The 144,179-nt window shown below is 37.1% G+C and overlaps 2 protein-coding genes and 1 pseudogene across 6 annotated transcripts; 2 read left to right on the top strand and 1 right to left on the bottom strand.

Moving 5' to 3' along the window:
* The first annotated feature begins 18,308 nt into the window (after positions 1–18,308).
* Positions 18,309–67,916, top strand: LOC131166961 (uncharacterized). 5 transcript variants are annotated; one of them, XM_058125652.1, is made up of 12 exons: positions 18,309–18,604; positions 25,472–25,556; positions 25,939–25,990; positions 26,089–26,109; positions 26,195–26,248; positions 40,722–40,772; positions 51,749–51,811; positions 52,946–53,011; positions 53,307–53,345; positions 54,421–54,543; positions 54,669–54,761; positions 67,419–67,916. In XM_058125652.1, exons 1-12 carry the CDS (start codon positions 18,499–18,501, stop codon positions 67,686–67,688), a joined length of 1,023 nt encoding a protein of 340 aa, XP_057981635.1. In that variant the 5' UTR covers positions 18,309–18,498; the 3' UTR covers positions 67,689–67,916. The 5 variants fall into 5 exon arrangements, with proteins under 5 accessions (XP_057981635.1, XP_057981636.1, XP_057981637.1 ...); XM_058125653.1 differs by lacking the exon at positions 26,089–26,109 and having other exon boundaries at positions 25,939–26,002; XM_058125654.1 differs by lacking the exon at positions 53,307–53,345 and having other exon boundaries at positions 18,328–18,604.
* A 4,844-nt stretch (positions 67,917–72,760) lies between these two features.
* Positions 72,761–102,639, bottom strand: LOC131166962 (protein ARABIDILLO 1). Its single transcript, XM_058125657.1, has 12 exons — positions 100,093–102,639; positions 99,677–99,835; positions 99,515–99,595; positions 99,242–99,373; positions 96,949–97,076; positions 93,252–93,339; positions 87,277–87,371; positions 86,443–86,506; positions 78,832–79,007; positions 77,966–78,187; positions 73,573–73,657; positions 72,761–73,365 (listed from the first exon to the last, which is right to left on the bottom strand). Exons 1-12 carry the CDS (start codon positions 101,440–101,442, stop codon positions 73,159–73,161), a joined length of 2,787 nt encoding a protein of 928 aa, XP_057981640.1. The 5' UTR covers positions 101,443–102,639; the 3' UTR covers positions 72,761–73,158.
* Positions 102,640–131,822: 29,183 nt separating this feature from the next.
* LOC131166605 (phosphatidylinositol 3,4,5-trisphosphate 3-phosphatase and protein-tyrosine-phosphatase PTEN2A-like) lies at positions 131,823–132,613 on the top strand (annotated as a pseudogene).
* Positions 132,614–144,179: the final 11,566 nt, after the last annotated feature.

Here is a 144,179-nt window from a genome sequence, read left to right on the forward strand (position 1 = left end):
ATTTCTTAAACTACGCCAACAGGGACCCCGAAAAATACCTGCGGCGCTCACCCGAACCCTTAATCAAAAATCCTAATTCAATTAAATCAATCCTAAATAAAATAATATTTTAATATTTCCTAGGGTCATAAATTCTAAATAAATAGTTATACCCTAGAATATAACCAATTCACCTAATTTCTCAAATCTCACTCTCGCTTTGGAGTGGGGCCTAGAAAGCCTCAATTGAAAATTTACTCACGCTAAAATGACGACAATCATGACTAGGACACGTGGTGGTGCTTGATCGTCGATTTAGCGGCAGATTTAATGCGAAATTGAGAAATTAGGAAAAAGTTGCCTTACCTCGGGAATGGTGCCTACGCCACTCCTACGACAAATCCGCTCCAGTAGAAATATGATACATACGATGACGAATATGTATGTCATTCTAACTTTTTTAAATTGCAAAAATGCTATTATTGGTGCTGAACTCTAATCGCTGAAACAAATGCATCAACAGACTTCCGACTCATAGCATCAGCTACCACATTAGCCTTTCTTAGGTGATAGCTAATAACACAGTCGTAATCTTTAATCAACTCTAGCCACCTGCGTTGTCTCATGTTCAGCTCCTTCTGGGTAAAAAAGTACTTAAGACTTTTATGATCAGTAAAAATCTCGCATTTTTCACCATACAAGTAATGCCTCCAAATTTTTAATGCAAATACTACCGCTGCTAATTCCATATCATGTGTCGGGTAGTTCTTCTCATACTCTTTAAGTTGCCGAGAAGCGTAAGCAATTACTCTGCTATGCTACATTAGAACATAGCCAAGTCCCTTCTTAGAGGCGTCATTATAAATAACGAATCCACCATCCCCTGAAGGAATGGTCAGGACTGGAGCAGTAACCAGTCGCCGTTTTAGCTCCTGGAAACTCAACTCACACTCCTCAGTCCAAATGTACCTCACGTTCTTCCTCGTGAGTCACATCAAAGGACCTGCTAAACTGGAGAACCCTTCCACAAAACAACGGTAGTAACCTGCAAGACCTAAAAAGCTTCCGACTTCCTGAACATTCTTCGATCTTGCCTAGTCCACTACTGCTTCAATCTTACTCAGGTCCACGGATACACCTTCCTTGGACATGACATGACCAAGAAACACAATCTGCTTTAGCTAGAACTCACACTTCTTCAATTTAGCATACAATTTCTTATTCCTAAGCATTTGCAAGACAAGCCTCAAATGCCCCTCATGCTCTGTAGCGCTCCTGGAATACACTAGGATGTCGTCAATAAATACCACGACGAACCGATCTAAATATACGTGAAAGACCCTGTTCATCAAATCCATAAACACTACAGGTGCATTAGTCAAACCAAAAGGCATAACCATAAATTCATAATGACCATACAGAGTTCGAAACGCCGTCTTAGGAATGTCTTCCGCTTTCACCTTCAGCTGGTGATACCCAGATCGTAGATCAATCTTAGAGTAGATCTGCGTGCCCTGAAGCTGGTCAAACAGATCATCGATCCGAGGTAGCAGATATTTATTCTTTACCGTCACCTTGTTCAGTTCTCTGTAGTCGATGCACATCCTCATCGACCTATCCTTCTTAACAAACAAAACGGGCGCTCCCCAAGGAGAAACACTAAGACGAATGTACCCCTTGACTAGGAGCTCCTGAAGTTGTTCCTTCAGTTCTTTCAATTTAGTTGGAGCTATACGGTATGGAGCTTTCGATATCGGCGCCGTACCTAGAACTAGCTCTATCGTGAATTCCACTTCCCTGTTCGGAGGTAACCTTGGCAAGTCCTCTGGAAACACGTCAGGGAACTCGCACACTACAACAATTGTTTCCAACTTATTTTATTCAACCGACGTATCTTTCATAAACGCTAGATACCCTTGGCAGACATCTAGGAGTAGCCTCCTAGCTAGCAAAGTTGAAAGGATCCATGGTGCAGAACGCACACATGACCCCTGGAATCTAAATTCCTGCTCCCCTGGTGGTTTAAACAACACCTCCTGCTTACGGAAGTCAATACTAACATAACTGGCCGACAACTAGTTCATCCCAAGGATGATATCAAAACCATGCATGTCATAGACCACTAGGTTAACTAGTAGTATTCTTCCCTGAATTTCCACAGGAAAGTTATGGACTAACGTACTACACCCGACTGCAGACCCAGAAGGCTTAGTCACTACCAGTTCATAATCCAACAGTTGCACCTCCAAACCACATAGTTTAACAAAATCATGGGAAATAAAAGAATGTGTAGCTCCAGAATCAAAAAGTACTACAACTTCATGAAAAAACACATAAATAGTACCTATGACCACGTCACTAGCGTTCTGAGCGTCACCAGGAGTTAAAGAATATACCCTAGCCTGGGTAGTACCCCCCTGCTGACCGCCACGCTGTGTCGGAGCATTCCCTCTGTACTGTTGCTGCATGACTCCCTCATTCCTCTGCCTCGAACAGTCTCTCATTTGATGTCCTTGTCTACCACACCGCGTACAGGCTCCTGTAGACAACCAACACTGCCCCTAGTGTTTCTTACCACATAAAGAGCAATGTGGAACACTTGCGGAATTCTGGGACGTGCCACCACTATTTTTCTTCCACTTACTCTATCCTGCCCTAGACGAATGATTAGGAGGCGCTGGCCTCTTCTTCGTAACCTGAACTTTTGCATCCTCTAGTAAACACTCCTCTGCTACCGTGGCTTTATCAACCAACGTAGCAAATTCCTGCAACTACAGAATTGTCGTCTGCTTACGGATCTCGCTCCTCAGACCCCTCTGAAACTTCCAAGCCTTCTTTACTTCATCAGGAATCACGAATGAAGCAAATCGAGACAGCTCCTGGAACTTGGCAGTGTACTGCTACACTGTCAGCGAACCCTGCGTCAAATTCATAAATTCCTCCATTTTCACGTTTCTAATTGTGGCCGGAAAACAACGTTCAAAGAAGAGCTCTTTGAATTGGGCCCACGTCAACGCTATCGGTATCGGTCAGTGCTCCTTCATCTACTTTACCGACCCCCACCATCTCTCAGCCTCCCCTGCCAACTTGAACGTGGCGAAGGTGACTTTCTGCTTTTCAGTGCAGTTTAACACACCTAAGATCTTCTCGATCTCCTGAATCCAATTCTCAGCACGAACTGGATCTGTACTGCCCACAAAAGCAGAGGGCTTCAATCTGGTGAACTGCTCAATGGAGTAACCCAACTCAGTCATAAGACGATCCTGCCCTCTATTCGTACGCACTACCTCAGCCATAAGCTGCTGTGCGAATTCACGTAACACACTAGTAGAGTCGTTACCAGCCTCGGGGCCGGCACCCTTACTACTACTACCACCTATATTGGCAGTGATATTCCTGGATTCCATCCTGAAAACATTTACGAGAATCCATTAGAAGGTAATAGCCTAAGCATCAACTAACACTATCATACTATAGACTCAGTTCCCTTAAATCCACATCCTGAATATCGATGTACTCCATTAATTTAATATCATTATTCTAACTCAAGTTCTGCCCTTCCACTTGGAAACAACACCATCAATAGATTGCCATGATTTTCTGAACCCTTCAAATGATCCAGAAAAACACAGAAGTCTGCCAATTGTTTTAGTCTCCAGGTATACAAAACAAAACTCAAGGTCATATCCATGTCCTATACTCTGGTATATTCTAGACTGTAACAACTAGCAACTTCTTAGTTTAGCACATATCCCTAACCAGGCAGCATGAATCAAATCATACTTCTGACTGGCTACGGGCTCTAATACCAACTGTAACGATCCGGTCCTTTATACGGATCCAGGTGTCACTCTTTCATTACATAATATCTATATCTGTTCAAGATATGGAAACAACCCGCCCTAAATAGGGACATACAGGTGTAAAACATACATAATAATGATGTAAATGTCGAGGAAAAAGATAAACATCTATTGGGATTTCTACTAGACTTATACCAGAGTTCACTAATATATCCATAATTTACATATTTCGGACTTAGGACAATTCTCATTATTACAACCCTCCAAAAAGGAGCTTCATATAAGATTTACTACATGATTCAGATGCTTACGTAAGCTGTTCAAAAACAATCTCCCAGTCCTTTTAGCTATTAGGACTGACGCACTGATGGACCTGAAAACAAAGGTTGTATGATAGGGTGAGACACCTCTTAGTAAGGAAGAAGGAGTTACAACAGTGTGTGACTGCATACATGCATATTTTCATTCAACATCTAGAATATAAATTAAATATTTTTAATACAGTAATGCATCAGTTATATCATTATTCATATTACAAAATTCCCACATCTGTCTTTCGACCATTTTATGATTTATCAGATGACCAACAGCAAAATATCCCTATAACTAGTTTTACCTCGTGGCCCGGGTTGTGCACTGATACTCGCCCAATGCCCTGTTCGTGCAGGTACTGTCGAGTACCTACTTATGATCCGACTACCTCTATTGGCCCAATATCAGCCAATGGTTTCACCCTGCTAGCTGACCATCTTGGTACCCACATCGTTTAGTACGTGTGGTTGCACGTGTACATCTAGCTACGATATCGTGTTGTATCATATAATAGTGGTTTCATTTCACCCTGCAAAGAAAGTATTTTTCAACCCTATATCAATAGTATAGAAATAATCCCAGCAGGTTCAAACCGGCGTCTTTCCACTCAGTTTACCCCTCTTTGTTTACTGATGCGGTTCAGTGTATCACCAGCCTCTGTTTATCACATTGTCAGTATAACAAATTGGAATTTCATTCCCATATTCTATATCAGTAGTATGGAAAATACATTCATTTCCATTTCAACATATATCACACAAGTTTAATACAAAAACCCGCTAAATGATAGAAATTCAATATTCATAGTTTAACTGAATAAATAAAGGTTTCGAGCCTCTCCTACTATAGTATAAACACAAATAAACAATATTTGTAAAATTTGGAGATCACACATCGAAATCCTCGTTTTTACCAAAAACCGTAAAATCGGCATTTCTACTCAGTAGAATTTCACAAATAAGTAGTTAAATCATACATAATAATGTAAACTAACTTTTTATCGGTTTAGTTTTCCAAAATTAACTGTTGTAATCAAATTCCCCTTACCTTATACTCGAAATGAAATTTCGTACGAAAACGGTCCAAAACGACAACCCGAGATCCCAAAAACCTAAAACCACGTAACATAACCTTACTATGTTTTCTACTGCTATCCAAATATCCAATCAAAATTAGGATCATATTCCTACCTCGATTCTTGGGAAAACCCGAAACTCTCCGAAACGACGATCTGATCCACTAAAAGTGTAGAGTTTCCTCTTCTGATCCACGCAGTACCCTCCGTTTTTGAAAACGGTCGACGAACGGCGAAGGATCTTAGAAAGAGAAAGAGAAAGAGAAAGAGAGAGAGAGAGAGAGAGAGAGAGAGAGAGAGAGAGAGAGAGAGAGAGAGAGAGAGAGAGAGAGAGAAAATAAAAGATTTTATAGAATAAAACCTAACTTAGCCCTTAAGTAATCAAAATAAATATCTCCTCTAAGATATTTATATATAAATATCTTAAAATATCTCTTTTCAAAATATCTTCTCCAAAATATCTATTTATTTATTTATTTATTTATTTATTTATTTTATTTATTATTTATTATTATTATTATTATTTATTTTATATTATTTTTAAAATTTTATTTATTTATTTATTTATTTTATTATTATTTTTTCTCGAGGTCGGGTTATTACAGTTGTATGTTGATCGTCGTCTTGCAGGACTTAAAACAAAGGTTGTATATTGGGGTGAGACACTTCTCAATAAGGTGGAAGAAATTACATCAGTGTGTGACAACATGTGTGTATTTCAGTTGAGAGCAATTACATATAAAGCATATTCTCAATATTGTAATATAGGAGATATATAATGTAACGACCCGAAGGATAATGGTATTTAAATAATAAAGAGGGAGGGAAATGGGAACAGAAACAGAAGGGGGCAGTAAACTTCGTCGATGAACATTTCGCGTTTGTCGATGACGTTGCACTTTTGGATGTAATAACCCAAGGAATTTTTTCATGGCCTCGTAGACGAACACAGGGGATTCGTCGATGAGGGTACAAGAGGGTCTCGTCGACAAGGGCATGTTTCGTCGACGAGAAGATACCGAGAGGATGTTTTGGGTGATTCCTGAATTTCATCAATGAAGGGGAGAGTTCATTGACGAATTGCTTCTTAGACTCATCAACGAGATGACGTGGATCGTCGACGAAGGCCGCAATATAAATAGTGTAACCCTCGGGTTTTTATGCTGGATTTTCAACATAAACTCTCTCTCTTCTCTCTCTCTATGGTCTCTCCTCCATCTCTCTTCGATTTTGGCCCTATCAGTAGCTGGATTGACGATCTGAGGCCACCACAACGCTCCTGACGAAGTTCTCTCTAAGTTTACCTAGGCGGATCGTCGGTGGGATCGAGTTGAATTTCTCCCCAGGTTCAGGGTAAGGTCTTTTATTTGAAGTTAGGCTTTCCAGCAATTGTAGGAAATGAAGTAGATAGAGAAATAATGATGTTTTGTTCCGGTGAATGTTGTTTTCAGGAAATTGAGTGGGAAACCCTGCAGATGTAGGACTGATATCCAGTAGGGGCTTTCCAGTAGTTAGGTAAAGGGGACATGCTATGTTAGGAAACTTCATTATGATTTCAGTACAAAATATAGGTTGTTATCAAGTTATTATTCAAAGTATATATACAGTTTTCAGAGCTGGTTATAATAATATTTATTAGTGTAACTTAAGTTGATTAGAGTATAGTACCATATTTATACAAACCATTAATACCATGTTTACAGTTTATGAACAGAAATACCATGATATTTACATGCTTATAAAATAAAGGACTTTTAGTATACAGTATACTCAGAAAAATGTATTTCCAGTAATTTCAAAACAATCAGTTTTTCAGTACCATAATGCCCTGATATTCAGTTATACCGATAACAGTTCAATTATACAGAAATTGGATTTTCAGAAAGTTAATTTAGAATTTCAGATAATTTCTATGGGGTTATGCTTATTTCAGAAATCATGGTAAAACAGTATGTTACAGATATCAACTACCTATATAGTATCAGACCCTGATGGATCAGATTCAGTAAAGCACGGTACCATAGCTATAAATATTCAATTCAGAGTGCAATCACTTTACTTAGACAGTAAGTGGTATGAGGTCGATCGTGCCCACGTCGAGACAGGCTTTCCATTAGATATGGATTGAGGGGGCTGATCAGACTGTCGGAGTTCAGTTGATTTACTATGGTTGGCCAGCCAGGATAGGTCCTGCCTTCGGGCCACACAACTCTGTCATGAGGGGTTAAATCATAACATACAGCCATCTAGGGAAATTTTCTCAGATATAATAAATATAAGCAAATTTCCAGAAATAGTAGTAGTATTATGAAAAGTAAATTTATATAGTTTTAATATATGTTATTTATACCAGCATTTACAATTTCAGTTATCCATGATATTATTTTTTAAATCAGATTATTTATACAGAAATATAACTCAGTAGCCAAACACTAGTAATAGCATGTTTCGTCTTACTGAGCGTCGTCTCACCTCAGTGTTGAATTATTTTTCAGGTGAACTAGTTAGGTGAGCAGATCAGGCTCGCAGGTAGAAGGGCTGTTAGTCTGCCCTGTTAAGGGTGAGTAGTATTTTTGGGTAGTATTTTTGTATGCCCCGACTTCAGTAGAGAATAGTTTTGAGGAGAACAGTGATTTATGTATGATTTATGGAATATTTAGACTCTCTAGTATTGTAATTTATGTGGTTATGTTTATGTATGTGGCTTCCCGCTGTTTAGGTTAATGTTTTGATATTAAAATAGGGGAAAAGATTTTATTTTATTAGCAGGAAGTTACATAAACATAATTCCTGCAATAGATGGTTTAACATCATAACAAGCAAGAGTTCTCGAGGTTAGGGTAGGGTATAGGCCCATACACTGTACAATCCCTCTGTTCAGTACTCAGACCCGTGACTTTGCCCATTTTAGTTTTTAATTCATGTATATGCATATTTAGAACACCGTCCAGTTTAGAAACTTCATAACAAATGCCAACACTACCCTTTGGCCTGGGTTGTAGGATTTACTATAGTCCGACTAAATCCACCTGGTCCACTAATCCACCAGTGGCACACACCTACCTAACCGACTATATTGATACCCACACTGAAAATCAGATGTGTGGTTGCATTGTATCCAGAGTGTAGCAACGGAACCGCACTTAAGCTTTTTAAGATTTCATACAACGTTGAGCTTTTTAAGGCTCTTATATAACATTGAACTTTTTAAGGCTCTCATAGTAACAAGTTGCGGTCCCAATATCATATATACAATTTACGATAAAACCAAATTAACTTGTTTCTAATTCATAAATCACCCGTACAGTTTCATTATTTTCACAAACTCATTCATTCATATTGTGGTATAAACCGGCGCACACATTCTCGGTTTAACCTTTTTCATATACAAAGCTCGGTATATAATCAGCACCTGTTTTCCACATTTTTAGATAGCAAAATGGAACTTCAATTCCCATAGTTCATATACGTGTATAATAGTTCAGTATATTCCATTTCATATCATATGCCACACTCGTTTGGTCAAAATCTGCTATATAGTATATAACTCGAAAAATAACATTTAAACAAAAAACAAAAGGGGTCCAAGCATCTCCTACGTAAGTTTAATGCAAATTAAGAAGTTTTGAAATGTTTGGAGACCATACGCCAAAACCCTCATTTTTACCAAAATCGTAAAATTGTAAAATCGACATTTTTACTCGGTGAAACATTGCAAATAAGCAGTCAATACGTACATATAAACATAAGCTAACTTTCTAACGGTTTAGTTTTCTAAAAATGCTGATGTAAACAAATCCCCTTACCTATTTCCTTGAACCTGAAACACGAACTATACGGCTCTAAAATAGCGAACCGAGTTCTCATAACCTATAAACCACAAAACAGTATTTCAACACAATCCTATTTACTACATATCTACCGAATCAAAAACGAACCTATACCCTTACCTCGATTTCGGGATGAAATCCAAAAATCCTCAAAATGAATATCTGATCTGCTATAACCATAGAGGTTTTCCCCCTGATCAACGTAGTAACGTTGAATCATGGATTCAGGTGATGAACAACGAAGGATCGAATAGAGAGAGAGAGAGAGAGTTTGCCAGTTTTAGAGAGAGAGAGAGAGAGAGAGAGAGTTTTGAGTTTTCTTAACCATGAAGCAATGAATAGATATTTATAATTTAGTTAACCCGACCAGACTCGTCGACAAAGTGGAGTGCTCGTCGACGAGCAGAAGAAGGGCGTTCATCGACGACGAAGTTGGCCTCATCGAAGAGTCCGAGATTCCAAAATTCCCGAAATCTCTTAGTATCCACTCGTCGACAATCCTTTGAACCTCGCCGACGAGCCATAGAAGAGACTTCGTCAACGAGAGAAAGAGCCTCGTCGACGAGCCCTGCTGTTTTCACCTTTTTAAATTCGTTCCCCTTTTCTTATTTGTTTAATTCACATTTCTCGGGCTGGGTCCTTACACTCGTATCTTGCAAATTGCACTAGCCTACATATAGATTTTGTGGTAAATTTGTTGGCAAGGTTTAGTTCTACACTAACTCAGAGACATTGGAATGGAGTAAAACATATTCTTTGCTATCTCCGCGACACATCTAATATGAGTTTATTTTACCCAAAGGGAGTAAAGTTTGTGTTGAAAGGATATGCTGATGCTGGATATCTTTCTAATTCTCATAAAGCTCAATCACTAACAGGCTATATCTTTACATGTGGTGATCAAGCTATCTCATGGCGATTTGTAAAGCAAATGATCACTGCTACTTTTTCAAACCATTCAGAAATATTAGCAGTTCACGAAGCAAGTCGTGAATGTGTATGGTTAAGAACTATAATCTAACACATTAAAGGGACAAGTGGATTATCATTGGAGAATAACAAGCCAGCAATATTGTATGAGGACAATGTAGCATGTATTGCACAAATCAAAGGTGGGTACATAAAAGGTGATAGAAGTAAACATATTTCAACAAAGTTCTTTTACACTCATGAACTTCTGAAGAAAGGAGATGTTGACATTTGCAAAATTCATTAAAGTGACAATTCAGCAGATTTATTCACAAAAGTATTGCCAACTTCAATTTTTAAAAAACATGTACATAACATTGGAATGCGACAACTTAAGAACATTTATTAATTAATTGTATTTTTTAGGGAAAATATGAATACTGTACTCTTTTTCCTTCGTTAAGGTTTTGTCCCACAAGGTTTTCCTTAGCGAAAGTTTTAATGAGACATATTCATAGTGTATAGTTATCCAAGGGGAAGTGTTGTAAAACGTGTATAATACACATGGATGACTATATTGAAAATATGTTATAATTTTTGGTATGCCTACATAATGGTTCATTATGGAATTGACCTTTGGGATGCCAATATAATCTTTACCTATATAAGGACATGTTTTACAATCAAAATAAATAAAAAGGTAATTAGCAACATCTAGTTCCTAAAAAACTATACAACTGAATTTCTATAACTCCAAATTTCTTTACTTTAATCTTTTCTATATGTATCTCTTTATTTCATTTGCATCATATATTATATATAAATAAAAGACGTCATTATTAATCATTTAAAGGCGAAAACAAACCACAGGTTTTACAAATTCATGATTAAATTGCTTATGTTTTTAGCATATACTAATACTTATTTTAAATTGGCAATTCAAGTTAGAAGATGTTGTAATGGCATATGGGTTGCTTATATGAAGAATGTTTTGGAAATTAGGTATGAAAAAAGGAAGAAAGATGGAAGAGCAATAATGCAACACCCCGAACCCGAAAAGTGGGCCCGAAGTGTTATGTGTTCCATTCACCTATCTCTGATACCATAAATATCATCCAAGCAGCGGAATATAATTAAACATCCTCAAATAAAATACTAGGGGTATTAATTTATACAACCCAAAAAGATGTATCATTCTATCCTTATTACATAACCAGAAAATAAAAATAAACAAAATATATTTGAGTTCTACAACCACTCACTCTAAGTTATACTATCACCCCACTTTGGAGCTTGCTAGGCTCGATCACTAGACGGTCTTGAAAAATAAGTTGTATGATGGGGTGTGACACTTTTCAGTAAGGATGGAATAAATTATTATCAGTGTATGACAACATGAGTTTTAGTGTATACAAAATATAATCATTTGTTAAACGACAACAACAACTATTAAGACACTTATAGACTGTATTCACACGTGCAACATCTTTTATAAGCAAGAGTTTCCGAGGATTGGGAAGATTACAGGCCCATACAAGTAACACCCCTTTGTTTTGATATCTTATATAACCTTGCCCATTTAGTTTGAGTGTGGCTACAACTGATACCTATGAAGGCACTCACCTTAGTCAGCAAGCCCTCGGCAGAGAGTTGACTTCGCCCCATTTACACGAAATACTACAAAATAAAACACATTTAGTACTTTGCTATATTTAACTTTCATTTGCAAACTATAACACACCTATATAAATATTATAAATTGTAAGTTGTTAATACTTTTGCAACTATAATGTAGTGACCCGAAAAATAATATTATTTTAATAATAAGGAGGGAGGAAAATGGAAATAGGAACAGAAGCAGGCAGTAGACTTCGTTGACGAACGCGCATCGCATTTTGGAGATAATAAATAATAATAATAATTTCAAGGAATTGCCAGGATTCATCGACGAATACAAGGGTTCGTCGACGAGTGCATAAGGAAATTCGTTGACGAATACAGGGTTTCGTTGACGAAGGTCTTCAGGACCTCGTCGACGAAGGCAAGATTTCATCGACGAGAAACTACCGAGCGAAGGATGGGCTGCTCTGAATTTCGTCGATGAATACAAGGTTTCGTCGATGAATTTATTGAAGGACTCGTTGACGAGGTGACGTGTCTCGTCGACGAATCTGGCCCTATAAGTAGTGAAAAATTGGATTTTTATCACATTTCCACAGCGCTCTCTCTCTCTCTTCTCTCTCTTTCTCTCTCCTTGGATCCTCTCACTTCTCTCTTCTTTTTCAGCCCCGCCAAACGCCAGATCAGCGATCCGAAGCCACCACGACACTCCTGACGAAATTCTCTACAAGTCTGCTGGAGCAGATCATTGGTGAAATGAAGTTGGATTTCATCCCAAATTCAGGGTAAGGCCTTTTAGCCCATTTTTGGCCTTCTGACAGTTATAAGAAATGATGTAAGCGAAGAAATACTGATATTCTATTCTAACAAATGTTGTTTTCAGGGTGTTATGTAAGAGGCCCTGAGGGTGTTAGGCCAGTATACCATAGGGGCTTTCCAGTAGTCAGGTAAAGAAAATATGCTATGCTAGGTAATTTTAAAATATTATACAATTTATTAAATTATGAATATTACGTATTAAAGTATGGTGTGGCTTGAGAATATGAATATAATACGGAGATATGTTTTACGAATTATAGTATCATGATTTTATGAATTTCAGTACTATGATTATACGAATCTCAGTACCCTGACTATACAAATTTCAGTATTATGATTATGCAGTTCTTAGTGTTTTGAATATACAGTTCGCAGTACTATGACATATGGATTACAGTTACAATTTATTCAGTATCATGGTAATTATAGTTATTTCAGAATCATGGTAAATCAGATAGTTGTATATAGAAATATATTATATAGTATCAGACCCTGTTGGACTATGTAGTTACAAAGCACGGTACCGTTGCTACAAATATTATGTTATGTTATGAGTACAATCACCTATTTAGATAATACGTGGTAGTAGATCGATCACCTAGGCCCTTTGACATGGACAGGATCCCCATCAGATATGGGTTGAGGTGGGCAGATCAGACCGATGGAGTATAGTGATTTACCCTGGTCGGCCAGCCAGTGTAGATCCTGCATACGGGCCGCACAACCCTGTCATAAGGGGTTAAATCATGACACACAGTTATCCACAAGGAAAGTTTTCAGTTACTATTACGTATGTACAGATTTATAGAAACAGGGAACATACTCATGTACACTAGAAGTATTTTGAATAGTAACCCACAATACTGTTATGTTAAGTAACATGGAAAGGGTGGTGTATTTTATTACTTGTACTGTACTTACGTATCCAGCTATACATGATTATATGAAAACAGATTTTCATAATATTGTAGCCCATTTGCCGCACACTAGTAATAACATATTTCGTCTTACTGAGCGTTGACTCATCCTAGTGTTGAAACATTTTTCAGGTGATCTAGGTAGGCGAGCAGACCAGGCTCGCAGATAGAGGGACTTCAGTAGTGCCCTGTCAGTGAAGTGAGTATTGTGGAGGATTTATGTATATCCTAGTATAGTTGAGGGTATTTTGGGAAACAGATATATGTATATATTTTGGGGAAACATGTTAGTACTCTAGTATTGGTATTGTATATATATTTTCATATGGTTATGTCTATGTGATTTATGCTTCTCGTTACTTAGGCTAATGATTGGGTTTACTCCCAGAATGGTATTAGAGCATGTTATATGTCATAGTAAATAATAATAATAATAATAATAATTTGGAAATTAAGCAGGTCGTTACATATAAGTTGTGTACTATAAATATTTTGCAACTATACTCTATGAATTGTAATTTTTGGAATACTCTGCTCTATTATACTCTGTTTTCATATGCTCTGTTTTCATATACTCTGTTTTCATATACTCTACTTTGTTATACTCTGGTTAAATCTACCAATATGAATATAAGAACTCTCCTCGAATGGATAATCTCCATGTTTTCCTCTATGACAGCTTGTGTGGCCCGTTGGCTGGACTTAACCCTGGTCGGCTTGCCACCAGGTTAAGTCAACTATGCTCCATCTCTGCTCGTACGATTGGCCTTTCCATGCTGGTATAGACTCTAGGGGAAACTCTATACTTCACTGACCCAATCGACTATTCAATACCAACACTCTCCTCGAGACGTGTGATTGCACTCTACTCTTCATTACTGTAGTTACGGTACCGAGCGTGTTATGGTCCATTAAAGTTCTTAAATCATACATTGCAATTTAACAATAATAATAGTCTATACTTTACTTTCTTTTTTACAGTTCCAAAAAAAGTATAATACGCACACATTTCAGTATATCAATATATCATACTAAAAACTCTAAAATAATATTTTTTCTCATGCCACGCGATTTGAGTGTTTCTCGTAATTATATAAACTACTAGAATACCGGTACCGGTCGTTCTATTTTCAATATTTGTTTTACCAAAAACACAGGTTTAATCATCTTCACAATTTATTTAACTCAAAATATGTATTTAATAGGAAAACAAAAATAACCAACCCTACTCACCTTAATTATTTTACAAAATATATATAATAAATCAAACTAATAATTTTAACTAGCCAAACCATTCAGAAAATCTACTACAATAATCCAAGAATCAAATACTTTAATTCAATCAGTTTAACTTTAAAATAACAATTATTATAAAATCCCTAGACTCATAAACACCAATTTAATTAACTCATAATAATAATAATAATAATCCAAAATCCAATTTTCATATACTAGAATATTAAAAAAAAAAGTGTATATAATCCTGTAATCTCATATTACAATTTAATCGGTTAAATTATAAATATTTATAACATAATTTATTCCCCTGACCTTAGCTTTAAAGTAGTGCCTAGGAAGCCCAAATCTAAAATCTGCTCTGATTAACTTGCTAAGAATCGAAATCAGGACGTCGTGGTGGTGTTCGTTTTTTGATTCGACTTACGGATGAAGAAATAATCTAAAGAAAGAGTGGGAGAGTGTGAGGAGAGAGAGAGTGAGGTTGTACGACCAAAGAGGAATGTGAAGTGGGTCTTCCAATTGAACGGATTTTAACCTTCCTGATTGTTCAGGAAGGTTTCTTTCTCAACATGTATATAAATATGTTGGAATTGGTGTCTTTCCAATAGGGGGTGAATTGGATATTTAAAATTTCCTCATAGATTTGATACGAATTCCACAACCAGTATTACACAAACCTAGGGTTTTTCTATATATTCATAAACCCAATCAATCTCAATAGTAAAACATAAACATTCAAGTGCTGGAATTTAAAATGCGAAAATTAAAACCAGGCACAATAAATGTTATCGTGGTTCGGCCAACTGTGCCTACGTCCTTGCCTCAGCTCACAAGCCCGAGGATTACCACTATTGCTCACTTAATGGGTGGAATGGTCAAATTTTCAGAGCTAACCTCAACCTTTACAAACTCTCCTAACGGAATGGAGAAGACCTTATCGATCTTTATGGGTTAGATCAACACCCCCTAAAGTCACGCCTTAAATACAATCAGATAATATAAAATTTGAGTACATTCAAGATGGTTCTTACACTAAGCAGATATATACCAATACGCACATTCAATAATCAATGCACCTCAAACAGATGAGAACTATAAATTCAGTGCAACGATGTGTAATAACACTCAATCTAATGTCAATAGGCAATTAATTATAAGAGTGTATTTTCAAACAATATTTGAAACAATATATCAAAGTATCTCAGTCACAAGTATGGTTTCAAAAATATCCAACAGGTATAATCAAAATATCTCAAAAATGATTTTCTAAAAAATCTAGCACAAAAGATATTTGTAGTATAAGTTTGTCAAAATAATTTTTGCACAATCAAAACATAAGCTTAATGAGTCTTGCAATAATGATGCAAAGACTCACTAGCTAAAAGTTTTCCCCACACATGGATTTATTAATTAAACCAGGGAGAAAAACTTTGGCTAAATTCTTAATCTAAATCAAACACACAATCAACACAATGAGAGTTTTAGCAAGTGGGACAATTTAAAATCACTCAAAGATACTTTGATTTAGCAAAAGGAATGAAAAAGGATGAGTGTTTTTGGCTTTGGGTATGAAGAGAGGCTCTCAAAAATTCAAATAAAATTTTGGCTAATCCAATCCCTAATCATATCTTAATTTTGCAAATGAGCACATATTTATAGATATACCCAAAATTATGACCGCTAGGGACATCGGATAAATTATTAAAATTGTTTTAAACATGTTTAATTAAAATAACCCCGTTTTAACCTCAGTAAAAATCGAACAGCCCGAGAGTTTCGGTCGACCATATTTGAGGTTTGGTCGACCATGGCATTTTTGAACTGAGGTTTTGGTCGACCATATTTAGGCAATTTTGGACCCTCTGAGGTTCAGTCGACCAGGGTAGGTTCGGTTGACCATATTATGATGTTCGGTCGACTAAGTCAGATTTTAACTAGGGGTTCGGTCAACTAGAGCGTTGGGAATCACCCAAGTGTCAGTTCAGTTGACGATATAGTTTAAGTTCATTTTAAAATGGTCGACCGAATAGTCAACAAGTTGACTCTGGGAGGTTCGGTCAACCGAAGCTTCTATGTAGGTTATGGTTCGATCGACCAAGCACACTTAGGTTGTGCATTTAAGTCTTGATTTTGAATATTAATTTCCCTTGATAGCATATATGAAAATGGTGGCTTACTTTAAGTGTCTGTGCAAGGTCATAGGGTTTTCTAAGGTCTTTGAGCTTATAGGATCTTACATGTATTATGTGCATCAATTATTACAGACCGTTTTTAATTAAATATTATAGGCCCGAATATAAATTACAACAAATAAATATGTTGGGTATTCATTTTCTTCAAGTTACCATATGCCATCATATGATCTCGCCAATATTATCCTGCACAAAAACTTGACAGACATTAAATATTAGAGTATTTGTCATAATCAAAACAGGATATGACCCATAAGGTCAACAATATATATATATATATATATATATATCATATTATTTATTTAATTAATTCAATTTATTAATGTTTAATTAATTAATTAATTAATAATAATTTTTTTTAACATTTCTATGCTTATTATCTTTGGGGTCGTTACAAATAAGGAGGTCTTAATGGTGGTTGGGGGGGATGGAACATGTTTGGATAACTCTCAGTTTCGATCTTCTATACACAATTATTCTAGTGATATTTTTGACACTTAGCCCACATTTGGAATGTCTTAAAAATAATTTAAAAATTAGTTTTTTAATTTATTTATAAGAAAGCTACTTTTTATATGTACTTGAGTCAATAAGTAGTGTTAGGTTTACACTTAAGTATATATTTCAAAAAGAATTTTTATTAAAAAAAATTAAATGTAAAATACTTGCGATAAGTAATAACATATTACTTTTAGATAAGTACTTTTTTTAGAAAAGTGTTTTCCTGCACTTAATTCTAAACTATCCCTAAGCAATCAATTCCTCTCTCTATTCTTACTATGGATTTCCACTAGTTCAAATGATTTATCAATCATTAGAGCTCTTAGAATCACTTGAATTTCTTCAAAATTGTCCGATAAATCGTCTTTTGACATCCATTTTTAATGTGGAACAAACTCTTTTTCTTGAGTCCCTTGCTATGATTAGAACACGAAAACAGAATCCTATCGAGAATTAGCAAGTTTCCGATGCTTCACCTCATACATCAATAACTAAGGAGTTATTTGGTACTATTCATATGTTTTTTGTCTTTTGTTTTCATTTCCATACAGTAAATAACAGATTATGACAAACATGCTTATTTACATTGTTAGTTATTTGTTTGTGTTGTCGATTTTTATTTGTTTTCAAAAAACTTAAATCAAAATTTATGTTTTTCGCTTATTATCGCAACTTGCAACTAAAATAGTTTAAACTCTAGAATCAGCTAGTGTGGATTATATACTAATATTAAATAAAATGACAACGTGAATTTTAAATATAATTAAAATGAAAATATCTAATTTTTTAAAAATAACAAGTTATTTAAAACATATATTTTTTTACTATTTATCGTTTTTCATGTGCAATAAATACTAAAAAAATGAGTTTTGAAATACAATAACTAAGTAAAATAATTATACTAATTTTTACTTTCATCCGAATTTTTTTTATTTTTAAATTTTTTTTATTAGTCCATTCATATTTTTAATTTATTCAATTAAAGAATAAAAACAAGTATTTGTTCAATAAAAAAATATTTTTTTTTTAATTTTAAAAATAGTCAACTAAATAAGTTGTTATTTTTGACTTTTAATGTTTGACTTTTAGTTTTCATTTTCACAAATTCTTTTGGAACCATTGCAAGGGGCAGAAGCCAGGCCCCCCACCAGACACTGTTGACTGGTAGTTCAATTTCTCCCACTACGTCTCTCTGAGTTGCAGTGCAGAATAGAGCCCAAGCAGAAATTCCTGCAGACGCCCATAGTTCGAAGTCCAAGACTCCTCGATTCTTCATTCCTGCAAGATTCTGGAGCTATACCAATGGTTTCTATGTCGCCACAGCCATCAATTTTTGTCTTCGCATTCGTTTTCGCGCTTTTCACTGACGTCTCACTAATTCACTCCATCCCTTTCGCTGTCTTCCATGGTAAGGATATTCAATTCTTCTCTCCATTTATTTGTTCAATGGATACGTATTGTGTTGCGCAACACTTTTTGCGTCGAATTTCGTTGATACTCACCAATAATATGAAGCAAATATGTATGAGATTTTTTTAGTATCTCCTTTTAGAGGGTTCGTGACCAGTGAGATTGTATTGGAATGTGTGGGACTGAGTGTGTTTTTTCTTTTGACTATTTACATATTTTGTATTTGAGCGCTTTTAGGCTACTCTTATGGGACCACGATTTCGTAGCTTACGATTCCTTCTCTGTGTGCGTAACCGACCCGATTTATGTTGAACTTTTGTAACTTAGATAGGGTTGATATGAGTTTCGTCCGAATTATTTTGTGTTTCTTTTATTGGACTTGCAACTGATTCTTTCACCTTTTTTTTTTTTTCTGGAGCAAAGACACTGTCTCATATGCAAACACCGACTGCCATAAAAGAAGACTGGGAAGTTGTCTTACAAGACTATTTAGTGTTGTTTTTATAATTATTGTTATTTTTACTGTGAATAAAAAATCTACAAACCTATTTAAAACTGAGTTTGGTTGTCCCTCAATCTTACACGTGGCGGGTCAAGGTTGTTGGAAAAATAGAATTGTGGAGAATTTGTGATAGATGGAGAGAAGTGGATAAAGAAATTGAACTTTGAAGTTTTGATTTCACTTGGTGACACTGTAATGTAGGACAAGAAGCAAGACCTTGGGAAGAGCGTGTTGGCGAATAATTAAGAAGAATTGGGTTAAGGGATTGTTGGATTATGTATTTAGTTTAATTAGTATAATATTATGTGTATTTTAGGGGTTCGTGTGTAATGTTTGTGTAAAGTATGGGCTTGTTTATAATTCATGTAGTTTTAGGGGTATGTGTAATTTTATGTGTTTAGGCTTTCTTATAAATAGTGTGTGAAAAGCCATGTTGTAAGTTAGTTGTTGAGGGATTTGAATTGTAATTGAATGTGAGTTTTCCCCCCGGTATCTCCTCTCTCCTCCTTTCCCCTTCCTTTTTTCTAATTTCTCCATGGCTGTAGAACCTTGATGCTGCCCCTGCATCACAATGGCTAGAATATGTAGCTATTTATAGGCTTTACATGGAGCCTTATACATGTACCGATACTATTTATAATTAATGTATTTAATGTGGCCTATTTACCTATACATGGAATCATTTTAGATACATCCCTGGTTCAAAGAGACTTTCCAAATACTTGTAGTAAACACAATGAATAAACAAGTTTAATTTAATTTCCAACACACTCCCTTATACTTGATTTTTTATTCATTCCAAGAAGACTCCTTAATTTGTTGAAATCATCAAACTTGAGAGACATTGTGAAAATATTTGCTTCTTGAGACTTCCCAAACACGAGTTGCCCTTCCTTATTACCAATGCTTCTTTGATGAAGTGAAACCTTGTATTAATATGCTTACTTTGATCATGAACACTAGATTCTTTGCCAGTGTAATCACTGATTTGTTATCCACATATATATATATATATATATTATAGGTCCTTCTTGCACCGTCTTTAACTCCTTCAATAAATTTTTGAGCCAAATTCCATGACATACACACGATGTGGTTGCAAGACCTCGCAAGTTGAAAAAGTAACTATGGATTGTTTCTTTGAGATTCTTTTAAACGCCATCTGCCCCATGAAAAATACAAGCCTGGTGTTACTCTTTTGATTACCTCATCACCCCAATCATTATCCCGGTATCCCCCAAGTTTGAAAACATTAGAAGATGAATAGTATATCCCAAAATAGAGACTCCTTTTGACAGATGAAGAATTATTTTGGCTTATTGTGAGTTGTTGTTAGTCTTTCCATATATTGACACACCAACCTATTCCAAAAAGAATATTTGATCTTGTGCATGTCAAATACCAAGACTTGTAACAAGTCTTAAAAAATATGTTAGATCAACTTTACTTTCACCATTTTTCAGTAACTTAATTCCATATTCCACGAGGGTGCTAATTGGCTTGCAACCATCCATCTGGAATTTCTTTGAGTACATACTTTGTATTGCTTTCTTGAGAGATGAAGACCCTTTTCTCATTTTGCATAATTTCTGTACCAAGATGGTATAACATGAGTCCAATATTTATCATTTCAAACTACTTTGTTATTCCTATTGCCCTTTTGAACTCTGCAATGCTTGGATTATTTCCTATGGATATTCCCTCTTCCCAAAAAGAGTTCCTCAAAGTAGGTCTAGAAGGTCTGTAAATTGAAGAGGCCTGCCATTGCCCCCTCCATATTACTTAGAATCCCTGTTACTTCGAATAAAACTAACAGAGAAAAAAACCCATTAGAAATCAACTTTCATAATAGAGCGCGTAAGACAAGGATACCCCTTTGAAGCGCCTCGAGAAGGCATAAATTTCCAATCCACACAACAACCACCCAATATAGTCTTCACTACACCCCATCTATCAATTCCAATTTAGTTTTCTGGACAAGGATGATATTAGGGGAATTCTTATCCATAACTTCCTTAATCAAACTCCTTTTCCTTGAGCTACCTAAACCTTTCACATTCCAACTGATGAACTTCATAATCTAACGTGTTTACCACCCTTGCCGAAATCTTTTCCACCCCCATAATTAATCTATGAAACAAGATCTTTTAGCTCCTTTTGGACTTTCTTCTTCCTTCTCTCATACGTCTAGGGCTCAAACCCAGCCTAACCACTCCCCAAACTAGGTCTACCAACTCCAAACCCATCTCTCCGAGGAGTTGTTGTGGGTCTAGGCAATCTTTCTCACCTCCCTTAAGGCTAGGATCACAACCCTCTCCCCTAGAATAGTCATCCCTTTAGCAAAGAGTTACCGAAGAAGGTGTAGTTTTGATAGGCATTGGAAGAATGCCTTTATTACTTCTAGATGTGCAAGGGTCCCTCGAAAGAAAATTCATTTTCCTAGTATGATCCCTCCCAACACCACAAAAAGGAACATCTAACTCTGAAACAAGGTAGGGATTGATCCCATGGCTAGGGTTAGAAAGTAAAGTTCCCACAATACCTAAAGCTTCCACTTGGTCACAATTATGCTTAGGAGAATTTATACTTGCTTGTGCAAGATTTGAATTTGAGTGAATTTTTTGACTCCATTTGCTGCAAACTCGATTCCAGAATTTCCTCATTGTTTGCTGCATCCTCTTTAAGATCTTCATCCGGAGCTTCAAACAACTGCTTCAAACCTTCTTCCTCAAATTTAGCTCTCATCTGATCAACCTGAAGCTCCTTCTTAGACTTGCACATACTACCCATATCTTCATTTGAATCATAAATCAAATCATCTTACATATCCCCTTCTAAATTCATGTCCGTCATCTCTACATGAGCTACTGTTAGAAGATCAACTTGTTTGCCGTTATCTTCAAGGTTGTTGCTGATTGTGAAATCCTCTTTAACAGAGGCCATAGGTTCTCTAGAAAATGGACTGTCCTCTGATCTCTGCCGTCCAATTCTTCTAGTTTCCCCTTGTTAAAGTTGGCTATTCCCCATCTCAACTGCTCTTAGCATTTGGGCTCTTAATTTTAATGACCCATATAACTTTTGTCTTCTTCTGCTAGGGTGACTTGGGCCCTAGATTTTCTCGCATTGAAATGGAATGCTTGATAGGAAGAAACCCCCTTAGTCTCTATGGTTGTGAATTGTTGCCATTCCCGAATTTTTCCTTGACACAAAACCACCTTTGATAGCAATGATATAGGATATATTCAGCCAAATTCTTTGGAACACACTTCTCCTCTCACTATTTTCCTTTGGTGTGATGTTTGATGATCTGCAATCCGCACACTGTTGACACTGTTAGATTTAGGAGTTTCAACCATTCTTGACGAGCATTCCAATAAGGTAGTGAGGAGAGCCCTTGTCCCATTTTTTTGGCCATCCTCTGGGATGCGAACAACAAGAAGAAACTTGGTGTAGTCTTTCTCCAGGCATAAATATTTGTCTCTACCAATGTCTTAAATTTTGATTTTGATTTAAAAAAATAACAGAAATTAGCAGTAAAGCATGGAATTCTTTGTGAAACTTTAGAAATTGTTAACATAATAATACAAGTTTTAGGAATAATATATTTCAAATTAAATACATTTATGTTTTGTAAGAGGTGGAAAAGTTGTATAATAGTATGTGTATAAAACATATTTGTAAGATAATGTACATTAAACATATTCAGTTAATACAAATGAAATTCATAAATCATTTAAATATTATTTATTATACAAATAATGATAATTTAGACATGAATGGTTAAATAAAATGTTACTGTAAGTTTATTTTTTCATATAATTTCAAAAGCATTTGTAATAACCTTTTTTTTTTTGATAAAATAAATTAAAAGAGAAATTTCATTTCACTCCTAAATTTCTCATTTGAATTCTGATTAAATTTCATTGTATAGTTAAAATTTCGACAAATTTCCCTAAAAGTTTGAGATTTCGATAAATTTTAGATGATTCATTGCGATTTAAACAGAAATTAATTGCCGTTTCGATTTCGAGGATGACGGAAATTGAAAATTTTGACGGAAATTTTGACAATTTCGTGGAAATTTAAGACCATGGTCTCTACCATTTTCAAGAAGCTTCAAACACACATCGTTCCCAGCCTTACGAAATTTGGTTCCTTGGCAACTCTCCGCAGTCCCTACATTAGCTTTGCAAATCACTCCCACATCTTAAGGACCCAAACAAGTTCCTCCTTCTCCAACACAATGAATTATAAATGTTTACTGGCTTATTGTGTAATTCGGTACATGGTAGAATCCAGTTGAACTACATAAAACACTTTCCTCTCTATCTTGAGAGAAGTGAAGTGTCCCATCTCTGTATCGAGTGCCTGCAAGAGGGTTGTGTCTAGTCAATAAGGTTGAGGGGACGAAGGTATTTAGAGAAGGTGGTAGGGGGTGATGTAGGGTAACAATAGGCAACTACTTGGGCTAATGAAGAGTAGATTTCAAGTCAGAAGTTGACGAGAAGAGGTTTTGCAACCAATCTGAGAGTCAGGGATGGGGTTTTGAACAAGGCGAGGGCCTTTGTATACGAGTTTAGGTTTCAAGCTTCCCTCGGAGATGGAGAAGGAAAGTCGAAGAGGAAGGGGTGTTGGTAGGACTTGAACTCAAGGTAAGGGTTAATGGTTAGGGTGAAGGGACAAATTCAAGGGAGGAGGATAAACTCTTCTGTAAAAAGGATGGTTAGAATTTAGAAGGGAGGTTCGGAGATGAGACGAGTTGAGGCACCATGCTCGAGGGGCAGGGATGGGAGCGTTGGGAGGAGAGCGTTGTTCCTTGTAAAGAGCATGTTCATAAGGACATTTTTCAAAATTATTTTTCTTGAAAATATTTGTCCATTCTAATATACCAAGCCTGAGGTGCTTGCTTCAACCCATGAAGTGCTTTGTTAAGCCTTAGTACTTTCTCTTCATGCTCTTAGCCCATATGTTGTTCCACATAAATTTCCTTCTCAAGTAACCATTCAATAGATTAGATTTGACGTCCATTTAATGAATCTTCCCTCTATTATGAGCTACGACATTTTTCAAAATTACTTTCTTGAAAATATTTGTCAATTCTAATATACCAAGCCTAAGGCACTTGCTCCAACCCATGAAGTGCTTTGTTAAGCCTTAGCACTTTCCCTTCATGCTCTTTAGCCCAAAGTCTGTTCCACATAAATCTCCTCCTCAATAACCCATTCAGAAGATCAGATTTGATGTCCATTTGATGAATCTTTCCTCTATTCTGAGTTATGAAGGAGACAATTAATCAAGTTGCTTCTAAAAGGAGAATACCTCACCATAAATGATTCCCAATCTTTTGATTATATCCTTTTGCCACCACGCTTGCGTTGTACCTTTCAATACATTGTTTCTTTACTCTATAAACCCAATTGACTTCGATTTAAGTCCCTTCAGTAAAATAGTTAATTTCTACATATCATTTTTCTCAATTCTTGCAATTTCTTCATTCACTGCAATTCTCCATTTCTCATTTTGTACCACCTCATCTGCCTCATCAAAATATTGTGGTTGACAATCTGCAAAGAGACAAAAGAGGGTTGAATCTTTCATATTTATTGTTACCTCATATATTTCTTGAAGGCTTCTCATTTGAGGTGGTCTTCTTACCGATGACGTTGATGATGAATTTCCATTCAGAGCTGGTGGTGGTGATGATGCTGGAGTAATAGTTGGTTTAATAGATTTATCTTCTTGCTCCTAATTTTCTTGAATAAATTAAAGAAGTTATACTTCTCCTTGTAAGTGTTCCAATTCCTTGGAATTTAAGTCATGTCTGATGAAAATACACCTTTTCTCATCGGATTTGGAACGCTTTTTATCTGCTACATGTGCTTATGCTATCTCTCAAACACCTACAGTTGAGAGATGCTCGACTTCTTTCCACTCCAAGCTCCTTGTGGGGTTTAATTCCGCCCATTTGTTGTAGCACAATGGTTTGATAAATATACAACATAATCAACTGCTTCGGCCCAAAATTCTTAGGCATTTTCTTGGTCTTCAACATACTCTTGGCCATATCAAAGAGTTATATTTTTGCAATTGTTGAGGGGATAATGGAATTTTCAAAGGATGATTCTATTGTTTTCACAGTATTGTTTGAATTAATTTGATGTGAATTGTTCGCCTCTATCTGACTGCATAGCTCTGATTACATAATCACTTTCTTTTTCAACAGGAATCTTGATTTTTTTTTTTAAAGTGTCAAAACACTTCTAATTTTTGTTTAGAAAACGAACTGAAAATTTTCTATTAAAGTCATCAAAGAAGACCAACTTTTTAACTGTGCTGATATTTTTTAGATAAATTTTATTGCAGGAATTGGTGATCAATGCAGCAATAAAGGAGTCTCAAGATTCACTGAGCTTCTAAGCAGTTGGTCTGGGGCCACAGGATATTGCATGTATGTTTTAAATGTTTTAGAATCAGAGTCTTGATTAATTCTTACATGTTTGTTTTCCTTTTTGGAACTATCATTGTTTAGCTGTCACTGATGAAGAAACCTGGCCATAAGTTTTTCTATCAATTGAATTTGAACCGAAATCATTTCTACAAAGCTTATCCATGTAAGTAGTATGTTTAATGTAACATTGTTCTGTCTGCGAGAATATTAGGTTTTGAGATTGGAAAGTAACCGCACATAGCTTGCTGCTTCCCCAACATCCCCCAAGTATTGTTTTGTGTAATTTTGTTGATGTGATCAGTTTAGTGGTTCATGTAAATTCGAGGCAAATTATCTTACTTAAATTCTTAATGTATTTATTTGATTTACTTCTGTCCTACAGAGAAATTGGAGATGGGACATGGAATTCCTGGTTTATGCCCCTTATGGAACAGGTGAGACTTTCTGTGATATTTGAAGGACTGTTTTTGATTACAATTTTTTATCTTTTATAGTTGTTTATGAATTCACGTATCTTTGTTTTATTTGGCAGACGGAAATTGCTTGTGAGAAGGTGGTAAAGCTGTTCAGTAGTGTTTTTTATTTCACAGGCCTGACATGTTAAGTTGAGACATTTTTTTCCCCTTTTATCTCGACAGGTGAAGAAAATGAGTGAGCTCAGTGAGGGTTACAATATTGTTGGACTTTCTCAGGTGATTAACTGGAGTTTAAATTTCTTCTTCTTCTTCTTCATCGTTTTTTGTATTTCATGTGCCATCAAGAAACTGGTACCTGTCCTCCGTTCATGGCACAAGTTGTGTCACAAATCTTACAGGAAGGGACAGTCCCCCTCCTATTTTTTTTGGATCAGCAAAGAGAAAATATATTAGCAAGGCATCAAGGAGATGCCAACCCATGGTACAAAACATCAACCACTCTGAAGAGTGTCTAAAACATCAAGGATTACATAATGATTATTAACAATTTTCCCACTAAGCCAGTTGGTGACAGCAGCAATCCACTGGTCTTTGCAAGTCTGAAGCAAAGTAGTCAAATCTTTGCAGGCTGTCTTATTTCTTTCTTTTCAAGTACACCAAAAGATGGCAAGAGGGATGAGGTTCAAATCCTTTCGCTTCTCCTTGTTGGCTCTGATGCCTTTCCAAGCCCAAATCTCCCCTCCAACTGAATTTTCTGTAACCCACTGCTGCCCAGCTGAGGAAAGAGCCAAATTCCACAAGTTCCTTGTCCAGGGGCAGTGGAGAAGAATGTGGTTGACTGATTTTGTGTCAGCCATACAGAGAAAACACCTATTTGAAACTGTAAGCCCTATTTTCTGCAGATTGTCGAGGGTTCAAATATTTCCATGTACAGACTCCCAAGCAAAAAGGGCAATCTTTGAAGGGGCTGCCGTCCTACAAATGTGAATCCAAGGGGAGTTATTGCAATTTTTTCCAAGGATGAGAATTTTTTTGTAGAAAGATTTAATAGTGAAAACACCCTTTTTGTCCAAAGCCCATTTTGGTTTGTTGGGGATGTTTTGGTGATGGAATTTGTACAGAAATTTGTAAAAGTCAGAGAGTGTGAAATTCCCAATCTGCCATGTTCCTAGAAAAAGGAATGTCCCAGAAAATTCCCTGATCTGTGATTTGGAGATGAGGACTGCTAAGGGCATTTTTGTCACAAGCCAAGCTGTAGATGGAAGGAAAGACAACTCTAAGATTACTGTTCTCACACCACACATCATGCCAAATGTAAACATTGGCCCCATTCTCCACTTGAAATGTCACTAAATGGAAAAAATCATCCCATCCTTTCCTGATGAATTTCCATAATCCCACTCCATATGGACCCCTTCTATTGTGGGTTGTCCATCATTGTGCTCAAACCCATCTATAGAAACAGTAATATCCCACCAAAAGTGGTCTTTCTCCTGCATGAACCTCCATAACCACTTCTCGAGGAGGGCTTTATTGCAAGTGAGGAGGGATTTCAACCCCAAATCTCCCAAACAAATGGGTTGTTTGACCTCTCCCTATCTAATAAGGTGATATTTAAACTCCTTCCCTAAGCTTCCCCAAAGAAATCTTCTCTGAAGTCTCTCCAATTTTCTTGTGACTGAGGCCAGTGAGGGAAGGAGAGACATGAAATAAATTGGAAGATTCGCCAAAGTGCTCCTCATAAGAGTGATACTGCCTCCTTTTTGATGAGAAATTTCTTTTCCCTTGTGCCAATCTCCTTTCGAACTTTTCAATAATTGGGTCTTATACTCCTTTGTCTTTAAATTTGGCTCTAAAGGGGAGACCAAGGTAATTAATGGGAAAGGTTCCCATCTTGCAACCCAAAAGACCAGCAAGGAAAGTCCCCCGGTGTTCTCTCCAATTGAAATAAGCTCACTTTTACCAAGGTTCACTTTTAGGCTTGAGATGGCCTCAAACCCTACAAAATGCATTTGAGGTTGAGGATATGAAGGGATCATCTTCACAAAAAATGATAGTATCATCTACGAAAAGAAGATGAGAAACTTCTATAAGCCTTCCATTTCTGCCCACCTTGTGACCTCTAAAGATCATCCTTTAGTAGCTTTCATCGGCATGAGGCTAAGCACCTCCATGACCAAAAATAAATAGAGAAGGGGATAAGGGATATGCTTGTCTCAAGCCTCTTGAGGAGTGAAAAAAATCAAAAGAGCAAACATTGATGTATTGAGCAATCCAATTACACCATAGTTCCCTAAAGCCCATTTCTAGAGGAGATAGAGAGGGAATTTCTAGCTGACATGATCAAATGCTTTATTTATATCCATTTTGCACACTATTCCCCTTTCTCCCTTCTTTAGTGGCATCCACCACCTCATTAATAATAAGGGCAGAATTCATAATCTGTCTTCCAGCCACAAAAGCATGCTGATACTAACCAATGACTTATGGTATTGCTTTTTTGAACCTCTAAGCTAGTACTTTGGCAATGATTTCATAAATTCAAGCTAATGGGGCAAAAATCCTTGATGTTAGCAGCCCCAACTTTCTTTGGAACAAGAGTGACAAAAGTGGTATTTATGCAACTGACAAATTTTCCTAATCTATGAAACTCCTTGAACATGTTTAACAAGTTGTGCTTGAGGAGGCTCTAGTTAGCCTGAAAGAAAGCCAAGGAGAAATCTTTAATAGCTTGGAGAACTCATGCTTCTTCAAAGGTCTCTTACGCCACCCCATAGTGGAAGAACAAAGAGTTATGAAATTGATGCCATCCATTGTAGGTCTCCAAGCCTCAGGTTCGGTGTCGAGGTCTTTATAAAAATCACTTTTACCTTTCCTAAGATCCTCTTCCCTAGTTAAGTTGTTTTCCCCAATTTTAGTGCTAAATAAAGTGTTACTTCTACGATGAGTGTGTGTTGTTCGTTGAAAGAATTTTGTATTAAGGTCCCCCTCTTTGAGCCATAAAGCTCTAGATTTTTGCCTCCAAGATACCTTCTCAAGATTAATAACCTAGTTCAATTCCTTCTTAAGCGTAGCTCTTTTGGCTTTCTATTCATCATCAAGACCCTGGATTGTTTCCTGCTCATCAATCTCTTTGATGTCATTAAGGATAACAATTTTCTTTGCTTGGACATTCTCATTGGTGCTTTTGTTCCATATCTTTATCTTTTCTTTTATTCCTTTCAACTTTGACACAAGCACAAAACTAGCCTTCCCTATGACTAGAATAGAAGACCACCAAGTCTTCACTAAATCCCTGAAGCTATCATGTTTTAACCACATTCTCGAAGCGCAAGGGGGTTGGCCCCCATTTAACTCCCAACGCATCAAGGGAGACAGCGAAATGATTTTAGATGGGCCTAGGAAGTAGACACTGAATCACGTGAGGAAAATGAAGTTCCAACTCAACCGAAATTAGGAACCTATTGATCCTTGAAAAGGAATGGCTCCTTGGAGTTGAACCAAATGAAGTTGCCACCAATGAGAGGGAGAGTAATAAGGGCATTCACATTGATAAAGTCAAGGAATTCTCTCATGCTACTAGTCTCAAGGCTACCCTCACTTTGTTCATGTGGAAACACAATCATAATAAAATTGCCTTCAAGAACCCAAGGAGCATCCTATCTACTCCTAATCTTGAAGAGCTCATTCCTAAAAAGAGACTTAGGGGTCCTTCACTTGGGCCATAAGCCCCTGTGAAAATCCATTGAAAGTTATCGTTCGTGCTTTTGAACAGACAAGATACTGAGAAGGAGTTGATGGAGTGGTCCAATAATTCCACAACATTAGGCTTCCACAAGATTAGTATGCCCATGAGTTGCCTACTGCTCCGAAGGATATCCAATCATAGGCATCTTGCCCCTAGAGGTCATTGATGAAGAGCTGCTCCATTGTCTCCACCTTAGTTTCTTGCAAGTGCACCACATCACCCCTTTTAATACTTGAGAAAGGACTTGATTACACTCCTCTTGGATTTGTTGTTACGACCCCTCACGTTCTAAGAAATGATTTTTCTTAATATGATTTAACATAAGAGCTCCGACTATTGCATGCCTTTCCATTTTTGAGCATCCTCTTGTTTTTCCATAAATCACTATACAGTACAAGCGCTTTTATTCCCTATTGGTATCCAACTTTTTGATACTGCCTGCAGGTTTTTTGTGATTACTTCCCATTTCCTCTCTTCTCTTTCTTTCAATATCCTCAAGCAATTGTAAGGCTTTGTCTTAAAACCCTTCGAAGGACACGCCTGTGGTTTTGCTTACCGATTTCTACTTCCGAAGAACCCAAATAGATACCTAATTCTTGAATTGAGCGCTGTCCAAGTCCAAGTCATTCAAAGTTTCAAAATTGTGTCTATAAATCAAATCCTCAAAGTTGGGATTGACACACAAAGTGTCAAAGCCAATACTAAAAGGGCTAGGACAAGGGCTAGTCTTCCAGTATCATTTGGAGAATTAGGGGGTCCTGCTCCAGAACAGTCTCCTTTTGAGTTGTAGCTGCTTGTGAGGGAGGTCCTGAAGGGGGACAGCATTTCCAAAGTGGACTAACTTTTTGGCAGCTTCATAAGGACAATCACGTAGTTTAAAGGGGGAAAAAGAGTTGGCGCTAGACTTTGAGTAGTCAAGTGAGATTGCAAGGCCGAAAAAGATCCTCATATATGTAGCTTCAAGGCCCAAGTTAAGGCCCACTCCAACATCCTCAAACGATATGAAGGCTTTGGGACTGCCTTAATAATGCTTGTGGAAATCTGAGGAGGAGTCTGCAATACAACACTTCTCCCCCACAACATTTGCGAAGGATTGCATGCACTTACTCCCCTTCCCCACCACCTGTGAGTTGGGTGTCAAGCCACCACTCAGTAATAGACTTAAGGCTTATTAGAATGAGGGCAAGGGCACAAGGGAGCTGATCTGTTTAGAATTGGGTTCAAATCCATTGGGGAGGCTGTCTACTTCTTCTCCATTTGCTGAACAACTAAAGATGTTGAGCCTTTCTTTGTGGGAGAAAAAATACGTCGGCCTATCTTGGCTGCTAAGGAGAAGATCCTCATTCATCCCTTGGATTCAAACCCCACCTGAAATGCAAGGGTTCTCCAACCACTACTATTGGTCTCCATAAGGGCAAGGTAGTTTCCTAACTTGTTTGAGTTCAGTTTCAAAGTGAGGGTTTTATCTCTGTTTGACAAAACCAAGAATTTTCCTGGGGCGCGGGTTTTTTTAGAGCCCAAAATTCTTCCCAAGATTCAAGAGACCATCTGAATTCAGCCATCTCTAGGAAGATGAAGATCCTTCTTCCCTTGTAATATTCCGTGATTCTAAGAAAATCAGAACTTCCCCCTTCTAAGACTAGGTCAAATAACTCCCTTTCGACCACTACAATGTACCATCTTTCGGCATTGCTTCAATATAGATAACAAGCTAAGAAACAAGCTTGCAAGACAGTGAAAGGACCATTAGAGAAAAAGCCTTCCAACGAACAGCTAGAGGCCAACTTCGAGTAGGAGGAACAAGAAGAATGCTAACTAGAGAAGCTTGCAAACTAGGAGAAAGCTTGCTAACCTAAGGAACAAGGAGAAGCTTGCAAACTAATCATAGAGTCGACTAGTGGGAAGCAAGCGAGCTGCGAGCACCAAAAAAAAAAAAAAAAAATAGAAAGAAAGGTCAAAGAGGAAGGCCCAAAGCAGGACATATGACAACATAGAGGATTGCTTGAACTAGTACTTGCGGAAGGAAGATGACTACTTGAGCAAGAGGGGAGTCGTCGTTGAAAGGGTTAGGTCCAGGAACCAATTAGAGAGCGAGGCCCAAAGCGTGACGAACGACACTGAAGAGGATTTCTTGAACTAGGGCTTGTGGCAAGAGGGTAAGGAGAGGATTGCTTGAGTGAGAGGGGAGTCGAGGTTGAATGGGTTCTCCAATTTAGGATGGAACACAAATAGAGAATCTCCATTGTTGATAGTGAAGGGAGATGGTGAAGGGAAGTAGCGAAAGTAGTCGGTGGGGGTGTTCGATTTCGAACAACATCACGAGAGGGAACAAATTACTACTACTTTCCATGAAATTTAATGGATATGTGTCATTTCGACCTTTTTATTTTTCAAAATAGTTAATTTTAGGAGTGAAAAGACATTTTGTTTTTTAATTACAATTGTTTTCATTTTCACTCATTTTCTTTTCTCTTTCTTTCCCTCATACGTACCAAACATACTAGAAGCACCAAGTGTGTTCACACTTTTAATTTTTTCAATTTAACATACTCTAAACCATATTGGATCCAAATTAATTAAAATTACGTATACAAAATCTTAAAGTAAACTTTTTTTTTTTAATGTTTTTGTTTTTTTTTTGTTTTGTTTTTTTGGGGTTGAGGGATACACCATATCTTGTAAATGAACTCATGAAATTAATTATGGAGCTGATATTATCCAACTCAATTCTCTCTAGACAAGTTTTGTGTTTTTTTGGTGAACTAATTTAGGCATTTTGGAGAGAATGGTGACTTGTATGCTAGGCAGTGTTAATGCTTAATATACATTGTTGATCCATAGCCTAATAGCTTAAGATTTTAGATAAAGTATTAATTATTAGAATCATGGTTGCCAGGAGATCCTAGGTTTTAATCTTGTTGCCTGCATTTATTGTAAGTTCATTTCAAAATTATTGTGTTCCCAGTATGGGTGGTATTCATTGTTTGTTCATCTCTCCATGTGCAATCAGGTTGCACGAGTGGGGAGTGTTAGGGCTTGATATACATTGTTGCTCCACAACCTAATAGATTAAGCTTTTAGGTAAAATAACCTAATAGGCACCAATTTTAATACACTGCAATCCAACTAGTCTTTTTATTTTGCCATCACGTGTCATAAAAAAAACTGGTATGGGCACAAGTTGAGGGGCTTATATGCGTTACATTTTCTATAAATCATATGCCATCATCTGTTCTTTCCTTTCCTTTTTTTTTTTTTTTAAATTTATTTTGGAATCCATGGTTAAACTGTCATAATTTTAGCCTTTTGTCATCTGTATTTATGAAGGGGAGCTTAGGCGCAATGGTAAGGTTGTCACCGTGTGACTTGGAAGTCATGGGTTTGAGGCGTGGAAACAGCCTCTTGCAAAAATGCAAGGTAAGGCTGCGTACTATAGACCCATGTGGTCCGCCCTTTCCCTGGACCCCACATACGTGGGAGCTTTGTGCACTGGGCTGCCCCTTTTTTTTTTTCATCTGTATTTATCTTGAAAATTGTCATGTTGTTTTCCAACTTTTAAGTGGATGTCTAGCCACGTAAATCTATTGTTTAAAATTCACTTAAGAATGAGGTTAGGAGTTACAATAATTCATCGACTCTGGGTATATTTGCTCTTCGTATGCCCTTGTAATTGATGGTGAATTATGCTTTGTCTAGAAGTGGAGAAGAATTGAAATAGTATTTCTTATTATTGTAAAATTAGGTACAGTCTGAACGTCTTTTAGACTACAAGGATAAACTAAAAGGAAAGAATAATAAAGGAAATAATAGAAAAAAAAGGAAGGAATAACAATTGCTAACAAATCTCCTAGAATATCTCCTAAGAATATAGCCTAGAATATCTCCTAAGATTATTTACATAATCACAAAAGTTTCCCCTATAATCAATGAGAGTAGATTTACATAATTACAAAAATTTCTCCTATAATCAAGGAGAGTTGATTGGATAAATTTTGAAACTTTCCAACACTCCCACTCAAGCTGGTTTGAAGATGTCTTCCATAGCCAGCTTGCCGATCAAATTTTCAAATTGCTTCTTTGGTAGTCCTTTTGTAAGTATATCTGCTACTTGTTCAGTAGTAGAGATATAGGGTAAACAAATCAGTCCACTGTCCAGCTTCTCCTTTATAAAATGCTTGTCGACCTCAACATGTATTGTTCTATCATGAAGCACTGGATTGTGAGCAATGGCTAAGGCGGATTTGTTATTGCAATACAGTCTCATAGGTAGCGGATTAGTTTCTTTCAATTCTTCCAATAATTTTTTAATCCACAACACTTCGCAAACTCCATGAGCAACTGCTCTAAATTCTGCCTCTGCACTACTCCTAGCTACCATATTTTGTTTTTAGCTTCACCATGTAACCAAATTTCCACCAACAAAGGCACAATAACTAGAAGTTGATCTTCGATCGTTTATACTCCCAGCCCAATCTGCATCAGTGTATACCTCAACTTGTAGATGTCTATGGTCTTCAAACAATAGACCTTTTCCTGGAGTTCCCTTTAAATATCTCAGGATTCTATAAACTGCATGAAAGTGGTCAGGCCCTGGTGAGTGCATGAATTGGCTTACCATACTGACAGCAAAGGCTATGTCAGGACGTGTATGTGATAGATAAAGTAGCCTTCCAACCAATCTTTGGTACTGGTCTCTGTTGGTTACTTCCTCAGGCTTGGCAGGTTGTAGTTTAAGATTAGGCTCTATAGGTGTCTCATCTGCTTTACACCCTAGTAAACCTGTTTCTCCAAGCAAGTCAAGCACATATTTTCTTTGTGAAACAAAAATACCTTTTCTTGACCTTGCAAATTCAACACTGAGAAAATACTTCAAGTCACCCAAGTCTTTAATCTCAAATTCATTAGCAAGCATCTGTTTTAATTTCTCGAGTTCCTTGCTGTCTTTACTTGTCAAAATAATATCGTCTACATGGACAATTAGAATAGCAACCTTCCCTTCACTTGAGTGCTTATAGAACATGGTGTGATCAGCTTGACCTTGGCTGTAACCATGACCCTTTACAGCATTCCCAAAGCGTTCAGACCAAGCTCTCAGAGATTGCTTGAGCCCATACAATGATTTTTTCAATTTACACACCTTATCTCTGCCAAGATTACCTTCAAAACCTGGTTGTAATTCCATAAACACTTCATCTTCTAGATCTCCATTTTAAAAGGCACTCTTTACATCCAACTGGTGAAAGGGCCAGTTAGAATGTACAACTAAGGAGAGTAACACTCGGACTGAGTTTATCTTGGCCATTGGAGCAGAAGTTTCTTGATAGTCAATTCCGTATGTTTGTGTAAACCCTTTTGCAACGAGTCTTGCCTTATATCTCTCTATATTGCCGTCAGCCTTGCATTTAACTGTAAACACCCACTTGCAACCTACAACTTTCTTTTCCTTTGGCAAATCAACAATTTCCCAAGTATTGTTGTTTTGTAGTGCATTCATCTCTTCAAGAATTGCTAACTTCCAATCCGGATGATCCATAGCTTCCTGAATGGTCCTTGGAACAAATAGGTGAGAAATATTGGATGTAAAGGCCTTATGATTATGAGAGAGTCTATGGTATGATAAATATTTGGCAGTGGGGTGTGTGGTACAAGTTCTAAATCCTTTCCTAATGGCTATAGGTACATCAAGGTCAGTAGATTGATCAACTGGAAGTTTAGTAGAAGGATGACCTGGGATTTCCAAATGACCAGTTTTTGGAGGTGATGATTGATTCTGCTCTGAAATTGTGGGATGATCCTTAGTATTAGAACGATACCTGCCTCTAGTATAAACACAAAGCTCAGAAGAGGGATTATTCTGTTGCAATTCTACCCTTGTTTGTGATTCCCTTATGCTTTGTACAGGCAGATTGGGATTTCCATTTTTTTTACTTTTTAAAATTTTAGTTCCTTGAATGTTTTGTATAGGGATGTCAATGTCAAGGAAAACATTAGGCATTGGTATAAAAGTTGGCCAAAACTGATCTACACTACTCTCTTTCTCCCCTTGAAGATAAGTTTGGTTAAAGTAAGACTGATTTTCAACAAAAACGACATCCATACTGATGTGAATTTTTTTGTTTGTTTTTGGATTCAAACATTTATACCCTCTCTTATTGGGAGCATATCCAAGAAACACACATTTTTTAGCCCTAGGATCAAGTTTAGATCTAAGGTGAGCTGGAATATGAACAAAAACAGTGCATCCAAATACTTTTAGAGGTAGATCAGAAATTATCCTATTATCAGGAAAGGGTTTTTTTAGGCATGCCGAATGAGTGATATACTGCAGCACACAGGTAGGCATTCTTTTAATAAGGTAACAAGCAGTTAGAATAGCATCCTCCCACAAATATTTTGGAATACGCATTGAAAACATTATAGCCCATGCAACCTCGAGTAAATGACAATTTTTTCTTTCAGCAATGCCATTTTGTTGTGGGGTGTCATGACAAGTGGATTGATGTTGAATCCCTCTTTCTTTCAAAAAATTTCCCAAAACTTGGTTGAAATATTCTGTACCATTATCCGTACGAAGTATGCTTATTTTTGTGTGAAATTGTTTTTAATCATACTACAAAAATTCTTGAATAATATTTCAACTTCAGATTTTCCATTCATCAAATATACCCAACAAATCTGAGTATGATCATCTATAAAAGTCACAAACCATTTTTTTCCGGATAAGGTAGTAACCTTAGAGGGACCCGAAACATGACTATGAATCAGATAAAAAGGTTTTGATGCATGGTAGCCTTTTTAAATATAAGGAACCCGATCTTTTTTGATAAATGACATGTCACAATGAAGAGAAGTACAATTCAAATTTTTAAACAGGTTAGGCAACAAATATTTTAAACAAGAAAAACTAGGATGCCCTAATCTAAAGATGCCAAAGCGTTATTTGATCACGCATAGGGATTGAACTAGTACTACCACTCAAGCCCTGAGCTTGTTTATTGCTGAACAAAGTATCATCAAAATAATAAAGGCCATCGATCTTCCTAGCACTGCCAATCATTGCCCCTGAGTTCTAGTCCTGAAATTCACAGTGAGAATCAAAGAATATGATATGAGAGTTAGAATCACAGGATAATCTAATAACAGACAGAAGATTGCAAGTAAGTTTAGGAACATGAAGGACAAATTTTAATTCTATTTTCCTGGAAATTCTAATTTAACCTGCTCCTGCAATGGATGAACGACTCCCATCTGCAATCCTAACCTTTTTATTACTCGGACAAGGATAATAAGATTGAAACAATTGAGATATACTAGTCATATGGTCAGATGCACCTGAATCAATAATCCATGGTGCAAAGGCTAAAGAGCTGGAATAGGCACTCGACATTTTACCTGTTTGGGCCAAGGAACCAATAGAAGTACCGGATATCAGATTGGATTTCAGTAGTTGAAGAAGCTGATCCATTTGCTCTGAACTTGGAACATTGGTCTGGGCTTCATTTGCTCTAGGAATCACTTGGTTGTTTCCAGGTCCAGGTTTGCTGCTCTTCCAATTTGCTGGTTTTCCGTGGAGTTTCCAGCAGGTTTCTTGGGTATGGCGTGGCTTATTACAATAGTCACACCATACTCGAGATTTTTGATTGGGATACGACCGCTGTACAGAGGCATTAGCAGTAGCCAAAATAGTAGGGTTAGCAACAACCAAAGCCGAGTTCTCAACTGTTCCATCAGCCCTTTTTTTCTTTAGCATAACATTTCGGCGACAATCTTCACGTCTCACTTCAGAAAATACCTCTCCGATTGGAGGCAGAGGCTGTCTACCAAGAATCATCCCCCCGACCTCATCAAACTCATCATTGAGTCCAGCCAGGAATTAAAAAATCTTGCATTTTCCACCATCTTCTTGTTGTAGTTGCAATCATCAGGGCTCTTCCATTCATAATCATTGAATAGATCCAAGTCCTGCCACATTCCCTTAAGGACATTGAAATACTTAGTAACACTATCTTCCCCTTGTTGGGTTTTGCTAATTTTTTGCTGTCATTCATAAATCTAGGAATAATTTCCAAGGTCAGAATACATCTAACATAATCCTAGAGTTCTTTTGCAGTAGGATAGCACATGTAATTAGCACTAGTATCTTCATCCATTGCATTCACAAGCCAAGCCATAATCATGGAATTTTCAGCATCCCATATAGTATATGATGGGTCTGCTGTGTCAGGGGCCTTGGTTTTACCAGTAAGGTGCCCAATCTTACCTCTCCCGCGGATATACATTTGAATTGACTGATACAATCTCAAGAAGTTAGCTTCATTGTGACGAATATTTCTGATTTGGACTGAATGGGGTTCGGTATGGGCTACCTTGGTTTCAGTTTTGGTGTTGACCACAGGTTCAGGTCTGGCCATGGTGGAAGTTTTGGAAATTTCAGACATAATGGAGGCTGAATAGAGTTAAGGCAGTGAGGCCTAGGTTTTAGAGGCTATGACTGCCGAAAGGAAAAGAAAACTAGGTTCTGATACCATCTAGAAGTGGAGAAGAATTGAAATTGTATTTCTTATTATTGTAAAATTAGGTGCAAAATGAATGTCTTATAGACTACAAGGATAATCAAAAAGGAAAGATTAATAATGGAAAAAATAGAAAAGAAAAGGAAGGAATGACAATTGCAAACAAATCTCCTAGAATATCTCCTAAGAATATATCCTAGAATATCTCCTAAGATTATTTGCAAAATTACTGAAATTTTCTCCTATAATCAAGGAGAGTAGATTTACATAATTACATAAATTTCTCCTATAATCAAGGAGAGTTGACTGGATAAATTTTGAAACTTTCCAACACTTTGGTTTAAAGATTTTTTTATTTGAAGCACAATGAGTGCTTAACAGGGATCTTTGACCATTTGATGAAAGCAGGCCTGTGGATAGATCAACTATTAAATTTAGTCTAATTAAAGGCAATAGGAACCACCAAGGTGGTAGGCACAAAAAATTATGCGCTGTGCACTAATATAGTTGCTTGACTTAGCAAAGGCACTAATTTCTAACACTTCGCTTTACATGCAAAACTTGAGAGTGTGTGCTACTCTATTATCATTGATTCCATCATTATGATTTGACATCAACTATTGCAATTAATTGGAAAACTATATATGTTTTGATTATGAAAGTTATGCTTTGTCAAACAGGCATACTTTGCTTGTTTTCTTCCAAGTTCTAGCTCTGCGTTATGAAAGTTATGCTTTGTGCAAACAGGCATAATCTGCTTGTTTTCTTCCTAGTTCCATCTTTGCCTCGTAAATAGGTGATTCTTTTGGAAATCATCGGGTTAGTTATTTTTAAAAGTATTATTGGTGAAAGGACTGTTGTTTAAAAAGCTTTTCACTCTCTTATATAAAGAATCTTTGTAAAAATAATAAAACCCTTGCCTTTAATGAGGCACATGCCTCAATGTCTGGCACCTTAATGAAAGGCGCTTACATTGGCAAATGTGTATGTGATGGCACATTGCTCTAGCCTTCATAAAGCTACTTGGGGCCATTTTGCCAGCTTGAGCATCCAAATTGCCTTTAACATGCGAAGCAAAGAAGAAATAAATGGATGACAGAGTATTTTTGTAGTCCGTCTCTATCTGGGTGAAGGGGATTTGGAGCTAATGTTGTGAGAAAATTATTACATCATAAAAATTTGTATGTGGCCCGTGTGCTTGTTCGATAAAGAAGAACAGTTCAAGGAACCTCATTCTCCATATGGATGCGAAGAGATCTATATGCTACTTTTACCATAAAGGCACAAACACTCTATCCAGAATCTCATTCAAACAATGGACATATAAAATCCTTGACACTCATTTCCTCTAAAAAGATATGCTACGCGTAGCTATAATGCCTCAGAGCCATTGGTTGACCAATTAAAATATAAGCATCTGCAACCATGATCCTTGTTTGTGAATGAGGTTTGATTACAAGTTCATGTGTGACTAAATGAGATATTTTTATATTTTTTACTGGGGGTTGGGGGTTGATCAATTATATCCCTTTGGACTATGTTTATAACTCCTTATTTTAATTCACTCTTCTATTAGTGTGGAAAAGATTGCGCTTTTTGAAGACAATTTTTATAAACATCAGACCAAAACTTGAGAAGTTCTGACATCAGTGACTTATACTTTTGCTTAATAATTCACTAAAGATACTTGTAATTATTTTTTTCTGTCACCATAATAATGCAAGTCCCGTAGTTTCTCACCAACTTGTTATCCAAACAATTTGGTGCATCATCGAAGGAATTATGACGATTTATCGTCTGTTAAGAAAAATGGTGAATTATTGTCTGTCTTTCATGTGTTGTAGCTTTTATTGAATGCTCTACTGTACTAGTTAGCAACCTAAAGATGATATCTGTTTTGAGCGATAATCTCACCAGTGGTGGAACAAGCCTTTCCATGGAAAATTATGTAAAACATTTGATCCATGTGAGCCATCATTGGACTATTAAACATGGACTATAAAACATGATTATCAATATCATGTTGCTCATTTCTGTGTTGAAAGCTGCCTTGTTATTTTTCAACTTGACTTCCACAACTTTCATTCATTTGAACTTCTGGGAAATATCATGTTCAAGGTTTGAAACTTCCTAGGAGTGTCAGGGATAATAACTTTCTCTCTCTCTCTCTCTCTCTCTCTCTATATATATATATATGTTAGAGAACAAACTACATGCTTGCATGCTCTTTGCTATTGATGAAGTTCTTGAGCACTCGTGTACATGATCTTATATGCATCTAAATATTTACTTCAATTGTGTTGGTTATGGGATTGGCTAAGTAAGGACTGAGGTATTCTTTCATGTAAAAGCCTTTTTTTTTTTTGGGGGGGGGGGGGGGGTCGTGTATGCGTGTGGTGCTTTCTGTTGGGTTATCCTCTCATTTTAATTTTTTATGTTGATGGTTTGCTTATATGGGCGAAGATAAACCATTTCCTATGCTTCACAGGGTAACATGATTGGTCGAGGGATTGTCGAGTTTTGTGATGGTGGTCCTCCTGTAAGTACTGACTCGAACATGACTTTGGTTTATTAGTTTATTTTGTTCATCCCTAAAAAAATCCCTATATTTGTCAATTCCATGATGCATATACCTTTATTGTTGTTGTTGCTAACTTGCTATCACTGTTCTATAGTTATTTGTTGTCATTGCTTTTCCTCTTTCCAAATCCTTAGTTTTGTTACTTACGAATTTTTACATATTCTCATAGAAGTTACTCTTAAACATAGTTGCCACGAGCCAAGCTTGTTAAGGACATTATGCTTGCTTGTGACTGCTTGTCCACGTGGGGAAATTTAACCATCATGTGAGTACTAGAATAGGTTTAATTCTTGGAGTAGGATGATGCCTTGATGAATATAGGGAGTATGATTCATCAGTCAGTTCGATGTTTCCTTTGAGATTAGCATAGAAAACTCTTTAGGGGAGGCTGAGTGCTCTTCTAGCGTTGTATAATATATTAGCTTTTGTAGAAGTGTTTAGCCTACTCGCTTCCCTTGCTAAACACATGTTGCCTATGGAGATGTGATTAATGAATTGCATTGCTTTATGTTTACTGCGTGACTCATGTTTGCATACATGTTCACTTATTGCTTTTGCTTTATATGTATTCAATGGTTGGGAATTTTTTTATGTGGTGAAACTGCAGTTTACTTTCCACTAACTAGTTAAACTAGTGTGCTACAACTAATGTTGTATGGCCCTTCACAAGGTGTGAAGTGTTCGGCTGGTGACAATAGTGCATGTTGATTGTTGTGATTGAATGTATGGCAGCCTTCACATATTTTCCAAAAGTCCTTCAAGCTGTTTGCTTGTCGAGAAAAATTGTGCTTCACTTTTTATGTTAAAATTAGTTGAGAAGTATCCAATTGCTACAATAAGGAAGCCATAAAAGAAAAGAATCAATATCCTTCAACATGGAAAGCGTTTTGACTTGAATTAAAGAAGATAGAGTTTAACCCATGCAGGGTAACTAAATTAAAATTAGAAGTATCTATATAGGCAGATCGAGAGGACATTAGACCGCAATATAATACAGCTCTTATGGGTTGGTAAATGAGCCTGCCTGACTAGAAGGCTGCTCAGGCCCAGCTAAAAAGACTAATGAGCTCCAAAACAGTATCAAGCCCAAACTCATTATCTAAAGGATAATATCACATGAATCTGTAATGTAACTTAGTCTGAACTAGCTTTGTTAATTTTACAGCCTCATATTGCTTTTGGATCTATAGGGCCAAGTAGCTTTCTGCATGGCCTCAGTTAAAAATTTAAAAAAAAAAGAAGAAAAAACTGATGATGAGACTGCTCTGAGTTCAGCATCTTTATCTCTCAAATAATCTTGAACAAACATTTCATTGAGCTGATCTTTGGGCTGGATTGGTATTGCCGTATGCTTCTCATGGTTGTAAAATCTTGAAAACGAAGAGAATCATCATGTGTATAGTTCAATTTTGAAAAAATAAACTATAGCAAAGTCAGCAGTTCAATGGGATGTATACAGTATGTTAAAGCACACTTGGCAAGGTCAAACAACATTGTATGTGGACGGACACTGTTAAAGTTGAGAACATCCACAGAAACTGTTAGGAGAATCTAAGCATTAAAAATATATCAGTTATTTCATGAGCAGCAGGTCACTTTTTGATGCTTCATTTATTCCCGCAGTATGCAGGGCTATCCACTTTTGTATGCCTCATTACTATTTACTACTGTCTAAACTTGAGGGTAGACCAATCTGCCATAGGCTAGATTGGTCACGTAGACTGGGAGCATGTTTTTCTATGGCATTTGTTTAGAGTATTGTGTAAATTGGAAGACATAATCACAAAGGTAGGTCTCTCCTTCAGTTATAATATATGCCAAGACAGTGACCATAATACCCTTACTAACTAATGCATACTAACACAGCAATGACACTTCAATAATGCTATAACTAAAGTAACAAGTAAGACTCCCCTCCAAGTTGGAGCATGGATATCATATGCTCTTAGCTTGTTACAAGTGCATTTAACACAAGCAACCCCCAGGCCCTTAGTGAATAAATGAGCAAGTTGGAATTTGGACTTCACATGAGTGGTTGTAATGAGCCTCTGCACAAGTTTCTCTTGAAAAATGACGATCAACTTCAATGTGTTTCATCTGCTCATAGAAGACTGGGTTGGAGGCAATATGAATAGCAGCTTGATTATCACACATCAATTCTGTAGGCCGAGCATGTGGAAAACTAAATTCTTCTAGCATGTTCTTTAGCTAAAAAAGCTCACATATAATGTGGGCCATGGTGGGCCACCACCATTTTTTTGTTACTCTTCCAAGATACCAAGTTACCACCAAAGATAACATGATATTAGGTTGTGGTTCTCTATCCAAAGGTGACCCAACCCAATTTGCATTTGTACATCCTTGAATATAAATGTGACCCCAATCCTAGTATAAGAGATTTATCCCTAATGCACCTGTTAGGTATCTTGAGATACGAATGATTGCATTCCATTGACTTGTTCTCAGAGAAGAAATTGGCTCACAACACTTGTATGAAGGATATATTTGGTTGAGGGACTAGGTGATTGTTCAACTTTCCAACAAGTCTCTGGTATTGTTGAGGGTCAGCCAGCAAAAATCACCCACATTTGACACTGATTTGCTGTTAGGATCTTTGGGTTGTATCAGGTTTGCATCCTAGCAGCCCAATCTCATCTAAAATGGTTTAGGACATTCTTCCTTTGTAACAAAATGGTTGCCACATGAGGTCTAGATACTTGTATACCCAAGAAGTATTTCAACGGTGTTAGATTACCACTTTACTAAAAGCTTAAGGATTTAGGTTGTGGGCTAACAATGTATATTGAGCTTTATCACTCCCCTGCACATGCAGCCCGACAGCATGTGGAGAGATAAACACACGATAGATAACACCCATTATAGGGAATACACTAATTTTTTAAAGACCACACAATCAACGTGGGCAACGAGACTAGAACCTAGGAACTCTTGGTAACTAGCTCTGATACCATGTTAGATTGCCACTTTACCTAAAAGCTTAAGCTGTTAGGTTGTGGGCTAACAATGTGTATTGAGCTTTATCAAATGGTAATAAATCTTGGGTCCGAAATTTAGCTTGTAGAAAATGCTTGAGGTTTTGAACATGACTTAATCACAATATTGTCCACATACACAACGAGCAAAATCCTATTAGAAGTGGATAGAATTTAAAGTGATCTATTGTAGGCTACCAAAAACCAAACTCAAGTACTGTGGCACCAAAGCGACCAACCCATGCTTTGGGAGACTTCATTAGACAATAAAAGGATTTCTTGAGTCAATAGACTCAACACACTAATACTGACTCCTCCCTCTCTTGGGTGCAATAAGTGGCTGCCCCATATATGTACTCCTGAAGATCATAATGTAGGAAGACATTCTTCATATCTAATTGATGTAGAGGCCAACGAGGTGGCTAAGGAGATGAACAAATGAACCGAAGCAAATTTGGAATCTGGGGAGTGTGTGTCATAATAATTCATATTGTGCCCTTGAGTATATCCTTCAGTAAAAAGGCAGGCCTTGAAACGAGCCATGGAATCATGAGATTGACTTTCACGATATACACCCAACATTGGCCTACCACAGAGTCACAAACTTATCAGCACAAAGAGACTTTAGTTCCCAAGTGTCATTATCCTTTAATGCATGCATCTTTTCAACATTATAGTCCTTTACCCAAAATGAGACAAGACTCTAGAGACAGGCTTAGGATGAGCAACAATATTTCTAACAAAATAGTAATATAAGGGTGACAAGAAATCATAGCAAATGAAATTAGAGGTTGGAGGTATAGGTGTGTTTACCTTCTTGAACACCAATTGAAAGATCAACATCTTGGGCATCAAGCTAGGAAAAAAAGGAGTAGAAGTAGAATCTGGAGGAGTCTCTCCTCCATTGCGTCATTTTCATGTGTACACTTGCAAAATTAGGAGGATCCAAGTGACAAGAAGGGCTTGAACTAGATGAATATGTTAGAGGACTAGGCAAAGATGTGCAATTAGGATCTAGAAGGCTAGGCAGAGGAAGGGACTCATCAAGGTATGTAAGGCTCAAGGAAAGTATGGTGTAGAGTCAAAGAAGAGACAAAGATCAATATAAAGTAGGGCTATAACATTGATATCTCTTTTGAGTACAAGAGTAGCCTATAAAAATATATTTGATGGTACGAGGATCCCTTTTCCATTGTTGGATTTAATTGATGGACAAAGGTTATACAACCAAATATATAGGGAGGAAGTAATAACAAAGGAGCCTTTGGAAGAGAACTGATGGGGCATTTTACCTTGAAGGACAAAGTTTGGCATTTCATTGATGAGGGAACAAGTAGTGAGCATGGCATCACTCCAAAAAACTTTGAGAACATTCATTTGATACGATAGGATATGAGTAACTTTGAGAATATTACTTTTCCTCTGTGAGACTCCATTTTGTGGTGGATTGTGGGCACAAGATGACCAATGGATCACATCAAAGTTAGTCATGCCTAGTGAATTGGGTACTGAAGTACTCCTTAACATTATCACGATGAACTAGTCATCCTGGAGTAATCATTGATAAACGTAACTAAATATTAGAAGCCAAGATTTGACTTAACAAATATGATCTTAACATCTGAATGAACTAACGTAAAAGGGCTTACTGCCTGTTTATTGACTCAGGAAGCAAAGTGAACATGATTGTGCTTTCCACTATACTCGCACTGAATATTAGACATAGAGCTCAAAGTAAGAACTAGTTGTTTTAACTTGTCCCACGAAGGATGACCAAGGCAGTAATGGATTTGAAGTGGCATAGGAGTAGCAGTGCAGGGAAGAGAGCAACTCAAAGTAATAAAGTCCACTAGCCTTACTTCTTGTGCTAATCGTTCATTGTCTTCAGATCTTGAATATCAACACAATCAGGAGAGAAGGTTACAAAACAATTTAGCGACCACCTTGTAATCTCATTAACAGACATGATTGAAGGGGGATTTAGGAATATACAAAACTGAGGATAGAGAGATTGAGGGAGCAGGATTTATTGTCCTATCCCCTTAACTGTAGGGGTGAACCCATCAACAAGGGTAATTCAAGGTAGGTTTTCAAAATCATGGAGGGCAGAAAAAAATTGTTGGTTATACCTGTCATATGGTCAGTGGTGGCAGAATTGGTGACCTAAGGACAGTAGGATTATCTTTCTAAGCAAAAGATGCTATGTGATGAGCTGCTTGTTGGGATGCTTGATACTGCAAGAACCTCGAGTACTTTTGCTCTGAGATAGTTATAGTACGCTGTTCACCAATGGCTCAAAAAATCAGTGCAGAGGGGAACATACTTTTGGGATTCATGGACTCCATCCCAACACAACCTCGACCATCGGAGCAAATCCCAAACACATAACAAACAAGATAAACAACTGGGAAAAATCAGAAACTCAGCAACATAACACCGTTTCAGGCCCCAATGAACTCAAGAAACACCGACAAACAGCCTCCAGCAGTAACACACAATCAGTCCTGGAGTGTGGCACATGAACAACTAAAAACATGAGATCTTTGGACCAAAATTCATCACCAAAAACCGGTAATATGATTTGTAGAAGGATTTGAATTATATAGGATCAATTCAGGCAAAAAGACATGGTTGTGTGGAGCTTTACATGCCGGCATGTGGTGTTGGCAGCATTGCCGGTCTTCCACTGGTGTGTGAGGGCGTGCGAGGAAAACTATGGTGATGAGGCTTGGCAGATCTATAGTGTCTATGGATGGCTATGGTGTTGGCTTTGCAAGAACTAAAGGGGTTTTATTGTTCCTGAAGTGACAGTGTTGTTGAAGGAATTTCCAGTGACTGCTGTGTCTTGTGGCAGCTGCTGGCTGGTTTTCAGGCCTATAGTGGCGCTAACAATTCTCACAGCTGATTGTTGCTGCAGCACTTAGGGTTTAGGTCTCGATACCTTGCTCTGATACCATGTTAAGAGTGTTGTGTAAATTAGAAGACCTAATCCCAATGATGGGTTTCTCCCCCCTTTTACAAAATATTCCAAGTACATAAGTGTTAGATTCCTACTTTACCTAAAAGCTTAAGCTGTTAGGTTGTGGGCCAACAATGTATATCAAGCTTTAACACTCCTCCAAATGTGCAGTCTGATTACGCATGGAGAGATAAACAAATGATAAATACATCCAATACAGGGAATAAGATATTTTTAACAAATGAACGAATAAACACGGGCAACAAAACTAGAACCCAGGACTTTTAGGAAACTATGGCTCTGATACCATGTCAGATTACTACTTTACCTACAAGCTTAAGCTGTTAAGAAGAGGAACAACAATGTATAGCAAGCTTTAACAGTAACATGACCATAATACCCTTACTAGCTCATGCCACTAACACTCATACTAACATGGCAATAATGCTAAGCGTGTGATGGGGAATGTCAAACTGTCACTTGTGAGCCAGATTATGGAACTTGGAGTTAATTACTCAATGTTAAGATATTGATGTAATATCTTTCTCCTATTTTCATGATATTTTCCTGTAGTATTTTAGTACGTCCCAAATTAGTAGATTTAAGGAATCTATTAGGAAAGTAATGTGTTAGTTTTATTACGTTTTCCTATTTTATTTTCTTAATTACCAATCATGGTAGGCTTTAAATATATGTAAGTGATTTTATTTTGAGTTGAATAAGATGAATTGAGTGAGGTTTAGGGTTTGTGTCTGATGTAAGGTCTTGCATCATTTGGTATCTGAGCCCAACTGCCGCCCTGCTGCAGGAACCCCTCTCTTGCATCTCTATTCAACCCATACCTCAATCAAGGCTTTACTTTCTTTTCTCTATCATCACCAATCAAGAGAAGAGAGCATGCCAACTGCTATCACCAGGACCCTGCTATTGCTGAAACTTCTTCAGGTTTGAAGAAGGCTCACAGTGTTCATGGGAGACAACAAAACAAAGCAATGGGTTTTCCTTACTTAATTCGTTCCCTAAACTGGTATTTCCTGAACCACCAGTCCTGTCATGAACTGACAGATTAATTGAACTTGACTCTCAGAACTGGTCTGCCAGAATTGTACTGGCAAGATGCGAAAAGAAAAAAAAGAATTATGGCAGCCAATGGCAAGCCAGTTCAATGGAATTTTGCAGATTTGAAGGATTGTAGAGAATTAGAGATCAAATGCATGTCCTTTTGGAAAAATATCAATATAACTCGGTTATACAACAAGAATATTTGCAAGCTTCTGTAGCTGCTATAAACCTTAGCAACAAGTAATATATTGTTTTAATTCATTTGGATACACTAATAGAGCATGAAAGGATTGAAAGAAAAGAGATCAAGGTTGGAGAAAAAAGGAGATATACTGATATAGAGATTTTGAGTAGGCTTGAGACTTGAGCTGTGACCAGTTGAATTAGCAACAGAACTTGAGAAAATAAGAGATGTTCTAGAAGTGGCACAAAAGCCCTAAGAATTCTTGAAAGAACTTGAGAAGCTTTAAATTGCAAAGAGTAAGCCATTCATTCATGGAGGATAAATTTGTTTAGTTCAAGTATGAAGAAGTGAGTCAGATTGCACATGTGGAATTTATTATTCCTGATATAGTTGTCTTCAATGACTGCCACTTGCATTGCTATTTATTTTTTAAGCTTGTGGTTTATTGTTCATCTATAAGCTTGCTTGATTTTTCAGTTATTCATCCTCTAAACATTTTGAATTTGGGGCCAAATTTTCTCCAACATTGGGAGAATAATGGAAAATGTCAAAAGGTCACATATGATCGAAATTAATACATTTGAAATTAACTACTCAATCTTAATATATTGATGTAATATATAATTTTCTATTTTCCTGTTGTTTTCTAGTAGTATTTTTAGCAGGTCCCAAATTAGTATATTTTAGGAATCTAGCTATTAGGAATGCAGTCTTTAGTTTTATTACGTTTCCTTATTTTATTTTTCTGGATTATCCAGCAGGGGCTAGAGATTTTTATTTTGAATAATATGAATTGAGCTTCAAATTTAGAGTTTTGTCTTGGATGTCAGGTCGTGCATCAGCCTGCCACTGATTAATTTTCAATTATTCTTAATGTTACTTCGTCTGCTTAAAGTTGGCTGGCTCATGCATCATCTACTCCTAGTTGCAATCATTTATCTTAGGATAATTGTCCTAGTATGGTATAAGTGCTTTGTCCCTGGAGATCTTGAGCTCCTGGATTCAAGTCTTATAGCTTTGTATCTGCTCCCCTGTGATGTTTGTTTCAGTGCATTTTTTTTTCTCTCACTGTATTTTTGCATCAATTATAGTTAAATGTGATTTCATTTTCATGTGAGATGGGGTTGGATACAATGGAGAGTGTTGGATAGCTTGATATACATTGTTGATGCAATTCCTATTAGTTCAAGATTTTGGGATGGTTGGTGATCTAACAGTATTGATAGAATTAGCATTAAAATTTTTTGTTCCACCTTTGGGAATATGTGTTAGACATTATAACATCAAATAACTCTGCTTATCAAAAACTTTGATTTTTCTTATTTTCACCATACAAGTTTCATTTTAAGAAGCACTTCCCATTTTGAATCTCAACTTTTAGATGCCATATATTGAGGCTAGTATGACTAAGGATTTCTGAAAAGCACTTTCTTTTCCAGTCTTGGTGTGAATTTTCGAAACATCTTTGGTTGTGAAAAAAATTGTTGAAAGGCACTATATTTTGCAAAACCAATGTTGGTGCTCCTACTAGTTAGTAGGATATGTGATAAATTCAATTGGTCTGCCTGGCTTTTCTGTTACTGAAAATTATTGTGAAAAAGTAATTCAGAGAGAGAGAGAGAGAGAGAGAGAGAGAGAGGATTGGACCTACTTTTCTGTTGAGAATGGCCAGGGCTCAAGATGATGAGATTTGAAGTCTTAGAAGGGAGGCACCTTAGTGGAATTCTGATGCCTTGTTTACTCATACTTCAATCTGGAGGAGTAAATAACGGTTACTATTTATTTATTTATCTATTTGAGAGAGAGAGTTTAAGTTTACAAATCTCACTAGATTGGACCAAATTTACTGTTGAGAATGGCCAGGACTCGAGATGATGAGATTTAAAGTCTTAGAAGTCGGGCACTTTAGTGGAAATCTGATGCCTTGTTTACTTGTATATGCACCACTTTTCTTCAATTTGGAGGGGTAAACGACGGGGTTATTATTTATTTATTTATATATTGGGGTGGGCCTGTAGGTATTTATAAATTTCTTCCAGGCAGGTTAAGGTTTGAAGTAGCACTAGTGTCCTGGGTTAATAATGTTGGAAATCACCTTCATTTGATCCATCTTGTGCAAATGTCCTACTCAAAATAGGACACCAAGAGTATCAATATAAAAATACAATTCTAGATGGAGTAAAGAAACAAGAAGGCACTCCTAAATTCATGTTGAAAACTTGTCAGTGAGAAGGAACTGCAAAGGCTTTAATGAATGTCTACCACCATTATAATAGGATGTAATGCTTTCTCAGTTTCTCTAAGCCAGTCAGTCATGCTCAGAATACTGGAAGAACGAGGAAGCATGCACTCTTTGATAATTGAAATAATAATGTCAAGATCTGCAACTTAGAAGAGGAAGAGCTGGAACTTAATTTACCACATGGATAGGTAGAGAGCTCTGAAGAGCAGCTCTTGAGAAAACAGAAAAATTGGGATTCTGGTTCAGAATTCCCTCTGCTCTAATATCTTAAACCATCTCTCATCTCACCACTTCCTCTTTCTGTTCTTCTCACTGAGCCTTTCTTTTTAATCTGGATTACAGAATGCTAGAGGCATATGTCTCTTTAATTTCTCGAATTCATCAATTTAAGCGCAGACTAGGTTACTTGATCCTTGGGAACACCCAAAGTCCCAAACATAAGAAAACTTCATCTTTTAACAAACAGCATCCCCACCAATCATCCAGATTTAAAAAAAAATAAAAAAATGAAGCTCAACAGTTCAAGACACTGTTCTCAACATGTAATCCCTCCTTGATTGTTTTGCTCTGATGGATGAGGGCTTTCATACTGGCACATTTGAAGTACATTTTTTGGCTTGTTTACATGCTACCCTTGGGGCTCAAAAGACATTTTGTTGTCAATACTAAATTGAGGGATGGTTCTGCTGATTTCAATTGCCTTATTTTGCTCTGGCACATTTGAAGCACATTTTTTGGCTTGTTTACATGCTACCCTTAGGGCTCAAAAGACATTTTGTTGTCAATACTAAATTGAGGGATGGTTCTGCTGATTTCAATTGCCTTATTTTGCTGAGGAGCCTCTTAATTTTGTTAGTGGGTTCAGTCACAGAAACAGCCTTTTCACGATGTGGGGGTAAGGCTGCATATATCATGCCCTCCTCTAACCTCTGATGTGGATGTGACCTTTTGCACTGGGTGTTATGTTTTTGAGGGTGAGTCTTAGTGCTTCAGTGAGGTTGCTGCATCGTGACCAGCACATCTTCAATCTAGTTGCAGAAACAGCCTCTTTACATGCGGAGTAAAGCTGTCTACATCAGATCACCCTTCCTGGATCCCCATTGGCGCAAGCCTTGTCCTACTGCCCTTTTATATGCTCTACAGTCTACACATAAATAAGAATTAATAAAATCTGGATCCTGGTACCCAGGGATGAAATAACATAGCATTCTCTTTGGACCAGTTCACTCTTCAAAGAGAATAGCTGTGTCAGAAAATTATGTTTGGTGCGCTGTCTCAAAGGATGTTCAAGTGTGATTAACATTTGATCTTTCGCCCTAATTTCATTGTTCTCTCTGTCCCCCCATCCCCCATTTTACATTTGTTTCCTCAATATCTTCATTACTTTTCATTCTTTTATTCTAGTACCTTTCTGAAATTTTTCCTTTTCTATCTGCAGTGAAAATTAGAAAATGCTTATGTTTTTGGTTCTTTTTCTCTCCATATATGAAACAGGTTAAGAATTTCATATCACTGGGAGGTCCTCATGCTGGTACAGCTGCCATTCCATTTTGTGGAGTAAGTGCTCCTTGGGCCTGTCAACCAGGTTCAAATTTTCAATTGCTTATGGTTTTCAAAGGATAATAATTAAAGTTTTCAGCTTGGAATAAATCTGCGCAACATTTGAAAGGGTTTGCTTTAAACCAGTGTTTTGAAAGGTGAAGGTGTAAGGTGAGGTGTTTTGATCCTTAGAAGGTGAGGCATTGAGGCTTAAGCCTTTTAGGAATTTTTTTTAAGATAAAAATATGTAAATAAATTACATATATTTTTAAAAAATAAAGAAAAAATAGGAAAATTACAAATAAAATTTTAAAACCAAATATAATTTGTAAATTACTTCTTGGCTGTAAAATACTATCTTGAATTCATTATCTAAATCATGCTAAGAGATAGCTGTGGCATTTCATTGGTCAATTTAATTTTGCAATTTAAGATGTAACTCAATTATTTTGGAAAGGTTAAGGGTCAAGAATTTCAGAGATGAACTCATATTAGGACATTCCTTTCATATAAAAATGTGATTAGAATTTTCAAGCCAAATCCAACTTGAGAATCACATACCCAAGAAGGCGTAAGTCTCAACTAAAAAGGTGCCAAAACTGTGTCTTTTATACAAATGCCCAAGTGTCAGTGTATAATGTGTTAGATTTCTTGGGATTTGGTATTTATACTTTGTCTCAAGGCATTGCATGCCTCATCTTGAGGTAGGCCTTGATTGAGGCTTTGAAAGAACATTTATTTTAGTTTATGAGGGGGTGGGCACACTTTTTTGGAGGTGAGATGCTTAAACACACAACTTATGCAATGTAGAACAAACTATTACCAGGGAAGTGTAGAAAATTAATCAGCTATCCTATAAATGAAGGAAGCATCCTTTCCTCATTTGTGGAGGTGATAAATTTCAGTTTTGCTGAGATCTCCCACCCAGGGCTTGAGGGAAGACCATTTACGTTTAATCTATTCTAGGTTGAATCTATTTAATTATGCACTTCATAATACGGTTTTGATAAATTTAAGTTCCACTAGAGGTTATTCATAAAAAGCATATCTTAAAAAAATGAAAAAACAGAAATAACTGTATGCGTACTTAACTTGTGAAAATTTCTTTTTTCAGGTAGTCTTCTAATATGCATCTTCTTATTTATTTTTCAGTCTCTTGTGATTTGCGTTTTGCTGGACAGTATGGTCAAGTCAGAGATGTACAGTAAATTTGTCCAGGTCTATGGTTTTTTTTTGACAGCTTGTGTTCCACCTTTGACATTTTATTATTTAATTGAAGTAATGTTATAATTTTAACATGGAATCTAATGTTGCCAAAGGAATCTTTACAGTTGCGAGGCATATATGTCAATAATTGCATTGGCAATGTCACTTCCATTCCAAGATTGTTGTTGCATTTGAGTTCACCTTATTTAACTGCTGGTTGCTTTTACTTTAGCAATTTTTTCATGATCTTACCACTTGTTAGCTCTCTGTGTTGGTCGTGCATTACAGAAACTTGATGGCATTGCAGGAACACTTGGCCCCGAGTAATTACTTTAAAATCCCAACTGTGAGTAATAGAGCTCAGAAGATTTTTGATTAGCTGATCCATTTCACTTCTTCTTGATGATTTTTGCCCTCTAAGCTTCAAACAAACCTTGTTCTGCTAAAAAAGAAGTTAGATTATTTCCTTATTATTTGTGGCCTTGTATTTTTTATTGCGTTTGCTTGGAATTAACTACCATGCCATACATTTTGCCCTTGCATTTGGATATCAGTTCCCTTCCCCTCCTTCTTCATTTGTTTATTTTTTATTTTTAAATTCCTACGATGCAAGTGGAACTCATTGGCATAAACTCTCAAGATCAAGAGTGTTTGTGTCTAGCTGTCCTCTGCTCAACTTTCACGGCTTTTTTGGTTTGAGGAATAGTTATTCCTTTAAATAAGATGAATATAGTGAAATGTTGGGAATGTAGGTAATAGCTATTGCTTTATGTTTCTTATTATTTCATTCAACATGCAAAGAAAGGACTAGACATTCCCAAGGTGAAATACTGGAATAGTTATTCTTTATCTATTCCTTGTTATGAACTCAAAAAATTTCACATTGTTATTTGCTTTATGATACTAACATAAATTTTTTGTATAACTAATTGTAACTAACATATTATAAGTAATCTATTCCTAGGAATAGACATTCCGTGAACCAAACATAGGGTCAATGCTTAGGGCACTGGAACATGATATAGTTCTTGAAGTAGTTCAGTAATCTTCTTCAATATTCTTGATGAATTGAAGTATCAATGTAAGGCAGTGCCCTACAAAGAAGTTTCATTAATCTTGAAATGCTTGTTTTACATAGGATGTATCAAGAATGCACCAAGGGCATTTTTACTGAAGATGGGATATCATGCATTCCTTTTACCTGATATGGCTTTTAGGAAGTGTCCAATGTTAGGCTTACACATACTGTCCACCCATAATCTCCTCGTGTCATGTTTGAATGTTTCACATGGTTAGTTAACACATATCAAAGTGACTATGTTTCATGCATTTGGAAACTGTTCATAAATCAGATCACGTGATCAACAACAGTTTTTTTATTTCTAATGGTATAATGTGACAATCAATGTTTTATTGTACAGGACTGCTCTGACTATTTAAGGGCATGTAAGTTTCTCCCTAAGCTTAACAATGAAATCGCCAATGAGAGGAATTTCACTTACAAGGAACGGTTTGCTAGCTTGGACAATTTGGTGCTTATCATGGTGAGTTGGAGTAGTATTGTGTTTCTGTAACATCTCTGACCCATTTGGATGACAAATGAATTCTCTCAAAGCTTATGAGAGGCTTTTCAGTGGTGATTTTCTCTAATTTTTTTGTTTCTGTTCAGTTCGAGCATGACACAGTCTTGATACCGAAGGAGACCTCCTGGTTTGGGTATTATCCAGATGGTGCCTTTGAACCGATATTAGAAGCCCAACAGGTATCATTATATAATAAGACTTTATGCTAACGGGGAAGCATCCAGTGGTTGGCTACTTGTCATCTTCTAGTTGGACAGGTTAATTCCTGATTGATGGAAATGGTCAATTAATGTGAAAAATAAGGAAGATATGTTATTCAAAGCATTATCAAGGTGCAGCAATCTGAAAGTGTTGCTTCATATCTCACAACTTGAGATTTTCTATAAATATCTGTTTTTATGGAGGGTAGAAAAGAAGTAATTCCATTGTATTTATGGCATTTGAAGACACAAACGGGATCAGGATGGCTGATTTCACTACAAAAATTAATAATGAAAATTAGATTTAGTTTGGCACTATTTAAGGTAAAATGGATTGGTTAGGTGCTAAGTAAAACAATTTTCTAGTCCAAGAGCATTTCTTTGTCAGGAGTTGATTGCTGGTTCTTAGGTGGGTGAAAATCAGGAACTTAAAAAGTCTAATTCATTTTTTGTCTACAATATGAAGATGGCGTAACGCGTAAGAAACTAGTCTGGCTGGAGTGTAGTTGGTATGCACAACATACAACGAAATGTTGACTGCCAGCACAGATGAAGTCAGGACTTTATGTTGTGATGGCGCTAAAACTGAATATGAAGATTCTGAAATTTAACTTTCTTGATTTAGGGTGTTGCAGTTGAGCATCTCTACGAGATTGGCCTGAATTCCGCTTACAACACCCAAAACTTGTGAGACTTTGTGGCTGTTGTGTTGAAGGAAATCAATTGTTTCTTATCTTTGAATACATGGAAAATGTTTCTGATTAATGGGAAAAGGACAAATGAAGAATCCTAGGAAGCCAATTAGAATGGATGGATGTAAGGGGCCTTGTTCTGATGGGCAGCCCTTTCCAGTCACTGCCAATTCTGATGAGCCATTTCAGGTCGTGGAGGGTTCTATTCTCACCATTACAAGCTGCACTAAAGCTATTAGTGAAACTCAAGTGACAAGATGAGGGAGCGTCAATTAGCTTGTCGATGAGGAATATGATGTGTCCCTCCTAGCGCAACTGTCCCTGTCCTTTTAAGCACTCAAGTATGGCAGTCCTCTCCCTCGTTTCATCTCTTAGCCCCCATCTAACCTTCTTCTTCTTTATAGCGAAACTTTTATCCTCCCTCGCTGTTGATCCTCCATTCTGTTCGAGAACCCTAGCTTTAATTTCAAACCTAGCTTGGCAACTAGTTACCATTGACATCTAGTTATCATCAACTGTAGAGGCCTTCGCGACGATCATACTCTGTTCCCTAATGATCGAAAACACGTCCCTGACCCCTTGAGTCGATTGAAACTCCTCCCTCGACCTCCTTGCAATGATCAAATTCCCATTCTCGATCATCAAATAGGTTGCAAGAAAAAACCTAGTCTTGTGAAACCATTTTCTTGTCAGTCTACAATTGCAATCTCTACTCCACGAGCCAAAGTGGTAACTCTATACCACTGGTCCTCTCTACTTGCTCCCTTTTGACCTTTTTGGATTGTCTAAGGCCCTCGTACATGCTCGATTCAGGGATGGGAGAGTTTGCTTCTCTCAAAATAGAGAGGAAAGTGTTCTATATAGTTCGGTTGGGTTTTGTGACACACCAATTTATGGAATATGGCAGGAAACTTGTATCTTTCATTGTGTTGGAGAAGGAGGAACTCGTTTGGGTCCCTAAGATGCTAGGAGTGTTGAGAGGCCAAAGTAGGGGCTGCAGAGAGTCAACAAGGAACAAGATTTATTAAGGCTTGGAATAGTGTGGGTCTGAAACTTCTTGAAAATGGTGGGGCAGATATATATGTTTGGAGAAAGGTAACAACCAGTTTCTCTTTGTTATTTGCATTTCGGGGGGTGATCAGAGAAAGGGGTGGAAGGGCCCTTCTCGATACCTTGTTGGGAGTTTTTGCCTTCAAGTGGCGCTTCAGAGAGCAGTCTTGTCTCATGGGATTTGCGCTCTATTTCAAAAGTTGATACTTTGGCGGGTTTTTTGATCTGTTGGTTTAATTTGAAATTAAAGGGAGGGGGCAATGGTAGGTCTCTTCAGTTTACGGTCCTTTTAGGCCTACTGAGGAACTCTTTTTGGGAAGAGCTTTGTTCTATCTTTGGATTTTGTTCCCCTAGGTGGATTGTGGGGAGAGATTTCCATGCGGCTAGATTTCCTAGAGAGCAGGCTGAGGGGGGGACTGCTGTGAGTATGCCCAAGTTTGACTCTTTAATAAGGGATTGCGAGTTAAGAGATCTCCCTTTGGGGAATGCTTCGTTCGCTTGGTCAGTTTGGGGGGGGGGGCCTAGAGTAGTGGCTATCTAGAAGTGGAGAAGGATTGAAATAGTATTTCTTATTATTTTACAATAAGGTACAATCTGAATGTATTATAGACTACAAGGATAATCTAAAAGGAAAGAATAATAAAGGAAAAAATGACAATTGCTAACAAATCTCCTAGAATATCTCCTAAGAATATATCCTACAATATCTCCTAAGAATATTTACATAATTACAGAAATTTCTCCTATAATCAAGGAGAGTTGACTGGATAAATTTGGAAACTTTCCAATACTCTCGCTCAAGTTGGCTTGAAGATGTCTTCGATAGCCAGCTTGCCGATCAAATTTTCAAATTGCTTCTTTGGTAGTCACTTTTGTAAGTAAATCTGGCACTTGTTCAATAGTAGAGATATAGGGTAAACAAATCAGTCCACTGTCCAGCTTCTCCTTTATAAAATGCTTGTCGACCTCAACATGTTTTGTTCTATCATGAAGCACTAGATTGTGAGCGATGGCTATGGCATATTTGTTATCGCAATATAGTCTCATAGGTAGTGGATTAGTGACTTTCAATTCTTCTAATAATTTTTTAATTCACAACACTTCACAAATTCCATGAGCAACTACTCTAAATTCTGCCTCTGCACTACTCCTAGCTACCACATTTTGTTTTTTGCTTCGCCATGTAACCAAATTTCCACCAACAAAGGCACAATAACCAGAAGTTGATCTTCTATCGGTTATACTCCTTGCCCAATCTGCATCGGTGTATACCTCAACTTGTAGATGTCTATGGTCTTCAAATAATAGACCTTTTCCTGGGGTACCCTTTAAATATCTCAGGATTCTATAAACGGCATGAAAGTGGTCAGGCCCTGGTGAGTGCATGAATTGGCTTACCATACTGACAGCAAAGGCTATGTCAGGACGTGTATGTGATAGATAAAGTAGCCTTCCAACCAATCTTTGGTATTGGTCTCTGTTGGTTACTTCCTCAGGCTTGGCAGGTTGTAGTTTAAGATTAGGCTCTATAGGTGTCTCATCTGCTTTACACCCTAGTAGACCTGTTTCTCCAAGCAAGTCAAGCACATATTTTCTTTGTGAAACAAAAATACCTTTTCTTGACCTTGCAAATTCCACACTGAGAAAATACTTCAAGTCACCCAAGTCTTTAATCTCAAATTCATTAGCAAGCATCTGTTTTAATTTCTCGAGTTCCTTGCTGTCATTACCTGCCAAAATAATATCGTCAAGATAGACAATTATAACAGCAAGCTTCCCTTCACTTGAGTGCTTATAGAACATGGTGTGATCAGCTTGATCTTGGCTGTAACCATGACCCTTTACAGCCTCCCCAAAGCATTCAAACCAAGCTCTCGGAGATTGCTTGATCCCTTACAATGGTTTTTTAATTTACACACCTCATCTCTGCCAAGATTACCTTCAAAACCTGGTGGTAATTCCATAAACACTTCATCCTCTAGATCTCCATTTTAAAAGGCATTCTTTACATCCAACTGGTGTAAGGGCCAGTTAGAATGTACAGCTAAGGAGAGTAACACTTGGACTGAGTTTATCTTGGCCATTGGAGCAGAAGTTTCTTGATAGTCAATTCTGTATGTTTGTGTAAACCCTTTTGCAACGAGTCTTGCCTTATATCTCTCTATATTGCCGTTAGCCTTGCATTTAACTGTAAACACCCACTTGCAACCTACAACTTTCTTTTCCTTTGGCAAATCAACAATGTCCCAAGTACTGTTGTTCTATAATGCATTCATCTCTTCAAGAACTGCTAACTTCCAATCTGAATGATCCATTGCTTCCCGAATGGTCCTTGGAACAAATAGGTGAGAAATATTGGATGTAAAGGCCTTATGATTATGAGAGAGTCTATGGTATGATAAATATTTGGCAATGGGGTGTGTGGTACAGGTTTTAACTCCTTTCCTAATGGCTATAGGTACATTAAGGTCAGTAGATTGATCAACTAGAAGTGTAGTAGAAGGATTAACTGGGATTTCCAAATGACCAATTTTTGGAGGTGATGATTGATTCTGCTTTGAAATTATGGGATGATCCTTAGTATTAGAACGATACCTGCCTCTAGTATAAACACGAAGCTCAGAAGAGGGATTATTGGGATTTCCATTTTTTTTAACTATTTAAAATCTCAGTTCCTTGAATGTTTTGTAGAGGGATGTCAATGTCAAGGAAAACATTAGGCATTGGTATAGAAGTTTGCCAAAACTGATCTTCACTACTCTCTTTCTCCCCCTTGGAGATAAGTTTGGTTAAAGTGAGACTGATTTTCAACAAAAACGACATCCATACTGATGTGAATTTTTTTTTGTTTTTGGATTCAAACATTTGTACCCTCTTATTGGGAGCATATCCAAGAAACACACATTTTTGAGCCCTAGGATCACGTTTAGATCTAAGATGAGTTGGATTATGAACAAAAACAGTGCATCCAAATACTTTTAAGGGCAGATAAGAAATTATTCTATTATCAGGAAAGGATTTTTTTAGGCATGCCAAAGGAGTGATATGCAGCAGACGGGTAGGCATTCTATTATCAAGGTGAGAAGCAGTTAGAATAGCACCCCCCCACAAATATTTTGGAATATGCATAGAAAACATTATAGCCTGTGCAACCTTAAGTAAATGACGATTTTTTCTTTTAGCAATGCCATTTTGTTATGGGGTGTCACGACACGTGGATTGATGTTGAATCCCTCTTTCTTTCAAAAAAATTCCCAAAACTTGGTTGAAATATGCTATACCATTATCCGTACGAAATATGCTTATTTTTGTGTGAAATTTGTTTTCAATCATACTACAAAAATTCTTGAATAATATTTCAACTTCAGATTTTCCATTCATCAAATATACCCAACAAATCCGAATATGTAGCTGCTGCTGCTGCTGTTGTGAATCAAGCCCTTTGGATCAGGATACTTATGACGGATTTGCATATGGAACAACAAGAAGGCACACAATTATTTGTGGACAACCTAGCTGCAATTTCAATTGCTAATAATCCAGTGTTCCATGGCAAAAAAAAATACTTTAAAATAAAATTTTATCTTCTAAGAGAGGTACAAAGGGAAGGAGAAGTGCAGATGATCTATTGCAAAATAGAAAATCAAAGTGCTGACATCCTAACAAAGGCACTTCCAAAGATTAGATATGAATCCTTGAGGCAGAAGCTTGGTGTACGCAGCTCCAGAGTCGAGGAGAAGTGTTGACTGGTGTGACTCATGAAGCTGAATCAGTTTTATTTGTTGCTATTCTTTAGGAGTTGAATCAGTTTTTTTGTTGCTATTCTTTAGGATTATAACTATTTCTTCATGCTAATTTTTAGGCACTTAGCTGTTATGCTCAACATGGAGCAGATTTTTCTACAATTCAGTTTTAGCAGATTTTGCAATTCAGTTTTAGCAATTTTTTCTGCAATTCAGTTTTCATTATGCTTTATAAATAGATAGTTTGTTGCTTAGTAAAAATCAGCCTTCTGCAGTCTCTAGATCAGCTTCTCTCATTATCCCTAGTCTTTGGTTTTTAAAAATATCCAACAATTATCAAGCTGTTAGTCCATTTTTTTGCTCAAAAATTCAACCTTTTTCGACCATGCACTTGTGGTATTCCGTTAATTTTTGTTCAGGGTTTGTGAAGGTTTCCTTGTGAGTTTTTTGGAGCCATGGCAGTGTCCATATGTTCAGTTGTGAGGCTATGGCAGTGCTATATCCGTTGGTGAGTTGTTCACCTTGTCTGTGGTTGTGTCGGTGCTTCACATGGTTTCTGATTGTTGCGATTATTGATTGTTCTTCTTTTTTTTGGTGTGGTTGCTGTTTGTGAGTGCTGTGGCAGCGCTATATCCATCGGTGAGTTGTTCACCCCGTCCGTCGTTGTGTTGGTGCTTCACATAGTTTGTAATTGTTCCAATTAGTTTTGATTGTTCTTCTTGTTTTTGGTGTGATTTCTGATTTGCGAGTGTTGGGATGGAATCTATAAATCCCAAAAATTTATTTCCTACATCGCTGCCACAAATAACGACTCAAAAGTTGGATGGAAAGAACTATGCTAAATGGTCTAAAGCTGTTTGGATTTATATAGCAGGATTAGGGAAATCTGACCACTTGCTCCAATTTGAGTCTTCTGATGAGAAGAGAAAAGACGTGTGGGTTCAGAAAGATGCCTTGATTGTTTCCCTTTTATGGAATTCGATGGAGGCATAGATTGCACGGAGGTGTATGCATCTAGATATGTGTAAGGAGATTTGGGATTATGTCAAATTTTTTACTCTAGTAACATTACATGTATTACATTTTGGAGAGATGAAATGTATTCATGAGGAGCTTAACGTCGTGCAACCTATAACTGCCAACGGTCGTGAGATGCAGAAGCAGAGGGAGCAAATGATAGTTCTTCATGTTCTAGCAGGCTTGAGACCTGAGTTTGAGGCAGTTTGGTCCCAGATACTCATTAGTGCTTAGCTGCCATCATTTGTTGATATTTATTCTCATGTCCTTTGCGCTTCCTTTAGCATGCATTCTCTTGTTCTTACATCTGCCTTTGAAAGGACAACCTTTGCTACATAGAGTGATTCTAGTTCTCTACCAAACAATCACAAAAGTTATCGTGGTGGTTCAAGTAGTCGTAGTGGTAGAGACAGACGAGGCAGAGGTCCTCGCAAGTGCACTCATTGTGGACAGAATAATCGTGGTATTGAGCAGTGTTGGGATCCTCAGGTAGAGCTTCATGTGTTGCCAATGCAGCCACCACCGACTTCACACCTTTGGGGGCAGCCAATGCAGCCACCATCAACTCCTCACCTTTGGGGTCAAGTGGGGGCAACGTACTGTCTCTATGTCAGAGCAAGTGTATTCCAAGTTACTGCAGTATCAAGCGTCACAACAAGCTTCTCTTCCCATTGCCTCTCTTGCCCAATCCAGTAAGCACACAGTATGCCTATCATCAAGTACCATCCTAGTCTTGGGTCATACATTCCGCTGCCATTGATCATATCACAGGTATACCTAGGTTTTTCTTCACTCTTCAATATCCTGCAAATTTACCTTGTGTTATTATTGCTGATGGATCCACTACTGCAATCAAGGGAATTGGGACTGTAAATTTCACTTCTTCTATTTCTCTTCCTTCAATTTTATATATTCCCAAATTTCCTTTCAATCTCATGTTCGTTAGCAATAATTCCCTGAATTGTTTAGTGACATTCTTCCTTGATTATGTGGTTATTTAGGATTTGAAGATGAGGAAGACGATTGGGGGAGGGCGTGAAGCTGGTGGTATTTATCACTTTGAACCGCTATCTCCTTCTACCTCCTGCACTAGTGCTGCCACACCTTCATTGTCACTTGGGTCATCCTTCATTGGAATAGTTAAAATGTCTTGTTCCTAGTGTGAGTTCTGTGTCTAGTCTCTGATGGGAGTCTTGTCAGTTGCGAAAACACCATCATGTTTCTTTCGCTTCCTAGGTCAATAAACGGGCTGCAAGCCCTTTTATGTTAGTTCCTTTAGATGTATGGGGTCCTAATAGGGTTGTGTCCACGTTGGGTTTTTGGTATTTTGTAACCTTTGTGGATGAGTATTCAAGAATGACTTGGTTATATTTAATAAAAGATCGTTCTGAGTTATGTCATGTATTTTGTGCCTTTTGTTCTAAAATAAAGACTCAATTTGATTTGCTAGTTCGAATAATTTGAAGTGATAATTCTAAAGAGTTTTTTAGTGCATAGTTAACTACTTATATACTCAGTTTGGTATTGTTCATCAATCATCTTGTGCCCACACTCCTCAACAAAATGAGGTTGCAGAGCAAAAAAATAGATATCTTACTGAAATCACTCGCTCTTTACTTTATAAAATGCATGTACCTAAAGTGTTTTGGAGTGATGCTGTACTTACTGCTTGTTATCTGATCAACAGAATGCCATCCTCTATTCTTAGTGGTAAAATTCCTTACTCCATTCTCTTTGCTAATTCACCTTTATTTTCTCTTCCTCATATATTTGGCCATGTGTCCTTTGTTCATCAACTAACTCTTGGGGTGGATAAGTTGAATCCTCGTGCTATAAAATGTGTCTTTCTAGGCTACTCGTATATTCAAAAGGGATATTTTGTTATACTCCTGTGCTGCATCGTTTCTTTGTTTATGCCGATGTTACCTTCTTTCAATCTACACCTCACTACACCTAGTCACTGAGCGCGCTTCTGAGCTTAATGAGCCTCTTCCTTTGCCTAATCTTCCAGATTCTACGTTGTTGTCCTTGTCCAACCAACCATCTGAGTCTCCATGTAATTTAGAGTCCTTCTCATTGCCTTGATCATCCTAATCTGTAGGTGTATTCACAACAGCGGCTCCAAGGAAGAGAGTCCCCTCTAGCTTCTACTACCACGCCTTTGGTTTCCTTGTCTGATAATCATTCTTCTCATGATGTTGATCCTCTTATTGCTACTTGGAAAAAACACATGTACTCAACATCCCATTTCCAATTATGTTTCTTATGACTCCTTATCACTCCTATTATTGTTTTGTCACTGCTTAATCATCTACTACCCTTCCTAAGTCTGTTTCGGAAGCCTTAGCCCATTCAAGATGGAGGGGTGCTATGGTTGACGAGATGAATGATTTACATGACAATGGTTTTTGGGATTTGGTACCTCTTCCTCCTGACAAGTCTGTGGTTGGTTGTGGACTTGTTGGTTGTCACTGGGTTTACACTTTGAACGTCAACCTTGATGGTTCTGTGGTTCATCTAAAGGCTTGTCTTGTTGCTAAGGGATACACTCAGATGTACGGTTTGGATTATTCTGATACTTTTTCTTCGGTTGCCAAACTTACATCAGTACGTTTGTTCATCTCCTTGGCTACTAGTCACTAGCCTTTGCATAAGTTAGATTTAAAAAAATGCCTTCTTGCATGGTGACCTTGAGGAGGAGGTTTATATGGAGCAACCACCTAAGTTTGTTGCTCAAGGGGAGTCAGGCTTAGTGCGTCAGCTCAAGAAGGCTTTATATGGTTTAAAACATTCTCCTAGAGTATGGTTTGGTCGTTTCAGTGTTGTAGTACTTGAGTTTGGTCTTTGACGGTCTGTTGTGGATCATTCCGTGTTTTATCATCATACTTCATTGGGTAGGATCCTTCTTGTTGTTTATGTGGATGATATTATTATTACAGGTGATGATGATTGAGGTATTCAAAGTCTCATGCTTTTTCCACAGACTAAGTTTTAGACGAAAGATTTGGGGAAATATTTCTTGGGTATAAAAGTTTCGAGATCTCATATCAGAACTGTTGTTTCACAAAGGAAGTATGTTCTTGATCTATTAGATGAAATTGGCTTGTTGGGATCTAAACTGGTTGATACGCCTATGGATCCTAACAAGAAGTTAATGTCGGATATTGGTGATTTGCTACCTAATCCTGGACAATACTGGAGACTTGTTGGAAAGTTGAATTATCTTATAGTTACTCGTTCGGATATATCTTTTACAACAAGTGTTGTGAGTCAATTTCTAGATTCTCCGAGGACATTTCATTGGGAAATAGTAATTTGCATCTTGAGATACCTCAAAGGTGCACTTGGGAGAGGTTTTGATATCGTGATGGGGGTCACACTTATATCCATGGATATATAGATGTAGATTGGGATGGATCGCCTTCCGATTAGAGATCCACCATCGGGTACTGTATCTTGATTGGTGGTAATTTGGTTTTTGGGATAAGTAAGAAACAAATTGTGGTGGCAAGGTCAAGTATTGAATCATAATATAGTTGTGACACACACTACCTACGAACTTGTCTGGTTGAAGAACATGTTGGAAGAATTGGGTTTTCTACATCCTTAGGCTATGAAGCTGATGTGTGATAATTAAGCTGGTCTTCATATTGCCTCCAGCCCGGTCTTTCATGAGCGGACAAAGCACATTGAAGTTGATTTCCACTTTGTTCGGGAGAAACTTGTGCAGAAGCTCATTACAACCGGTTATGTGAAGTTGGACATGCAGCTTGTTGATTTGTTTACCAAAGCATTGGGGGTTGCTCATGTTAGATTCATTTGTAACAAGCTAGGAGCTTATGACATTTATGCTCCAGCTTGAGGGGGAGTGTTAGAGGTTATATATGTCTTCTAGTATTATTATTATTGAGTGTGTTAGTATGTTAATTAGTGAGAGTTAGTAAGGGTATTATTGTCATTATAATTTATTTAAATTTGTATTATAAATAGAGGGAGAGACCTATCCTTCAAGTTAGATCATTCATTTTTAATCAAATCTTAAGAGTCCCTTTGAGAGTCCTTCAGGGTATGTATTGCATCTCTATTCACTCCTTTTTATCTTATACCAAATTTGTTGTGCATAATGGGTTCCACATTTGTTTTTGGGAAGATGATTGGGTGGGCGAGTCTGCACTTCTCATTTTTTTTTACTCCTTTGTATAGTCTCGTTGCACAATGGGGTTATTTCTTATTTTTTGATCACTCATGGGGATAGCTTCGCTCGGGATTCCCATTTTTTGTAGCTCTTCTAATGATAGGGATGTGGTGGAACTCTCATCTTTGCTGTGTTTGTTGGAGAGTTTCTGTCTTTCCCATAGGAAGGGTGTTCATGCGGGTTCTAGATTCTTCGGGAGATTATTCTTGTTGGAGGATTGGCTGGCTGTTTCTTTTGTAGGATTTGGTTGGAGCAGAGATGGATCAACTTTGTGGAGGTGTGGTCTTGTTGTTTTGTGGGGTATTTGGTTGCAATGAATGCTCATATTTTTACAAGGAAGAAGATGTCTTGTATATTTTTTGCATTTGGATTGAATGTGTGGCCTCTTTATGGGTTTTTGTATTGCTTATTGTGGGGTACCCGCAGGGGTGGGGGGGGGGGGGGGTGTGTGTGTGTGTGTGTGTGTGGGTGGGGATTTGTTATGGATCTACAGCGTGACTAGATGGCTGTGTTATTGAGTGTAATTTTTTTTTCTGTTCTTAGGAGGATTTCTTATGCTTTTTTTTGCACATTCTAGCTTTAATGTAATTTCTCCTCTGTTTAAAAAAAATGAATGTGAAACTATGGGAGAAAATTTTAATTTTGAGGGCTGAAAAAAAAAAAAAAAACTGGCCTAAGGGTTTTATAGGTAGTCAATAAACAGAAATTACATACAATATCTGTTAGTTACATCTAATAGTTATGTAAATTATTGCAAGTAGTTAGTTTCCGTTAGTTTAACATAAAGTATAGAATATCAAGTGCCCATGGCATCAGATGTAAAGCCTTTTATGACAATGTGCGAGGGGATCAGTATTTTGATGATGGCATTCAAATGTCAAGTGACAAAATTAAAGTTAAAAGAGAGAAAAAAGAGTAGATTACACAACATATATTTGTTTGTGCATGCATGTTTATGCTTTTTTAATTCTAGCTGATTAACTAATTAGTCACTTATTGTTGGGGTCAAGCAAGTGTCGAGGCCCCACAGACTCCAAATCTCCATGATGGCTCTGCTTCCCACTGCCAGGATTGTTAAACTTCAACAATATATATAATACATAATATGAAAGATGGGTTCTGAAACTTGCTTTTGTCATGCGTGTGCATTTGTGTGCCTTTGCGTGCGCTTAGAGAGAGAGAGTTACACTTTTGCTTGTTGCCCAGTATGACTACTCAAGCCTTCAGTCTTGCAGACTTGCCATGAGGCATCATCCATGCACCATTTCCCTGGTTCCATAAACAGTTAGGTCCATTTGGATCAAGGATTTTGTTTCCTAAGGAAAGGAAAATAAGAAAGAAATACATTTTTCACTATGTTTTTTTTCTGTCCAAAAATATGAAAAAGAAAATTTTTTTTTTAATATGATTAAAATTAAGAAAACTCAAAGGTTGATCATGTGATAAATCAAAATTTTTTGTATTGATTTGTTATGTGTTTTGTTTTCCTTCTTGCTCATCTCCATAATCAAACATGACAAGTGAATTCCTTCATGTTTTCCTTTTCTTTTCCTCATATTTTCCAAGTTCCAAAGATGTCCTTACGGTTTTTAACAGCCATTTCAAGAATTTTCTGGCACTCTAGATTTGTCATTCGTTGTTTTGGCAATGTATTAGTAAAGGCCACAGTTTTGGCGACTAAATATGAGATTTAAAGTTGTAGTCTTCTGAATCCAACTTTTGTTCATTGTCTTCATGTCTTTATGCTAGATCTGTCAAATGATTTCAGTAGGTGAATTATTCAAATAAAGGGTATAGCACCACTCACACCAGGGCACTGTTCTGCGTCTCCAAAAATTGTTAAAATTTCTATACGAGATTTGTATTTGGTTACTTTTTCTTCTCATTTTAGCTTGAATGACAGTGTTTAACTCTACAGAATTTGTTTTAATTACTGCAGACCGAGCTCTACATAGAGGACTGGATTGGATTGAAAACCTTGGATGAAGCTGGAAAGGTTAAATTTGTTCGTGTGTCAGGAAATCATTTGGAAATATCTCAAAGTGACATGAAAAAATTTGTAGTACCATACTTGGAGGAGTACCAAGCTTCCACAAGGCTAATAGAAACAGTGTCTTCATCCCGTGTATGGTCGTCATCAATCTGGAATACCATCCTGGAACTGGTTGGGCTCATTGAGGCAAACCCTCCTCTGCATATGCCCAATTAAATTTAGACCGTGGACATGTGAGTGGGCATTTTTATCTTTCATGAGTTATTTAATTTTTTGATCTCCTGTAGACGTGCCATTTTTCCATTGCATGCGGCCAGAAAGGAAGTTTGGCGCTGTTTGGATTGGGTGTCTGAATCATGCAAACAAGTAATGTTATGCTTCTAGCTGTGAATTTATGGATTATTGCACTACATATTTTTCAATTTGTTGGATTAGATCGTTGAAGTTTTGTGTAGCTCATTCCTTGATATGGGGTTGGGCTGTAGTTTGAGCCATCTGAGGGGAGGTATTTTGGGGGCCATGACACTCTAGAAACAAATTTTTTTTTTTTTTTCTTTTTAATTCGAAATGTCTGTCACTCTGCCTTAAACTGAAGAGATTGTCCCTGGAGCTAGTGGTGTTGGCAAGTAGCTTGGTTATATGGTGCAAGCTTGTATTTTTCAAATGGAAATTAAAATATAAAAAGAGCAAGATCGTTGCTCCCCGAAAAGTCATAGTAAATATAGTTACAGCTTTGCAGAAACAAAATTTAGGCAAATTTTGTGGGTAAAATTGATTTAACTTAAGAAACTTTCTCAAGGAAAATTAGATGCTCGAAATGTTTATGTTACAATGCATCATGATTTGGAATTCTATAGAAAAAAATATGGCCATCTTTCCAAAACTAGCAAGGGCAGCTGATAGAAACTTTGAATCTGCAACTGTTCATTTTTCCATTGTTGGTAAAACAAGCGGCAACTTTCGCTACAGTTCCAAACTCTGCACCAATTAATGCATTAAAAAGAAGACTCGTGATGGTATAGAGCCAACATGTATCACAATTTGGGGGAAAGCCGATCTAACCCTCATGATGTCTCGTTGCTTGGATTTATAAAAATCTCTCATGATGTCTCGTTGCTTGGATTTATAAAAATCTTACATTCGCATATACCTGTAAATAGTTTCTGTGATCATTATGTTAATTTGGGAAACCATTTCAATGACAAAATTGTCTTTGAGAACTTTATGCTGGGAGTATGAATTGTGAATCTTGGGTTTGGATTTGATAGATTTGGAAAAGTTTTCATACAATTTTATATTGCATTTTATTTAAATTTAATACAAACCTAAATTTAAGACCTCTCTAAATATAGAGTTTGTTAAATTAATATTGTTTGCAAAGTTGACCATGCCAACTACACTTTAAATAGCACATGCTATCTTTTTTAATCTAGAAGGTAGAATGCAGTGGGGCATATGTACTCGTTTGTTTTTGGAATCCATCAATTTAAGCATATACTAGACAAGTTGGTCCTCGGAAAACTGCTTCTTTTTCATAAGTAGAATCTCCTCTACTCCCATTTTAAAATGAAGCTCAACTGTTCCAAACATGGATCTTTGGCATCTAATCCTCATCTAGTTGTTCTGCTGTTGCAAAAGGGCTGTGGTTCATTTGGGTTCCATTTGCTGATAAGCCATTCTTGGGACTTGGAGACGTTTGTGAGTATTGAAGAAGGGGTGCTTTTGCCGACTCTAGTTGCCTTATTTTGCTAGGGAGGAGCCTCTTAAGTTTGTTAATTAGCATGGATTCAAATCATAGAAATAACTTTTTCCAAAATGTAATGCATCATGCCCTATACATTTTTTTCCCCCATGTATGGAGGGTGGCACTTGCCTTTTATTTTTTATGAGTATTTTTGAAGTTCGTACCAGAAAACGATGCAAAGTCCATGAAAATAAAGTTGACAATTTATGTGAATTAAAATAAAATGAACTTCCTCTCAAAGGTCAAAAACATAGTCTCTCTCTCTCTCTCTCTCTCTCTCTCTCTCCTTCCCTCCATAGTTGTGATAACTCACTTGCATGAACCCTGTACTGTTGAAATATTGCCCATGCTACATTATTGACTGTTGAGTTCATTTTCACTCCCCTAACAAGCAAGTCTCTCTCTCTCTCTCTCCATAGTTGTGATAACTCATTCACACGAACCCTGTGCTGCTGCAATACTGGCCAGGCTATAAATGGCCGTCGAGATCATTGTCACTTCCTCACATGCAAAATCATTTGCAGCCTTTCAACAAAAGAAGGTTGATAAAAATTCACCTTCCCTAATGGACCCTTTTTGCTACTCCCAACTCCATCCCTTCATACTTTCATGAACATAAACACCTTATTGACTCCTTCATCTTCCACTCATTTTCAATTTTCTTTAAACATCTACAAAAGCTATTGTCAAATTCAAAAAATTGTTTCAACGTCTTCATTTTCTTGTATTTTTTTTTATAAAAAAAATTATTTTTCTCATGTTAAGTGGGAAATGATTGGACTGCACATGAATGACTATGAATGATTGGAGACAATTTCGCAATAACTCCTTTTGCCACTCCTACAAGAGAAAAGAGGGTGGAGAGAGTGTAGGGTCAGTTGCAACTCTTTTGAAATTCCCCACCAAATTACCATGATAGAAACAAAAGGGGAAGACATCCTCCAGAGAGAAGCATGTTATTCCATTCTTGTAAACCCTTCCTTTTATCACATAGATTTTTACTAAATTAAAGCTTTAAAGGGTTTTCTTGAAACTTAGATTCCAATTGCCATTGCTTCTTTTGCAGGAACTCTGGTAACTAGAACCTCTCAAAGATAATAACTGGGCAAAAGCCATGGTTCATTTGTGATGATGAAAAACAATAAAACGTTGCTCAAGATGATGAGCATGAGTACCCCTTGGAGTTCTCTCACTTTGGGAGCCCTCCAAGTAGGAGGATTTTGTTGGCCCAACTGGCAACCTAAGAGGAGGATGAACTGAGTTTAATAAAAATTAAAGTGTTTGATACCAAATTTAAAGCAAATTAAATAAAACATGCAAATAGACAAATATTGAAAAAAACTAAACTAAAAGAGTAGGGAAGAGAGATATGTAAACTCTTTTATAGTGGTTTAGCTATCCCCACCTACATCCACTCTCTTAAGACAAACAACCTTGAGGTTCCACTAATCCCTTGTTTTAATGAAGGCAAAGAAACCAATTACACCACTTGTTTTGTATGAAGACAAGACAACCAAATACACCTTTGATGGAGGAAAGGATGCCAAATATAAGAGAATTATTACAAAACAAATTTCCTCACAAGGAATGATTTATAAATTGAAGCACACAAGCTTATAATTCTCAAAGAATAAACAAGTGATGGCACAAGAGTTTTGGAGAGTTCTATCAAAAGTGAGCAAATTTAGGTACAAGAGACATTAAGAGAGAAGAGATAGTTTAGGCACTTAGAAAATCAATATCAATAACTACTTTGACTTTTCTTGGACTTAAGAAGGCATGTATATAGAGTTCTAGGTCAAAATTAGTCGTTTTCTACCCATTAGAGTCAGTTTTCTGTTTAGACCAATCAACTTGTGTCATAAATCGATTGACTGGGCACTAACCATTAGATAGAAAAATTGACCTTGACGTGCTTGAAAAGTTGAATTGGTTGATTGCTCCAAGCCTACTACTACCTAGATGGTCTACTTGCCTTCTTCAGGCAGTCGACCGCTTCTTGGAGGCTGGTCTATCACCCTTGAGAGAGCAACTCAATACAGTCCAATTTTGTTTCTATTTTTCCTGTTTTAAGTGTCTTAGTGTCAAAACCTTCATATTCTAAGATATATACAATATAAAAGCATATTACATTTGAGAGAAAAGGATAAAAGAAAAAACTAAGTTAATAAATCTTCTTTCAATTCTTCAACTACAATGACTTGAAATCTCATTTTTTTTTTTTTAAATAACTTAAACACAAAGTCATTAATTCAAAATAACTTGTTATCATCATAAGCAGATGAATGAAAATTAGGAGTTAACATATTCATCATCATGAATACCCTTAGGGCATATACTACTCACTCAGGAGCAATTTCGCGTTATGCAAGAACAAATAAAGCTGGTATATAGCATAGAATGTCCAGACATTGTTGGCCATTAACTACCCAAACCAAGAAAAAAGTACACCTTCAGCCGACAAGGAGCAACCTTGAAAAAAAGATAATGCTTCCGAGTTAAAGGGAAGCTCAACGACCATAGAAGCTTACCAAAAGTGGACAAACAATTTCCAATGATTATAAAGAGTTTAGATTGGACAATCCAAAAGAATGTTGTTATGCATTGATACTATAGAATGTAGGGGACATCACAAGGCAAATAGTGGAAATCCATTTCTAAAGGAGATCATAATAGAGTTGTTATCAATTGGGTTTTTAATGCCCACAATTAAGTTATCCGAGAGAAGTGTGACATCTAGAGAAATTTCATGCGTTAAGGGTCCTACACAGAGCCTTTGATGCTGGCATGTGCAGAGCATTAGCAACCAACCTCAATAAGTTGGCCTATTGAGATCCTCCGTTCAATAGTTTAGCACCCAATTCTTGAACCATTTTGTTAGTAATCGATGTTTGATAAAGACATCCTTTAGCCTTGTTGAGACACGACAGATATCTCGAGTCTCTGAGAGGTACCTCAAGCACTTTAATTTGAAGTGCTAGAAATACCAAACCCTCGAGCGAGGTGCGGTTGTTGCTACTCTAATGTATGGGCTAAGGCCCTCAAAATTTAGGTTACACTTCCAAAGAATCTCCTAGAGAGAAATTAAGCTAGGAAAAACAAATGAGGAAAGAGAGTCACTGAAAACATGAAGCCAAAGGAACAAAGAGTGGAAGAGGCCATGATGAAGAAAGAGCCCCATCTTGTGAAACTGCCAACAATTGAAAAACAACCCCAGCAACAAAAATGAAATGCCCTTAGTGAACTAGAAATGAGGGTACTTCATTTTGTTGCCTTTTCATTTGATTTTTTTCGAAGTAAATTTTTTTTTTTTGTTTTGGTTTGTTAAAAAAAATAATTCTTTCCTTTCATGCCAATGTTTGACCAAGCTTTTCAGATTCAACTTGAAGCTTAGCCAGGATTTGAAACAGAGACGGTGCAACAGGTGAGAAGGAAATTATGGTCAAAATTATAAACTCTGGTGCTTCTGATGCTGCCAGGGATTCAACATAAGTAACATAATGCAATGTCCACATGGTGGTGGTAAGAATAAACCACGCCCAGATAATTCCAAAACAACTTCAACATATATTTTATATATAAAATCTATTATCACAATGACTACAAAACCACCAAAATTAAAAAGAAAATAAGAGGAATTGGTTGAGTCAATCGCCTGCTAGATGTATCTTCAGCATAAGATTGAACACAAAGGGTACATAAAGGGAGAAAGAAGCATTTCCTAACAAAATATGAAATCTTAAATCCCTTACAAAGAGGTGGTGGAACAGAACAAAGATGGCGCAGAGTTGCCTTGAGGACATGTATTGGTCCCTTGTATGAGTTTACACAGATCTGAGTGCATACATACATACATATGTATATATTCTTATGCCTCATTTACTGCCAATCCAAGAAGGTAAGCTGAAATGACGGCTTCGATCGGTGACTGGAAGGGTGAAATTATTTTCCTTGACAGCTGAATTTAGTCTCTAATATTGAAGGTTCTAACTGGTGGTGTTCAAGGTTGCGAAGTACAATTCTTGCAAAGATTTTGGCTTCAACTGGGGCAGTTGCTGCTGCAGCAGCACCACGCAGAACCCGTGCTGCTCCAGCATTCTGCAGGAGACTTGCATGGTGCATGGCATGCCGGCCACCAGGGATTGTAAACTGCAGTTGAAAAAATACATTTTATGAAGGAGTTTCCTAGAACTAAAAGAGTTCAACCATTCCCATCAAATTTCAGAAAGGCATCAATGACGAGAAACAACTGCACAAGTTGGATCTAGACATTTGATGGGACGTGTGCATGTGTGTGTGTGAGAGAGAGAAAGCATAAGCAACTGGGGGGGGGGGGGACCGGTTTACCATACATACCTGGAGAAGAGCAAAGGCAGCACATGCCTTGAGCACAGAGGAAGGATTTCGTAACATGGCAACAAATCTTCCAATCTCAGCTCCACTGTAAAAAAAATATTAGGAAAACAAGAAAAGTTAATACCTGGAAAAGAATCCCAAAGGAATTTCAGAGAGCAGATGAAATTATTCAAACAATAGATGAATAGCACTAACTAGTTCATATCATGAATGACTTCCCAACAGGAGGATAGAAGTCAAACTACCAAAAATATCTATAGCCAGAGGCAGTTGAACTAGTAGCTATGAGAAAACACCTCAGCAGAATGATAACCTACTATCCAAAGAGATGATATTATTTAAATATTAAAATTAAAATTATAAAAATTCCCAATATCCTTTTTGACCCAGTAATTATTCCATATAATTTCCCCCAATTGTTCCCCAAAATCATATAATAATTTTAATTATAGTTGTAACTAGCAGAATATAACTAAATATCTGTATATCACTTTAATGGAGATAGAATATCAGCTCTTATCCATTTGATGGATGCTTGGCGTCTTGATGTTTCTCTAATTGTGCAGAATTGGAGAATGGGAAAATTTTGGACAGGCCTTGTTCTTGTTTCTTTGGTTGTTCTAGTTCTTTCTTTGTTTTGTTTCTCTGTTCTACTGGGAGGGAAGTTCTGTAATGGTGATGATCTTGGTCTTTCTTTAGAAAGTTCATGAGTTTTGTTGTACTGGGAGTCTATTGGTAGAGTGTTTCTGTGCTGGGAAGGTTATCTGTACAAGCTTCCACTCTACTTTTGAAATAAATAACACAATTAACACAATTACAAGCTTTTATGCATTGTAATTTCACTTGGAGGATTTGGAACAAGCAATTTAACTATTTTAGGGAATGTTGGGTTTGTCCAGAGACAATGGACGAGTTTTTGGCAATTCATTTTATCAGTTTTGGCAGGAAAAAAAGGAAGGTGAAGAGCTGTGGAATTGTGCTCTATTTGCTGCACTTTGGGGACATGAAACAAAACGTGCATATTTTCTCAGGGAAGAAGTTGTCATTTTCATTGGTTTGGGAGAAGATTCACTATTTGGCTTTTCTTTGGTGTGTGGGTAAAGGGAGCTTCAAGGGGGTGTGCTTTTCGGGAATTCAATGTGATTGGCTTTCCTTGTTGAATTGATAGGCATGCTGATTATTTCGGATCGTTTCTAGCATTCTTTGGTTTTCTCTTTTTACCTTTTCAGCGGTAACCCAGATTTTCGAAAAGAAAAGTTTTATTTTCCTGTTTGTACATTATTATTCTATCAATAAATATCTTTTGTTATTATGCACTGATGTTCTTTATTTTTTTTTTGGAGGGGGGGGAGGGGGGGACAAGCACCCTTTTTAAAGATTTTGGTAAATATTCTTAAAGCTATTAGAGAACTGTATTTTAGTTAATTATGTCTATTTTTATTTCATAAAAAAAAAAAGCAAAAACTGGGGGGCGGAATCTACACTCCTACAAGCACCCCCTTTAAAAAAGTGGGGAGATACTTCTACAACAACTTGAGAATAGTATTTTAATTAAGTGTGTTGATTTCATAAAGAATGAAGAAAATATGAGGAAAAAATCTGTACTCCAACAAGCACCCCTTTTCAAAGAATTGGAAAATGTTTTCACAACTATTAAAGAATAATCTTTTAATTACTGATCTGTTTCTTCAATTCATGAAAAATAAAAGGAAAATGTGGAAGAAATATATTCAATGTCCTATGAACTCATCGTATGTTCTATTATAATAGACAAGATATCATTATGAAGCACTACACTCACAAGCACACTTTTTAAAAGGAAAAATAAATAAACTCATCAAATATTCAGAGTTCAAACATATTAGCATCTCTGAAGTTTGAAAACCTAGGCAATACGCACCTGTTGCAACATTCATATAAATGGCGGCTAATGCATGGTAACATATGAAGGGTGAAGGGCAAAAATGTGAATTAAACAGCGGAAAAAAGAACTTAAGAGGGAAGTTAGGGAACAACAAAAAAAATTTAATCTGTAAAATAACGATGAAGAGAAAAATGCAGCTTACTGCTCAATCACAATGAGTAGGATGGAATTATGGGAAATCAGCAGGGTTAAGATTGGAGAAGGAAAAAACGTGAAAGGAAAAAGCAAAAGCAGAAGGAAAAAAATGCTACATTTATTTATAGATCTATGGATAAATTGTTCAACATGCTACTGTTTTGAAGCAATGTACAGTAAACTTAAACCAAAGAACGTAATGTTCTCTAGTGTCCACTGTCCAACAAAACATATCAAACATATAACCGCACCCTTGCCTGAGTAATGTTGTAAGTCTAACAGACACCTCAAAGAAATTGGCCCAGGTTATCCATCCAGAATCTTGGGTGCCCTTGTTTGAAAGCCCATGGAAATCCTATGTGGCAGGCATCATGGATTCCCTAGGTATGCAAGGTGTCAATAAAGCATTGCGTAGGTATTCCAAACCCAACTCTTCCCTCAGGCCTTGGGCAATCTTGGATTCCACTTCAAGAGAGAGAAGTATCCTTGCCATTCAATGCTTCTTGATAAAATTGCCTCTTCATGTTCACTTAAGTATTAATATCATAAAATATATTGTAATCATTGCTACTGCTAATAATAATAAAGAAGAAGAAGAAGAAAAAGAAAAACAACAACAACAATAATTTGCCCCTTCTCGTTCACTATTATTATTACTGTTTGTTTCCATTATTATGACCGTATCGTAAAAAGTATTCTTAAAAAATATCATTATTATTATCTATCATCCTAAAAATAACAATTAACAATTAACAATTATTATTATTATTATTATTATTATTATTTTTTTTATGAGTATTATCATATAACGTATTATTAAAATTACAACTGTTTGATCCAATTATTACAATTAAATAACTATTAATATCTATTCAGATCATGACTATTTAAAAAATACTATTAAACAGTATTTATTATTATTATTATTATTATTATTATTATTATTATTATTATTATTATTATACATACACATATTACAAGAATACACATAAAATTATGCTCCTTGCACATTTAAGAGTATTTCGGCATTTTATTGAAATATCGGAATACCTATGTTATGCCACATGCCACATGCTTTATTCCCAGGAAAGAATCATGATGAACAAGCCAAATAAAAATGTTCGTTTAAGATATTAATCCTTCCTGGGCATAGGATGCCAGAAAAGTCACTCTAAGAGGGGGTTTAGAATTACGAGAGCCAAATGTCCTGTCAAGGTATTCAGAAGAGTCCATGTATCACATGTTTCAATTTCTTTTAAAAAGAAGTGTTGGATTAACGGTACAATCAAATCTGAAATATAAAAAGAATTTATGATAATGAAAAACCTAACTCCGCCCACTCAATGCCAAATTTTGAACTTTAGACTCTCAACATGGAAGTCCCATGTCAAACTCTTGGAGAAAAACCCCAACGGAAACATATACGATAATTTCTTGGAATAGCACAAATTTAGAAGCATGACTCTGACATGAGTGATGCCAAGTGCCAGTATTCATCACCGGCCCACATGGTGGGTGGTAACTGGATGAAGATGGTGAGGCCCACCCACTTCATGCACGTGTGCCCGTGATGTCATGGGCCCATGGCGTTTAACATTTTCAATCTGATATTTATCCAATGAACACATTATACATAAGAGACATACAGTTAAACTTACAAACTACAATATATTTAAAATTTTGTAGTATTATACATAGAATATCAAATTGTACTGCTGAAAAATTACCATAACTAACATCTAGTGAGCAATTCGATCCTATGGTTGTATTATTGAATTTTTATCCACATGATTTCTAAATACCAAAATTTGTATTGTACAGCAATTTGAAGAACTTGTTGAAGCCTTACTAAAATCTGTCATTTTCCACATTCTCCGTCTTCCCCGAAAAAACCATGAAATGTATCCAAATAAATTGCTCTACCATATAGAATTGACCACATAATTGAATTTTATGTTTTACATTGCTATCAATATATTTTAAGAACAAATAGCATTAATTGTTGAACTTCAAATGTATATACAAAAAATTCATAATGGGACATGCTTTTTTAGTTTACTAAATAACTTCATCATCAGAAAAGCCATATCACTTATCAGATTATAAAATATTGTGTGCCTATTTCTGAAGTAATTCTTTCTAGTGGCACTGGCACAGCAATTGACTCCAGATCAAAATGGTATATCTGATGCAAAAACTATCAAGCTAACGGGATCTAAACTATCAGCACAGGGCGTTTATTCCCCTCGAGCTCCGTGTTCAGTAAATGGAAAAAATTTTCCAACAAGGTATCATTAATTTTGTGTGTGTGTGTGTGAGAGAGAGAGAGGAAACCTGCATCTCAGATGTCCTGCTTCTTGAATTCGAGCAGCTTCTGTCACCTGAGCCAATGCTGCGGGGGCTGATGATGAAGCGGCAGCAGAGAATGCATGTGGATCAGAAAAGGTGAGAACAAAAGCTTCAATATGCTTCAGGGCCATCCTCCTAGCCCCATCTAAGCTCACACTCTTTGAAGTGCTTTCTAATGAAGTTCCTATCAATGCTACTTCATCCAATCTGTACAAGATGTCATAAACGTTTGTAATGTATAATGCTACACTAGCAATCCTTCCAAATTATTTTTCACAAATTTTCTCCTACCAGTATCACACCATTGCCAATATGGACACAATCCTATTTTATTTTCTATTATAATTTTCATCTTGGTCTAGAATTGGGATCTTTAGGTGAGAAATTCTACAAGCTAGAAAATTTTGGGTATAATTGTTTTTGCTGCCCACATGATCATTCAGGAAGAATATAAACATCAATAGCATTTATAATCATGAGACTTTATTCGATACGACAGCAAAACATATTTGTTTCAAAAAACTGCTGCAGTCCAGCAACTGACAGAAAAATTATTGTGGTAATTAAAATGACATTTGCGTGCACCCTGTTGCATCTCCCCTCTATTAAATTTCTTCACTGTTTATTTGAAATAAAAAGTTTGCCCACCGTTTTACAAAGAAAGACTACATACATAATAAAGAATTTCACATCAAACTTAAGTAAAAATTCTATGAACAAACAATTGTAAACAGTAGAAAGGTAGAAGTAGAACATACTATCACAGGCATTCAAGGAACTCCACAAAGGAAGAACAAAAGAAAAAGTACTATCAGGTTAACTCAGACAGCATCAGTGATGTGGTTAAGTACCTTCCATCAAACATGTATGCTAATGCTAGTGCAGCCATGAAGCGTGCCATTTTCGATACTGATGAATGACAGAGATGAACAAGGACTGGAACTCCCCCCTCCTCCACTATTCGAAGAGCATTGCCAGCATTGAAAGCAAGATTCCAAAGAGCTCCTGCGGCAGTCTCATGCACATCCTGAAAGGAAACATGTACATCAACTTCAAAATAGGTCCATTAACATGAAAGGAGATCAATGAATTTTAGTCAGCATGCACCATCAATTAGCACCATTTTTTAAAAGGATGTCAAAGCAAACTAATCCAAACAGCCCCATCATTGTAACAGTGGGAACACTTCCTATTGAAACTTGGTTGATAACATCAGGTCATGTTATGTTTCTCCAGACGTTACCAGTGATGAGGCTGATTTGGGCTGAACCAGACATCCTGGTCCCAGATGATTAATAAACAGTCGTGCAAAGTCAATACCAAGAATAGCCCCAGCAAACAACCAGATTGATTTTTTTGACAAGGTAGACATTTTTTCAGATAAGACAATTTATTAACAATATAGAATGCAATTACAAGGTAAAGAGGATGGGAACAACATGAGAGGTGCAAACAAATATGAACAAAATCAACAAACTAAACTAGAGCTGCCCTCCAATCTCTTTGAAGGTCAGACAGGCTGCCCAAAGAAAAAAACCAAAAGGGAGAGCCAGAAAGACATTGATAACACCACTTTATCCCATAATATGCTAGGAGAGCTAGGATGACCTTTGAAGGTTCTAGCATTTCTCCCCAGCTAAAGAGTCCACAGGATTGCAAAAACTGCACAGCACCATAATTCTCTTCTGTTCCCGCTATTCCCAAACACCAAAACCTCAGAAGTACACCACAATCCTAGGCACCACTCAAGCTTCACAAGAGCATTCCAAAGATAGTTTGCAATCAGACAATGGACAAAAAGATGAGAATTGGTTTAGTTGGATTCACGGCAAGTGGAGATAATATTGGAAATGAGACTTATGGGATCTCCTGATTTATAACATATCGGTGCATGTTATTATGTTAACACTATTGAGAGTCACAGGCTCAGAGTCACAGAACAGATGAAAGCCTGAATCTTAAAGAGGACATTTGCCTCCCAAATGTTGCTGCTTCAAGGCAAAAAGTTAAGGGAAGGATTTTTCAAGAGGTGAAGGAAGAAGGATTTGGAAGAAAAGAGAGCTGAGGTACCACCCTCCCAAACCCTCCCATCCCCCATCAAATGGACCAAGACGATCTGACTTGAAAAAGGAACAATAGTTTTCATTGCTAGAAGTATGGATTGTTGAAAAGAATAAGACATGTAATTGGTTTCTCAATATTGTCCATTTGAATTGTTTATTTGACACAAACATTAAAGGAAATTCTCCAAAGAGAATATGAATTATGGAAGTGTGTGACTTGAACTACAGATTTGTCCATACAATTATATGCCTAGAACAGTAAGCAATGTGGAGAGCTAATCGACCTCTCTCATTGAGATTCCTAAAAAAGTGAAATGCCAAAAGGCAGATCCTCCCTTAAAAGAAAAGAAAGAGCTGATAGGTGCATTGTGACGGGAAGAAAGCTCATACAAACGATGCATCATCAGCTTCAATGAACTCTCACCCACCCAAGCATCTTCCCAAAACTGAACACTGTTACATTGAAACAGGTGAGAAGAAAGGAAAGACAAGCAATCTGGGAGACAAACTTCCGGGAATTTGCATGAAAAACAACACCACTTCCTTTAGTATCCCACCCATTCTGATGAAACCATAGTTACCTGGGACGCATGTGTTTTGGGTTGTCGTGGGGTGCGAGAATAGGGCAAAATACTTACGAGGCATGCAGTTCTTGTGGTGATAGGCTTATTCAGAGTGCCATTTTGGTTTGTGGTACACTTGAACCCACTTTTTGGGTTGATTTGTCTGTACACATTTTTTTTTTCAAGTCAGCAAAGACATCTTATTGAAAGGATAAGGGCATCAAGGGGATGGCACCCAAGTGCAACAGAAACAACTAACAACATTACAACCGTCACTGTAAGGTGTCAAGGAAATCAAGGACAACAAATATTTCCTTCCTAGCCAGCCCACTTTGCCAATTAGAAACTATGGTTATCCAATGCTCCTTGACAGCCTGCAGACTGTAGAGGTGAAACTGTTCCCTCAAAAATATCAAGGGGGATGAGGGAAAAAGCATTCCTTCAGACCTTGTTAGAGCAGGATCCCTTTCCAAGCCCATAGCTGCAATGATCCACTTCTGCTTGACCATGGAAACGGCCAAGCTCTAGAATTTTGAATTATTTACTTAGAATGGAATATAGAATATAGAAAGAACATCCCCATTATTCTTAATCAATTAAATTATATAAATTATAACTAAAAAACTAATTAGTAATTAATTTGTTTTTTAATGTAAATTATATGTTAATTTTTTATATTTTGCACAAAAAAAGGGGAGGCAGGGGGTAAAATTCATGGCCACTCATTCTTTCTGCATGAAAGGAAGGGGCGGGGGGGAGCGGACAGTAAACCTCCCTCCATCTGTTCAAAACCATTGTACAGCAGGAAACCCTTAGGGAGTTTCACATAGCACCAGAAAACCCTCACAGAGTCTCACAAGAAACCCTTGCGGGAGTCTCACCCGGAGAAGCTGGAAGCCCTCTTCTTTCCCTGTCCCAGGTTTTGAATCCCTCTTCTCTCATCTTTGTCCCGGGCTTTGCAGCCCTCTTCTCTCACCATTGCATTCTCAGCAGAGTTTCTCTCACAAATCTGGGTCACCCCATCATCTGGAATGCAATTACCCTTGAATTGGCACATGCAATCCAGATTGTGGTTCCCCAGCAGCAACCGCGCAGGGAGGTGGGGGGAGGGTGTGTGTGGTGGGAGGGACAGCAACCCAGGTAACAGTGGATAAGACACATACTTCTTAGTTCTTATCAGCCTGTGCTAAAGAATTAACCTATTAATCTCTAACGGGAACCTCCACAACCATTTACCTATTAAAGGGATGTTTTTGAAAACTATGCCATCAAGCTCCAGACTCCCTTCATATTTAGGTTGCGTACCTACCTTCCAGCTAACAAGGTGATATCTCTTGTTCTCCCTACTGCCCGATAAAGAAAATCTCGCATCAACCTCTCAAGAATCATAGAGACAATTGCAGGCACTTGAAAAATGGATGAGAAATAATTGGAATGCTGGAGAGGACGGCACTAATGAGGGTGATTCACCTGTCAAGTACACCCTCTTCCACCCCTCCAAACTCCTACCCACCCTCTAAATCACCAGGTACCAGAAATCCACAGAACTAGGTTTGCCCCCACGGGCAAGACCAAGATAGGAAAGCAGCCAATCTAAGGAAACACACCCTGCTAAAGCCTTAAAGCCCTCTAAAACGCTGTCCTCCCCATTAATGCTTGCTATGCCCCCCTTGGACAAGTTGATCTTTAAACCTGAAATCTTTTCAAATATTTTCAAAAAATCCTCTAGGGAAATCACAACATTTCCCTCAAAGAATAGCATGGTATCATCAACAAACTGGAGATGAGACACCTAAACCTCCTCCTGCCCAACTGAAAATCTCTAATCACTCTAAAGCCCTGGGCGCACATGAGTATCCTACTCAAAACATCCACCACAAGAGCGAACAAAACAGAGATGATGGGTCCCCTTGCCTATGCCCCCATGAGGCATAGAACCATTTTCTAGGCTGATCATTGACAATGACCAACAAATTGATAGAACTAACAAAACCTCTAATCCACTTCCTCACAGTCCCATAACCTTTCCAAATCATAACTCTATTCCAAAAAATAAAATAAAATAACCCAGGTCACTGTTTCATAGGCTTTCTCAAAATCTACCTAAAGATAAGTCCCCACCTGCCCCTCTTTACACCCTCAACCACCTCAGTAGCCACCAGCACTGCATCTAAATTTGTCTATCTTTAACAAATAACTGATCCGTAGACACCGTCCACCCCAAAACCACTCTCAGCCTCTTGGATAAAACCATAGAAAGGATCTTGTCCTAGAAGTGGTAGGCATTTATCAAACAGATGCAGAATATGGATCTCAGAAACCAACGGAGCCATCCCCACATAATTAAATATTGTTGAATGGTAGCACATCTCCAATAATTCATCATGGGAAATATATATATAAGAGAGAGAGAGAGAGAGAGAGAGAGAGAGAGAACTACACATGAACTTTATGGTACTAGAAAAAGCTTATGATAAGTCCCAGAGATTTGATGGGGTTTAGGAAAGAATCAACATTCCAGCACTTTATTCTGTGTGGTATTAAGTTGTTGTCCCTTATGTAGTTATAAATAAACTCCCTAGACATATTCAACATGAGGTCCCAATGTCCCATGCTGTATCCTATTTGGAGATTATATATTACTAATTGATAAAAACTAGAGTCAACAGTCAATTCTAATTAATCCGGAACATTTGAGAAAAACCTAGAATCTGAAAGTTTTGAGAATAAGAAGGATCACTACTACATTAAATGTAAATTTAGTAATGATAGGCAAGAAAAATGCTGGAATAGTCGGTATTAATGGTTAAAATTCAAAAGGCACAAGCCAGTGTTGCTTAGAACATGGAACTTTCTGGTTCGTGGTATAGCCATATAGGAATGGGATCGCAGTATAGCACGTGCTCAAAAATGTGGAACGTTAGGGATATACTTAATTAGATATATTGGTGAAAAAAGTGTATTGCATTTGTATATTTTTGGAAAGGATGTTCAGGAATTTCTAAATCTAGAAGAGATTGTCAGTTGTGGAATAGACTAGTAATGATAGAATTAGAATTAAAATGTTATTATCCCCCAATTTTAACTAATAAAAAGTTATGTGAAAAGTATTGAATTAGCATTCCACAACAAAAATTTACCACATTGTTCCAATACATAGTTCGCTATGGTGTTAAGATTTTTGGGTAACTATGGCACAGAAATGAACATTTTCATCATTTGGGAAAAAATTATCCATGGAGTATGGAGAGTTGAGGGAAACATTACACAAAATAGAAGCAGGATAGCTAAAATGAAGAAGTGCTTCTAGCTTATAATGAGATTATAAAAATCTATTAGGTTAAGAGGAAAATTATGTAAGAACAAAATAGAAGCATGATAGCTAAAATGAAGAAGTGCTTCTACCTTATAATGTGATTATAGAAATCTATTACGTTAAGAGGAAAATTATGTAAGACATCTATAACACCACCCATCTTACAAGGATCAGCGCAAGGTAATTAAGTAAAAAAATGCTCAAAGAATTAGCAAACTGAAATGATGATGCTAAGATACATGAGACATTACAAAGAATGATGGAATGGGAAACAATCACATACATGGAAAGTCTAAGGTAGTGAGGTAGCAGTGTAGCACCACCCATGACCAAGAGAACATGGGAGAAAAATGTTAAGGGCCAGTTTAGTTGTAAAGAACAGTTTTCATTTTCCATTTTTAGTTTGTCAAAGAATCACAAAAAAAGCTTGCTTATTTTTCAGTTTTGCATCATTTGTATAAAGAAATTGGAAAAAGATAAAAAAATTTGGCCTCATTCACTCATGGAAAATAATTTTTTTCAAACAATTGCAAAAATGCCAGCTTGTTACCTTGTTTTCCAATTTTCTAAATTTGTATAGGAAAGTTGGAAAACATCTCTGCTTTCCAGATTTCTGATTTCTTATATAATTTTTGAAAAATTGAAAAACAAGGTGTTATTTTTTCAATTATTTGGAAATCCAGAAAAGAAAAATGAAATTGTTTTCCACAACTAAACAACCCTCTATTTCTACCTGTTTTAATACAAATCTTTCAAAAACTGAGCAGTAAGATGGCATTTTTATAATTCTTTGGAAAATTTAAAACGGAAAATGAAAACTGGTTGCTGCAACTAAATGGCCCTAAGGATGGTTTGAGTAAGTGCAGTGGAGAATATTAGATGCACAAATAAAGAAGTCATTTGACTAAGCTGGGAGGCTTTATTTTTCATGGTCACTCTGTCTAAGAGTTTCATTGGCTTAAAATTGTTTTTTAAACTGCACTGTGGGCCTTTTAGTCTGGTTTCTTTAAACAAATTTTTTTTTTTCAGGCTTTTGGTGGAACTGGTTGGCTTTGTTAGCTTGATCGTCTGCTCTGTATCTTTTTTGTTGCTTTAATTTTTTCTTTTCCCCCCTTCTTTTCTTCAGTTTTCCTTCGGAAAATGCCTAATCCTTCCTTTGTAACTCATTCTTCTCTCAGTAATTTTTTTTTGTACTTAAAAAAAAAAAGAAAAAGAACAAAAGACCAAGAAGAGCATGGGTTGAGGGGATTAAAAGATTTAATAAAGTTTGACCTAACATAAATGAGAACCTTGAATGAATGCAGAAAAAATCCACATTGCCAGCAGGATGAAGCCTTGGTGGGGGTGGTGGTTGATGTTGTTTGTTGTTATCATTTTAGATTCATCATTCGTCAATCATCATAAGATATTATTAAAAGATTCAAAAGATATAACCAAATTCCATACATAATGAAGGCAATAAAAAAATTGACATGGTAACCTAAGAAAGCATCATAGAATGAGCAGTTGTGTCAATAGGGAATTTTTTTTCTAATTAAGAGAATTTGGAGTTCTTCCAGTAGAAACATTTGCCTGAACTGGACATAGTAAGCAACACACAATGTTATTGAAACCCATATCCTTACTACCAACATGACATACTTAACAGCTCCAGGCTTCCAGCCCTCATAAAGTTCACTTCACTTAGAATTTTCAATAAAGCAGTTGCAACTTGCAAGTAAATCCTGAAAGCATCCCACAACCAGAAACTAATAATAATGGTATCCATAAGTTTTCAATTAAAAAATACAAGCATGCAGATTAACTTGATCAGGTAGCAGCAAATTTCACAATTGAGCAGCTTATAGACTCTTCACTAAGCTCTTTTGACTGCTGACAGTCAAACTTTCTACAAAACAATAAGACTGCCATACTTAAGGCCTATAGCCTGAACTTCTATGGAACTTTGAACATGCTAAGTTTTTGAAATTTCTTCTACAGTAATAATCTCGCACAATCTCAACAATACTAGACCCTCAGGCTGCTTTTTAACCAACATATGTGATTTAGAAGCAGCTACCCACCTGTCATAGGCAAGTAAACTGCTTACACCCAGTCTAAAGTAAAGATGTGCAGGCAAAAACAAACAACAATTTTATCTCTAAATGAAGATTAAAAAAAAAAAAAAAAAAGCAAATCCTAATAATTTATGATATGCCAAGTTATCATTTTATTAGTTATGATTCCAAGTGGTTTTTCCTTTTTATTTTTTAGGACAGAAAAGTGTTAGTTATCAATCCATGTCAAACTCCAGGATAAAATAACTGAAACCACCTAATATCAGCAACCAACAGTGCTAAAAAACCAATAGCACAGCTGAAACTATTAGTGAAAAACTAAACATTGATAAGATGCTCCATATCAAACATAAAAAGTAATGCAAGTCCTAAGTTTGCAAGGAGGACTGTTAAACAACACCAATAGTAGCTTTTTTTTTTTTTTTTTCAGGAACATAAATTTTTAAGAAGTTGCAACACTTACTTCTGCCTCAGAACGTGCCAGTGTAATAAGAGGTGCAACACCGCCTTCTCGTCCAATAGCAATGCTGGTATGAAAAAAAAACATATCATTTAAAAAGTAGAAAAATGAGTAGGAATCCAAATCAAAAGAGGATATGGGCCTGTTTTGCCTATAGGAGTGCCAGAAGGGGACAATACGTATTAGAGAAGCAAAGGAATTGGATGTGAATAAAAAATAAATTTATGGTAAATAGCAAGCTAAGAAGGAATCACTTGATTAAGTTTTACAAGCATAAAATATATGTGAGCTACTATAAAGGTACAGAAATCAAGTTATTGATCACTGTGATTTTAATACATGCAATGCATGCTTACTTTTTGAGACACAACACCCATGCACATGCACACAATGTTCGTCATACTGTTTGGAGACAAATCATAGAATCACACATCAACACAAGACATGCAGGAGTAAGAGCCACTGCAAACACAAACATGAGCACGAGCCTGTGCAAACAGTCAATCTCTTTTCCTCAGCCAATTGCTACTGCTTGGAATTGACAATAAAAGTGAATTCAACATAATCTCACATCAAAAGCATATAATTTTCGTCCAAAATATATTAATGAAAAACAATAGCTACAACATACTATTCCCAAAAACAGTTTGAAGCATTAGGACAAAAGACCAAATAACATTGGTGAATGATGATGATAGGAAGTGAGTTCTATAGATATTCTGTAGATAATATGCCAATAACACAAGAAAATAAAAGCTTGTTTCAGAGTCTAAAAAAAACACAAGATAAAGCAAGATAATATCACCCAAACAGAAAGTTACAAACTGGTGTGCATACCTATTCGCTTCTGATACTGACAACCCCCAAAGAGCACCTGCAGCCCTCTCTTGAAGACCTGGGGAAGCATTCGAGCAGGATTGTGCAAGAGCCACCTAAATAACCCGTGACAGTTAAAGCTTCAGAAAAAAAAGTGGAATTTTTAACTTGTTGACACATGTTCATCAGTCAAACATTACTGTTTGCAACTTTGATCTAAGGGTCCTAAGAATAGAATATTTCAAATTATTATCACAGGAAAAAAACATAAAAACAGAAATTTCATTCAGAGAAGAAATACAAAGTGGAGGATGAGATGTTCCGCTATATCATAGAGCTAGAAAAGAAGCAAAGGAAGAGAAAAAGCTAGAAAAAGGAGCGAGGAAAAGCATCAAATCAGCAGTGTCATCTGAAATTTTAGAAAACAAATCCCCCTTCAAGCCATCAGAGGAGAACACCATAGTGATGCACTAAATCCAGTTCTATCCCAAAGCAACGGGAGTAACAGCGATCCACTATATATGCAGCATTTCCTTCCCAAGCACATACCCCAAAAGCTAGTAAAATCAGCACAACTCCACAATCTGTTAGCATCCTCACCCCTCAAGCCCTCTAAAAGAAATAAGCATGAAAGGACTGCATGTGATCACATATTAAGGTGCTCCATGGGGTGGAGACTTAGTTAACCACAGTAAATTAAAGGCTTGCTGGGAGCCTCTATCAAGTCCAGACATACCCAAATCTCTCCAAAGAAACTAACCAACCTATCCCACAAACTCCACACTGATGAGTGCAAGAAAAAACAAGAAGTCTCTGCACTATCAAAACACATGATAAAAACATCCGGGGATGAAGTTGTATAGGGCCTCCTACTCTGCAACAGGCTGCAGACATCAAATTGCAAGGAGTGCAAGAAATGATGGGAGTGAGTCCCTACACTCTCTAGACTACCAAAACACATGATACAAAGATCCAGGGATAAAGTCGCATATGGCCTCCTCTACAACAGATTGTTGGATGTTAACTCTATTAAGGATTGCCAATTGCCAGCCAAAAAAAATGCTTCAATAAGGGAAGAAACTTTGGCTCTCCAAATACAATTAACACCGAAGAAATGGCTCTCTACCCACACATCCTCCCAAAAACAAATATGAAAGCCATCACCCAATTTATATTTCTCATGAAAGGAAAGAAAAAAAAGCACAAGTCTGTGAAATGTGTCTCCAAGAACCCTCAAGAGTTTCTCTTACAGCAATTTTACCATCCCAACTATTCTCTTGCAAGCCATATCTGCTTTTAATCACCTTATCCCTAAGGGAATTAATCTCCAGGGAAATGGTCATAACATGGTTACCTGGGTCCCACCCCCAAACAAACTGTCATACGGATTGCATGTCCTGATTCATGGGTCAATAGCATTCCAGATTGATAAGGATCAGGATCCAAATCCCCAAAAGTGGAGACCCAGATTTGTTAACCATTTTCAAATAAAAAGTCATGAAAGTATTCACAAATTTCAAATCATACAAAAATGTTCATTGCTGCTACAAAGTCAGCTACAAGATAGAAAGAAGAGAGCTTCTTGTGGCTGCGAAGCCTGCGACACAAGAAAAAAGAGGGTTTCCTGCTGCTGCAGACATGGAGAGAGGGAGAGAGAGAGCTGTTTGAGTGACTGAGAATTTTATTTGAGTCCAGCCAGTAATTCAACTTGTATTTAACTAATCAATCCAAATAAGTGGTTCATGCGTCCAAAATGTCGTAGTAAGCCTACACCGCCCCCCCCCCCCCCCCCCCCCAAAAAAAAAAAAAAACAAAACAAAGAATAAGGAAGCACGTATCTACTAAGTGGTGTGCATCGTTCCCATACCTGTATCACAACCTTAAATGCACCGTGCTCTAGCTAACTATGGTCTATAACCACTTTACTCACTAGAGCACTGTTTTTAGACACCAAATTATCAAGACCTAAACCCTCCTTGACCTTAAACCTACAAATAAAACCTCCCAACTAAGCGATTTCTCATCTCACCCACTACCAACGCAGGAAAAATAAGTCCCTCATAATCCTCTCCTCTTACCACCCCCAAGAATCCTAATTTTTTTTGTTGGGGGGAGGGGTCCTGAATCAATGCAATGCACCATCCAAAGAAAACAGAACACCTAGCCAACCATCAAAGTCATAAATACTTTTGATATAACTAGATCCAAAAAAGCTAAAGACCAAGGATTACCACTAGAGGAACCCAAATAAGTCATAGGCTACAACACCATGGCTTGCCAAAGAAGCAAGCTCTAAAATCCTAATTGAGCTCAAATAGTGCCAGCCATCCCAATTTTCTTCATGTTAATCCTCAGACAAGAAACCCTCTCAAAAATAAAAAGGAGTGTAAGAATATTGCAAAGACTTCCTATCAGCTTGGAAAATTATAGTAGCATGGAGAAACAGCCTCCTAGTCACTCCCATAGTAATTCCCTCAAAAAGTCTTGTTGTTTATGGTGTGGCTCTTATACTTCATAGGCTTATAAACAAAGGGAGAAAAACATATGGATGTGTTCTTGGTGCAAGGCAGCAGCAGGAGACTCGTCGACGAGTGCCCTGTGCTCGTCGACGAGTAGATACCGAGAGCTAGAAAATCCCAGAGCAGAAGACTCGTTGACGAGTAGGCTTCTTTGACTCGTCGGCGAATCCCTTGTACTCGTTGACAAGTGCGCCTGGACTGCAAGAAAATATTTGAATTTTGAATGTAAACGGTGTGACGGTTGGGGATTCAGAGGGAAGCCTTCAAGGGCTTGTTATATATGTTCTTCTGGGCATATTTTGACAAGTAAGAGAGTAAGAGAGGGGTGAGAGAAGGAGAGAAGATCATTGAGTGTGTATCTTTGATTTTCATAGTGAAATCTCTTACCGATTGCTCCCGTGGATGTAGGCTTTGCCGAACCACGTAATTCCTGGTGTTGTTGCTCTTATCTTTACTCTCTTTAGATTACTATGGTTGTGGAATGATTCTGTATTCATCATTGATATTGTTGCAAGTATATGTGTGATTCTTTTGTACAACGTTTATTCTGCTGTGCATTGTTGGAAGAGGCCCTATTTTCATCACAAGTCTCTATCCACAACCTCATCTATCTATTTGCTTAAAACATCAACAACAAGACAAACAAAAAAGGAGACAAATGGTCACCTCGTCGTGCTCCCTCAAAGCTGTTAAGTTTCACCAATAATAATGACAAAGGAAGAAAGAGACAAATTTCTCTTCTAATATACTTTCTTTGTTTTATCTGGGAAAAAAGAAAAAGTAGTAATGGACAAGCAACCCCGATCCAACTCCTTAACCTACCAATGAAGCCCTTCCTAAACCTTATCCAAAAACCTCAAATTGACTCAATAATATGCTTTTTAAAAATTGAGCTTAAAATTAGGGGTGCGTTGATTTTGGTGGAAACCGAAATAACTGACTGAACCAAACTAGTTCAGCCCAATAGGTTCGGTTTTATAATGAATTAGGTTCTGTTTGGTCCGAATTATCCTACCAAAATAAAATCAGTTCGGTTTTCGGGTTGTTCCAAACCACATTTCAGCTAGAACTGAACCGACTGAAATTTGCCAATTTGGTTCAATAGCCCAAGCCCCAAAGGCCCAGGCCCCTTTTTGCTTGTAGCTTCCAGCCTCACACCTTGATCACTTCAGCAGAACAATTGTGGCGAAAATTGGTGGAGGCCTTGTGGTGGGAGACAACATCAGAGATTCACATAGAGAATGAGGTCATGAGGAAGAGAACAAAGCAGCCAAGGAGAATAGGGGCGATACGCTTTGCAGATCTTGTCAGAGTAAGAACTCACTCTTCCAATTCGAATGCCCCATCATCTTCTCCGTCTCCAATTGATGTGGTTCGGTGGATCTGAATGCAGTGGAGAAGTGGGCCCTTCAGAAGTTCGACAAAGGAGGGCGATGGTACCAGATCTAGCTATAACCGCCGGTCGAAGCCTTTAAGAATTGGGTATCCTATGTTGACTCCAGTGCTTCTTCTTCTTCTTCTTCTACTCCCTCTTCTTCTTGATCTTCTTCTCCTTGTAGTTGTTAATTGCAAATTTCAAAATAGGTTGGGATGCAAGCAGTTGGGGAAGGTGCTGAAACCTTCAACATGCCTGCAACTATAAACTTTTGTTAGCCGAATTCAATTCCACATTGAATTTTGGTTTGGTTCGGTTTTTACCATAAAGAACCGATTTATTAGGTTCAGTTTGGTTCCAATAATTAAATCAGTTTGTTTCGGTTTCTTCTCCTACAAAACCAATAAAATTTGGTTCTTCATTTTTCCACCTGAACTGACTGATTGCACACCCCTACTTAAAATTAACCCCCTTACTCTCCCTCAAAACTCTTAAGGCTTTTCAATAATAATGATGGAGAGAAGAACAATCGATTTGATATAGCTTTTACAAAATCGAGCTTAAAACTAACCCCCTTACCCTCCCTCAAAGCTGTAAAGGCTCTCCGATTGATTATTATAGAGGAAGATGAGCAAGACAGTTCTCTCTTCTAATATACTTTCCTACTTTCTTCGTGTTATCTTTAATTTATTCATTTAAAAAAAAAAAAGTACTAGACAAGCAACCGCTAATCCAACTCCTTCAACTACAACCGAAGCCTTCCTAAACTTTTTCTAAAAAACTCAAATTGACTTGATAAGATGCCTTGTCAAAATTGACCTTAAAAATAAACCCCTTACCCTTCTCCTATGAACATCCTCAACCACCTCATTCACTTCAAAACAGCATCCAAAATTTGCAACATCTAAGGAAAGCACTCTAAGAATTAGTAGCATTCAGAACTAAACTCAACCTTCTTACTTTGTTCATATTATCTTTCATTTTTCCCTTTTTTGGAGGAAGCACTAGACAAGCAACCAGTAATCCAACTCCTTCACCTACAACTGAAGCGCTTCGTAAACTTTATCTAAAAAACTCAAATTGACTTGATAAGATGCCTTTTTAAAATTGAGCTTAAAAATAATCCCCTTACCTTTCTCCTATGCATATCCTCAACCATCTCATTCATTTCCAAAATAGCATCCCAAATTTGCAACCACCAAGGAAAGCACTCTAAGAATATGAAAGAGTAACACTTGAAAATGAACTCAACCTATTAGCAAGAAACACAGCAATAATAATATACACAGCCCGGTTCTAGAGAGCATTTTATTTTAGAGGGAATGTGATATTGCCACATTTTGTGGTAATGCTGTTATCACCGGTTCCTAGACTAATCTTACATTGCCATGGGAAAGAAAAGCTTTTGGACATATTTGTCCCAAGACTTTTTTCCCTTGGGACAAAAAAATCCCTGATACTATGAGCACGCCCGATGTGCATGATTTGCAGATTTTGGCAGTCATAAATGGTTTTTCAAAAGTTATTGCAGGCAAAAAATTATGGATAGTTATTCAGGTTAAATATGAGTAAAAAATAAGAAATATTAATTTATTAATATGCCCTTAATTGAAAATTTTTTACTTTGATCTTGAATCCATAAAAGGACTTCTTTCGAACAATGAGGGGGAAAGGCAAAATGAAAGCTAGGACCTCCTCTTCCTGCTTCATTTTCCATCACAAGACAAAGATCATGAGTGACCAGGTTGGATTTCAAGCTCAGACTCCAACATGTTAGTTCAAGCTACAGTGCAAGAGTGTGCGATAGGTGGCTAAATTTCTTGCATTATGACTAAATTTCTAAATTTTCATTCAAAAGCAATGAATGATGGAAACAGATTAAGCCAATCACAGTTACCGAGTAAGCTCCATGTTACCGAAAACACTTCTTAATGCACAAGCACTTTGAAGATGGATATTTGATAAGCATGATATTCACTTTAGGAATCTTTCCCAAAAAAATGCGACAAAGTGCTCTCCAATCACTTCTATTGGTAGGAAGATATGACACAACCATGGAAGATGAATTAAAAACTTCAGGTTCAACGAGGAGAATGTCATACCAAGGCCTCAACACCACCAGCTGCTGCAATAGCTTCTCGATTTCTGTCATCAAATGACAAATTCCAGAGTGCACCAGCAGCTTCTTGCCTGTTTGAATGAGTGGGCACAATAGTACTAATCAGATAAGCCCTTCAAGAAAAAAAAATTATCTAGCTTGTAAACACTAATGTTGAGCTTTCTTTTTCCTTTTGAGACTTAAGTTTATTTCTAAGAGCACACTGATATAAGCTTGAGTACAAGATCCTGACTACAATTTTTTTTAGGGTAAGTTTTTTATATAAGTACAAAATAAAAGAAAAAAAAATCCTAACTGCATTGGCATAATGTAATGAAGGATAAACACCTAAAGCCATATTTAGCATTATTTTCAATAAAAAATGACCACAAAATATACCATGATCCTTCAACATGCAGAGACATGATGAATTGTGCACACACAATTTCACAGAGAACTCCTTGTTGAAACAAAATTGTAAGAATGATACAAGCAGAAGAAAAAAAATACCATTTAATAATATCTTTTTCTTGAGGTTTTCATTTTAGAAGGGTCTTGAATGATAGAGCATTGGAGAAGCTTTCTTCTTTGCTTATTGTGTTGGTTGGTCACTGTATCTCCAATAGGGGTGATATTAGAATTTGGAATTGGGATTCTTTGGGGGGGGTTATTCTGTAAATCTGTCCTCTCTCATTTAGTTAAGGCTCGTGTGTCTTTCCTCTTTTCTGGGGCATATGGGAGGGGTAAAGTTCTGCTTTTGCTGGGTTGGTGACCCTTAATGGAGTAAACACCAACAATCTGCCGCAAAGTAAGAGGCTTTCTAAAGCATTGTTCCCAGATATGTATCTCATGTGTGGAAATAGATCTGAGGAGTGAGGATGCATCTCATTTGTTTTTACTCAGCTCATCTGCTGGGGGATTGTGGAACATTCTATTTGGAGTTATTGGTGAATTCTGTGTTTGTCCAAAATCAGTGGAAGAGCTTTTAACTATTTGTTATGTTGGTTTCAAGAAGTATGCTGGGAAGTGGAGGCAAGCTATTTGTGCTGTTCTTTGGGGAATTTGATTGAAAAGGAATGCTAGAATTTTTTTTCCCTATAAAAGTCAAGGAATCTTCTCTGGTACAGATTTTGGTATTTGGATTCTGTTTGGGCTTATAATGCTGGTTGTTTTAAAGATTGCTGTTCTCAAGATGTTAACCGAAACTGAGTGGCTTTATTAAGTTGATGCTGGTTTTTTTGTTTTTACCTCTTTTATTTTGCTTGAGTACTTCTTGTTCTCCTTCATTGTATTTTCTTCTCTTTTGTTGTCTCAATAAAGCTTCTTTTTCTATCAAAAAAATTAATAATAATAACATGCATGAACAAGATATTGGTTCTCTATCATTTTTCTTTTTTCAATTAAGCATCTTCACAAAATGAAGTACAATGCCTGAGAAGAACAAGATTATGCCTCAGACAGAAAGAAAAACAAGCAAGATCTAACAAAGATCACAAAAAAACAAATCACTTAGTAAAGAAAGCATTTCCTATATAATTCTTAAAGAAACATATAAAAGAAACAAAATTGCCCCTCTACCAGTTTGATCTCTTAAAGAGTAATTGATTATTCCACATAGTTTCAGGGCAAACATTTTGTCTAAGAATCAAAACATTTCCAAAAACAACTAAAAAACTTCATGAGCTTGGCCAACCCAAAGAGCCATGTGTTAAGGAGAGTGTAGGAATATATAGAAGGAATAAAACCGAGGGTTTCTACATGCTTGAACTTTAGATCCTTAGTTCCATAATTCTCATTGGACAACATATAACCCTCACAAGAAGTTCACCTTCACATTAGCTGTATAATGAATCCGCATATATTAAATTGCCACCTGTCCAATCTCCTTCATGACAATAAATTCAACTTCCCTAGTTTGCATATACCATGCACCATCCAAGAAAAGTTCATTTAAAAATCATTCCACAATAAAATCCTGAAATCTCAGACTGATTTTAAGGCCAACAAGAATGAGTGTCAATCTCTAATTTGGGAGTTCCGCCAAGCCCATGCATCATGGAAAAGGCAAAACGATCTCACCCAAATGTTTCCTAGAGGTACCACCATTGCCCTTAGGACCTAACTTTTCATCCAAACACCCTCAAGGCTAAATTTGATTTTAATAGAAGGGTTAACTTTAAAATGAAATGAACAAAGAGAAAGGGTCCATGTAACCAACCCCAAATAGTTGCAATAAAGGGATAGATGTTTTTAGCTGTTATTGATGCAGCCACCATCTTTGAATAATGACATGATGCTAGGGGCTATGCAACCAAATACCTTCCAGTCCCTAGCAATAAAATAAATAAAGAAACGGCTTGAATCCATGGTGATCTAGGCCTAATATGAAGCCAATACACATTATTTCCAAAATCTAATAAATTTGAGTCAATCTCCCTCTTTTTCACTATTCCCCACCATTTTCCTCCAACCAAACACACCAAACTAGCACTAGTGTAGAAACTATCCATAAGATTTTTCCCTTACATTAGGTCTGGTTCGCGGATTCGAACAAGATGAATGGAATAACTTTGTCAATTCGTATAGGAATATAATAGTCTGCAAAAAATAAAATAAAAAATGGTGGATCTATTCTAAATACCAAATTGATGTTCTCACGGTAAAACTTGGGAAAAATTATACCTGGCATATTCCACTGTTAGAATAACACCAACTTTTGCATGGTAATTTGCCTTAGACTTGCACCTTTTTTTTTTTTTTTGTAAAAACTATTATATTCCTATATAATAGTTATCCCATTCTCACCTATCCCATTCTGCGAAAAAAAAAGTAACAATAGTCTCACCAAAACCCCAAAACCAATTGATCAGAAACATGTCAATGCAACCTTAGGGGGCGGTCACAATTAGATTTAAACTAGAAGAGAAAACAGCTGAATCATGAAATGCAGAAGCATACAAGTAATGGAAGAAAGATTCACATGAGTGTATTCAATTAGTTAAGAACTTAAGATTGACAATGTTCTCATCTTTCTAGAGTTAATGTGAGGGCAACATACTAACAACAATGATGATTATATTGTCATCTTCCCAGCATCCAGCATCACTAGACTCTGAATCAAAGATGTTGCCCAAAGTCCAGATAAGGGCAACCAAAGTGGATATGACTGTGCAAAGGAATACAACGGTCCAAGAATATCCATAACTCAAGATTTTTTGTGAGGGCCAAAAGAATTTCCTTAACGCAAAGAAATTAAAGTCGCTTCAAACATCAAAAACTCACATTAAACATGCATCTCTTTAGACAGATTTAAGTTAGCGCATACAAGTTCTACATGCACCAAGTTTTTTTTACCTGTTTTCTTTAAATAGAAAATCATCTATATTAATTAATTAATAGAAGAAAACATTATGGGACAAGAAAAATGTCTGGACATTAAGAGATTTAAACTTCCCTTTCTTTTCTTTTTTTTCTTTTTTTTTTTTTTCGTTTTTCCCTTCTAGGACATTGGGTTCTTATAGTCATACGCTGTGTTTTAGTATTCAGAAACCAATATATTAAATTAATAACGACAGTTAGAAAACACATGCACAGGTCCTATAGATGACAAGATCAAAACAAAAAGGACTCGCAAATGAATGCATCTAAGAAACCTAAAAACCCTTGAAGTGACCTAAATTTCAAATCCAATATTAAATTACCTAACACCTTCATGAGAAGAACATGTAAGTTGCACAAGTGCTTCAAGAGCACCTGCCTCTTGTCCAACAGCGGCGTTGTTACTGTTACTATCCCCATGAGCAGCCAAATTAGCTAAAGCACGAGCAGCCTTGTAATATAACCAGAAACCATATCAATTAATCCCAGATATAAATGCATTTAAATGGATGCCAGACACAATAATGAATTGAACTTCACCATGAGATGAACATTGTTAATTCTCATGTATAGAGAACCAGATTGGAAATATGCAAGCATTTACTTTTAAGTGAATATTAAATACAAGTGCAGTTAAAATAATGCATAGTAAAACAGAATAAATATTTAAAAAAAAAAACTGGATGCTCATAACTACCAAGCCATATGCAGGCAAAAGACAGCAGCTAGCAAAATCAATAGAAAATAACAAAAAAAAAAATCTATGATAAGAAGAATGATTCTCATCATTGGCAATGAACACCTATGCCTGACACTAGTTTGGGCACATAAAATATCTGTCTATATAATATATGATCAAGTGTCTATTGCCGCACCAAAAGCTAAAGAAGTGGGAGTGCTAGCAAATCATATATACTATAGCAGCCGGAGCACCACAGTTTGATTTCGACTCGATCCACACCTCGAGCCTCTGCAACATGAGCCAACTGGTGCCATACCTTGGCAAACAATCACCATCAACAACTGCCTGGAGCTGGGAATCGAACTCATAACCCTGATACCGCTTGTAGGATCAAGCATCTGTCACTGCAACAAATGCTATAACTAATAGTGATAGTTCTACCCAAATTCTTTATGCTACATAAGCCCAAGCATCATGACTTGACCCGCACCCTGGGCCTCCATCAAGCTGGCCAACTAGTGTCATACCTTTGCCAACATTTAACTTAAATAAGAAGAAGAAATGTTGGACAGCCCACGTCTGCATTGAAAATATCCCATTCAATGCATGGGTGAAAATAATAATTACAGCAATCAATTTTATCCTTGCATACCATAAACGTGAGACATAAAGGCATTTTAAAGTGGGAGTTGCATGTGATCCCCCGCTCCGACAAAAATATCAAGACAACAGAACACATGGCACATTCGAAGGAGGGAATCACCACAACTTGGTCCCTAATGAGGAAATGTCAACGTGAAAAACCACTATATCAAATACACTTATCATATTTGACCATAAGTGAAAAATAAAACAATGTAGTAGCCTTCATACTGATTTCAACTGTATCATATTCTAAAGGCAAAATACATATGTTGAGTAGGTGTGACATGCATGTGAGCCTCAAACTAACACAACTTCTCAAGCCCCATGACAGAACATCTGACCTATTCTTAGAAAAAAGGATAGAGTTGGCACGACTTGGATCCTTAAGGAGCAGAGCAATGCTAGATATCCCAATCACTCTTGCATCAAACATGTCACCACTGATACCAACTATGCCAGTCAACACTCCACACTACAATGCTAGCAGCTGCAGCTGCACCAAGCACTGTACTGCCTAATATTGAACTTAATATTATGGAAGAAAATCTATAACAAATAGTGACTTGACACACACCCTGGGCCTCCATGCCGGCCAACAAATGTCACACCTTAGCCAAAAAATAATGCTTATATGATTTTTCCATATTTCAATTTTATTCTCAAATACCATAAATGTGGAATATATCTTTTGGCTGGTGTTACTTGGATGGCAGGATGGATTCAGAAAATGGATTCCTCCAGCATGTTTCTTTGGAAGATATATAGTGGGATTAGCTGGCTTTACTTTCTTGATCATCTTGTATTTACCTTTTTGTTTAGTTGCTATCATATTGTCTTCTTTTCAATCAGTAAAAAGAACTTCATTAACAAGGCATCAAGGGGATGCCAAACCCAGAATAAAAACAGAACAAGGATCAACCACCTGCAGGGTGTCATTAAATTCGAGAATTACATTATGATTGTTCACAACCTGCCCACTGTGCCAGCTGGAAACAGTAGCAACTCACTGATCTTTGGTAATCTAAAGCAGCATAACTATTCCTTTGCAGGCCCTCCTGGTTCTTTCCTTCCAGCATGCCAATATATTTCTTGATCATTATTTTTATGGATATGAATGAAACCTTTGACCTCCCAGACATCAGCACAAAGAGATATCCAGGGCAAGAGTAGCTAATTGTTAAAATACCATATTTTCCTTAACAAGCTATATTGATTAAAATTTAAATGTAGGACGCAATGGTACATATATCGAAGGTATTCCATTTTTAACACTAGGTGCTAGTTTCTACCTGCTCCTGCACTCCCTCAGACTTGCAGCTCCTAGCAAGCATTACTAAAGCATGTACACCACCTGCCAGTGCAACCTCCATGCTACACTTATCATCAGCTGCCAAATTTGCTAGTGCCCCAGCAGCACGCTCCTAAAAACGCAAAAGAGAACCAATTCCCAACATACATTAGCATAGCACAGCAGCTCTGATTGCAAGTGAGTAAAAAATAGCACATGACAGTTGAGGCAATATATAAGCAATTAAATAAGGCATGATACTAAATGCAAATACCAGAACTCCATCACCGCCAGATGACCATTTAAAAATAAGATCAACCAATGCTTTCACACCACCAGCCTCCGCAATGGCACCCTGATGAGAAACTCTCATTTATACCAGAAGTAAAAGCATATGCCATATAAAATTAACAGAATATAATGCAGCATAGAAAACCTTGTGCTCTTCCCCAACAGAAAGATTCCAGAGTCCTCCAGCAGCCTCTTCGGCAACCAACCTGTTCATAGACTTTGCTAGACCAGCAAGGATATTGATTCCTCCTTCTTCAGCAACAGATTTTGCAACATTAGCATTTACAGCCAAGTTTGCTATAGCCTACGCATCTCAGGAAATTGAACACATTAACACAATTTAAAAATTACAAATAAATATATATATATATATATATATGCTCACATAAAATTAGTGATCCCACCAAGAGAAGTTAATTGTGCTAAAGTAGGTGTTCATGAGCACCCATATATTAACTACACCTTATCAGTCTAATCAAACCAATTTAAAAAGATTAGGCTCATACACTTGAAGTTAAGCTCATAAGTCATAACACTAAATTTCCTTTACTATATCTTTACCTTTGCAGCTTCTGACTGAAGCCCCTCCCTCCAGGATCGCGCAAGGTCCAAAAGGAGGCGTATGCCACCATCCCGCATAACTGCTTCCGCCCTCCCACAATCAATACTAGCATTTTCATCATCAATGACAACAAAAGTTGCAAGTCCAGTTGCTGCCCTTTCTTGGACATCCTCTTGTGAGCTCTGCATTAAACTGAGCAACAGTGCTGCACCTTGCTTCAGCCAGAAATTATCCAAACCTTGTGGATTACTCTCAGCTATACGCAAAAGAGTGTGGGATAAGATCCATTCAAGCCAAGCCATCATCTCATCCAAGTTCTTATCCTTGCTATTTGAATTCCGCCAGTCTGTAAATACATTCCTCTCCGTCATAGTATCCGCAAGTAAAGAAGTTAATCCCTTGAAAATATCAGTAAAAAGGGCAAGTAACAATTTCCCTTTATATTTGTGATGGGCAACAAAGTTAGAGTCATCTTCGAGATGGTGACAATTCAAGGCACACAAGACCCGCAAGCTCTGTGATGATGAGAGCAACCTCAGAACAGCACTTGGACCAACATCAGTCCTTGAAACATCTAACCCACCCAAGTTAGGCAGCTTACTCCAAAGGTGTGAAACTGAACTCCACTTCACATTTGATGTCCCAGCAACTGAGAGGAATCGAACTGATAGTAAATTTGCCAATGCCATCTCATCAACTTTCTGACAGTCCATGAATCCTACATCAGTCAAATCTGAGCAATGCTTAGCCAAAGCATTAATGGCATCTCCATCAACATCCTGAATGCCTGAAAGCCGGAGTTTCCTTAATTTAGGACAGCAAAGAGCAATCGATTTGATAGCATCGCCAGTAATCCTTTCACAAAAATCTGGTCCAAGTTGGAGGCTCTCAAGCACCTCATGACGAGCCGCAATGACCGAAAGAGTAGCATCAGTAATTTTACGACAGTAATCACCACTGATTTCGTGCAAATTCCTAGCTTGAAGATTTATAATAGCATCAGCAGACTCAGCACCACGAAACCGAAGCTTCTGAAGATTTGCACACCGAGATGCAAGTGAAGCTGCTGTAGCAGCATCACATTTGTGGGCACGAAGATCCAATGTGCGCCACAAACATGGAGATATTCCCAGAGTCCTCCATGTTCGACATGTTGATGACAAGCTTGCCCGGTCACGATAATTCAGACACAAAAACAGCTGAATCACTGTATCATCAGGCAAGCTGGTCCAATCCACCAGCCCCTTTCGCTCTGAACTCAAGCCCTCATCCTCAATTTCAATGTAACTTGGCAAAGCCGCCTTCTCCTTTCCCCGTCTCGCCACCTTTCTCCGTACCCTCCGACTCATATCTCAGCCAAATCACACACCCAAATACCAATACCCTTTAGCCTCAAATACCCAAATCTAAAAACCAGTAATGGAACACATACATATCCAGAAACCAATGCCCTTTGACCTCAAAAACCCTAATCCTCAAACAAGTAATGTGATTGTAATACAGACTCATACAAATAGCATATAGCACATGGTATTATAGAATCATAATATACAAAAAGCCAAGCCAACTATTTCAAAAGCCGATAAAATCACAAATCACAACTGCATTACAAAGGTGGGAAATCAATGCCTCTCTTGAACCGGATAGCTTATTCTCTGTACGTTTGAGCCTAAACCCTTGAATCTCCAATTTGCCTCGCATGAAGATTGCATTGATTGATTGAAGAAGCGGAAACAAAGCTTTGGCGGGGGGATACAGAGACGAGATGGAGAAAGGGAGAGGGGGAGACAAAGCTGAATGAAGGGTTTCAGAGCTAGATGGAGAGAGAAAGATGGAAGGGACCAAAGCCAAACCCCCGAAGCCTTTATCCGCCCTCTCCCTTTCTCTTCTTGTGCTTCTGCGCCCCGAATGTGAGAATTTGAACAGACAGGGAAGAAGAGGGCGCAGTGGGGAAAACGGGAAGAGAGAACTACAGGTTTTGCACTTGAAGAGATTGGAAATTTGGAAGAGAGATTGTCTGAAACCACAGCCCACCCGGCCATCATCAATCACCCTCCATTTTATAAGGAGGAAAGGGTTTCAACTTTCAAGTATAATTTGACATGATCTTTTATGCAATAATGTTGAAATAACAAAATTACATCACCCAACAACAAAATTGAATAAAATTCATTTGGATTCATGGAATAAAAATAAAACAAAGATTAGAACAATATACAAATATGAGCAAATCAAAAATCAAGATGAACACAAACATATTGGTCAAGATTTTAACAAATGAAATTTGAAACATATCATACACCGCCCAGGGACGGCAACTCATTTTCAATTAATGAGACATTAATCGTCGAAAATACTAAGAGGGTATTGAAATTCAGTAATCATCAGAAATTTCATATATAATAACAATTGTACAAGAACAGCAGCGCAGATTTTGAAGCTCGCGATTGTTTATTCTGTTTATGCATCATGTTTACCATTTTTGTTAGCCTTAAAATTTAAACAACCAACGATTTTAAGCAAGTTACCACATTCAATAAGTTCATGAGAAAAATATTATACATATATAAATTATTTATAAATCTAGTAATAAAAAAGAACCATGAAGCTACTTCAGCTCGTCTTTTTCACATAAAATTGAAAGGCCACATTCCAGTAAAATGAATTAAAAGAAATTTTCTATATAAGAAAATTTCACACTCTTGAAGGCGCCTCCTTATCCATTCAAATTTGTAAAATCAAATTGATACCATTTTAGCAGTTCATTCCCTTCTTCATAGAATTCAAAATATCATGTTTGCTTGACAAATCAATGACTCAATTGTCCATTTTATATCTATGTTTGCATTATCCTCCCCCGACCCTTATAGAGAAATTTATTAAAATTTCAAAACTAAAAAAAGTTATTAAAATATTTATCATTTTTCAATTGTCATTTAAAAAAAATAGGATTATAATTGGAGAATCAAAAAATGAATTTTAAAATTATACTTAAGTAAATAGTTTTCATTAATTTATATTTTTATAATATTATTTTTCAATTTGCATTCATATTGTTCTAACCATATTTGTTAGTTGTTATTTGATTCAAGGACAAAAAAGACCATGCATTTTTTTTTTTATTTTATAATGCTTATCAAACATTGCATACTTTTAATATTTTAGTTTTTAATTTTTTATTTCTTGTTTTAGTTTTTGATTTTTCTCCATAATTTTTGACAATGATATCTTACGCCTTGTTTGTTTGCATTTTAATTTCCTCCTGATAATAGTTGGACTTGTAATAGTCTAATAATACTTAGCATTGATTAGTGGGAGATCACATCATAGTGGGGCGGATTTGCTATTGTGGGCGTGATCCAACTGACAAATTTGTCATTATTCGCATGACATAACTTGCCCTTTTTTTGTTTTTTCAAACTAACATTTCAACACATTAATGAAATGGTACTGACGTTGTGCACTAAAAGGAGGTCAACCAAGTTGGGTCTGACATGCCACGTCTCGTAATCTAAATGTTAGGTGTTGAGGCACGTGGAGGCACCTGTCTTCCGTGTAACTTTCCCATTAATTGAGTACAAATGTTATTTTTAGTAGCAACTAAATGCAATGACAAAGTTCATTCAAAAATATATTTTCAAGCCATTCCATGTAAAATATATAAATACTTGTTAAGAGGCACTATTAGCAGTTAAAAAATACCATTGGCACCATATCATTTTTAACCTATGCATAAAATGAAAATTTTGCGCATTTTCACTTGTCATTTAATGCAATTAAAAATAAAAGAAGTGCAATTTGTATTTTTTTTTTGTTTGGGAATGTCGATAGTATCTCCCTTTCTTTCAAAGAAAAAAAATATCTTATGTTTATGATGCATACATAATTATATATATTGTTAGAGTTGAGTACATATTAGAGTGCTTCAAATTAAGGGAGACTCTTGCCCCAACTAGTTGTGAGACGAGTTCTTCCATTTTATGCATGATATCAAACCAAACTAGGTATATTATAAGGGTGGCTTAAGAAGTGGGCCTTAGACTAACTCATAACACATGGACAGCACGCTACCTCACCAAAAGTATATAGGAGTTGAGCAAAATTTAATTTTAATTTTAATTTTAATTTTTCTTCTTATTTTGAATATTTTGTCCCTCCAATATTTAGATTTTAGTAACAATTTTTGCAGTTAAATATCTTTCAAGTCTAGAAGGATGTTATTGGAGGATTTGATTTACACTTGAAAAATGATTTTTGGATTAAACATGTTTAAATTTATGGATTTAAATTAGCAACTTTCTAGATTTAAGAAATCATTTTTAACTATTAATTCTTAGTAATAAGTAGAGATACATAATTATTTTTGCATTTGAGTTCAGATTAATTCTTAACCCCTAATTTCTATAATTACAAAAGAGCCCCTTTTAGCATTTAATCACACAATTTCTCTTTGCATACTTCCTCCTACAACAATATATTACTTCTAATTCTCTTTTATATCTCCACTAATTTTTTACTTTGAGTTTGTTGCGGGATAAAAATGGTGATGACCTGCAAGACTGCTTTCCAACTTTTGATGACCTGAAAAGGGTGAAAGCAAAACAGGCTTGGAGGACCCAGGGTGTTCTCCGGGGGATCACTCCGATGCCTAAGTAGGGAGAATGCTTCTAAGAGGTTGAATGCAAAAGTAAAGGTGAGTTAAGAATGGATTACCTTTGTATGCTTGCGTCCCCCTCTTTATAGTGGCGAGGGTTGACCATTGAGGTAATTCGTCATTATGATGCAGAAGCGTGGATCGCTCTAAGGTCATAAAGTGTCAACATGTGTCGCTCTGGGCATTTAAGACGCCAGCGTGGATCTCTCCCCTCTTTATTGAGTTGGAGCTGATTGCTCTCACCAGAAGGTTTGACTTCGGGAGTGATTGTTAGGTGTTGGCTTCCTTTTATCAGCTGATATAACATATCAGTTGTCCCCCCTTAGTTTCGAATTTTCGAAACTTGTTCTTGAAATTTCGAACTGGGATCTCCTCTCTCTCTCTCTCTCTCTCTCTCTCTCTCTCTCTCTCTCTATCTCTTCTTTTTTTTAGTGTCAACTGGTTCGAGTTGGTTGGACTCCCCTTTGGCTCTACCGAGCCAATTCATGTGTCAAGCCAATGCCACAGGGGTTTGGCTGGTCAGAGCAGGTTAGGCTCTCATTCAGCTCTACCAAACTGGTTCACATGTCTAGCTGCCTTTTGCCAGGCTGATGACACGAGGGTTCGGCTAGTCCAAGTTGATGCCTGCTGAGCCGATGTCCGGGTGGTTCAGCTGAGATGCTATTGCTGAGCTTTTCTTCACGGCAACTCGTGCCGAGCCATTTTCTGCCGAGATGTGTTCTTGGGCATTTGTTGCCGGGCCGTTTGTGTCGAGCTACCCCCCATAGCATTTCTTGTCGAACTATTTCAGTCAAGCTGCTCTTTGTGGCATTTTTTGCTGAGCTGTTTGTGCCGAACTGCTGCCCATAGCATTTCTTACGAGCTATTTCGGCCAAGATGCTCTTGGTGGCCCTTCTTTCCAAGCCGTTTGTGCCGAGCTACTCTTTGTGGCATTTATTACCGAACTGTTTCGGTCGAGCTGCCCTTCGTGGAATTTCTTGTTGAGTTGCTCTTTGTGACATTTTTTTTGCCGAGCTGCTCTTCATGGCATTTTTTGCTGAGCTGTTTGTGCCGAGTGGCTCCCCATAGCTTTTCTTATCGAGTTGTTTCGGGCAAGCTGCTCTTTGTGGCATTTTTTGCCGAGCTGCTTCCTATAGCATTTCTTGTCAAGCTGTTTCGACCAAGCTGCCTTTCGTGGCATTTTTTGCCGAGCTGTTTGTATCGAGTTGTTTCGGTTGAACTGTCCTTCGTGGCATTTTTTGCTGAACTGTTTCGATTGAGATACCCTTTGTGGCATTTTTTGCCAAGTTATTTGTGCCAAACTGCTCCTGGCGACATATCTTGCCGAGCTGTTTTAGTTGAGCTACCCTTCGTGGCATTTTTTGTCAAGTTGTTTGTGCCAAGCTCCTCCTTGCGGCATTTCTTGCCGAGTTGTTTCGGCTGAGCTGCCCTTCATGGCGTTTCTTGCTGAGCTGTTTATGTTGAGCTGCTTTTAGTGGCTTTTTTTTTTTTTTTTTGCCGAGCTGCTTCTGGCGGCATTTCTTGCCGAGTTGTTTCGATCGAGCTGCTCTACGTGGGGTTTCACTTGTGGTTGCTTCTACTTCGAAAGCGACTGCTTCTGCTCCGAAAGCGAGCATGGATGGGGTTTCACCTATTGCTACTTGTCAGGTTGTGTGGTAAGCCTAGATTATAGACGGGAGCTCATCCACCTATCTGCCCTGTGACGATTCGAGTCGCATCCTCAAAATGTGCAGTATCATATGGTTCATGTTCTCCACTTAACCATTGCTCTAGGGATGCACAATCGATGTGACTAGAAGTTTTATGGATAGGTCAGCACAAATTTTCTTAAAGCGCTCATTGTCAAACTATCTTCCGTGGTTTGTGACTATGGCCCACAAGATTCCAAACTGGCAAACCACCTACGCCCACACAAACTGGGTGATGTTTTGCTCGGTTATGTAAGCTAGGACTTCAACCTCTATCCACCTAGTGAAGTAATCGATCGCCACCAACAGAAACTTCCTTTTCCTAGTCACTTGAGGCAGTGGTCCCAAGATATCCAGTCCCCATTGGGCGAAGGGACACAAACTTGTTAGGGGGGAGAGAAGGCTGGATGGCAGGTGTGATATTCTAGCGCACCGCTGGCACCTGTCGCATCGTTTGACTATCTTGATTACATCCTTCCTCATTGTAAGCCAGTAGAATCCTTGTCCTAGGGCCTTGTGGTCTAAAGCTCTGCTGGCTAGATGATTTTCGCATACTTTTTCATGAATTTCCTTTAGCACATATTCTCCCTCTTCGGTACTTGGGCACTGTAGGTATGGCAGTGTTAGGGATTGCCTATACAATTCTTTGTCTACGAGTGTGTACTTTGTCGCCCTCCTCCTTACCTTTAAAGACTCTTTCTTGTCCTCTGGTAGGGATTCATCGTGAAGGTATTGCACCAGAGGAGCTCTCCAATCCCCTTCGCTGACTTTAGCTACCACCAAGTTAACACTAACCTCCTCGTATGATGGTTTCCCGACTCGTTCTAAGTAGATGGCGTTCTTCCAAGTTGGCTTCGTAGCTGAGGCTAATCTTGCCAGCGCATCAGCCTTCACGTACTCCGCCTGTGGCACGCGCTTTATATCAAAATGAGCTTTTGGCTAGGTATTTCTTCATTTTCTAATCCTTAGCCTCAAACTCTCCCTTCACCTGCTCCACCACTAATTGCGAATCACTTGCTACCTGAATTTGTGCTACCCCCTGTGCTTTCGCCAAGCGCAGCCCTGTTAGCAGGGCTTTATATTTGGCATCATTGTTTGTTATTGAGAACTCTAATTTCAATAAATATAGCATCTCTGAACCATCCAGTGCCGTGAGGATTGGCCCTACTCCCCTTCCGACCGCGTTAGACAACCCGTCCACATGTAATGTACAACGTCCTGCTAATAAAATAAAATATTTTTCCCTAGTTTTAAAACCAATCTTTAACCTAAATAGTGGAAGGCCAATCATATAAAATAAATCCACACATAATACAATACTAGAGTGACAAATCAACCCACGATATACAATCATCACTGTCCTCTCAAAACTATCCTTACTGATACCAAGAGTTTACAAAAACATGCCACCCAAAAATACTCACTCTCAAAAAGGGCAATACATCAGCCCCTCTACTTGTGAGCCTGCTCCGCTCGCCTAGCTGGTTTACCTGAAAAAAAATTCAACACTAGGATGAGCCAACGCTCAGTAAGACGAAACATGTTATTGCTAGTGTGTAGCTACTGAGTTATATTTTTTGTATTAATAATCTGATTTAGAAATAATATCATGAATAATTGAAATTGTAAATGCTGGTATAAATAACATATATTAAAACTATATAAATTTACTTCTTATAATACTACTACTATTTCTGGAAATCTACTTATACTTATAATATCTAAGAAACTTTCCTAGATGGTTGTATGTTATGATTTAACCCCTCATGACAGGGTTGTGCGGCCCGAAGGCGAGACCTATCCTGGTTGGCCTACCAGGGTAAGTTAACTGAACTCCAACAGTCTGATCGACCCCTTCAATCCATATCTAATGGAGAGCCTGTCCCGACGTGGGCACGATCGACCTTATACCACTTACTATCTGAGTAAAGTGGTTGCACTCTGAACTGAATATCTGTAGGTACGATACCGTGCTCTACTGTCTGATCCATTAGGGTCTGATACTATATAGGTAACTGATATCTATAATATACTATTTTTATTGTGGTTTCTAAAATAATCATAACCCCATAGAATTTATCTGAAATTCTAAATAAACTGACTAAAAATCTAATTTCTATATAACTAAACTGTTGTCTAAATATCTGTTTATTGGGGCATTATGGTATTGATAAACGTGTTATTCTGAAATTACTGAAAATGCATATTTCTGGGTATACTGTACACTGAAAAATTCGTCATTCTATAAACATGCAAATATCATGGTATTATCAATAACTATAAACACGGTATTCACAAATTCTATAAATATAGTACTATTCTATTATCAACTCAAGGCACACAAATAAATATTAATATTATCAGGTTCTAGAAATTGTAAATATATATAATCTGAATAATAATTTGGTAAAAACATATAGTTCGTACTAAAATCATAAAAGGGTTTCCTAGCATAGCATATTTCCCTTACCTGACTACTAGAAAGCCCCTATGGTATATTGGTCAAATACCCGCAGGGCTTCCTACTAAACACCCTGAAAACAACATTTGTCAGAACATAATATCATTATTTCTTTGTCTCCATCATATCCTACAACTGCCAGAAGGCCAAAAACTGAATAAAAGGTCTTACCCTAATTCTGGGGAGAAATTTAACCAATCCCACCAACAATTTGCCCTAGCAGACTTGAAGAGAACTCCACCAGGAGCGTCGTGGTGGCCTCAGATCGTTGATCTGGCGAACAACAGGGCCGAAATCGAAAAGAGATGGAGGAGAGACCATAGGAGAGAGAGAGGGTAAGATTTGCGTTGATTTTTCTACGATTAAACAAAGTTTAGGGCTATTTATACTGCGGCTTTCGTCGACGAGTCACATCATCTCGTCGACGAGTCTAATAGGCAATTCGTCAATGAACTCTCCCTTTCGTCGATGAAATTCAGAATCGCCCAAAACATTCTTTTAGTATCTTCTCGTTGATGAAACATGCCCTCGTCGACGAGACCCTCTTGTACCCTCGTCGACGAATCCCTAATGTTCGTCGATGAAGTTTGCTGCCTCCTTCTGTTTTCGTTCCCATTTCCCTCCCTCTTTATTATTTAAATAACATTATTCTTCGAGTCGTTACACAATGTCCATACTTTTGATTTCTCTACTGTTTCGTCGGATTGTTCAGCCATGAAGTCAGCTAGTACCTGAGCTTTGATGGCAGGCTTTGGCTGGTATTGTATGTCGAACTCTCCTAACACAATCGACCACCTCATCATTCTTCTCGAGCTCTCTAGCCATTGAAGGACCTGTCTCAACGGTAAGTTTGTCAATACAATTATCTTGTGGCCCTGAAAGTAAGGTCTCAACTTTTGAGCCGCACAGATGATGGAGAAGGCTACCTTTTTTGCTGTGTTGTAATTCATCTTAACTCCGCTCAGCACTTTGCTAGTGTAGTATATAGGTTTGTGATGCCTTTTTTCTTCTCTAACTAAGACTGAGCTAACCGCATATGGAGTTGATGCCACGTATAGGTAGAGGTCTTCTCCTACTTTCGCCTTTGTTAGTAGTGGGGGGGGGGGGAGCCAAGGTACTACTTGAGCTGATAAAAGGCTTTACTTTGCTCCTCCCCCAATTCAAATCCCCCTTTCTTTTTCAGCGCCTTGAAGAAGGGTAGAAGTTTGTCTCTCGAACAAGAGACAAATCTGTTGAGGGAGGCTATCCTTCCTGTCAAGATTTGGATCTCCTTCTTTGTTCAAGGGGCGTTCATCTCCAGCAACGCCCTTATCTTGTCAGGGTTGGCTTCTATCCCTCTGTGCGTCACCATGAAGCCTAGGAACTTCCGTGTAGAGACATCAAATATGAATTTTGAAGGATTCAATTTCATTTGATACCTACGCAGCAAATCAATTTGAGGCGCTCCCTACCGATCTTCATTCCCTCGAGCACCGACCAAAATATTATGTTAGTCGAACTCCCGTTGTCTATCAACACGCACCTCACTTTGTAATTAGCCGCCAGAAAGGAGACTACTAAAGTGTTGTCGTGTGGTTGTCGTATTCCTTCTTCATTTTCGCTATCAAATGTGATAGCATTGTCTTGTTTTTGTCTTTTGCCGCTTGGCTCCCTTTTCTCCTCTTTTGAGTGCCTCCGCTATCTCCACCACTAGTGGATCCTCCAAAGATCATAGCGATTTCTCCTACGATTTGTTCCTCTTTCTCATCCCTGTTTGGTCTTTTCTGCTCATGAGCTTCCCATTGACAATCCCCTTTCTTTATGAACCTTGACAAGTTTATATGAGGGTGTTCGCATAGGTTAGGGCCAAGATATGTACTCTTTCTTTCTTATGTGCATCAACTCATTGGTTCGTGATGCGTTTAGGGGTGTATAAGTGGGGAACTTACTGGTGTGCCCTCTCGCTTTAGAGCTGGCATGCAATGTGTTGTTCTCCTACCTCTTCATGGGTTTGTAAGGTTCGCCAACCTCTCTGCTACTTTTCTTTTTCAACTCAATCCGATTTCCTCTTGTATCCATCATCTCTTCCAAGTTGACATACTTCTACACTCTAACCATCAGTTCTCCCATGTCAGCTGGCGGCTTCTTTCCCAATGAGTACATGAAATTTCTCGGCTAAAGGACCATGGTCAAAGCTACCAAAGCCACCCCCATGTCCAAGTTGTGGATCTCCAAGGTTGCAATGAGGAAACGGTGTATAAACTTTTTTAGTGCCTCCCGTTCCCCCTGAATCATACTCGTCAAATGAGCCGATGTTTTGACGATTCTTTAACTACTGAGGAAATGATCGGTGAACAGTTGCTCCATCTCAGAGAAGGAACCGATTGATCCAGGTCATAGGGTTCGGTACCAATCTCAGTCACTACCTTTAAGGGTGGCTGCAAATGCCCGGCACATGATTGCATCAGGTGCGCCCTACAATTCCATCAACACCTTGAAGGTGTTCAGATGATCGACCGGGTCAGTCAAATCCTCGTACATTTCAAAGGTCGGCATTTTGAACTTACTAGGCAGCAGAACCTCCATCACTTCTTTGGTGAACGGCTGCTTCGAGGATCTTAGAGAGGCTTCCCCATAAAAAGGGTTGGTTCGACCCTCTTTTATCATCTTTTCAATTTGATCTATCTTTTTAATCCTTTCCTCTAGCTCAGTCGATCTTTGCTCGTTGACTCCTATGTTGTTTGCGTCTTCCACCTTCTTAGTGAGGTTAGTTTTTTCCTCACTCTCCTTCAGTTTCTATGCTTTCTTAGGCAAGTTGGGGCTAACCAGGTGTTGGCGGGAGACATGCTCCTCATAACTCTTTTGATGTAAGAGTAGGTTGAGTATATCTTCCATCTTCTTTTGGGAAGCTTCCATTCTACTTTGGAAGGTGATAAATTCTTCCCTGGTGACCCCCGAGTGTTCTACGGGTGTGGAGTGAATGGACTAGGGTGATTCTTTTCCAATGGCAGAGCAAGAGCTTGAGCCATGAGTGGTTGTCATTATTCGAGTGTCAGAGGTTGAGAGCAAGATGAGCACCTCTAAGAAGCCAATTCCCATAGACAATGCAAACTATTGCAGGATAAAAATGGCAATGACTTGCAAGACTACTCTCCGACTTCTGATGACTTGAAAAGGGTGAAAGCAAAACAAACTTGGAGGACCCGGGGTGTACTCCGGGGGATCATCCCGATGCCTAAGTAAAAGGATGCTTCTAAGAGGTTGAATGCAACAGTAAAGGTGAGTTAAGAATGAGTTACCTTCACCTGCTTGCATCCCCCTCTTTATAGTGGCGAGGGTTGACCCTTGAGGTAATTCGTCATTATGACACAGGGGCGTGGATCGCTCCAGAGTCATAAAGCGCTAGCATGTATCACTTTGTGGGTTTAAGGCACCGGCGTGGATCTCTCCCCTCTTTATTGAGTTGGAGCTGATTGCTCTCACCAGAAGGTTTGACTTGGGGAGTAATTATTAGGTGTTGGCTTCCTTTTATCAACTGATATATTTTGGGCATATCAGAGTTGAACTTGGATTTTGTTCATTAGCTGCTAACGGTTTAATGTGCATAGGACATTACAAATATATATATAGTGTTGAAATAATAAAATTATATCACTAGTGAATACAATTTAGTTGGATGCATGGAAACCCCTACAAGAACAAAAGAAAAATCAAGATAAACACACAATCATGTTGATTAAAATTTTAAAAAATAAAATTTGAAACATAATATATGTGGGAGAGATTAAAGTTTTATATAGACTAAAACAAACAATATACCACAAAGAATTATAGATTCATAATATACAATAAGCCAAGCCAACTATTTCAAAAGTCAATAAAATCACTAATCACAAATGCATTACAAGGGTTGGAAATCAATGCATTTCTTTAACCAAATAGCTTATTCTCTATATATTTAAGTCTAAACCCTTGAATCTCCAATTTGCCTCGCATAAAGATTGCATTTACTGATTGAAGAAGGGGCCAAAGCCAAACCCCTGAAGCCTTTATCCGCCCCTCTCCCTTTCTCTTCTTGTGCTTTCACGCCCCGAATGTGAGAATTAGAGATGACAGGGAAGGAAAGGGTGCAATGGGGGAAATGGGAAGATAGAATTATAGGTTTTGCAATTGGAGAGATTGGAAATTTTGAAGAGAAATGGTTTGAAACCACAACCCATCTAGACATCATCAATCACCCTCCACTTTATAAGAAGCAAAGGGTTTCAACTTTCAAGTATAATTTGACATGATTTATTTTTATGAAATAATGTTGTAATAATAAAATTACATCACAAAAGAAAAAAAATTTGAATGCAATTTATTTGGATTCATGGAAATCCCTACAAGAATAAAAATAAAACAAAGATTAGAAAAAATATAAATATGAGCAAATCAAAAATCAAGATGAACACACAAGCATAATGGTCAAGATTTTAACAAATGAAATTTGAAACATATTTTACATCACAAAGATAAAAATTTTTTAGGTTAGGCACAATAGCTCATTTTCAATTAATGAGACATTAATCGTCAAAAATATTGAAAGGGTATCGAAATTCAATAATGATCAGAAGCTTCATATATAGTTATAGTTGTATAAGAACAATAGCGCAAATTCTGAATCTCATTATTGTTTGTTCAATTTATGCATCGTGTTTAGCATTTTTGTTAGCCATGAAATTTAGACAATCGGAAGCAAGTTACCACATTCAATAAGTTCATGATTGTTGCTACCAAAAATCGAATAGCTTTTGTGAATCGTCCTTTGACCACGAACACTTAAAAAGAACCTAATGTAGATAACTTGAAGGACCCACGGTGTACTATGGGGGCTTAGCCTAAGTTAGGAACTGTGGGAGGCTTTAGGTTGTAACACTAATAGAAAAGTGAGAGTAAGAATAAGATACCTACATCCTCTTGGAGTACCCTTTTATAGTGGTGGAGGTTGACCCTCCTTTAATTTAGCATTTATGGGTGCATTATTGTGTTTAGGGGTTATGGATAATTTAAAGGCATTTATGCGAGGGGGTTTTAATAGCAGTTTTATAAATGTTTCCCCTCATGAATGTGCCTATTGAGTTTAGTATGTCAGTTATGCACGGGTGTTAATGGTGGTTTTATATATAACTATGTTCCCTTATGAATGAGCCTATTACTTTTGGGTATATCAGTTGCCAATTACTCTCGAATTTTTTAAATAAGTTTATTTTATTCAATAGTATTTCAAGGTACGCCATATAATCTTCCATCATAATCCGAGGTAGTTACTAATTGACTAGCTCAATTTGAGTGTCTCTGTCGAGCTGGTTGCTTCCTTGTCCGACTCAATCCGAGTCGGCTACTTCATTATTTGGCTCAATCTGAGTTGGTTGCTTCAGTGTTTCGGCTTAATACAAGTTGATACCTTCACAGTTCAGCTTAGATGGTCGTTTTAGTGTTCGCCTCAATTTGAGTTGACACCTTCACTATTTGGCTTAATCTGAGCTGATTGCTTCACTCTTTGGCTCAATTTGAGCCCGTTGTGTATGCTTGGTTACCTAATGAGCAGTGCTCATCAATGGGCATGTCTTCAGGGTCTCGTGAGCAGTGCTCATCATATGGGCCATTGCTAGTGAGTTGTTCTCACTTCTTCCTTGCCTAATGAGTTGTGCTCATCAATTGGGCATGTTTTCGGGGCCTCATAAGTGGTGCTCATCAGATGGGTTATTGCTGGTGAGCCATGCTCACTCTTTCCTTGTCTCATGAGTTGTGCTCATCAATTAGGCATGTATTTGGAGCCTCATGAGCGGTGCCCATCAGATGGGCCATTGTTGATGAGTCGTGCTCACTTCTTTCTTGCCTTATGAGTCGTGCTCATTAATTAGGCATGTCTTCGGGGCCTTATGAGCAGTGCTCATCATATGGGTCATTGCTGGTGAGACCTGCTCACTCTTTCCTTGCCTTATGAGTTGTGCTCATTAATTGTGTGATGCCCCGATTTTTCATAACATTGTTTTCCTAATAAACAATAATAAATATTCACACGTCATCAATAATATTCATAAATCGGCCACGTCAACAACCTTGTTACCATCCATATGACCTGACACGCATTGAGTATCACGTAAATAGTCATTTCATTATACAACCTATCAACGGAAGACATTAAATTTATATCATCCAGAATACAATACCTAGCGTATCAATATACATATATACACATTACTATCTCATGCCCAAAAATAATACAACCCTAGCGAATCACACCTCCCTAGTCCAAAACTCACCCTGTATATTAGGGTTCCAGCTCCCTACTATCATGGAGCTCTATCACCTGATCTGTCTCTGTTCCCTAAAAAATTTAGATAATTTAGGGTGACATACATCTCAATAAGAAGAAATAAATTATTTACAGTCCATAGCAATATAAGTTCAGTTATAACATACTTTACTTTTCAAATCATCATTTCATCTGAGAAAATACACTGATGCCCATATTCTTATAATCATATAGATATACAACACAAGCTTTTATAAGATTTAAAACCATTTCTCAAGTTCATTCATTTTCAACATATATTTACCCACGAAGTTCTTGAGAATAAGGAAGATTACCTGCCCATACAGGTAGCTTCACTCTGCCCTAACATGTTATGAAGTCAGGTATGACCACATCTGATACCTATTAGAGCACTCACTTTAGTCAGTAAGCCCTAAGGCAAAGAATTTCACTTCATCTCAATTATTTATATTATTAACTCACATGGATCCATTTCTCAATTTTATCATTCTCTATTTCTCATTTTCCATTATTTCTTTCATTTCTCATTTTAACCCATTTTTATCATTCTTTTACTTTCCATTTCTATTTCACTATCCAGCTCATGAGTATCCTTAGTATTTAGTACCAACATCGCATCTGTAACTCATGGCTACCCTGAGGATCTTTCTTTCCACGCCATGCTTCCCCCCATGGTCAGGGTTGTGCGACCCGAAGGTTGGATCTAACAGCGGTTGGCTGACTAGGTTATATCAAAATATCATATAACATATCTCACATTTGTAGTACGACTGGCCGACTTATAGCCCTGATCCAGACTCAGGGGGCACAACAACTCTACTAAACAGCTCAGTCGAATGTCACGCTACATGCTCCACGACTCCGTGTAGTTGCACTAACACCACTAGCAACGGTACCGTGCTCAATATCACAACCCATCATTAGGGTTTCCATATCCATCCATCAGGGTTATCGTTAATACATACCCGCAATCATTATCCGATACTGGAATTTCATTAATCACATATCAATGATCCCATTATAGCTTTCGCACTTTGCAATGTTCACATTTCCCAGCATTTATCAAGAGTATTCTCATCTCAATCATTGTATTTCTATTCCCATATTGCATTATTCACGTTGCAGTATTCTCATTTTCATATTCATTTTCTAATACACATATCTCAGAGTTCACATTGCAAAATTCATTTCATAATAATACACATATATCTCATTTCACATTCATTTCATTCTCATGCCAGCATACAACTTATTTCACGTTTTTCAATACTTCTCAACATACTCAAATCTATATTCATACTTTCTCATTTTCATAAAAATCATTTCTATACACGTATTTATATGTCATTTTCATCATTTCCTGTAAACACCTTGATAGTTCTCATTTCATCATTTTCTCAAAAAATACTCATCATTAGGTATAATTTTTAGCATACATCATAAGCCACACAATTTCTTATCTGATATTTATATCATAATAATTTCAGGTAAAATACAATATATCATAATAATTTCTAGTAAAGTATTGTAATTCATTTTCACATAAATTTACAATGAGCAATTCTAAACAAAACTGCTATAATTTATTCCCCTTACCTGACTTAAGGAGAGTCTCGTTAAAACCCATATCCTACGCCCTTGACATCTGAAATTCAAATCCTGCAATTCGCATTTTCCCAAGATTAATTAACTCATTTCACAAAATAATACCCACATAACCTTCCCTAGACTCCATATACTCCAAATTAACATTTAAACTAATATTTAACACCTTTACCTGATTTTCTAAACTATGCCTACAGTGTCTCTAAATTACACTCGCGGCGCTCACCCAAGTCCTAATTTTGGGGTTATGCCTATGACAATCGCACGAGAAATCTACTCAATTAGACTTGTAGAGAATCATCCCTAGGTTCTCATGGTGGTGTCTGATCATCAATTAGGCTTAAGATTTACAAGAAATTGAGCTAAGAGTGGGAATTTAGCTTACCCCAGGAGATATGCCTATGCTACTTCTACAGTAAATCCACTTCGGTAGAAATGACGGTGGCGGAGAATGGAATCCAGCGGTATTTTCTGATTTTCGATCGGGTGAAAATCAGTCAAGAAATTGAAGAGAGTGGGAGAAAGAGACGAGAGACTCAGGGGGGGCTGTGTAGCGTCTCTGAAATTCAATCTTCAGATGCTTCCTGAAGTTAAGCTTCAGGAAGCTTTACTATATATATATATATATATATATATATATATAAAATTAATAATTATTATTTAAATTATTTATTAAATTAATTGATTAATTAATTAGATTATTATTATTATTATTATTTTTTTTTAAGATCCACTACATCCTCCTGTAATAATTATTTTTTAGGCATTACATTCTTCCCTCTTTATAAAAATTTTGTCCTCAAAATTTGCTATTCATTACTTTTTCATCCTTAAAGAAAAACACCCCAATTTAATTAATTACCTTCACTTATGGCAGAGGAACACCGTGATTACAAAGAGGGTTCTGAGAGATTACAACTATTCAAAATTCTCCCAAAATCATTCACATCCCAAAACTAAAACTTTATCTTTCTTATGTTACACTACACAAATCAAAATACAACATTATTATTCACTTTATTCTGAGTGGCTCAATTCAAAACTCTACTGAATAAATATGGATATCTTTGGTGCATCTGATCCTCTAATTCCCAAGAAACCTCCTCAAGACCATAAAACTTTTACTAGTGAAATCTTCTTCGTGCGTAGCTCTTGTTCCTTCCAGTCTAAAATTTGCACTAGCACCTCTTCATGAGCCAATGTATCACCCAGCTCCAATGCTTCATAACTGATCACATTGGATGGGTCTGGACGTATTTCCTCAGCATAGAAGGGTGGAATACGTCATGGATCCTAAACAGGACTGGTGGTAATGCCAACTGATAGGCAACTGGACCCACTCTTTTTAAGAATCTCGAATGGTCCAATATACCTAGGGCTCAGCTTACCCTTCCTCCTGAACCTCATAACCCCTTTCAGCTGTGCCACCTTCAGGAACACGTGATCTTCTGCATCAAACTCCAATTCTCGCCAGCGAATATCTGCAGAACTCTTCTGCCGACTCTATGCTGTCCTGATCCTGTCTTTGATGAGCCTGACTTTATCCTGAGTCTGTTGTATAAACTCTGGCCCCAATATCTATCTCTCCCTGATCTCATCATAGTACAATGGGGATCAGCACCTCCTGCCATACAACGCCTTATATGGTGCCATCCCAATGCTGACCTGGTAGCTGTTGTTATACGCAAACCTGACTAGTGGCAAATATTGCATCCAACGACCTCCAAAGTCTAGCACACATGATCATAGTATATCCTCCAGAATATGTATCGTCCTCTCCATCTGCCCATCTATTTGAGGATGAAAAGCCGTGCTAAACAACAACTGAGAACCCATGGTCCCTTGAAGACTCCTCCAAAAACAAGATATGAACCGTGGGTCTATCTCGTGGATATATAACTCAACTAATCTGTCCATGGAATAGTTAATTCTGATCAGCAAAAAGGCAGTCTTCATTAGTCGATCCACCACTACCCAAATAGCATCTTGTCCACGCAATGCCAACGGTAATCCTATGATGAAATCCATCGTTATATGCTCCCACTTCCACTTAGGAATGTGGAGTGGCTATAATGATCCTGCCGGTCTTTGATGCTCATCTTTCACCTTCTGGCATGTCAAACATTGATCCACATACTGGGCTATCTCCCTCTTCATGTTGCTCCACCAGAAGGACTCTCGAAGATCCTTGTACATTTTAGTACTACCTGGATGTACAGTATATAGGGACCGATGTGCTTCCTCCAAAATAACCTTCTTGATCTCAGGGTCGGTAGGAACACACAATATGGTACGGAACCTCAAGGCTCCATCATCTGAGATGCTGAACTCTATCTCCTAACCATCCTATACCTTCTCCATAAGCTATACTAGTTCTGCATCATTCCTTTAAGCTGCTTTAATTCCCTCCTATAGAGTTGGCTGCAAAACCAGGTTAGCAATAAATGCTTGGTGATCGCCCTCTACTAGCTCAACACCGAGCCTTTCCAGATCCATCTGAATCAGATGCTGAATCTCTATTGCAGATATAGATGAATCCACTTATTTTGGCTCAAAGTATTAGTGACCACATTAGCCTTTCCTGGGTGGTAGCTGACAGAACAGTCATAATCCTTTATCAGCTCTAGCCATCTCCTCTACCTCATATTTAACTCTTTCTGCATGAAAAAGTATTTTAAATTTTTATGGTTAGTGAAATCTCACACCTACCTCCATAAAGATAGTGTCTCCAAATCTTCAACGCGTACACGACCGCTGTTAACTCCAAATCATGGGTAGGGTAATTCTTCTCATATTCTTTCAACTATCGTGAGGCATAGGCTATCATAGTCCCTCGTTGCATCAACATGCATCCAAGCCCTTTATGGGACGCATCACTGTAAATTACGAATCTTCCTTCTCCTAAAGGAACTGTTAACACAGGCGCAGTAATGAGTCACTGCTTAAACTCTTGGAAGCTCTATTCACATTTGCCAGATTGCTCAAATTTCACTCCCTTTCTAGCCAATCTGATCAATGGGCCTGACAGTTTAGAGAAACCCTCAACAAACTTGCGGTAGTACCCAGCCAATGTCAGGAAACTTTTAATCTCCTGCACATTCTTTGGTTGTACCCAGTCTGCTACCGCTTCAATTTTACTCGGATCAATAGAAATACTACCTTTGGATATAACGTGTCTAAGGAAGGTAACCTACTCCAGCCATAACTCACACTTCTTGAGCTTCACATACAACTTGTTTTCCTCAGCACCTGAAGCACTATCCTCTGATGTTCCTTATGCTCCACTGGGCTCTTTGAATACACCAGTATATCATCAAGAAATACTACCAAAAACTAATCCAAATACTAGTGAAAAACCATGTTCATCAAATCCATAAACACTGCAGGAGCATTCGTCAAACCAAACAGCATAACTAGAAATTCATAGTGGCCATACCGTGTTCTAAATGTCGTCTTCTGAACATCTTCTGCCCTGACTTTCACCTGATGGAACCTAGAGAGTAAATCTATCTTTGAGAAGATTTGTGTCCCCTGTAGCTGATCAAACAAATCATTGATACGAGGGAGTGGGTATTTATTTTTGATAGTCACTTTATTTATTTCCTTGTAGTCAATGCACAACCTCATCAACCCATCCTTTTTCTTCACAAGTAAAATCAGCGCTCCCCAAGGTGACACACTGGGCCAAATAAACCCCTTATCTAACAGCTCCTACAACTGTTCTTTCAATTCTTTCAGCTTTTCTAGTGCTATTCTGTACGGCGCCTTCGAAATCGATGTTGTCCTCGGAACTAGATCAATAACAAACGCTACCTCAAAATCAAGAGGTAGTCCCAATAAATCCTCAAGGAATACATCAGGAAAATCCCTCACCATTGGGATATCCTCTACCCTTAGCTCCCCTTTTGATATTGCCTTCACATAGGCCAAGAATCCCTGACAGCCTTCTAGTAGCAATCTACGTGCCTGAATAGCTGATAATAACTAAGGTGGGGTGCGCACACATGATCCCACGAATCTGTACTCCTATCCCTTTGGAGGTCTGAACACTACCTCTCTCTTACGGTAATCAATATTGGCATAGTGGGCAGCTAGCCAGTCCATCTCCAAGATTACCTTAAATCCATGCATATCTAAAACCACTAGATTAGCTGACAAAGACCTCCCTTGAATACCCACTGGGTAGCCCCAGTTGGTGTAGCAACAGACAAACTAATATCTAACTACTGAGGTTCAAACCCACACAACTTAATATATTTCTGGGTGATAAAAGAATGAGTTGCCCCTGAATCAAACAAAGCAGTAGCTTTAAATGACATTATTGAAACAGTACCTGTCACCACATCTCCTGCCGCCTCAGCATCTCCCAGCATTAGTGTATAAACTCGTGTCGAAGCAGTATTCCTCTGATATTCGCCTCGAGGTGTTTGACAGCCTCCTCTATATGGTCGAGGAGTAGCCGCCATCGCTGGTGGTGCCTGACAATTTCTCGTTATATGTCCAGATTGATGGCACCGATTACAGACCACCTCCCTAACCTGGCACTCTCTTGGGTGTCTTCTGAAGCATATGGGGCAAGGTGGGGGCATCTTTTTGCCCTGTACTACTCGATCTCCTCCTCCCTATATCTATCCCCCTTTGCTCTCCTGCCTCCTCCAAGGCCCTCGGCTGGACCTTGTCTGAAAATCGAGAGGCACGGGCCTCTTCCTCTGGCTCTGTGCTGTTGCGCCTCTCTATAAGCTGCTCTTATTCATTGATGCTCTGTCTACTATCTCTAAGAAGGTATGAGCTCGAAAGCCTACCACCTGCTCATACAAGTTCTGCCTCAAGCCCTCCTCAAACTTTCTCGCTTTCCTCTCCTCATATGGCACCTGATATGGGGCGAATTGAGACAGCTCAATTAATCTTGTTGCATACTGCTGCACCATCAAAGACCCTTGTGTCAGATGCAGAAATTCTTATGCCTTTGCACTCCTAACAGTAACGAGAAAGTACCGCTTGAAGAAAATCTCCCTGAAGCGACTCCACATCATCGCTATAGGGTTAGGTCTCTGTTCCTTTAGTAATCTCACCGACCTCCACCAGTGCTTTGCTTCCCGAGTCAATTTAAATGTGGAAAATAACACCCTCTGCTTGTCTATACATGAGATAATTGCCAGTATGTCCTCTATGTCCTGGACCTAGTTCTTTGCTACTAGTGGGTCTGCTCCTCCAGTAAAAACGGGGGTCGCATACGTGTAAACTGCTCGATCATGCAGCTCCGCTCCCCTGAGCTGCTAACCATCTCAGCCATCACTTGTTGGGTGATGCTACACAACACTGTGTCAGAGTCTCCACCACCCATACTGGAAGGTTCTGCTCCATCACCTCCCGCATTCATGTTACTGTTTGCCGAATCCATCCTGCAAAGGGAACAACTAGTCTCAGCATACAATTACTATCACATAACCAATACACTACTATAACTCATAAATTACTCTCATACAACCATTTATCTCCACATCCTCAATCCCCATTTAAGATTTAGTCATATCACTCAGAAACAAAACCCAACAGTTGTATCCATGATTTTCCTGAAATCGTCACCCTAGGAAAAACATAGAAACAACCCTAGTACTCTTATCTCTAGGCCACAATATGGAATCCTAAATTATCACCTTATCCTCTAACAATCACTAACTCAAATTCCAATCTACCCGTCTCCTATTTTCCTCGAAATCCACTCCTATACTTTGGTATTGTATTTCGCTGTCTAGTAAAGTCTGCAGAACCTAGCAACCTAGGCTCTAATACCAATTAGTGACACCCCAATTTTTCATACCATTTTTTTCTAATAAACAATAATAAATATTCACACGTCATCAACAATATTCATAAATCGGCCACGTCAACAACCCTGTTACCACGTCAACTCTGTCCTAACACGTTATGCAGTTAGGTATGGCCACATCTGATACCTATTAGAGCACTCACTTTACTCAGTAAGTCCTAAGGCGGAGAGTTTCACTTTACCTCAATTATTGATATTATTAACTCACATGGACCCATTTCTTAATTTTATCATTCTCTATTTCTCATTTTCCATTATTTCTTTCATTTCTTATTTTAGCCCATTTTTATCATTCTTTTACTTTCCATTTCCATTTCACTATCCAGCTCATGAGTATCCTTGGTATCTAGTACCAACATCGCATCTGTAACTTATGGCTACCCTGAGGATCTTTCTTTCCATGCCATGCTTCCCCCCATGGTCAAGGTTATGTGGCCCAAAGGCTGGATCTAACTGCGATTGGGCGATCCGGTTAGATCAAAATATCATATCACATATCTCACGTCTGTAGTACGACTGGTCGGCCTATAGCCCTGATCCAGACTCAGGGGGCACAACAACTCTACTAAACAACTCAGTCGACTGTCACGCCACATGCTCCACGACTCCGTGTGGTTGCACTAATACCACTAGCAACGGTACCGTGTTCAATATCACAACCCATCATTAGGGTTTCCATATCCATCCATCAGGGTTATCATTAACACATACCCGCAATCATTATCCGGTATTGGAATTTCATTAATCACATATCAATGATCCCATTACAGCTTTCACACTTTGCAATGTTCACATTTCCCAGCATTTATCATGAGTATTCTCATCTCAATCATTGTATTTCTGTTCCCATATTGCATTATTCACGTTGCAATATTCTCATTTTCATATTCATTTTCTAATACACATATCTCAGAGTTCACATTGCAAAATTCATTTCATAATAATACACATATATCTCATTTCACATTCATTTCATTCTCATGCTAGCATATAACTTATTTCACGTTTTTCAATACTTCTCAACATACTCAAATCTGTATTCATACTTTCCCATTTTCATAAAAATCATTTCTATACACGTATTTATATGTCATTTTCATCATTTCCCGTAAACACCTTGATAGTTCTCATTTCATCATTTTCTCAAAAAATACTCATCATCAGGTATAATTTTCAGCATACATCATAAGCCACGCAATTTCTTATCTGATATTTATATTATAATAATTTTAGGTAAAATATAATATATCATAATAATTTCAAGTAAAGTACTGTAATTCATTTTCACATAAATTTCCAACGAGCAATTCTCAACAAAACTGCTATAATTTATTCCCTTTACCTGACTTAAGGAGAGCCTCGTTGAAACCCATACCCTACACTCTTGTCGTCCGAAACTCAAATCCCGCAATTCGCGTTTTCCCTAGATTAATTAACTCATTTCACAAAATAATACACATGTAACCTTCCCTAGACTCCATATACTCCAAATTAACATTTAAAATAATATTTAACACCTTTACCTGGTTTTCTGAATTATGCCTACAGTGTCCCGAAATTACACCCACGGTGCTCACCCGGGTGTTGAATTCAATAACCCAAATTCAACCTCAAAATGCTTAGTATTCTAGCATTTCTAAATCTACATTAACTAAATAATAATTAGCCCATTAATAACTCTTTTATCCTAATTTTGGGGTTATGCCTATGACAATCGCACGAGAAATCCGCTCCGCTCGACTTGTATAGAATAATCCCTAGGTTCTTGTGGTGGTGTCCGATTGTCAATTAGGTTTAAGATTTACAATAAATTGAGGTAAGAGTGGGAATTTAGCTTACCCCAAGAGATATGCCTACGCCGCTCCTACGATAAATTCGCTCAGGTAGAAATGACGATGGCGGAGAATGGAATCCAACGGTAGTTTCTAATTTTCGATTGGGCAAAAATCAGTCAAGAAATTAAAGAGAGTGTGAGAGAGAGATGAGAGAGTCAGGGGTGCTGCGCAGCTTCTCTGAAATTCAATCTTCAGATGCTTCCTAAAGTTAAGCTTCAGGAAGCTTTACTATATATATTATACTATATTATATTATAATTTATATTATATTATATTATATTAATATATTAATATATTATATAATTAATAATTATTTAAATTACTTATTAAATTAAATTAATTAATTACTTTATATTTATTTATTTATTTATTTATTATTATTATTATTATCATTATTATTATTATTATTATTATTATTATTATTATTATTATTATTATTATTATTGTTGTTGTTGTTGTTGTTGTTGTTATTTTTAGGATTCACTACATCATCTTATAATAATTATTTTTGGGGCATTACAAATTGTGTATGTCTTCGGGGCCTTATGAGTGGTGCTCTTCAAATGGGCCATTGGTGGTGAGTCATGCTCACTTCTTCCTTGTCTTATGAGTTGTGCTCATCAATTGGGCATATCTTCGAGACCTCATGAGTAGTGCTCATTAGATGGGTCATTGCTAGTGAGTTGTGCTCACTCATTCTTTGCCTCACGAGCCATGCTCATCAAGTGGGCATGTCTTTGGGGCCTCGTGAGTGGTGCTCATTAGATAGGCCATTTCTAGTGAGTCATGCTCACTCTTAGGTTGCCTCATGAGCTATACTCATTAGTTGGGTGTGTCTTTAGGGCCTTATGAGTGGTGCTCATCAGACGGGCCATGACTTTGGGCCTTATGAGCTTAGCTTGTTAGTTGGGTCATTCCTAGCGAGTCGTGCCCACCTTTGGGTTGAGCCTTCTTATATTTAAATTCTTGCAAGGGCAGGTCTTGGTTGGAATTGCTTCCTTTGTGGGACAAGATATCTTTTTATGTCTGAGTTGGTTATATCGTCTGCTTTAAGGAATGCATTTGCAGCATCCAACTAGGTATTTTGCCCTTTTATGCTGTCGAAATCTCCATAGGAACTGGATTTGTTCATACCTAAAATACTATGCTCGTCTGATTCCATAGAACTTGGAGTTTTGAACTTCTCAACTTTTCGATTTTTGTTTGAAGCATTTAAATGTTCAACAACTATAATGCCTTTTAATTGATCATAAGAAAAAGTCATCTTTGGTTTCAGCAAGAAGGCTGTCATGGGCAGAACCTTCACCTGACTGTCTTTCTTTGATGGTGGCATCGTGCTAGTTAACTTCATTTGTTTCATCCTGTCTCAACCTTTCCCAATTTTATTCAAGATCCTCAGCTAGGAAAACCTACTTTGCATATATTTTCCTTACACAATCGAGGTTGTCCCAGCATTCCTTGAATTGGTTCCTGGAGTTGGTCATTAATGAGGTAACTGAGTGATTTAGTGAAGCTTTCTTAAGTATAAATTTAGTGTCATTTCTTGTAGCTTGACATAACATTCACATCTTTTCTTGTGTTGGAATAGGCGGTCTTCTATTGCTTGTCACTCCATGATCATTGCCCTAGGTTTTTGAAGCCTTTTCCTTGTCTACACCTTTCAAAATCACTACCACTACCATCATCAGAGAAGCTTATCATGAGGTTACTATTGACCCCTAATGGCATAAACCATCCAGGTGTGCCAGATTTCAATGGCACTCGATTCTTCTCAAAACCCTTACAATGGTATGGCTGCATCGATGCTTTGGAATGAACATCCATAGAACTTGCATGATTAATTATGGAAATGTATTTTCCAACTTTAAAGCCCCTCGCAAAATATGTGTTACTTTATTTGTTCATATTGACATCTATGGCAATACCTTGTCTCCTGATGGCATTGGCCTTTGGAGCACTAAAAATCCCATAATTAGATGTTGATGAACTGGAAGTGCCAGGATGATATGGTTCTTGACTAGGAATCTCATTAGAAAGTCTTGAGTTTCAGAATGTAGGGGAATTGGTTTCGAGCCACTGTGTATATCTTGTTGAGAAGGAGCCATTCAAAATTAACGACTATTGCTTTCCTTGGTTTAGGAATTGAGGCTCTAAACTTATATGTTTATTTGTAGAAGTCACATCGTCCATAGGCTTTGTTGGAGGAATTCTATTGTTGGTTTCCCCTCTTCTGTACCTATTTTTAGTCCCAAGTGGAGGCTCAAGCAAAAATATGGGAACTCTCTATGCTCTAGCAGAATCAAGTTCTAGTCTGCTAGAAAGGATGGCATCATTCTTTTGTTCACCATAAGATTTTTTTATCTTTTCTTTGTCATTAGCCACATTACTAAAGTCAAACACTTGATCAAAAACATCACTCTGGCATTAGCCAAATAGCCTTTCAAGATGTTCAAAATTCCATTGAAAGGGTCATCCTCCTCTGATTGTAAAGGACGAGAACTTTTTACTTTCTCCACTAGAACTGATGCAGTAGGTGCATCAATAGAAGCAAAGGACACCAATGCTTTAGTACCAACACCTTTAGCTTTTTTAGACTTTTTGTGACCCATTTTTAGTGTCTTTAGCGTCAATAAAGTTATCATTATCAAGATCACTTGCCAATCCATGGTCAGAAAATTCCAAATCAGTGCATGACTAAGCCCCATTAGGCAACTTAATGTTATCCATGGTTCTCATGACTTTCATAAATCTGGTAGAGAAGAAGCAACAACCTATTTTAATGCCAAAAAAGATCTCTTTCCATTCATCCATGAAAGTATGCTGCCTAGGTCACTAGCCAAGCTCAACAATGCAGTTACCATAATATTGGTGGGACGACCTTGAACATATAAACTTTATGAAGGCATATAAAAGGCACTATTGCCTTCGTATCATTTCTTCACTAATTCGGGTCCAACATTTGAAAGAAAGTGTTTAGAGAACATAAGCTTTCATATCAAAAGTTTGAATTGCACACCCATAATGAACCGATCACATGATGTTGTGATAACAATTTCACTGGAGAATCTTGCAACTCATATTTTGTAATTCTATCCTAGTCAAAAAATTTACATTCCAAAAGATCATACTCCAAATGAATAGCAACAAGCCCCTTCTTTTGAAGTTAGGCTCTTTAGATTAGAATCCAATGAAGGCAGTATTGATTCATTCTATAATTCATCTTCCCCTTGAGAATCATATGCAGATAAATTGTTCAAAAGGGAATCAAAGTTGGAAATGACAGGGTGATCATCAAGAAGAATAAAAACAAGCTTAACCTCGATGTGATCCTCCAATGCTCTAAAACTGGTGGGGGATTCGATGTCAACCAAAACTTTAGGAATTGGAACCCTAAGCGAGACATGAACGTCCTTGAGCCAGTTCACCAAAAGCAGAGATTGTTGGATATTCAAATTGATGCTCAAATTCTTATATTAATCGGCGGATTTGGCGTGCGAATCGAAGCGTAGTAGTATGAAAGTGGGATTTTGAGAAAGGGCTTCCCAAGTGACTTGCCATTTTCTAGGGTTCCTAAAGGCGCCACGCTCTGCATACATTTTTCAAATCATACCCCTTGCTTCCTAGTGTAGTAGCCACTTAGAATTAACTACCCCTCACTTGAAGATATAGCCACTGTCGTGAGCGTAAACTGCTTATCTTGTTTTGTGTATACATTGGATTTGTTTTGTGCTTTCAAATTTTCAGAAGGATTTGTTCTTGGTGTCTAAAGACAGCTTTTACCGACTGAATCCAACAACAAAGAAACATACATATTGATCAATGCAGTTCTTGAATGGAACTGTTGGAAGATCCAAATAGCCAAGTTTATATTGGCAGTTATGAAGTTGGAGTCTTGTAGGACACTGTCGACATTTTGAAACCAAGCCATTTATGCATTTAGCTATGGCTCCCTCAAAGATATGGCCTGTGTAATGAGAAAGGTGGTATTGTTCTCAAGATGTCATTAACATGAGACCTATCACAAATAACCCCAGGGTTCTAATTCCATGCTTTAGAACTTTTATTTCACGAGGTAGAAGTGTTAGAACAAGAATGTTCTTGAACTGAGAAACCATGTTCGTGTAGAATTTGTTTAAATTAAAATATGAAATTAGGAGAGCCTTACATGTGGCAACAGAAGATCGATTTGGTGGTGGACCTAGTGCATAGAATTTAGGAGAGCTTTACATGTATAACAATTCCTTCTCTTGAATTCTTTAAAATGGATGGAAGATCAATATGATGTGATATGTTGTTGACCGTATATATATCTTTCTTGGAACCATATAAGCATAATGCACTAGGTGCATACATAGACGAGACCATTGGGCATCTCTAGAAATTACTTTGGTGTTTGGCCCATCTTTACCACCAAAAACATTCTGAAATGCTATTATGTAGTTTTGCCATTAGACACAATTTGTAGATACATGATTAAGAGATTGTTAGCTTTGGTGCAATCCTAAGAGGGGGGGGAGGGGGTTGAATTGGTATTTGAAAATTTTATCCCCTAGGTCAATCTACTAATCAACAATGTTACACAAGCCTAAGGTCAATCTGGTGCATGCAAAATAAATCAAAGCAGATATACAATGGAATTTAGATTGGAATGGAAATTTAATCAAGCATGCACATTAAAGCAGTAAAGGAAATGACACCTAGAAATGTTATCAAGGTTTGGCCAAATTGCTTACGTCCTCGCCTTGGCTAACAAGCACAAGGATTACCACTATAGGCTCACTTAACATGTGGAGTGGTACCTAAATAATCAGGTCAATTAGCATAAGACTGACCTCAACCTTTACAACCAGGTCAATTAAGGGGCTGACCTCAACCAACACGCCTTACCAGGATGGTGCACCTGGCTTTCCTAACTGGGTCTAAGCCAGTTGGGGACTATTTCAAAGGGCTAGTCTCCCTTTTCAAGCCCGTGCCTGGAAATACAATAGATTTGAAATTCAATCAAATGGTACAATGATTGTGCTTTCATGTAAAGCAGATATGTACCTAATACTCACATTATAACTAATGCACTACCAAAAGATAGGATATGATAAGCTTGGTGTAGTCTAAGTGTCTACTCTCAAATATTTATGCAAATATAGCAATCAGTGCGTGAGAGTGTAAATGATAGGATCTTTGTGACAAAATAATATTTCAATCACAATGCACAACCAAAGATCATAAGCACACTTCAAATATCTCCACAAATAATATTTCTCAATATAAACCACAAGAGATATTCATATTTAATTTATAAAGTAATTTGATCTTTGTGTTCAAGAAGATAAAATCAATCAAAGGCTATTTCAACAAAGATATTTTTGCGTATGCACAAATATCTCAATAAAATATTTCTCAAAGTAAATCACACGAGATATTTGAAATGGATTTGCAAAAATTTGTTTCACAAACAAAAAGCAATACGAACTCTTGAGTATTGTAATGACGATGCAAAATTCACAAGCTCTACGAAGTTTTCCTATGGAAGACTTATTAATGAAGTCTCCTAGAAAAACTTCAAGCTTACTCTCGGATAAAAATATATATCAATCAACTAGAACAAACGAGAGAGTAAGCTAAACTAGATGCTTACAATAGCACTCTTACTTAGCAAGATTTGCAGCGAGGTTTAGTAAGAATGGAAAAATGAAACTTGGATGTGAAAAATAGAGCTTTTGAGAATCAGAAGATATTTGCTAATTATTTTTGCTAATCTCTATCTAATTATTCCAAATGAGGGGGTATATATAGACTTTCCCCAAAATATAACCGTTTAGAACACACTTGGAATTATTAGGAAAGTTTTAATACAATTTAATTATTTTAACCCCATTTAAAAAAGTTAACCACGGTAAAAAATTAGGGGAAACCTGAAAGGTCCGGTCGACCAAAGTTCATATTGTTCGGTCGACCGGGCCAAATTTGAACTACAGGGTCGGTCGACCGGGAAGGGCGATTTTTGTAAATAGCTCTGTTCGGTCGATCGGGAAGAAATGGACTAGATGGTTCGGTCAACCAGACCGTTGGAGCATCTCCTGAGGACCCTCGGTCAACCAGAGCGTTGGCATTCATTTTGGGCTCGGTCGACTAGGAGGTCAAAGTGTTGACTCAAAGGGAGTTCGGTCGACCGAGTATAAATGAACTATATGACTTCGGTCGATCGGACTGTGGTCAAACTGTTGACCAGGTCCGGGTTCGGTCGACCGGGAGTATATGTATTGTGAAGTACGGTCGACCAAATGTGCCTATTTCGAGCATTTTGGTCCTGTTTAAGCATGCAAACACCCTACTCAAATGAACATTCATATATATGCATGTGTGAGTGTCCTAGGGTCATTTTTAGGTCTTTTTTAGTTCGAGAACACCGAAAAAATCCGATGTTGGTCCACCGAAGGTTGTTCCCTAAGGTCCATCTATGATCATGAGCTTATCGATCCTACCATGCAGGTAAGACATTAATTATTACAGACCATTTCTTATTTTATTACAGACTCAATATGATAAATATAAATTACAATGAATACACATTTTGAGTCTTCGTCTTCTACAAATCCATGTGCGTGCGCCATATGATACGTTTGATTAGTCCTGCACACAAACTCATCAAACCATTAAATACTAGAGTATTTGTCATAATCAAAATAGGGTATGACCCATAGGGTCAACAGAGATTGTTGGACATTTGATTCCTTACACTTATTGTGGGATCAACACAATTATAACCTAAATCCATTAGGGTCAGTGGTTGATGTTTGGCGTCTTGTACCTTGTTGTAGAGTGATGAATCAGGGTTAGTGAACATGGCAGGCATTTGTAGGTTGGGAGGATTATCCTAATTCCATAAGGACCACAAAAAAGTGGTATCATCAATTAATTTTCCAAATTTTCTCATAGAAGATAGAGACAGTGGAAAGGCAAAAGGAGTCATGAGTTGAATTTGGATGTTAACGCTTGCAAACCCAACTTTAGGATAGGCACCATAATAATAAGTGTAGTGAACAATGGCTCGTTGCTTGAAGCTACACAAGTCATCTTTAGAGCAACCTTTCATGAGTTTAATGGCTTGGCAAAACTTGCTGGTGTAGAACTTAAATGATCTTGCAAATTTTCGGGCAAGGGAGAAATCAGAAATGATTATCAGCCATTGTGACATTGTTTGAGGAAAATAGTGGCCAAATACAAAAGAATCTTCAAATACACTTTGTATGTGTAAGAATGTTGTGAAGGTTGTATAGGTTAAGGCTCGACATGTTGTCTCTTAAAACAAACAAAGATACCAAAGAACATAGTTGCTATCAGTTCCTGATCGTGACATGAGTTCTGGGTTTTTCAGATATATTGAGGGATTTTACTAGAACAACATAGAAGAAGTCATCAAATTCTTTGAAACCCATCACAAGGACAAACACAAAGTATATAATCTATGTTCTAAGAGGCTATATGATGCATCATTATTTGAAGGAAAGCTAGCTAGCTTCCCATTTGATGATCATAATTACCCTCCCATTCAACTCTTAATATCATTATGTCAAATTGCATACTTATGGTTAAAGGAGGATATTGAAAATGTTGTGGTTGTGCACAGTAAGGCTGGAATGGCTAGGACATGATTGATGATTTCTAGCCTCCTCCTCTTTCTGAAATTCTTCCCTACAGTTGAGTTTATTGATTACTACAACTAGAAAATATATGTTGATGAAAAAGGACTTGTTTTGCCAAGTTAGATTAGGTATATATGTCAAACATTTTGAGGTGTACCTTAATGGAGAAAGCCAGCCTGGCTGTAGGTGCATGCTTACGAGATTCTAGCTTTATAGGTGTCATGGATTCTCCAACAGAGTTGAAGGAATTGCCTGCATCAACAATTGCAAACATTGTATTGAATCTTTAGCATTGGAAATTAGCATCTATCAATAAGAAAGAGCATTCAATGCAACCAAAACACGATTTTTAATCTTCTGGGATTTTTTTTTCTCTTGCAACAGGTTCTGAATTAGAATTAGGTGATGTGACCATGGTCAAATATGGAAAACCTCCCAATTCCTACAAATGGCATCAATTGTTGCTGCCAAAAATTGAACAAATTTTATGGATCATCGTTTGACTGTGTCCATCTTAAAAAAAAAAAAAAAAAAAAAAAACCAAACGTAGATGACTTGGAAGACTTGGGGTGTACTCTAGGAAATCACTCCGATGCCTAAGTTAGGAATTGTGGGAGACTCTATATTACAATAGTAATAGAAAAGTGAGAGTAAGAATGAGATGCCTACATCCTCTCGAAGCACCCTTTTATAGTAGTGGAGGTTGACCCTCCTTCAATTTAGCATTTATGGGTGCAATATTGCACTTGTGGGGGTTATGGATAATTTAATAGCATTTATGCGGGGGGTTTTAATAGCAGAACCTTTTCCTCTCATGAATGTACCTATTTACTTTAGTATGTCAGTTACACAGGGGTCTTAATGGTGGTTTCATAATTGTGTTCCCTTATGAATGAACCTATTAAGTTTTGGTATATCAATGACAAAAATGTTATAATCATATAAATTATTTATAGACGTAGTAGTAAAAAAGAACCATGAAGCTACTTCAACTCGTATTTTTCACATAAAATAGAAAGGACACAACCCAGTAAAATGGAATTTCACACCCTTGAAGGCCCCTCCTTATCTATTCAAACTTGTAAAATCAAATTGAGACCATCTTAGCAGTTCAGTTCCTTCTTTATATAATTCAAAATATCATGTTTGCTTGACAAATCAATGACTCAATTGTCCATTTTATATCTATGTTTGTATTATCCTCCTCCTACCATAATAGAGAAATTTAGACATTGTTCATTTTTTTTTTATTTGTGTTAGAATATAGTGAAAAATTATATATTTACAAGGCATTTATCTGCATTGTTAGCTATTTTCGTTATAAGTTTTTCATATGTCAAAACTAAAGTCAATCATCATGTTGAGGGCTTTTGTGGGATAGAGCAACTTTCCTAGCCTCCTTGTGTGTGTGCTACTTTGGGCTTTTTTTTTAGGGATCTTCCATTGTTTAACTTTACTAAAGACTAATAATGGATTTTTTTTTTGTATTTTGTTTTTCCTATTTTGGTATATTCCCTGTTGTTTATAGTTTTTCTTATACTTTTCTAGCTCTTTGTGGAGGATTCCTTGTCCTCCATGTCTTGTATTCAGTTTCTTAACTTTAATAAAATTATCTTTTTCTATATAAAAAAAATTTAAAATAAGGTCTTTTACTTTTCAATTGTTTTGACAATCACTTATTACTGTATTTTAATATCCAAACTTTACTTTAAAAAATGGGATTATAATTGGAGAATTAAAAAGTGATTTTTAAAATTATACTTAAGTAAATAACTTTCATTAATTTATATTTTTATTATATTATATTTCTATTTGCATTCTTTTGCATTCACATTGTTCTAACCATATTTGTTAGTTGTTATTTGATTCAAGGGCAAAAAAAGAACATACTTTTTTAATTTTTTTTTTATAATACTTATCAAACATTGCATATTTTTAATATTTTAGTTTTTTTTTTATTTTTGATTTCTTTTTTTAGTTTTTGATTTTTTCTCCATAATTTTCGACAATGATACCTTGGGCCCTGTTTGTATGCATTTAATTTCCTCATGATAATAGTTGCACTTATAATAGTCTAATAATACTTAGCATTGATTAGTGGGAGATCACGTCACCGTGGGGCGGGTTTGCCATTGTGGGTGTGATCCAATGGGCAAATTTGCCATTATTCGCACGACATAACTTGCTTTTTTGTTTTTTCAAACTAACATTTCAACGCATTAATGGAATGATGTTGACGTTGTGCATTGAAAGGAGGTCAACCAAGCTGGGTCTGACATGCCTCGTCTTCCTTGTAATTTTCCCATTAATTGAGTATAAATGTTTTTTTTAGTAGCAACTAAATGCAATGACAAAGTTCATTCAAAAACATATTTTCAAGCCAGTCCTTGTAAAATATATAAATATTTGTTAAAAAACATTATTAGCACTTAAAAAATACCATTGGCACCATATCATTTTTTTCCTATGCATAAAATGAAAATTTCGCGCATTTTCTCTAGTCATTTAATGCAATTAAAAATAAATGAAGTGTTATGTGTACTTTTTTGGGAAGTCTTATGTTTATGATACATAATTACATATTTTGTTAGACTTGAGTACATATTGGAGTGCTTCAAATTTAGGGAGACACTCTAGCCCCAACTAGTTGTGAGAATAGTTCTTTAATTTTAGGCATGATATCAAACCAAACTAGGTATATTACAGGGGTACGTTAAGAAGTGGGTCTTGGACTAACCCATAACAAATGCACATCATGCTAAATCGCCAAAATCATGCAGGAGTTGGGCAAAATTTTATTTTAATTTCTATTTTTTTTCTTATTTTGAATAATTTTTTCCTCTAACATTTAGATATCAATAACAGTTTTTGCAATTAAATATCTTTCAAGTGTACAAGGATGTTATTATAAGATTTGATTTACACTTGAAAAACAATTTTTGGATTAAACATGTTTAAATTTACTGATTTAAAAAGCAACTTTCTAGATTTAAGAAATCATTTTTTAACAATTAATTCTTAGCAATAAGTAGAGAAAAATAATTAATTTTGATTTTGAGTTCAAATTAATTCTTAACCACTGATTTCACCTTGCTATAATTATAAAAGAGCCCCTTTTAGCATTTAATCACACAATTTCTCTTTGCATACTTTTTCCTGTTGAGAATTTAACAAGTGGTAACAGAGCGGATAGTTCATAACTCTGGGTGTGGTAGTGTGTGACTGAGGTTAAGAAGGATCATTTAAGCTGCTAAGATGGATCCAAATTGAGTCAAGACGTGGGAGGTAGGATTGGTTTGGAGGCGCCATTTAGAATACAATCCGAGACACTTAAGACGGCCCACTTGAGCAAACTGTTGGAAAATTTGTCCCATGAGGGAGAAGATGGCTTCCGTTCAAGGGAGGAGCAGTTGGAACTCACATGTGATGGAACTTCTATTCAAGGGGGAGTAATTGAAACTCACAAGTGAGGGGGAGATTGTTAAGAATTCCACTTGTGAAGTTCGTCTCACATTGGAAAAAGTGAGAATTTGATGGGTGCTTATATACATGGTGTAGCCCAAGACCCAATAGGCTTAAGCTTTTGGGTCAAATTGGTGCTCACCCATGTGTATCAAGCACACCTATAGACTCCTCCGGTGTTAACACCTCCTACTACAATATATTCCTTCTAATTCTTTTTTATATCTTTACTAATTTTTTACTTTGAGTTGAACTTGGGTTTTGTTCATTAGCTGCTAACAGTTTAATGTGCATAGGACATTACAAATATAATGTTGAAATAATAAAATTACATCGCTAGTGAATACAATTTATTTGGATGCATGGAAAGCCCCATAAGAACAAAAAAAAAAAAAAAAAAACGAAAACAAAGATTAGACAAATGCAAATAAGAGCAAAAGAAAAATCAATATAAACACACAATCATGTTGATTAAAATTTTATATTAGAGAAATATCTACACTTTCGATTTTACAATTATTGTGTAATTATTATAGAGCAGATATTTACGAGTAATTTGGGATCTTGTTTCTTGACTCATGTATATAAATACTCCTTTGTAATGTTAAATGTTGAATATAGAAAAATGTCTTTCTCCAAATTTAACATGGTATTAGAGCTAGGCCTTGGGTTGCTTGGCTCCTCCATGGGTTGGACTTCTCCTCGCCTCATTTCCCCATATGGGCTATCCTCGTCTCGTTTCCCCCATGGGCTCAAGGGGGAGTATTAATGTGCGTCTAGTCCCACATCATCTCCAAGAGCAGTTCCAAAGTCAGTATAAGATCCTTTTAGCCCCCTTTCCATTAATACCTAGGTTTTGAGGATGAGCTCTCTAACATGGCATTAGAGCCTAACAGCGCCACTACCGCAACCCTAATCTCTTCCTCTTTCTAAGCCATCGCCGCCTCTCAGTCTCTCTCGATTCTTCATCGTTGGCATCTCTCCCTCAATCTCATGCGTCATCTCTGATTCGCAGGCACTCAGTTCTTCGATGTTTTTCAGTCGTAGCTCTCATCTCAGTTGTCTCTCTTAGTCCGGCGAAGCAGTAGTCAATGCAGCATATTTTCAACCATCTCTTTCGGCGTTTTTTTCCCCATCTCTCTGTTTTTCCGGCGACATTCTTGCTCTTCTCTTGTCTTCTTCATTTCTCCCTCCTGCCGCATCTCGGTTATTGCAAAAGTTCTCTGGCAGCTCTCAAGGTCTCCCGTAGACTCTCTCTCTCTCTCTCTCTCTCTCTCTCTCTAGTTATCTTCCTCAGTTGTTTTTTTTTTCATAGATTTCCGACAATCCATCTCAGTCTTATTCTCATCGTCTCTAGTGCTCACGCCTTCTTCTCAATTCGTCCTCCCAATTCTCAGCAGCAGTCATCTTCACCGGTGCTTGTCGTCGTTCACCTTATCTTTTCGGTGCTTCTCTCTTCTTTAGCATCTTTGCTCTGGTGTGCGTTTGCGTCGTATTCTTCATCTGGGAATATCTTAGTCTCGCGAACTTCTCTCTGCTATCTTTCCATCTCTCTGGCCTCAAGCTCTCTCTCATCTCTCAGTTACAAGTTCTCTGACGTTCCTCCGTCTACGGTTGTCTTCTCCGGCAAGAGCAGTAGTAACAGCATTTGTCATATGCTCTCTCTCTTATTCTCCTTTTGTTTGTCTCTCTCTGTCTCATATCTCTGCTCTAAGCATCTCCACCTAAAAGGCTCCCACGCGGCACTCCGACGGCACCTTCGACTTCTTTGATTAAATAGTCGCTAAATTTGCCTTTCAGTTCTTATGGCCAGGCTATCAACTCGAAGATTTATATTTTTTTTGACCGTTGCAGAGATCGGATCTGACCCGATTCAACGGTTTGATTCATCTGAACTGATATGAAATTATGACCAACATCACATCTGGTTCTTCAATGGCCACAAATATTGTCACAGGTTCTTCATCTTCTCCTGGGATTGCTATCCCTGGTCTCACCAGCGAACAATACTGTTAACTCTTTGATCTTTTATTGCCTTTGAACACCAACTCTGCCAATTTTGCTGGTAACCTTGCCTCTTGTCATTTTGCTTCTTTTTGTAATACTAAATGGATTGTTGATTCAGGTGCCTCCAATCATATGACTTCCAATTTGTCTTCTCTTAATAATATTGAACTTCTTAATCCGCCATGCCCCATTAAGCTTCCAAATGGTGACATTGTTCCTGTAACTTATACCGACACTATGCGTTTTTCTCCTAATTTCTCTCTTTCTAATGTTCTTTATGTGCCTTCATTTAAGTTTAATTTATTGTCTATCAGCAAACTTACCACTGATCTCAATTGTGTTGCCCGGAGTGCTACTAATCCATTCATTTACTTGATAATCCACATTCTAATATCATTTATGCAGTGGAAAATATAACTATAATATTCCAAAAAATATAATACCAGAGTTTTCTAAATCTATCTACATACCATAATAAATTAATCATCCACCTGTATTCAAATATATACATATCTCCATAAACATAACCTACACTTCCAATATTCACAACACCAGTATGTTTCACAACCATTCATAAAATCTAGAAGACTTAAAATATAAAACATAAAATATCTACATTCCCAAAAATATCATTAAAAATGTTTATACCCTTTTTCTTATATCTCCTAAAAATGCTCTAAAACCTCGAGCTCTTTAAGCTCGATCTCGAGGAAATCTTGAAAAAGATAAATTTATATTCGGGTGAGACACATCTCAGTAAGAGAAGAAATAATATATTAAAACAATGCATGGCCAACATGAGTCTATATAACAACATAATATTTAACATTTGAAAATTGTTAACATAATTTCTGAAATCATTCTCTGATCCTAACCAAACACATGCAAAAGATTTAACCAACGAGATTACCCAAGGATAGGGGTGATTACCCGTCCATACAAGTAGCACCCCTTTGCTCTGATACATTTGGCAACCCGAAGGTCACAACTGAAACATACCAAAGCACTCACCTTACTCAGAAAGCCCTCAAGTATTAGATTGATCTCGTACTCACACCGTTCAACAATGGCTTATTGGCAAAGGCCCTAAGGATAAGGAAATATACCCGCCTACACAAGTAGGTTCCCTCTGCCCTAGTACGTTATGCAGCTACTGCCACATCTGAAGTTACTAGTGTACTCGCCTTACTCAGCAAGCCCTCAGGTGAAAAGTGCGCCCCGCCCAAACATAACATGTTCTACATACATAGATACTTCTAATATCATAGTACATTGTTCTTTCTGTCATTATTCAATCATACACATCTGTTCATGTTCATAACTTAAACATTGTATTGTATTTCACTTTACGTAATCATCAACATTACATTGTTCACATTTGTCATTTCATTCCTTTATCATTTCATTGCCATTACATTGCATTTTCATTTCTTTCCTTCATACTACAGTTGGTCTTTAGTTATCATCAGTTAGTCTACAGCTCCTTTCAGCTGTCATCAGTTAATCTACATAGAAGTGTGCTAGAATGTATTAACATGATCGTCTTTCAGTTGCCTTACATTTACATGGTTGCATTTAGCATACATAAGCAACATAGTCCATTTCATATTTTATTCTCAATGCTTTACTTACTTAGTCTGCATCTCATACATTTAACATATATTTACACAGAATCTCATGCTGCATAATTTAACATATGAATTTTACTGTTAAATTATGTAGCATGAGATATATATATATATATATATATCGTAAAATATATATATATATATATATATCGTAAAATAAGCCAACCCACATTTAACATTTATATGCTGAAAATATATTTCATTTCTTACATAATTCCTCATAAATTACTTTTCACTTTCATTAGTTCATTTCCACATATACATAGCTAAATAAGTGGTCCTAGGCTCAGAAATCTTAATTTTACATGGTTGACATTTTAATAATTCACATCAAAACATACATATGTTATAACATAATTTAATATCTTTAATTTCATAAAATCTGCTTTAATATATAATTTCTCCTTACCTGATTTCTTGAACTACGCTAATAGGGACCCCAAAAAATACCTGCGACGCTCACCCAAACCCTAAATTAAAAATCCTAATTTCATTAAATTAATCATAAATAAAATACTATTTTAATATTTTCTAAGCCCTTAAATACCAAATAAACAGTTATACTCTCAAATAAAACCAATTTGCCAAATTTCCCAAATCCCACTTTCGCTCTGGAGTGGGGCCTAGAAAACCCCAATTAAAAATTTACTCATGTCAAAATGACGACGATTACGACTATAACCCTATGGTGGTGTCTGATCGTCGATTTAACAATAGATTTAATGAGAAATTGAGAAATTAGAGAAAAGTTACCTTACCCTAGGAATGGTGCCTACACCGCTTTTACAACAAATTCGCTTCAGCAGAAATGTTGGTGGCGAAGTTAAGAATCCAACGATACCTTCCGTTTCTCGATCGGTGCTCGTTAAGTCAACAGAATTGAGGAGAGAGAGAGAGAGAGAGGCGGAGACGGAGACGATAGGACGGACTAAGAAGCTGAGAAAGCTTGCGCATGACTTCTGAGTTTTTTTTTATTTAATAATTTTTAGTTAATTAATTAGTAATTATTCTTAACTTTTTTTTTTCATATTATTTCTTTTTAATTGTTTACTTAATACATTAATTTGATAATGTTTAACTAATTAATTGATTAATAATTTTAATTAATTAATTTAAAAATTTTTTTTTTTGGGTTATTACACGTTGGACGTTTGATATATCTCACCATCACTCGTCCCGATATTGTATTTTCAGTCAATTTATGCACCAGCCTAGACAACTACGTTATGATGCCGCTGTATGTGTTCTTCAATACATTAAGGCATCTCCAAGTCAAGACTTATTTTTTCCTACTGCCAACACTCTTCAAGTCTTAGCCTATTCTGATTTGGATTGGGGTAGTTGTTGCCTCACTCACTGCTCCATCACTGGTTTTTTCATTTAGCTGGGCACTAGTCTAATTTCCTGGTGCACTAAAAACAAACTACAGTGTCTCGCTCCTCTGCCAAAATTGAGTACCGGGTGCTTGCTTCCACTACTTGTGAACTTACATGGCTCAAAACTCTTTTAAACGATCTTGGTGTATTGCATTTCCAACCTATGCTCTTATACAGATCTTCACATTGCCTAGAATCCTATTTTCCACAAAAGTGCAAAACATAAAGAAATCGATTATCATATTGTTCGTGAAAAGTTATGGGTTAGCATCTTCTCCACTAAGCATATTCCTACCCACAGTCAGCTTGCTGATATCTTCACCAAAGCTTTGGGTCATGAACATTTTTAAAACTTATCACGCAAGTTGGGCATTACAGATCTCCATGCTCCAACTTGAGGGGGAGTATTAGAGAAATATCTACACTTTCCATTTTCCATTTTTCAATTATTGTGTAATTATTATAGAGCAGATATTTAGGAGTAATTTGGGATCTTGTTCCTTGACTCATGTATATAAATACACCATTGTAATGTTGAATGTTGAATATAGAAAAATGTCTTTCTCCAAATTTGACATTTTAAAAAGTAAAATTTGAAACATAATATATGCGAGAGAGATTACAGTTATATATATACTCAAACAAACAATATACCATATAGAATTATAGATTCATAATATACAAAAAGCCAAGCAACCTATTTCAAAATTCAATAAAATCACTAATCGCAAATGCATTACAAGGGTCGGAAATCAATGCATCTCTTTAACCAAATAGCTTATTATCTGTATGTTTGAACCTTGAATCTCCAATTTGCCTTGCATGAAGATTGCATTGAATGATAGAAGACGCAGAAACAAAGGTTTTTTTTTTTTTTGGTGGGGGGGGGGGGTGGTGTTGCAATAGAGAGATTAGATGGATGAAGGGTGAGAGGGAGACAAATCTAAATAAAGGGTTAGAGAGGTAGATAGATAGAGAAAGAAAGATGGAAGGAGCTAAAGCCAAACACCTGAAGCCTTTGACGAGATGGATGAAGGGTGAGGGGGAGACAAATCTAAATAAAGGGTTTGAGAGGTAGATAGATAGAGAAAGAAAGATGGAAGGAGCCAAAGCCAAACACCTAAAGCCTTTGACGAGATGGATGAAGGGTGAGGGGGAGACAAATCTAAATAAAGGGTTTGAGAGGTAGATAGATAGAGAAAGAAAGATGGAAGGAGCCAAAGCCAAACACTTGAAGCCTTTATCTGCCGCTCTCCCTTTCTCTTCTTGTGCTTCTACGCCCTAAATGTGAGAATTTAAGCAGACATGGAAGTAGGGTCGGCTCTGCCTTTAGGTAGTTGAGACGGCGCCTAGGGCCCTAAAAATTTTGGGGCCCCAAACTTTTTTTGTTTTTTTAGTTTTTGAGCCCTAAATTTTTTTTAATTAAATAATGTTAACATTATTTATTATGCTCTATTCCCATAATTGACTTCCCAACTAACAAATAAATGAAATTATATTTAAAAATGTAAAATAAATATAATTTAATTCTTTTTTTTTTCAAGTCTTATTGACTTCCTAACTAACAACTTTATTATATTTCAAATTATCTATCATCTCTCTCTCTTAGTCTCTCTAAATTTTTTTTTTCATCTCTCACACTCTCTCACTCTCATCTCTTAGTCTCTCTATGATTTTTGCTCGGGCTCTTGTGTTCATCATCTTTGGGCCTCCTATTCTTTGTAATTTTCATCAACTCTAATTTTGATTTCAATGTTTGTGTATTATTTTTCTATTATTTTCACTCTGAATTTTTTTTTTTTCTATTTTTTCTTATATTTTGGAAGCTTTGAAGTTAGAGCGTTGTATCCGGTAAGAATCCGATATCTCTAAAGTCTCGCTCACCAATCAATTTGCAATAATAATAATAATCAAATTATATTGTTTCAATCTATTATTTTTATTGATTTATTAAATTTATTTTTATTTGTTTACAAAATTTGTCAATTTATAGTTAGTGTTAATTTTGAAATTTAATTATATCAACGAGAAAATATGAATCCGGATATGAAAAAAGAAGAAAGAAAAAAAAAAAAAAAAGAATTAGTGTCATCTCAAATCATTCGCCTAGGGCCCCATACTGTGAAGAGCCGGCCCTGCATGGAAGGAGATAGCGCAATGGGGGAAATGGGAAGAGAGAATTATAGGTTTTGCAATTGGAGAGATTGGAAATTTAGAAGATAAATGGTTTGCAACCACAACCCATCCGGACATCATCAATCGCCCTCCACTTTATAAGGAGCAAAGGGTTTCGACTTTCAAGTATAATTTGACATGATTTATTTTTATGAAATAATTAAATTACATCACAAAAGGAAAAAAAAATTGAATGCAATTTATTTGGATTCATGGAAATCCTTACGAGAATAAAAATAAAAAAACATTAGAAAAAATATAAATATGAGCAAGTCAAAAATCAAGATGAACACACAAGCATATTGGTCAAGATTTTAACAAATGAAATTTGAAACATATTATACATCACAAAGATGAAAAAAATTTAGGCTAGGCACGATAGCTCATTTTCAATTAATGACACATTAATCGTCGAAAATATTGAAAGGGTATCGAAAATCAGTAATCATCAGAAGCTTCATATATAGTTAGAGTTGTACAAGAATAGCGGTTTTATAACTGTTTCCCCTCATAAATGTGCCTATTGACTTTAGTATGTCGGTTACGTAGGGGTTTTAGTGGAGGTTTCATAACCGTATCCCCTCATGAATGAGCCCATTACTTTTTGGTATATCAATGACAAAAATGTTATAATCATATAAATTATTTACAGATATAGCAGTAAAAAAGAACCATGAAGCTACATCAACTCGTGTGTTTCACATAAAATTGAAAGGACATGACCCATTAAAATGAATTAAAAATAAATTTCTATATAAGAAAATTTCACATCCTTGAAGGCCCCTCCTTATCTATTCAAACTTGTAAAATCAAATTGAGACCATCTTAGAAGTTCAATCCCTTCTTTATAGAATTCAAAATATCATGTTTGCTTGACAAATCAATGACTCGATTGTCCATTTTATATCTATGTTTGTATTATCCTCCTCCTACCCTAATAGAGAAATTTAGATGTTGTTTGATATCATTTTTTTTATTATTTTTGTTTGAATATTGTTAAAAATTATGTATTTATAAGGCATTGATTTGCATTGTTAGCTATTTTCGTTACAAGTTTTTCAAATGTCAAAACTAAAGTCAATCAACATGCTTAGGGCTTTTGTGGGATAGAGCAACTTTCTTAGCCTCCTTGTGTGTGTGTGCGCGCTATCTTGGATTTGTTTAGGGGTCTTCCACTGTTTAACTTTACTAAAGACTAATAATGGGATTTTTTTTTTTTGTATTTTTTTTTTCCTCTTTTGGTGTATTCCCTATTGTTTATAGTTTTTCTTCAACTTTTCTAATTGTTTGGGAAGGATTCCTTGTCCTCTATATCTTGTATTTAGTTTCTACTTTAATATAAAATTATCTTTTTATACATGAAAAAAATTTAAAATAAGATCTCGTACTTTTCAATTGTTTTGACAATCTCTTGTTACTAT

This window comes from Malania oleifera, chromosome 10 (genome assembly GCF_029873635.1).
Source record: "Malania oleifera isolate guangnan ecotype guangnan chromosome 10, ASM2987363v1, whole genome shotgun sequence".
NCBI classification, from domain to species: Eukaryota; Viridiplantae; Streptophyta; class Magnoliopsida; order Santalales; family Ximeniaceae; genus Malania; species Malania oleifera.

Bases quoted from the DNA above. Each gene is read 5' to 3' on its own strand.
- LOC131166962 (XM_058125657.1), bottom strand. From the start codon at position 101,442: ATGAGTCGGAGGGTACGGAGAAAGGTGGCGAGACGGGGAAAGGAGAAG. The intron at 97,077-99,241 runs GTAGAAACTAGC...TTATATTACAAG, and splicing joins CTGAGGGAGTGCAGGAGCAG to GCTGCTCGTGCTTTAGCTAA. The intron at 93,340-96,948 runs GTAATTTAATAT...TCATTCAAACAG, and splicing joins TCTTCTCATGAAGGTGTTAG to GCAAGAAGCTGCTGGTGCAC.
- LOC131166961 (XM_058125652.1), top strand. From the start codon at position 18,499: ATGGTTTCTATGTCGCCACAGCCATCAATTTTTGTCTTCGCATTCGTT. The intron at 25,557-25,938 runs GTATGTTTTAAA...TCTGTCCTACAG, and splicing joins GGGGCCACAGGATATTGCAT to AGAAATTGGAGATGGGACAT. The intron at 26,249-40,721 runs GTGATTAACTGG...TATGCTTCACAG, and splicing joins ATATTGTTGGACTTTCTCAG to GGTAACATGATTGGTCGAGG.